Consider the following 144,179-nt stretch of genomic DNA (forward strand, 5'->3'; position numbering starts at 1 on the left):
ACCAAATGTAAACCAGAGATGATTAGGTGGCCATGAAGGCCAGATTGGGAATTTAGGCAGGACACCACAGTTAACAACCCTACTCTTACAATAAGTGCCATGGGATCTTTAGTAACCACAGAGAGTCAGGACGCCCGTTTAACATCCCATCCGAAAGACAGCACCCTACACAGGGCAATATCCCCAATCACTGCCCTGCAGCATTGGGATTTTTGTTTAGACCAGTGGAAAGGGTGCCTCCTACTCACCCTCCTACACCACTTCCAGCAGCATCTGGTCTCCCATCCAGGAACTGACCAGGACCAACCCTGCTTAGCTTTAGAAGGATGCAGGGTGGTATGCTGCTGGCTTTTTGGTCACTAACAGGGAAGTAAACAAATGTGTGCATAAATTGGAGAGAAATAAGCTATCTGTGCGTATGGAAAATTTCTGGGATCTTTTATTTCAGCTCATGATGTTACGGCTTTCTATGTGTGAAGGAGAGTCGGACCAAAATGTGGCGTGTAGATTACGATCCATGTTTAATGAACTGAAGAAACATGAATCAAAATACAAACACTACAAAAACAATGAACGTAACGAAAACCGAAACAGCCTAATACTGGTGCAAACTAATACACGACAGACATAAGGACAATCACCCACTACACACTCAAAGAATATGGCTGCCTAAATATGGTTCCCAATCAGAGACAACGATAAACACTTGCCTCTGATTGAGAACCACTTCAGACAGCCATAGACTTATCTAGAACACCCCACTCAGCTACAATCCCAATACAAAAACACATCACATACAAAAACCCATGCCACACCCTGGCCTGACCAAATAAATGAAGAAAAACACAAAATACTTAGACCAGGGCGTGACACATGAAACATGGGACCAACACTTTACATGTTGCCTTGTACTGTATTGATCTTTTAATGCACTCATCTCAGTTTTAATTTGATTAATATATTTATATTTTGCTTGTTTGTAACAAATGCAAAAACATTGGCAACTTTTGTATTTTTAGTCAACTACTTCTGAAGTTATCAGCGACCACAGTGTAACGATTGTCGTCGGGAGAAGGAGAAGAGGACCAAGGTATAGCGTGGTAAGTATTCATAATGCGTTTAATAAATACGACCACTTGAACAAAAATCAACAAACGAACAGTTCTGCAAGGTGCAATACACAAAACAGAAAACATAGAATGAAAAACATAGAATGCCCACCCCAACTCACGCCCTGACCAAACCAAAATAGAGACATAAAAAGGAACTAAGGTCAGGACGTGACACACAGAGACAGATAAACATCTTCATTCTATGTTTAGCAGAGATCTTTTGTGTATAAAGTGACATGTAAGGGCAAAAAAGCATCTAACTATGCACTTAGCTGTTCTACTGGTGGTCTGAGGCAGATGGTAATAAACAAGCGTTTTCAAGAGTAACTTTAGTAATAATGGTTTTGGAAAAGAGCACAGAGATTTAACGATGCTCCTACCAAGGTTCCAACGATTTACTTAGCCTTCAGACACTTTCGCGAAACCAGGCCCAGGAAGCTTCCTTGATAAGTTCCTTTGTATGTTTCATGTTCCCTAGTTGTGCGTCTCAGGACACGTTAATCTGACTCACAGACCAGGGAAGGGTCCAACATGTGTCTGAACATGAAGCCCACTAACTTAAAGCAGCTGTCTGAGGAAGGCCCTCTTATCTCTCTACCCTGTTACAACCCACTGTCTCTCCCTCTCTTTAGGGGTGAGGGAAGAGATGGGCCCCCCTTGTAAAATATGTTAGCCCCGTCGAGTCATATGGTGTGTTGACTGGAGGATACCATGGTGAGCAGAGTATTGGCACAGACAAGGTCAATGGCAAAGTTCTTTAAGCAAGGTGGTCTGGGTAGAAATTGCCCTTAGTCACAGATCTAGGATCAGCTAATCTTCCTCAATCCTAACCTTATTGGTAGTGATCATTCACTACCAAAATCTAAGTGTTCCAGTTGTTTCAGACCTCAGAAGTCAATGCCCCATGCCATTGGTCTTGTGTAACATCTCTGCAACTCTGTGTTATTCCTGATGACTGACTTGCTGTCCAAAGGTGATTGATACCTGTCCTAAGATTCAAATAAAAATCTAAGTTTATTGGTCGTGTACACAGATTTGCAGGTGTTTTAGTAGGTGCAGTGAAATGCTTGTTTCTAGCTCCAACAGTGCAGTAGAATGTCTCGCAAATACAATACTAATACACAAATAGTAAATAATAAATAACGTAACAAAATGTGGAAAAAGTCAAGGGGTCTGTACTATAAAATAACTCTGATCTACACATTTTACCCTCGTCAAAATCCTATAGGATTCCAATAAAATTATTGGAATCCAATCTGAAAATTTTATCAGATTTTCAAACCAGTCCTATTGGACTCCAAATGATTATATTCTATAGATACAGTGCAAAAGGTTAAAATCCTATAGGATAGGTTCCAAAATCTTTTGGATTGTCTTTTGGATTGTAATAAATGTGATTTTTTTGACGAGGGTACCCTCCTCTCTTTTCCAGTTTCACCACTCTACGCCAGCCAGCTGTGGGGAGGGGTATAGTAGATACCTGGTGGTCAGCCCGGGGATGATTGCAGTGCAGACAGGCATGGAGAAGACACCTAACACTTTTACAAGGGCCCCCAGTGGGCCAGGACCATCTTCCCTAAAAACAGGCTGATCACCCCTGCTCGAGCTCTCATCTGGTCTGAAGAGTCTCTGAGACAACACAGTGATGTCACAATACAACTTGCCTACACTGCAAGACCAGTCCTGCCTGTCAGCTTTGATTCACAGAGCCTGTTCTCAATGACTACTATTAAGGGCAGTCATTAGTGTTGTTATTAGCGGCTAAATTTGCTTAAGGAAACTAAACGACATCCAACTTTCACATTTTCAGGAAGGACCCACCAACGTGAGCTGAGCAGATAACCAATCAGGATGCTATTTCAAGGTTGGTCTCTGCATCACAGCCAAACTAAAGGAAGACAGACTTTCAATGACTCACCACTGTCAATGCAGTGCATTGGTCTACAAAACCAGATGATTTCATTTGATGTGTTGTTTATTGTCAAGGGGAATACCATTGTACAATGTGGAAGAGGAAGGTAATATTTGTGAAATATTCACCTAAGAAATTTTCACCATACACATTTTATTTTGTGTTGGGACATGGTTCTTAGTTTATCTTGATAAGTATTTTTCTTTTTCATATCTCATATTAATTGTCCTAATAAAGTTTGTAAGAAATTCACTATGATGTTTATGTTGTCTATTTTTGACTTCCTGCTTGTATTTAGCCTGAGGTCACACAGGAAGACTCAGGCCTCGCACAACACATGCAGTGTCAAAGGTTTAGAGACAGATCAGCTTGTTTGAGAAGTCATGCGAGAGGAAATCAGCATTCCAATGCCAGATGTATGTATCCTTGCATGTTCGAACATCAGTCAGCACACTAGAACTGACTCTCAAACAAATGTATTTATAAAGCCCTTCTTACATCAGCTGATGTCACAAAATGCTGTACAGAAACCCAGCCTAAAACCCCAAACAGCAAGCAATACAGGTTACCATTTAGCTTCAGGGCCTGGTCCTGTAATCCGCCTATGCGTGCTGCGCCTTACTCGGTACCTGGAGCTATTCCCTTTCAGACATGATATATCTAAGCCCCCTTGATCCATACTCTGTTTTAGGCCTTCTGTGTGTGTTATGTTCATTTGTGTTTTGTCGCGTTCTGTTGTACTAGTATTATTTCCGCCTGGTTCCGCCGGGGTGTTGTTATTGCTGCACTTGCATATGCATGACTTGCAAATGCATGACTGGTGGCCATGCTATTTTTGCTCATCCGAGGCCAACGTGTTGTTATTCTTCTCCGAGGCCAGGCCGAGGTGTTGAAACCAGTCGTTAAACTGTGGCACTCAACACTTTCCCAAGGTGAACGGGCCGTACTTTGATCATAGATAACTTTGATCTCTGTTATATTCTCTGCATCACCCAGCTGTCCCCTCCATTGGCCGCCTTTATATGAATTCATATATTGTCCATTCTCACGTCAGATTAACTAGAACGGGTCCTTTAGTTATATTTACTATATACCCTTGGAGTGTGTTACTGGTAACTGATTTCCACAACACCACTATGGTATTATTATGATCCCAGGTCAGATTCCTGTTTGAACTTTACTGATGGATATCCAGGGCAGTCTGTTCTATTATTCAGGGTGCATTGTACTGGTACCCCCCATCACTTAGTAAATGCCCTGTATACGGGTATTGAATTCTGGCATCTTTCTTGTTCTATCTCTAAACCTTGTATCATTTCTTTTTCTTGTTTTTTCGTATATTACCCCTAGGGTTAGTCCAAATACTATAGCGCTTGGCACTATGATTATGGTGGAAAGAATACTTACCCCAGTCTCATGCTTCCCTGTGGAGACAGAGGGGGTTCTAATTGGTTTTATTTTTTTACAAATGGGGGACCTAGTATGGCCTCTATCCCTTTGTCTAGATGTGCCCTCTTCAGGGTCGTGTGTGTCTGGAGTTGGTTTCCTTTTTATTAGGTTAATAAACCTTCTAATTCTTCCTTGTGGATCAGGTGGAGCAGCTTCATGTCTACCCCTTCCCTCTCCAGAAGCTGCTTTCCTGTCCACCAACATGTGGCACGAGTATATACAGTCCAATGTAGTCTTAGGGTCCTGGGCAATGTATATTTGCCAGCCCAATTTCACCATATGCCTTTCTCTTTTGTCACCTCGGACGGGTTCTGTATCCTCTATAGCCATAAGCTTAGAGACACAGCACATTGTCTTCTCTTTCCTCATTAACCTGCCCCAGTGATGTTCTCTCACTGGCTTACATTTTCCTTCCCATCAGCATCTTCTTATTACTCCATGGTGGTCGTTTCTCTCATGGTTATTGTCTGATTAATATTCATCATCTTGTTCCCAGTCACTTCTGTTTATCAGCATCTGACTTAGGTAATTCCTTGGGTTCCATAGGGAAAATTTCCCGTCTACCATCATCCAACATTCTGGTTCTCCTTTACTGGTCCCATATCCCGTAAGGGGTACTGGTCTCTTTCCCTGGCTTTTAGCCACTCTTCACTATTCCTATAGGTACCAGACCCTTTTGCCAACTGGAAAGGTCCTTGTTCTACCGGCCAGAGAGGGTCTTCTAGGCTTACTGGCGTAAGCAAGCTCCCTCTTAGTAAGACCGTATTTCCCTTAACTTGCTGATTTCTACACTCCTAGGTTGTATGATTCTCCTGTCGTTCCACATGCATAAGCATCTTTTAGGGTCCCAGGTTCCCGATACTACTTGTACTCCCCGTACACAATTGTATTCGGAAATACATGTAATCCACATGCTCTAAACATGAGTATGCTGCCTACTCTTTGTCCTCCGCCTTTCTCTCCGCTATCACTTCCTGTGGCCGATTGTCTAAGGCTAAGATGAGCCGGTCCTTGGTATTGGACCTCGGCAGTTGGTTCTCCACAGTACTCATATGTCCTGACCCTATAACATCCATACACTTACGTTCTTCCCACCTTTGTGTTCACGGCCACAACCACCCCAACCTTGACTAAATCCTCATGCCAGGTGTGTGAGGCAACCCATATAGTATCTCCAGAATGGCGCACTTGCAGCTCTGACCTGCAGTTAAGCAAATGCAACCATTCTGGCACTACCTCTGGGGCGGACATACTTTCTTAAGTTGGGAGATATCTACTGTTATATTACTGTCTACTTTAACTGGGTTAGCACTGACAACCTCAGTTATTTGCTGTCTCTTTCCGTGTTTTTTTTTTAAATTACTCTGTTCCCTGTATCAGCCCCTGGTGGTTTCTTGATCCTAATCCAGTCTCCCACCTTTAACACAATATATTGTAACTGGTACTTTGCTGTTTCCCTGTATTGCAAATCACATCTGTACCTGATGTCTCACTGACTGACTGCCACTTCTTCTGTATTCAAGAGGCGTTTAGACCTCTGTGTTTCGTAGACTCAGTCTCGGGGTCACTAAATTCAACCAAGTATATTCCGATAGTGATCCAGTAAGTACTTAGGAAAAATAATCCAGTTCTCAAATATTGTTATAGTCGAACAAAAAGCGTATAGTGCAAAAGTAAATTTACCTGTGATGATTCTCCATATGAAGTCTGTCTCATATGTCAGTGAGGATCACGCTGTCTTATGATCTCTGTTCTCTTCATATACCTTTTTACAGGGGAAGTTCCCACTGGGCTGTAGACCTACGTAACCTGAGGCCTGTGTGTTAAACGGAAGCTTCCTATTATTACCATTTAAGGTCATGCACTACTGACTCTCACATTGCTGCTTCCGTGTTACTGTTGGCTGATTCTACTCAATCATACCAGCTGGTTGTTTCTACTACTGGAGGTGGCGTAGGTGGTATGTCAAGCGTCAGCTGGGAGAAGTCTATGATAGGTATCTCCTCTGCTTCCCCCTGTTGTCCAGTTTCTGCAGGTGCGGTCCATGGTTCCACGAGGTCCCGTGAATGCCCTGTGTTGTTGTCCCCATTGCTGGATGGAGTGGGCAGATTCTTTTCATCTCTTGTCACACAACCACCAACTTACCACCCTGAGACGAGGCCGAGTGTAGCCCACGAAGATCTCCCCCACGACACAACCCAAGGGGGGGGGGGGGCGCCAGCCAGGACAGGGAGATCACGTCATTGACTCAACCCACTCAAGTGACTCGCCCCTCCTTGGGACGGCATGGAATAAGCACCAGTAAGCCAGTGACTCAGCCCCTGTAATAGGGTTAGAGACAGAGAATCCCAGTGCAGGCAGAGATAGCAAGCGCGGTTCGTTGTTCCAATGCCTTTCCATTCACCTTCATACTCCTGGGTCAGACTACACTCAATCATAGGACCTACTGTAGAGGTGAGTCTTCAATAAAGAGTCTGCGTCTCTCACATGGATAGGCAGATCACTCCATAAAATTTGAGTTCTATTGGAGAAAGCCCTACCTCCAGCTGTTTGCTTAGAGGTTCTAGGGACAGTAAGGAGGCCTACGTCTGTGACCATAGCGTAGGTATGTACGGCCGGACCAAATCGGAAAGATAGGTAGGAGCAAGCCCATGTAATGCTTTGTAAGTTAGCATTAAAACCTTGAAATCTGTAACGTCTCTCGTCAGAATGAGGATCGGACCAAAGCGCAGCGTGGTAAGTGTACATGATAATTTATTACTCAAAACACCCGAACAAAATAACAAAGACAAAAACAAACAGTTCTGTAAGGCAAATCAACTACTATACAGAAAATAACTACCCACAAAAACACAGGTGGGAAAAAGGCTGCCTAAATATGATTCCCAATCAGAGACAACGATAGACAGCTGCCTCTGATTGAGAACCACACTCGGCCAAAAACAAAGAAATAGAAAACATAGAAATAAAGAAACTAGAATGCCCACCTTAGTCATACCCTGGCCTAACCAAAACAGAGAATAAAAGCCTCTGGCAGCTCCGGTGCGGGACGTAGACCTCCATCCGCCCGCAGATCCCTTCGCTTTGGTGGCGGCCCCGGACAGGAGGCCGTCGCTGCAGGGTCCAGACCGGGGACCGTTGCTGGAGGCTCCGGACCGCGGATCAACGCTGGAGGCTTCGTGCCATGGATCCTCACTGCAAGCTCCGGGCCATGGATCATCACTGGAGGCTTCGGGCCATGGATCATCACTGGAGGCTTCGTGCCATGGATCATCACTGGAGGCTTCGTGCCATGGATCATCACTGGAGGCTTAGTGCCATGGATCATCACTGGAGGCTGCGTGCCATGGATCATCACTGGAGTCTTCGAACGTGGAGCCGGAACAGGTCTCACCGGACTGAGGAGACGTACTGGAAGCCTGCTGCGTGGAGCTGCCACAGGGCTTACCAGGCTGGGGAGACATACTGGAGGCCTGGTACATGGAACCGGAACAGGTCTCACCAGATGCACTGGAAGCCTGTTGCGTGGAGCAGGCACCGGATACACTGGGCCGTGGAGGCACTGGAGGTCTCAAGCGTAGAGCTGGCACGCCCCGTCCTGGCTGGATGGTTACTTTCGCCCGGCAACACTAGCACAGGACGCACTGGGCTGTGCAGACACACCGGAGACACAGTGCGCAGAGCCGGCGCAGGATACCCTGGGCCGAAGAGACACACTGGAGGCCAGGAGCGCTGAGCCGGCACCATCCGTCCTGGCTGGTTGCCCACTCTAGCCCGGCCAATGCGAGGAGCTAGAATATAGCGCACCAGGCTGTGACTGCGCAGTGGAGACATGGTGCGCATCGCCGCATAACACGGTGCTCGACCAGTCACATGCTCCCCACGGTAAGCACGGGGAGTTGGCTCAGGTCTAAACCCTGACTCCGCCAATCTCCCAGTGTGTCCCCCCTTGGGAGCTGCCTCTCGGGCTTCCGTGCTAGCCGTGACCTCTTGTAAAATTGATCCCTCCTTGCTGCCTACGTCTGCTCCCATGGGAAGTGATCCCTCCCAGCCAGGATCTCCTCCCACGTCCAGGATCCTTTCCCATTCAAAATGTCCTCCCACGTCCATTCCTCCTGACCACGCTGCTTGGTCTTTTTGTGATGGGTAGTTCTGTAACGTCTCTCGTCAGAATGAGGATCGGACCGAAGCACAGCGTGCTAAGTGTTCATGATAATTTATTACTAAAATAGAGAATAAAAGCCTCTCTATGGCCAGGGAGTGACAAAATCAGCCCTTGCCTTAACAGGAAGCCCGTGTAGGGAGGCTAGCACTGGAGTAATATGATACAATTTTTTGGTTCTAGCCAAGATTCGAGCAGCCGTGTTTAGCACTAACTGAAGTTTATTTAGTGCTTTATCCGGATAGCCGGAAAGTAGAGCATTGCAGTAGTCTAACCTAGAAGTGACAAAAGCATGGACTAATCGTTCTGCATCATTTTTGGACAGAAAGTTTCTGATTTTTGCAATGTTATGTAGATGGAAAAAAGCTGTCCTTGAAACAGTCTTGATATGTTCGTCAAAAAAGAGATCAGGGTCCAGAGTAACGCCGAGGTCCTTCAGTTTTATTTGAGACGACTGTACTGTACAACCATCAAGATTAATTGTCAGATTCAACAGAAGATCCCTTTTGTTTCTTGGGACCGACCTAGAACAAGCATCTCTGTTTTTTCCGAGTTAAAGTAGAAAATGTGCAGCCATCCACTTCCTTATGTCTGAAATACAGGCTACCAGGGAGGGCAATTTTGGGGCTTCACCATGTTTCATCAAAATGTACAGCTGTGTCTCATCCGTATTGCAGTGAAAATTAACATTATGTTTCTGAATGACGTCACCAAGAGGTAAAATATATAGTGAAGACAATAGTGGTCCTAAAACAGAGCCGAAATTTACAATTGGTTTGTCAGTGGACAAACCATCCACAGAGACAAACTGATGTCTTCCCGACAGATAAGATCTAAGCCAGAACTTGTCCGTTTAGACCAATTTGTGTTTCCAATCTCTCCAAAAGATTGTGGTGATCGATGGTATCAAAAGCAGCACTAAGGTCTAGGAGGACGAGGACAGATGCAGGGCCTCGGTCTGACGCCATTAAAAAGTTATTTACCACCTTCACAAGTGCAGTCTCAGTGCTAAGACATTGATTGTCTTCAGAAAGGCAGTGAGTTGCTGTGCAACAGCTTTTTCTAACATTTTTGAGAGGAGTGGGAGATTTGATATAGGCTGATAGCTTTTTATATTTTCTGGGTCATGGTTTGGCTGTTTCAAGAGTGGCTTTATTACTGCCACTTTTAGTGAGTTTGGTACACATCCGTTGGATAGAGAGACGTTTATTATGTTCAACATAGGCGGGCCAACACAGGAAGCAGCTCTTTCAGTAGTTCAGTTGGAATAGGGTCCAGTATGCAGCTTGAAGGTTTAGAGGTCATGATTATTTTCATCAATGTGTCAAGAGATATAGTACTAAAAAACTTGAGTGTCTCCCTTGATCCTAGGTCCTGGAAGAGTTGTGCAGACAACTGAGCTTTTAAGGTATATGCATATTTAAAGAGGAGACCATAATTTGCTTTCTAATGATCTTTTCCTCAAAGAAGTTCATGAATTTATCACTGCTGAAGTGAAAGCCATCCTCTCTTGGTGAATGCTGATTTTTAATTAGCTTTGCGACAGTATCAAAATAAATTTAGGATTGTTCTTATTTTCCTCAATTAAGTTTGAGAAATAGGATGATCGAGCAGCAGTGAGGGCTCTTCGGTACTGCACGGTACTGTCTTTCCAAGATAGTCGGAAGACTTCCAGTTTGGTGTAGCACCATTTTCATTCTAATTTTATGGAAGCTTGCTTCAGAGCTCGGGTATTTTCTGTATACCAGGGAGCTAGTTTGCTATGACAAATATTTTTTAGTTTTTAGGGGTGCAACTGCATCTAGGGTATTGCGCAATGTTAAATTGAGTTCCTCAGTTAGGTGGTTAACTGATTTCTGTACTCTGACATCCTTGGTATGTGGAGGGAGTCTGGAAGGGCATCTAGGAATCTTTGGGTTGTCCAAGAATTTATAGCACGACTTTGATCCTTGGTTGGGGTCTGAGCAGATTATTTATTACGATTGCAAACATAATAAAATGGTGGTCCGATAGTCCAGGATTATGAGGAGAAACATTAAGATCCACAACATTTATTCCACGGGACAAAACTCGGTCCAGAGTATGACTGTGGCAGTGAGTAGGTCCGGAGACATGTTGGACAAAACCCACTGAGTTGATGATGGCTCTGAAAGCCTTTTGGAGTGGGTCTGTGGACTTTTCCATGTGAATATTAAAGTCACCAGAAATGTGAATATTATCTGCCATGACTACAAGGTCCAAAAGGAATTCATGGAACTCAATGAGGAACGCTGTACATGGCCCAGGAGGCCTGTAAAACAGTAGCCTTAAAAAGTGATCTTTTTTTTTGTAAATTGAAATTTGTTCTCATAAATGTTAGCAACACCTCAGACTAGGCAAATACAGTGCAAAAGTAGGCTACATCATTCACATACTTTACATTGAAGGAACACACACATTCCCACTGTGTGGATCCACTATAATTATAATGGAGTGCCATGTTGTCAGTTTTATGTGATCAATGATCATAGACTGTATTAAAGTCTATTAACACATCTAAGCACATAACAGGTGTGGAGGTCCCCATTATACTATGTAGACATCCCAAATGGAGCTGTTAGCCATCTCCACTATCCAAATGGTAAGACTTAAATCGCCTATAAGGCATGTAGGGGATGATTTATGTTGGATTGGACATCCCTGTGTAAATAGTTGATGGGATAGTCTGAATACAGTGTCTGTTGGGAATAGTTATTTTAATTAAGGAACTAACAATTCCATAACACATATCATGATAACATTGTTTAATGACAAATTTGTGAATACATATTATTGACCAACATGTCATGCAAAAGTAGGTGAAACATTCTAACATTTATATTATATTAAAGCACTTTTAAATGGCAATAATTCATCCAAAAACAATAACTACTTAAACAAATATATTTTCCTATGCCTGGCCAAGCATGATTTTCATAATGAATTGTTTTATGGAGAAGTGTGGTATTAGACCTAAGAATACTGTAAGCAGTTCTGGATAAGAGCGTCTGCTCAATGACTAAAGTGAAAAATGTGAAAATGTTAATACATTATTTCTCCCAAACAAACAAAAATGTACTTTATAAAATGACAGTTCACATACTGTATCAAGAACTAGGAGATTTGAAATTGATTATATGCTACATGAGAAAGGCTGCATGTACATGCCTTGTTTGATTTAACAATGAACAAGCTCCTCTGACAACGATTTCGGAATGGAATCCCTTTTTTGGAGTTTTGGTCACACCTCTCCCAGAGGTTCATCCAGCCTCTGTATCATGACAGTTGCCAATGAACGTTACTATCAGCGAGAGCGGTCCGGCCTCTCCCCCGTGTGGAAAGGACAGGCAAAGGGGCTTCCCTGTCAGATCAGTCACTGGCTCTCAGGCTCTGACTCTGTCGGGTCATGTCAGTGGTCTCAGTTATCCGACCAACTTAGAGCCGTGAAGTAGCCTTGTTCTTAGATCATATTTGCGTTGCCAATGGTGAACTTAATGAAATGCCTGTAACAAATGAAGTGAACATGCCAACTACTCATGCAGTAGGCTACATTATATTTTTTCATTTAATTATCATACATTTGCTTGCGTTTATCGCCGGACCCCAAGGTTGGCAGGAATAGGCTTTCGCGCAAAAGTGTATGTTTACGAACCATTTGTAGCCTATTGATTCGATTGGGTCGTATCGAAATTTTGTCAAAAGTGGGCGACCTCATCCCTCTAGTTGTGTGTGTTGTCCAACCTGTTAGCACAAGGAACTTTATCCAGTTGTTGAATTACACATCAGTCCTTTAACGCGCTCCGTTCCATTACGCGCACCCTTAGGTAGGAGCGGTCTACACCTAGCATCATTTTGGACACCCTTTTATTCCAAAGGAATCCGTCATCTTCAGTATTTTCTTGGATCAAAGTATGGAAAAAAAGATGATGGCTCTGACTAGTGATTTGAATATTGAACAGAAACACATTATTTTGTATTGATTAATTTAATTGACGAATGGGTACAACTGGGTTCCAAATGGAAAGTTAAATGGTTTCATTGACAACGGTCTGACCAGTGCAAGTGAATTGTGTGGTGTAGCAACAACGTTATTGGATGAGGATGTTCGTGTTAGACAAAGGGTCTAATTATGTTTTTTTTTTCTCCCTCCCAAAGGTGTCCACAATTTTTGGGGATGGGCAGTGGGCCCCTCCTCTCCAACAGTGACGAAATAACAGTGGGTGTAAAGAGAATTTGAACTTGCAGCCGGCTACCACTTCTTGGTTTCTCTTGCCCGGATCAGAACAAGCAACACACTGGAGTGGGACACTGCACCACAGAAGCAGTGATTGGAGAGGATCGGCGCACCCGGGAAATAAGTGCTTAGTGACCGACTTTCAGATCAAATATTTATTGGCCACTTTTTACGCATGACTACACTGGGAGTAACTGGAATTTCAAGGATATATACTGATTCTCTTTCTATATTTCATGGAGTTAAAACCTTGTTTAAGGTAATGTTTGTAGTTGTTATTTTATTATACTATATAATAGTACGCCTTTACTTAAAGCATCCAGGTATAATGCTTTATAACGTGTTATAAGCATGTATGAGCCTTTATGTCTTGTAAAAAATCGTATCATATTTTATGTCTCTATTGGCCTATACATTTTCTTGGACCAGGGATACAATAATTAGTTATTCATAAATTTTTACATTCTATTTGAGCATCCTTTGCGGATGATAGCCTCATTGGACAAACAGTTCAGTGCGTGCATATTTGTAGACTAAGTTGTCTTGTATTGTCTGTGTAACTCACAGTCAGTGTTATAAAAAGTACTAAATGTCATACTTGAGTAAAAGTAAAGACACCTTAATAGAAAATGACTCAAGTGGAAGTGAAAGTCACCCAGTAAAATACTAGTTGACTAAAAGTATTTGGTTTTAAATATACTTACGTATCAAAAGTAAATGGAATTGCTAAAATGTACTTAAGTATCAAAAGTAAAAGTATAAACCATTTCAAATTCCTTTTATTAAGCAAACCAGAAGGCACATTTCTTTAAATATATTGGCTGATAGCCAGGGGCACACTACAACACTCAGTTTAGTGAGTCCGCCAGATCAGAGGCAGTAGGGATGACCAGGGATGTTCTCTTGATAAGTGAATTAGACCATTTTTCTGTCAAAATGTAACGAGTACTTTTGGGTGTCAGGGAAAATGTATGGAGTAAAAAGTACATCATTCTTTTAGGAATGTAGTGAAGTAAAAGTAAAAGTTGTCCAAAATTTAAATAGTAAAGTAAAATACAGATACCACAAAAAACTACAAAGGATTTTTACTTAAGTACGGTACACCACTGCCCACAGTTCACATTTTGTCCACACTTGTTGGACACCAAATGTTGGTTCTTCTTCTGTAGACTACGGTTGAGGTTTGTAGTCTGACAGGTGAACCAGTATCACTCAGTTATGCATCACCTTTCTCAAAGTTGGTATTTTAACGAAATTGGTCATATCAAGTCCTGATTAAATGTATGTGACATTTACATTCGGTAGCCCACAGGTGTCCCTATATATATGTGATAGTGGGAAATGTTGACAGTGAAAATAATCAATGTTTCACATTTTAGCAAACTCATAACAAGGAAAGTTCTTGGGGATTTAAACAAGTGTATAGTCTACATTTCTTGCAATGCGCTTTTATGCACAACTCGAGAAAGCATTACAAACACTAGGCTATTGTAAGCCTATTTTTGTGCCATTGGTTACCGCTGTTAGCCTATCCAGTGGTATAGGGAAGTCTATCCAAATTGAGTTTGAGTCACTTTAGACATTCACTGGTCGATGAGAGAGTAATCTCGTCCACCCAGCCGAGCCGGCTCTCTCTAGCAATTGAGCCTGGAAACGAGGTTAATGATAGAGCAAGCTGACAGAACGCGGAGCGTTCCCTCAAACAGACAGGTTTTAGATTAATACATGGTTAATGTGAATTGGCAACTCATCGACTACCCCTCCCCTCAACAAAAAATAAGGTAAAAAGGTAACCAGCCGCCAGAGATGATTTTTTCTTTGAATTACTGTTCTTAGGGTGGAGTGTATTGAATCAGGACAGCCAGCCAGCCAACCCTGCCCCTCTAGACGTACATGTCACACAGCCTACCCGCCCTGAACTCTCTCCCACAATCAACTCAAATAACCGAGTGCTTGCTATCAGAAACATTTATTACCTTTTCATTTCACGTCGGGAAATGTGCCCAGCCGGCCGAGAGGCTATAATGTAACAGTTCCAACTGATTTACCTGTCACTCGTGTTTACATTGCCGAGGTGCAAATTAAATGAGGCCACTCACAGCCAGTCTGTTGAGCGTCCCCCCTTTTCCCTCAAACATTTGTGATTTGACACAACAAGAGGCTACCTCCATGGGGTTCTCAATCCCACCACCCACATTCGGAGGAAGTGACAAGACAGACAAATTGTCCTTGGCGACCACCGGGGCATCATACTAAGTAAGAACCGCTGGACACTCGTTCTGGGCTGTAGAGTGACACCGCAGAAACGGGGACGGACAGAACCATTCCATTAACCACTATCAGGATTATATTTTCTAATCGATCCGTTGGAGTTCGCCTGCAACAATTAGCTAATTTTGTTGGTCCACCGCTATCGCTCACTTTTGAACATGCTGACATGTCAATGGACGCATCACTGTAATGAATGAGGAATGTGTATCTTGCTAGACCTTATAGCAGAAGTCTGGTGTCTCATAACAATCAGTTAATTCATTGTGTTTCCCTCCTACCTTCAGGTTCAAGATGATACTGAAAATAAAACATATCCTCTGGTTATACTGCCTGTGTCAAAGTGCATCTGGGTTCGGTAAGTGTTGCCTACTACTACTTCTACTTCTACTATTACTACTGCTACTACTACTACTACTACTACTACAGGCTACTACTACTACTACTACTTCTACTATTACTACTGCTACTACTACTACTACAGGCTACTACTACTATTAATAATAATACTCTCTCTCTCTCCTCTCTCTCTCTGTACAGTTTCTGTATGTGTGAGTTTGTTAAAAAATGATTAGTTTCACCATATTAAAGTGAGAGTTCAGTTCACATAACATGGTTGTCCTTAAAATAAGGGACATGCGTAAATGAATCACTAATCACATGAAATAAATAATAATCTTCAGATATGACTTTGTCAAAGCAACAAAATGACTAGGGCTTCACAGTGACAGTGAAATTGGGAGACATTTTGGGATTAAGTGGGTTAAAATCCTCCTAGAAGTGGCACAGGTTTTGACAGAGGGACATGTCAAAATGCTGAATTTTGGAACTTTAGCAAGCCTTTATTGAATTTTCCATATGGTCTATATTAAAGGGCACTTAATTTAATATACAGTTGAAGTCGGAAGTTTACACACACTTAGGTCATGTGTGTATGAGCCAAGTTGAACAGTTTAAAGGCAATGCTACCAAATACTAATTGAGTGTATGTAAACTTCTGACCCACTGGGAATGTGATGAAAGAAATAAAAACTGAAAGAAATATTTCTCTCTACTATTATTCAGACATTTCACATTCTTAAAATAAAGTGGTGAATCCGAACTGACCTAAGCCAGGGAATTTTTACTGGGATAAAATGTCAGGAATTGTAAAAAAAACTGAGTTTAAATATATTTGGCTAAGGTGTATGTAAACTTCCGACTTCAAGTGTATATAAACATCAAAGCGATGCAAAATGCACTTATTTTGAGGAATGACCCATGCATGTGTTTCAGCACAATTCAGGTAGGCAATTAGTCAAACACACTTTTTGGTACTAAGTCAATTGGAAAGTATTGTGCTTTGGGTGGCAGATATTCTAGCGGTTATAGCATTGGGCCAGTAACCAAAAGTTTGCTGGTTCAAATACCTGAGCCGACAAGGTGAAAAATCTGAGGTTGTGCCCATGTGCAAGGCACTTAACTCTCATCTGTTCCAGGGGTGCCGTGCTTCCTTTGCTGACCTGTTAAAACAACAGATTCTCTGTATCTATCCGGTGTATGTGAAAATATAATTTGTTTTTATATGGTTGACAGTAACCATTACTGTTATAAGGTCCTAAACGATATCATAACCGCCATCAATAAGAGACATTACTGTGCAGCCGTATTCATCGACCTGGCCAAGGCTTTCGACTCTGTCAGACACAACATTCTTATTGGCAGACTCAACAACCTTGGTTTCTCAAATGATTGCCTCGCTTGGTTCACCAACTACTTCTCCGATAGAGTTCAGTATGTCAAATCGGAGGGCCTGTTGTCCGGACCTCTGGCAGTCTCTATGGGGGTGCCACAGGGTTCAATTCTCGGGCCGACTCTCTTCTCTGTATATATCAATGATGTCGGTCTCGCTGCTGGTGATTCTTTGATTCACCTCTACGCAGACGACACCATTCTGCATACCTCTGGCCCTTCGTTGGACACTGTGACCTCTTGGAACTCCCCATCCCGGATCCGGGATCGTGACTAAAGCCTCAGGCTCATTAGCATAACGCAACGTTAACGATTTCTGAAAATCGCAAATAAAATGAAAATAATGCGTCTGCTCTCAAGCTTAGCCTTTTCTTAACAACACTGTCATCTCAGATTTTCAAAATATGCTTTTGAACCATAGAAATTGACTAATTTGTGTAAGAGTATGCAAAGCTAGCTAGCATTTTGAGTAGCATTTAGCACGCAACATTTTCACAAAAACCAGATAACCAAATAAATAAAATCATTTACCTTTGAAGAGCTTCTAATGTTTTCAATGAGGAGACTCTCAGTTACATACCAAATGCGCAGTTTTTCCTGAAAGCGTCTGTGTGTAGGAGAAATCGTTCCGTTTTCTACATTGCGTCTGGCTTCCGAAACGAACCGAAAATTCAGTCACCTACAAAGTAAAACTTTTTCCGGATTAACTACATAATATCGACCGAAACATGGCAAACGTTGTTTGGAATCAATCCTCAAGGTGTTTTTTCACATATCTCTTCATTGATATGCAGTTCGTGGAAGCTTGCTTTCCTCTCTGTATCCCATGGAAAAATACTGGCAGCTGTCTTTTGCGCACCAATTTCGGCGCAGGACACCGGGCGGACACCTGGTAAATGTGGTCTCTTATGGTCAATCTTCCAATGATCTGCCTACAAATACGTCACAATGCTGCAGACACCTTGGGGAAACGACAGAAAGGGCAGGCTCATTCCTCTCGCATTCACAGCCATATAAGGAGACAATGGAAAACAGAGCCTCAAAAATCCTGCTCATTTCCTGGATGCCGTCTCATCTTGGTTTTGCCTGAAGCTCACGTTCTAGGGCACGCACAGAAAATATCTTGGTAGTTCTGGACACGTCAGAGTGTTTTCTTTCGAAAGCTATCAATTATATGCATAGTCGAGCATCTTTTTGTGACAAAATATCTTGTTTAAAACGGGAACGTTTTTCATCCAAAAATGAAATAGCGCCCCCAGAGCATCAACAGGTTAACTAACCACTAGGCTACCCTGTGGGGCGGCAGGGTAGCCTAGTGGTTAGAGCGTTGGACTAGTAACCGGAGGGTTGCAAGTTCAAACCCCCAAGCTGACAAGATACAAATCTGTCGTTCTGCCGCTGAACAGGCGGTTAACCCACTGTTCCTAGGCCGTCATTGAAAATAAGAATTTGTTCTTAACTGACTTGCCTGGTTAAATAAATGTAAAATAAATTAAAAAAAAACACCAGATGAGCTTCAATGCCATACAACTCTCCTTCCATGGCCTTCAACTGCTCTTAAATGCACATAAAACTAAATGCATGCTCTTCAACCGATCGCTGCCCGCACCTGCCCGCCCGTCCAGCATCACTCCTCTGGACAGTTCTGACTTAGAATATGTGGACAACTACAAATACCTAGGTGTCTGGTTAGACTGTAAATTCTCCTTCCAGACTCACATTAAACATCTCCAATCCTAAATTAAATCTAGAAACGGCTTCCTATTTCACAACAAAGCATCCTTCACTCATGCTGCTAGGTAAAGCCCCACCTTATCTAAGCTCACTAGTCACCATAGCAGCACCCACCTGTAGCACGCGCTCCATCAGGTATATCTCACTGGTCACCCCCAAAGCCAATTCTTCCTTTGGCCGCCTCTTCTTCCAGTTCTCTGCTGCCAATGACTGGAACAAACTGCAAAAATCTCTGAAGCTGGAGACACTTACCTCCCTCACTAGCTTTAAGCATCATCTGTCAGAGCAGCTCACAGATCACTGCACCTGTACATAGATCATCTGTAAATAGCCCATCCAATCTACCTCATCCCCATGCTGTATTTTTTATCTTGCTCCTTTGCACACCCGTATCTCAACTTGCACATTCATCCTCTGCACATCCTACCATTCCAGTGTTTAATTGCTGTATTGTAATTACTTTGCCACCATGGCCTATTTATTGCCTTTATCTCTCTTATCTTTCCTCATATGCACATGCTGTATATTGATTTTCCTACTGTATTATTGATTGTATGTTTGTTTATTCCATGTGTAACTCTGTGTTGTTGTATGTGTCGAACTGCTTTGCTTTTTCTTGGCCAGGTCGCAGTTGCAAATGAGAACTTGTTCTCAACTAGCCTACCTGGTTAAATACAGGTGAAATAAAATAAATATGAAAAAATAAATAACTCCATGTTTCACCCCAATCAACAACAAAAAAGCAGACAGGCAACGCCAAGTCAATGCCTGTGAGCCCTGCAAGCAGAGTAAGGTCAGCCCTATGATGGGCAGCAGTGGGCAGCTAGAACCTCAGGTCCTTAGCCCTGTACAGACAGGATACCTTTCAATTAGGCCCAGGTCCCAGTCTGGATTCAGCTAAAACAGCTGGTTTCACCTCTCAGCCCTAGTAAGGCCCTCTGTTTAGAGCCCTTGCTCACGGCTGTCCCACACCGCTTCCAAAGCATTCTGTACATCGTTGCTCCGAGCGTTCATTGATTCCCTTCAATGTGATAATCCCATGCCGGTGGCCAAGGGTGATTCATCCCGTTGCCATGGCATTGCATCTGGCATCGTGAGGATGTGCGCTGTGTGTGGTGTGGTTCTAACCGGAACATAAACAGAGACTGGGAGTTACTCTGTGTTGATTACTTTCTAAAAAGCAATACTTGAGGGAATTGTGAATAACCTTGCTGCAGAGGACTATTTGCCTGTCCGACCTGCTGCCAGAAAGTCTGAGTTGTTTAGAAAGACCAGATGCGATGCTCATAAACTGTCATAGCTGTGTCATACTGTAGCTGTGCCCCACATAGCAAACCTTTTTTTTTTTGCGGTGTTGGCCTTCATAGAGAGAGAGATTAACAATAGATTTTAAGATATGTGGACCAAATAAGAGCTTTTACTCTGATGACTTGAAAACTCTTAATTTCTGACTTGACATTGCATTTTAAGTATCATTCGTAGTTTATAGGGTTTCCCATACACAGATTAAACCTAATCCTGGATTTAAAAGCATGTCCATGTAGATTATCTGTTGAACGTGCTCCTTTGTCAAAAACCAAGGTAAATCTATGTCTGGGAAACCAGCCAATTGTGTATTTTTAGCTCTGATAGCCTGGAAGAACATTGAATCTGTTTTTCTTATGGTTCCTGACAGGTAGTATAGTAGTGGAACAACTTTTAAGGCTGCAGACATGCCTTCCCTGTTTGACTATTTTATGTCATACACATTTTTATGACCATACATCACATTCTGTGTATGTCACTGGGAGGCTCCCCACCCATAGTTTTGAGGATGAGGCTTGACTTTCCAAGGGCTACTTTGGTGCTATGATGCATGTCCTTTAGTTGTCTGGGACTTAATGTTACACCCTCTGTGTCTGTTATTGAATAAGAGGTTCATAGCAAACTAGCAATACGCTTGACTAATTAGAAGTCTTTGCAGAGTGTTTCAACTTTGAATAAAAGGTTTAACTTTTTATGAAGAGCTTGTCCCAGACTATATTTAACAGATGTTTTAAGCTAGAGGAAAAGCTTGGGTAGTGTGGTTGAAGGGGACAACCTTGAATCAATGTATTGTTTCTTGTTGCTTTTATTGTTGTTGTCCTTTATCATCCATACTGATACTGCACCAGAGTTAAAGTTGTTATTCTCTGAAAAAACATGCCATTGTTCAGTAATCTCTCTGTACATTTTCAGCTGCCTTACCTAGTCTTTTTTGTTTTAAATATTTCCCAGCATCCAACACGTTAACTATGATGAGGCCTGTGAGTGGCTCCCTCTCGGGGAAGGTGGTTTTGCCGTGCCACTTCTCCAATATGCCCACAGCCAAGCCTTCCATCAACGCCAATGGCTCAGTAACCCCCACCAGCACAGACTACCTGCGCATCAAATGGACCAAAATGGATGGAGAAAAGGAATCCACGGTGCTGGTGGCCCAAAATGGCATCATTAAGATTGGCTCCATCTACAGAAACCGTGTGTCAGTGCCCAGCCACCCAGAGGATGTGGGGGATTCTTCTCTGACCATGGTGAAGCTCCGAGCCAGCGACGCCGGCACCTACCGCTGCGAGGTCATGTATGGTATCGAGGACACGCAGGACATGGTCAACCTCGACGTCAAGGGTTGGTGTCATCTGTTTATTTCTGTTTAGTCAGTTTCTCTGCCTATTCCCTTTTGCTGGATAAAATATCTGCTAAGCACATTGACACTTTGGCAAGTTCACAATGGAAAATGTTTGATAAGCTTATGAAATGGATGAGCCAACCTTTGAATGAAGTGGTGGAGACGTATTAGTAACAAATCAAAGCAATTTCCCTCAATGTGTCACTCAGTAAATATGAAAGTAGGGAGCACATGTGTCGACTGTAGACTTGGGGTTTCCTGCATTTTGTGCTAGAGACACCCAACTCTATATATATATATGGTCATATGGGGCACATCACTTCTGGAGTGGCTACGCTATAGGGAGGAGTTACTCAGCTACGTTATAGGCCTAAGTATTGTGTCCATTTGATGATACTGGTGCCTGTTGATGGTTCCCATCCTTTTTCCTGAATGGTGAGAGACCCTATGCTCTTATAATAAGAAATCTTGTTTTATCCCCTTGATTTAGCATAGGAAACAATCATGTTGGAATCATTAATCAGGAAGTACATCTGTAACATTCTGTCTCCCAATGTTTTGCAAGAAACAGTTTCTCATTGAAAACAGTGGCATGCAAAGTTAATCTTCTCACCAGGAAAACTAGATATGATCTGATAAAAGACAAACACAGTAAGGTCAGTCACTGATGAGGTGTCAACATACAATTTTGAATCTTGGCATGTTTACAGGTGGGATATTATGCAGAACAGTTCCAGAGCTATGGCAACTGAGGTGTAAATCTTCATTTTTGTGTAGAAGGATAACTGTGTCCCAATCATTTAATATGACTATATTCTCAATCTTTATTTGGGGAGTTACATTATCTGGCAGACATAACTCATATTCGGGACATTGAAAACAGGGATGGGTTGATTTGGGATCGCTTTGGCTTTCACAGAGACATAACCACCCATTTCTCCAACTTGTTGCAATTATCATTCATTTCTTCAGAGTCAGTCTACTGCCACAAATATGGGAAGTCAGGGTCATGGTATCGTCTCTAAATCATCCAGTGCTATCTTCATTTGTGGTCATTGCAGAGGATTCTAGTCATCTTAAGCTAAGCTCATCACAATTAACATATTAGACCCCGATTTATTTCACACGTGTGTGCTATTAGACAGGAGTCATGACCCCCAGTGTTTTACTCTTTGATTATTAATAGATTATTTACTAGAGCACTTTTCTACACAGGAACTAATTTGTGTTTTTGTGTGTGTGTGTGTGTGTGTGTATGTGTGTGCGTGTGTGTGTTTGTTCCCAGGTGTTGTGTTTCACTACCGGGCAAGCACCAGCAGGTACAACATGAACTACAAGAGCGCTGTCCAGGCCTGCCAAACCATAGGAGCCTCCATCGCCACGCTTGACCAGCTTAAATCAGCCTATGATGACGGCTTTGACCAATGTGACGCAGGCTGGATCGCAGATCTGTCAGTAAGGTGAGATGATCTTCCATGTTCTTTTCTGTTTGTGTCAAAAAGTAAATAGATGTAATTGGCTAAATCAGAAAAGGACTCTCTCCCAGGCTACTGGTAACTGGTTGTTACAAGGCCTGAAGTCTAAAACTCTTTAGTTTACCCTCTCTGCCATAGCTGTCATTGGTCTGAATTTGCATGTGTACTGACATATACTGAGTTTAAGCCAGTGACAGTACCAGCTCTATTCTGACTCCCTGGCTTTCTCATTTATGACATGATGTACAGGTTAGCTGGTGCAATCACCTTTCCCTTTGGGGATCAATTACATGACGTGATCTTATCTTCTGTTTGCATGTGTAGATACCCAATCACCAGACCTAGACCTGGCTGCTATGGCAACCTGCAGAGGAAGGCTGGGGTGAGGACGTATGGAGCCAGGAAGGCCACAGAGACCTATGATGTCTACTGTTATGTGGACAAGCTGGATGGTAAGAGAACAACATGTTGGATGTAGGGTCGGCTAGTGGTACGTCCAATGAAAACCAAGATGAGCACATCCAATGGAACCATACACAGACAAGCTGCTAAACTACACTGATGATAGTCAGGGGGAGAAATGGGTTTCTACACACCTGGTGATGGAAAGAGTTGGCAATGTACCAATTTAGGTCTTTATTCTGGTATTGTAAGCAAGTAAATGCATGTGGCAAGGCATTTCCTCTATAAATATTTACTGGATTCTATTTTGTTTGTTGCCTGTTTATAACATACTTGCAGTCTGTAAATAGGAATGAGTGAAGGCTACATTAACTCTATGTAACTTTGACAAGCAGCGTGGTGCCAAACGTTATTCCCCTGACAGGCACAACCATCAAAAGAGACAAACTGCCAGGCTCTTAATCTTGGACCAGATCCTTCCTTCCTTCCTTCACAAAGGCTCTAAGAACGACACCAGAAACTATGTGGTGATGGGAGCTTTAAATGCTTCTGGCACCATAAAGGGAAAGCCTGAGAGCGGCCAATACACTTTATTATCTGTGTTTATCCTTCACGCTGAGCCTGCTGACAAATTGAATGTGAGACGCAGCGTGCTCCATCACTTGTCTCTGAGCGCTAACGTCACTCCTCCACTCATGCTGGGAAAGTATCACACGTGTCTTCCTTGTGGTATTATCAGGTCAAATCCTCTTGGATCATAAGGAGTATGATAATACCATTAGGGTTTTTATTTTATTTTTTATTTTTTCATCTTTATTTAACCAGGTAGGCTAGTTGAGAACAAGTTCTCATTTACAACTGCAACCTGGCCAAGATAACATTTAGTAGTGTTGATCTTAATGCACTGTTATGGAGGCTAGCTGAGGAACGCATGTAGTTACTCCAGTATAATGTCCGGCAGGAAGCAGCACCCCACCCGTACCTCATCATGTTCTGCTCACAGTTCAACCCTCTCATTTACAATGCACATACACTGTATGCATGTCAATAATGCACAGTGCACAAATACAAATTTGTGACGGAATTTAGGAAGGTGAGTGTTCATTCTTTTAATGCATTTTATGAAAGTTCAGAAACATAGCTTCACAATTGTATATCATACACTGCAGTTGGGGGAAACATGATAAAAGTTATGCTTCTTTGAAATTGGATAAACTTGTTATCCCACTTTGGAGAGAAGTAGGAGAAAACAGACCTTGAACGATTTTCACACTTCCTAGAGAGCTCCTTTTTGTTTATGCCCATTCAACATTGTTAACGCCCTCTGAAGCCTTAGGCCCACCCATCTCTTTAAAAAACCACATTTAAACGCATGAGTCAGCATGGCATTGTCCTCCAGAAAGTAGTCTGTCTATTGTCCCCCCTCTATTATCTCGGCCAATCATGGGTCCTAACATTCTCCCTATATATCTCAGTGTTTTCTTCTTGGCTAAACTAGGCTCATAATTTAAATGTTTTATTCATATTTACAGAACCCATACACATTTGTAATTCAGGCATATAAAAGTTCACATGTTCAAGAAGGCATAATATATATATATATATATATTTTTATTTTTTTATTTTATTTTGCTGTGAAGTAGGAGATAGCATCAAACACCCCTGATCCTGAATCCAAAAGGGTATCTGTATTGTATGTACACTGTCATACTGTACCTTATACATACTTCCTCTGTATGGTATATACACTGTCATACCTTGTTAACATAAATGTTAACATACTGTAATGTTTCTGTATGGTATTACTGTGCATATCAATGCATATTTATGGATTTTGAGACTTTCAGTGAACATTTTTCAATGTTTAGCAAGCCAGAGTATACTTCCCTTGACACTGAGACACATGGCAACAGAACAGAAACAGACATTTGTGTGTTGTGGTATTTAATATGTCTCACGCCTGCTTTATTAAAGACAAATTTAACACCAGACACTGCGACTGGGGATGTCCGAAACTTACGGCAGTAAATCTGTAAGGTTTAAAGTATGGGAAAATTCATATGGAAACTACTGAGAAGACAGTGAACGTTACACCCAAATCTTAACTGAAAACATGCAGTTTTTTTATCCCCACTGTCGCTTGTTTTGAACTAGATTCCACTCCAGGCTGGTTGAAAACATAATCAATAAGTGTTGACATCTTTAAAAACAACTTTGGATGATGAGTAATGAAGTTGACTACATTAACTATGGATTGCCACACCCACTCTGGGGGACCTAATGGCATGAGGGACAGACTGTCTTTGATAGTGAAAACACATAGTCAGCATTGCTAGCCCACCTCAGGATAATGGAATGAATGCTGTACTGTAGTCCTAAATGAATTAGTGGGAGAAGGTTTAGGCCCAGAGCCCTCCACTGCACTGACACTGGCTTACAGTTATGGCTCTATATCTTCATGACACTGCCACCATGGTCAAAATGGAATGACTTTGTTATGGATGATACCAGTATTGTGATCCTCGTTAGTATCATGGCAGGGAAACAAACCTCATTATGTTGTCATCCAGAGTCACATGTATTTATTTTCCAAGCTACAGCACATAATATTTTACCTGCTGCAGGTTTTTAAAGGACCAAAGAGTTAGCGATAACACTATAATCAGTGATAGCACACATATAAGTTGTATTACAACATCCTGATGCCCATTCGCTAGAAAGTCACAATTTACATGTAATGCCTGTTTGTTTTCAGGTGAGGTGTACTATGCGCCTGTGACCCGTAAGATGACGTTTGAGGAGGCGAAGAAGGAGTGTGAGAACAGGAACGCCGTACTGGCGTCGCCGGGTCAGCTCCACTCTGCCTGGAGACAGGGTCTGGACAGATGTGACTATGGCTGGCTCTCCGATGGTAGCGCTCGCCATCCCGTCGCCGTACCCAGAATGCAGTGCGGTGGAGGTCTACTGGGCGTCAGGACCATGTACCGCTACAGGAACCAGACTGGCTTCCCAGAACCCTCCACCCAGCTGGGAGCCTACTGCTATACAGGTAAACATACATAGGCATCTATGTGGAAAGAGTTCCTTTTGGATTTTAACAGAGTACTCTCAGAGCACACTACTCAGACACAGCCTGAGGTCAGAGAATGTTTAATATTTCTGGTCAAGGACAGTGCTGTGATGTCCCCCCTTTAGAGTGCAGCTGCTTCACTCCCACCCACCAATCCTCATCCTGTCTGCACCTTCTCTGACACAAATACTGAAATGTCTACAAAACAGTCCACACTCAATATGTTGTGTATAACTCACCTTGTATTCAGTGTATGGTTTATTTGCATGTTCATTTTCATGTTTCTTTTGTCAACAAAACAAACTTAACAGATCCCTATGTAGAGTGTTGTTCGTTTCGTGCTAGATAGACTATGTAGCCCATTACAGTGAATATCTCACCTCATTGTATGTCCTTTTGTGTCCCGCCCTCAGCAACTAAATTGGGATTGGATAACAGTAGAATGAAATCATAACTCTAAACTCTTGCTGCCTTTGATCTCGATGCATAGCCCAATCTGATGGGTGTTTTACTTGATGCATAGCCCAATCTGATACTAATGGACGATTTATTTACCAATAGTGTGTTGGAGGGTCCTACACAGTCATTATTTGTCTGGCTGTAATAGCTGTATTACTTCAAGGTTGGGCACATTTAGTGTTTTCTTTCTCTGTGGCTAGCTTTGAATAACCTCATTGGTGCAGTTGAGCAGAGAAAACAGTCACATACTACCTCATAAACTATACAAATATAAGATGTAAAAAAATAAATGTATATAATACTTAATATACTTATTTGATCCAAGTTATTTAAACTCTATCTAAACATGACATCTCCAGGTGATGCCAAATGACTTGGCCACCAAAAGAAAGTACAGATACAGGTCTGTCACCGTTTCTCCTCTCCTTATCTTTCTCTTTTCTCCTCTCTCCTCTCGTTTCCGCTGTCAGAGTTTGCCCCTTTTCTGTAACACTCACTTGGAGCTACTGACCAGACTTCTAAAACCAGTCAGCCTTGGTGACCTCTGACCTGGCCTTTCCATCTTTTTAAACGAGGGTCGGCTAGATAAGCCGACCTCTGACCTAGCCATTCCATCTTTTTAAACGAGGATCGGCTAGATAAGCCACCCCCTGCCAGGCCATTGGGCCTCCCTGAGAGACGCTAGAAGTCACAGGGTTAGGAGGTCACATAAAGAGGGCATCCTTACCTCAACATTCCTGTATTCCATTTTAGATCTCCCTGTGTTGCCTTTTAGCTCTCCCTTTTTGGTTTTGTTCTTACCTAAGTGCTTTTCAAGTACCCCCTTTTCCATTGAATCGAACACTTCATCATTTCCCCTTCGAGGAACACAAAAACACCAAATAGACATTATATAAACATTAGTCAGTTAGATGAGTGGTAGAGGAGGAAAATGGAGGGATAATTTGGTCCCTGGACTGGAGAAAACAAAGGACCGGGTAACAGTGACAGCACACAAACATCAGTGAGAAAGTGCACTCTCTCTGCTTTCTAACAGACCATGGTCTGTTTTTCCTGCTAGGGAAAAAATGGTCTCACACCTTACATCAGAGATAGCTGGTAGAGAAGGAGGGAAAGTACGTAATGCTGAACAGCTGCCATTTGCTTTACACAGGCTGTTGCGCCGCTGAGGAGAGGAGTGTGTGTGTATGTGTGTGTATATATATATATATATATGAGGGAGAGAGGGAGAGGGGGAGAGTGAGTCAGACATAGGGACAGGGAGAGAACGAGCGAGGATGTGCCTTCTGAACAATCAAGCTTTGATCCAGTCACTGAGACCAGACTGGGAGGAATATAGTCTTGATCACTTAGCAGCTTAACCTTTAAGCTTATAGGGAGGAATCATAATTCTGATTAGTCTATGTAATGGGAATATTGGAGGAGCTGTTCCAGTAGCCACATGAAGTCAGGAGCTGGAGCACAGCGAGGAACAACACCAGTAAACCCAGAGACCGTGCGATGACAGGCACATAGTGACCAACAAGCAAGAGCTAATCCACAAAACTACAACAATAGATATCTAAAAGTTAATGTGCTGTTTAATTCCAGTGGTGGAAAAAGCACCCGATTGTCATACTTGAGTAAAAGTTAAGATACCTTAATAGAACATGACTCAAGTAAAAGTGAAAGTCACCCAGTTAAATCCTATTTGAGTAAAAGTCTAAAAGTATTTGGTTTAAAATATATCAAAGAAAATGTAATTGTTAAAAAATGTACTTAAGTATCAAAAGTAAAAGTATAAATAATTTCAAATCCTTATATTAAGCAAACCAGATGGCACAATTTTCTTAATTTAGGAATAGCCAGGGGCACACTGCAACACTCAGACATAATTTACAAACAAAGCATTGTGTTTAGTGAGTCCGCCAGATCAGAGGCAGTAGGGATAACCAAGAATGTTCTCCTGATAAGTGAATTAGACCATTTTCATGTCCTGTTATGCATTCAAAATGTAACAAGTACTTTTGGGTATCAGGGAAAATGTATGGAGTAAAAAGTACATACTTTTCTTTAGGAATGTAGTGAAGTAAAAGTAAATAGTAAAGTAAAGTACAGATACCCCAAAAAACTACTTAAGTAGTACATTCAAGTATTTTACTTAAGTACTTTACACTACTGTTTAATTCACACTTAATGGCTACATGCATGCCGATAGACACTGTTGGAAATGTAAAATTACTCTTCGAAGTTTGTACTTAACATTTAAAATGGAAAGCTTAGAAAATGACCTCACCTACATGACAGTATCTGCCTGTGCTAGGGAAACTAGCCTGTGCTAGTGGGGAGAATGGGGGGAAAGAACATTCTGAGTGGATCAACATGATAATACTGGACTTCTAGACACAATTTATGACCATTGTTTGGTCATTTGAACATTTGTTATGATTACAAACCTCAGGGGTGGGGAAACTGCTTCCAATACTGATGCCCTAGGGACTGTCAACTCCATAACATGTCAAAAAATATCATTATTTCCTGGAGAGAAAATGAGAATTTATGGAGTGACTAGTGATAAACACTACAGCTGTGTCTCTAAGCGTCATGTTTACACACAGTTCTTTCATGCCCTACACTCAAATGCCATGGCAACACTGATTTATTAAGCCATGCCCGGTATTTTACTCTGATTTGGTTGTTTTCTCACAAGAAGAAACACTTTTGACCAAGTCTTACAAATTATTAGAAACTCTGCAAGTATATTTAGAACGTTGTAAGATGAGTCCCAAGTTTAGTAAGGGGAATTACTTTTGAAGTGGATTAATTTGCATTGTTTCATAAACAATTAGCCAATAATGCTAATCAATCATTCTTTTGTTGCTCTCCTTTTATTCCAGAGTTTGCATTATTAGACTTATTGCGGCTGTGTGAGATGATGTCATGATAGAGGCTGGGTCTTCTGAGGACACTCACTGTAGGGTTTATAGTGAAGTCTATACTGGCGTCGTGCCATACACCAGCGTGTGTGCTGTATTGTAAGTGGGTAGTGCTGTGTGAAATCTGGCAGATTGAGTGAGTTGGCAAGGTACAGCCAAGACAAACGTACCATTCTGGTGCCAGCCAGTGAGCCTCAGACAGGAACTGGGTAGTTTGAAAATAGAATGAAAGATCCCAGATTAAATAGTTAAGTGGTCCAAAAATAAGACAGTGGGATATGATTTTACTGTCTATTAATCACGCTGTTCTTATGTAACAAACTCTTTTTGGGCCTGACCAAATTTTTATGTGTCGGTCATTGGTTCTTTTTGTTTCAGGCACTTTTTTTGTGCTGGGGATTTCATTGACAGTAATACACTCTATTTCTATTCTTCTGTCCGCAGCTAGGAGGGAGCTGAGAAATCAGACTACCTGGGTGGATGTGTCTGTGGAGGGTTCTACCACGCCCCCTCCCATACTGGCCACGTCCCCCATTGGTTCCACAACAGAGCTCTCTTCTCTGGACAGAGGCAGCACTACCCAGACCCTGAGTTCTGAACCTGTCACAGAGACAGGAGAATTAGCTGAGACAGCAGTGACTCCGTCTATGTTCTCAACCAGCATGGTCCCGCCTCGCCCCACCCCGGTAACACATGAAGATGATCTTGAGGAGGTGACCTCGCTACACACAACCGCTGCTACAGAGCCACACACTACCATTGACAATGTCATTACAACGCCCTTCCCCGATGCCGACGTCAATGACTTTGAGGGAATCTCAAGCCATGTTGAGTCGTACCCAGGCCGTGGGGACTCATTCCAAGCTCCACCCACTACAACAGGAAGTCCAACAGCTCCACATCCTGGTGATACTACCTCCACTGCTCCCCCTCCGGCCACTGCAGCCATCCAGGTGGAAGATGCCAAACCTGAAGAGTCTTTAGGCACCATTGTGGCCCAGCCACAGAGCACAGAATCTGGGCAGAGATTGGCTGAAGCCACAGAAGAACCAGAGGATCACTCCATGATTGAAGTCGGCACAGTTCAGCCTGACATTCTTCTAGAGGCCTCTCCAAGCACAGAACCCATGTTTGCTCATGGAAACACAGAGGAAACTGTCCTGGAAGGGATCACTCCAGAGATGACCTTAAACCTGAAAGACGCCCAATCAGTTTCGACAACCGAAACAACTGAATCAATCACCACTGAAGAGACTACAGAAGAACCAATCACCTCTGAGCAAACTACAGATGAACGTATTAGTACCGAGGACACTACAGATGATTCCAGTCTACATGTAACTGAACTGTCCTACACTCTTGAAACCACACATGATTCCACAATGATGACTGCCTCTACCACTCCAGATGTGTCAGTAAGTGGTGCTACTTCTCAACCAATTGATCATATTGACGTTGAGGCTAGTGCCCAACCCTCAGCAGTAGAGGTCCTTGAGAGATCCGCTGAAGGAATTGTAGAGAGACTTCCACCAGTTCCTCCAACTCAAGAGGTACATGATGACCCCTCAACCAGCACATCTCCCACCACTCTCCCAATTGTGTGTGATACAGATCCCGGCACCTGCACAGAACCCACCACCACCACGACACAACCAGAAACCACACACTCAGCAATACCAACGGATTCATCATTGAAGCCTTTAGATGGCTCAGAAACTGATGCCCTGACCACACACTCATCCCAAGATTCAACCGTGCAAGCCGTCGCTCACCCGGCTGAGACAGGGGGTGTTTCTGAAGCTGAGGCCACCCAGAAACCTCTTCCTCATGATGTAGAGACACCAGCCACCTTGTACAGGGAAGAGGCAAGTCAAACACAGGGCCCACCAACTGAATCCACCACACTACATGCAACCGTGACATCCAAGCAGCCTTCCTCTGTGAGCACAACAGCAGTTGCCATTCTCATCAACATTGAGAGGTCAGCTGAGGATGTGACCTCAGGCGTCCAGGTCATTGAAGAGTCCACCACTCACATCCCTGAGTTCCCCCGTGAAACCCTGACTGAAGACCCAGACACCCCCACAGACATTGACGCAGAATACTTCACATCTGCCCCCATGACCTCCACCGTGATCAAGCCCACCAGGGCTCCAGCCACCGTGGGCCCAGACGGACTTCCAATCCATGTCATCATTGTCAATGTTGACGAGCAGAAGCAGAACAAGTCAGGTAAGAAGAATACCTCTTGTTCACTGTATTCCATTACGTCTAATGCTATGGTCATATGATATAGGCAAACAGAGGTAAACGTTGATCTGTAACAATTCAACGTTTGGTGAACTATATAAAGTATGACATATAAAGGTCAAACTTCCAGTAGCTCTCCAGATTATGTTTATTTTCATGACAGTGATAACCTGGATGTCTGCAATTAAGTTGATTGCAGTGGTTAAGGTTTGCTGTGCATCACCTGGAAAGATCAGGACCTCCCTATAATAGGATTAGGCCTACTACACAGTCATGTGGTGCACATGTGCTTAGTAGTCTTTCAGGTCTGTCCCAACCCGGGATCCTTTATGTCTGCTCTAGTAGGAGGTCAGATGTGTTAGGCAACTGTTACTAGGGTGGGTCTTCAACATGATCACTCTCCTCCTGTCAACTTGCATTTTAAAACATAAGCACAGTACATGTTTTGGTTTAACTGTGAATAACAGCTATTTTCCTTTTCAATATGTTTAGGTATAGGCCAATATGACAGAGAGTCTGTAACGCAGGCATGTGTTAACACTTATTGCCTACTGTGCTGCTTCTCTCTGCCAATGAACATGAATGTACAGTAGAGGGGGTTTTGGCAAGAGACAGTAAGACCATGTGCTGTCCAGGGTGCTGAAAGGGGGGTGGGGGGGTTGACTCTCTGCCAAGGAGAATGCATGTGCTGCTCTCTCTCTCTCTTTCTCTCTTTCTCTCTCTCTCACTCTCTCTCTCACTCTCACACACACACACAGAGGCGCTGCCATATCAGCATTAGCTTTGGTGTGACTGTTGTTCATTTCAATACCATTATGTTTGTAGTTTTTGGCTTTGCAAATGGTGTAGCCTTTTTCTTTTGGAGATGCTGTAGTTTGGAGGAACATGGAGCGCTAATATTTTATACTCTCTTGATCGTGAAACCAAGATCGAACCGTGTTCTGATTTAGCATGGGTGAAGTTAATTCTATTTGATTGGAAACATGCATCTCTATGTATATCGCCACAATGGCTTTTTTTTTATCTGGATACTTGAAAAGGAAGATTATGACTTGTCTTGTCATTTAGATAGCCAATTATAGTGTGGAACCACTACTGCACTGAACACATACAGTGCTATAGCAAATTAGCTTGTCTAAACAATGCTGAAGAATACCGACGTTGCTTTGCCTTTATAGAGTCATACTATTCTCATATTTTACAACATTTTACTCTATATAGGCTACTTGAGTGTGTTTCATGAAAACCTTAGACCAGGCAATAATCATATAGGTAATTTACATCAGAAGACCATTTGAAAATGACAGAAGACAAAGGCAACGTTAGCATATTGTCACAATTGTACATCTTCTGACACTTACAGAGCAGCAAAAACAAAAAAACATTATTTCTAATCATTAAATATATTAAATATATTTCCTCCCCTGTAGACCTGTCAAGGGACCCCTTGCAAAACCCTTTTTTGTAAATGTTTCCCTCTCCCCTGCTAGCTAGTGAATTCCTTAGTGGATCCTCTCTCCCCACATCCGTTAAGAGACTACTTGGTTCTTAGTGCCTAGACCAACTCAGTTCAGTCAGTCAGTCCAGCTGAACAGATGTCCAGACAGACTGGGGGTTCAGAGGGAAATGAACACAGAATGAGAAATGGAGAACTTCACACTCTCTCAGAAAGCAGCTGTTTATTTGATTAACAGGTTTTGTGGTCAGCATAGCAGTGAGGCCTCCAGGACCTGAGTTATGTAAATGACCAATGTTAAGAATAACTCTCCCCACGTCGCGTTTTGCTATCGCTGGTATTCTTCTTCACTGAGGCAGCCGCAACAGTGTAGGACGAGGGAGTGTGTGGCCTCACCTCACAGTCAATCGGCCAGTGGGAGGGATTACTGTACAGGTGCCTGACGATTTATTCAGCAGGTTATTGATGGTTGCTTAGAGTGCCAGTGTGTTTCAGGTGTGATTACTCATGCTTTTTGAGTAATGCTGGATTATAGATTAATAGCATGATTGTAATATTTTACCAAGTGTCAATATGCCACTTTTCCTCTTTAATTTCAATCAGTGTAAGGCAATAAAATGCTTAATGTGTTGTAAGCAAATAGGCATGCAGTTTCTGCTGAAGTGGCCTTTTACATGTGTCAGTAACATTACCTCACCCACTTCAGATTACAGTAAATGGGGATATTTGCTACGTGTCCCTCAGCATTTATGCCAAAATGAGGAGTAGGCTGGCCTTGAGGGTGAGAGAGATGAGATGGAGAAAGCAGGGGGACTCCAGTGTTACTGACCCGCTGTGGTGCTAAACTAGTTGTAAAGGAGTGTGGTGATCTGGCACGGTGCTACAGGACGTGCTTGGTTTGGCTGCCATTGAGCCTGGGTACAGGTGATCTGGCACGGTGCTACAGGACGTGCTTGGTTTGGCTGCCATTGAGCCTGGGTACAGGTGATCTGGACTCCCTCTTAGAGTGCAGGCCTGCTGGTGCAGCCTGCTGGGGAGAAAGCCAACACTGTGCTCAGAGGAGCCACACAACAGACCCAGGGCACAGCCTGTGCATGTGTGTGTGCGCGCACACACGTAGCTCCCTCTGTCAGCCTAACAGTAAAGGAGGAGGCTTGGCAGCCTACCTGAGTAAGCACAGATGCCTGTCAGCACACTGAAGCCTGGACACCACCTCTAGGGTGATGTCACCACTAAGAAAAAATCTCCATAAGGGCACAGTGATATTTTATGGCATGTTAAAATACCACTGTGCCCTTAGGGATAATTTTGTTCATTCTGATCAGGGAGATGTGAGTGATTATTGTCACTTATCAAGCTCTTTTTATAGGCTACAATGACTCCAGTGAGCACAGAAAACTGATATTTGTCCACTTATAATTTGATCTTCAGTTATGTGCCCTCCAGTACAAAATGATTCCTCCAAAGCAACCATATGACCTACCTGCCCACTGAATTAGAGTCAGGAGATAGGTCTGGACTCTGGAGCAGTGGTGCTGTGCAGCTGGTGAGTTTTGTGGCTGAGGTCATGATTCGCACACAGCAGAGTGTTTGTGCCTGTCCTCAGCATGGAGCACTGCTCTCCCTCCAGAGCCACTGCTGGCCTGGGTTTATGTGGGCTGCTGGTTTTATTTTAACAGATGTGTAATATGTCACCAGGAGCTTGGGCACCCGCCACGGAGCAACTGAAGCATGGAGGGCCAAGAGGGAGGCGGGGAGGCATGGTGGTGGGGGTGAGGGTAAGTTAGTGGTAGTGGTGGTGGGGGTAGTGGTAGTGGTGGGGGTGGCGGTAGTGGTAATGGTGGGGGTCCTGGTAGAGGTGGGGTTGGGGGTAGTGGTGGGCGTAGGTCTAGTGGTAGTGGTGTGGGTGGGGGTAGTGTTAGTGTTAGTGGTGGGGGCAGTGGTGGTGGGGTGGGTTAGAGGTAGTGGTGGGGGTAGTGGTGGGGGTAGTGGTAGTGGTGTGGGTAGTGATAATGGTGGGGGTAGTGGTAGAGGTGGGGTTGGTGGTAGTGGTGGGGGTAGTGGTGTGGGTAGTGGTAGTGGTAATGGTGGGGGTAGTGGTAGAGGTGGGGTTGGGGGTAGTGGTTGGGGTAGTGGTGGGGGTAGTGGTAGTGGTGTGGGTGGGGGTAGTGTTAGTGGTAGGGTGGGGTAGTGGTGGGGGTAGTGGTAGTAGTGGTGGTGGTGATAGTGGTAGTTGTGGGGGTAGTGGTGGTGGGGGTAGTGGTAGTTGTGGGGGTAGTGGTGTTGGGGTAGTGGTAGTTGTGGGGGTAGTGGTAGTGGTAGTGGTGGGGGTAGTGGTAGTAGTGGTGGTGGGGTAGGGGTAGTGGTAGTAGTGGTGGTGGGGGTAGTGGTGGGGGTAGGGGTAGTGCTAGTGGTGGGGGTGGTGGTGGGGGTAGTGGTAGTTGTGGGTTAGTGATGGGGGTGGGGTGGTGGTAGTGGTAGTGGTGGCAGTGGTGGTGGGGGGGAGTGGAAAGGGTAGGGAGGTTGGCAGTGTGTGGTGAGGTAAGATGCAGTGATTAAAGAGGGTGTGTGTGTGTGTGTGTGTGTGTGTGTGTGTGTGTGTGTGTGTGTGTGTGTGTGTGTGTGTGTGTGTGTGTGTGTGTGTGTGTAACAGGTGGGTTATTGCTCTCCTGTGTTCCCAGGCTCCACTGGCCTTAAACAAGTGTCAGCCTCTGCAACTCTCTGCTCCTGCAGGTGTTCTCTCTTCCAGCCACTAATCTATCTGAGCCACAGCTTGTGGGAAACTTTTCTTTTCAGATGGGAGAGAGAAATAGATGGAGGAGGAGTGTGTGGTGAATGGTGAATGAATAACCATTATCCCCTACCCTGGCGCTGGTTGGATTGCAAGTAGAAAATGGTAAACAGATCAAGCCAAAGAATGGTGAGCTGATTACCATGACAGAGAGACGACCACACTGCTCTGTGTTCTGCCAAGCCATTTACCACCTTGTTTATAATACATTTTAGTGCCGTCAGATCAGGGCGTGAAGCACTGGCTGACTCACAACGTTTGTTATTAATAAGGGGAAGGGAAAAACGAGTGTGCATCTCAAGGGGACGTGTGAGGACTTATTTTCCAAAGGCTGTACGGTTGTGTGGGCCGATCATCAGATGTGGCACGCGTTCCTCTCCAGGGAGACACTCTGACATCCAATGGATCTGCTCAGGGTTTGACTCCAAACAGCCGTTCTTGTTTGCAAAGCAGGGCAGGAACAGGATGTCTGTCTTTACTCAGGGCCTTAGTTGACTTGGGGTCTGAGGGGAACCTTTCAGCCCGCAGGACATGGGCTTAAGGGCCGTGTTACACCGAGTATACGCATTCTTTAATGCTCCACATAACAGCCTGATTTAAACATCACTGCCAAGTATTGTGAGGTATACCAGATGCCATCCTCTTAACTGGTGAAGCATGTCACTTAGTGTGCTTTCCAAAGCAAGGCGTAAAGCGTGTAGGATGATGGGGATAGCTTTGTGCTTTAGAGAGAGTGAAGGATGCTGCTGACTTACCATAAAAAAAGAAGAAATTAACACAGCTGATGGAGAAAAAAAAAACTAATGATGAAGCCTAGGGTCACACAAGGTCATTGGACCACTATACTGTATGTGTGGTATTTGATTGTTTGTGAATGTGTACAGATGCCGGATCTTCATTTGAACCAGTTTGCTACAGCAGGAAAATAATCCTGCAGTAACAGGAAATGTAAATTCTTATGTGGATTATAATTGATGGACATTGTCGTAGAGGTTGATACAGTTTTTGTAAGGGTAAATCAAGTCTGGAATTTCAAAGGGGAAATTGCCGCATCTTGCCACTCGATTTTACCATCCCCTGCTATTTGTAACTAGACAGAGGACCTACAAAAAACAGGAGTTAGGGGATCTTACACAGGCCTAGGGGATCTTAAATGATTTTAGGTCCAATGTTTTTGTAAACCATGGAGCTGAATAGAGTTTAGCTGAAAGAGGAAGGGCAAACGTGGAATTGTTTTTATTTGGATTTCCACTCACTAAATACAGCCTGGACGGAGAACTGTGAAAGTTGAGACAACCCACTGGGCAAAAACTGGTTGAATCAACGTTGTTTCCACGACATTTCGACCCCCTATGTGATGACGTTGAATCAACATGGAAAATGTGTTGGATTTGCAAAAGGTCAGAGCATTTTGTATTTTTTTCACCCAACTTTCAACCTAAATCCAATGACATGGTGAAATGTGTTGTTGATTTCACGTTGAATTCACAACTTAATGAAATGTACATCAAAACTAGACGTCTGTGCCCAGTGGGAATGCTTTTCAATTTCCGTATGGATAGGAATGTGTATATTTTCACATAATCTACTCTTTGTATCTTTGGAAAATCCACACCTTAGTAAAATTATAGAGAATGACCAATACTGTGTTCTGTGAGGTTACATTTCAGGAAGAAAGAAATCTAATCATAAGTTTAAGAACAATGTCACAATTGTTCATTTTGTGCACTTTATCAATCACTTTCAATAATTATTTAGTAATAAGTATAAATAAATGCATGAACTAATGTTAGCAACACAATTACTTTTTATAGTGTCATTGTCATGTATGCTAATCAGTCTCTTTCCCCCCTCTTTCTCCCTCTACCTCTCTCTCTTTCTCTTTTGCGCTCTTCTTTTCTTTCCATTTCTCTGTCTATTTTCAGTGGACGCGACTCTGCTGATCTTAGACACTTTGAGTCAGTTCCCTATCATCCCTGCCGTTCCTGACCAGGCCACCCCCTCCCTGGTGGATGGTGAGCCCATGCTGGCCAGTGGAGAACCTGACTTATTCTCCTCTGCTGCTGTCACCATCACCCCAATGCTGAGCTTCATCAATGGAAAACATGAGGTGACCCTGGAGCCAGAGAGAAGACGGGTAGAGGAGGAGGTTGGGAGGAGACCAGGAGGAGACCAGTTCCAGTTTGAGGGCAATGTGACCATTCTGGGGGGCAGCGAGGAGGAGATGACCCCCACCGTTTTTGATTACTCTGTGATAGAGATTGGTACTATAACAGATGAGACTGAGGTTCAGAATGAGATCTCTTTGGTGCCCAAGGAGGAACTGTTCTCAACTTCCCCACTGCCTTTGTCAATGTCCACTCTGGACACATTTTTTGAAAGCTATGGCCCTGAGATGGTTCATGTGGAGTCAACTCCTCCTCTGTCACCTCCAGAGCAGGTTGAGGAAACCACAAAAGGCCCCGCTGCAAAGACAGATGCAACCTCTTCCCCTGTCACAACAATTGTGGAAACCACCCCATCCAAAACAGAGCAAACAGCTGAGGGTGTATCATCTTTTTCAGAAACCAGAGAGGGACCAAGTGACATCATAACTACGTCCACTGAAGCAGTGTCCACTGTTTCACCATCTGGCACAGCAGTAACCAAATCTTCAGAACAAACCCAAACATCTCATACACCCACACCCCCTGAAGGAAGCCAGCAAGTCAGCACCTCTGTGTTTGACAAAGAGGTGGAGGGATCAGAGGCACAACCCCCGGATGATGACAGTAATGCTGAGGTGACTCAGCCAGAAGGGTCTGTGGAAGAGCTCTCTGTCTCTCCCACAACTGAACTGCACGTGTCCACAGATGCGCCTGAAATTGCAGAAGGAACAAAGAGCACCTCTGCTGTTCCAGATGTTGTAATCTCCACTCAAACCCCTTTACTGTCCTTCTCTACACCCACTTCTGTTGATGTTGAAGATGGCTCACCGCCAGCAACCCCCAGTGACATTGAGGGCTCCACCTCAGGCGAGGAGGAAGGATCAGCACGGGACACACACACTCCTCAGGAACCAACCAGCACCACTCTGCCTTCCTTAACAACAAGTGCCCAAACAACTTTAGGAGAAACAATCACGACTGAGGTGACGCCATCCAAAGAGGCAGGCAGCACGAAATCACATTCCTTGAGCTCTACCACAGCTGAATTTTTGACAAGCCATAAAGAGGGAACAACAGTCAGCCAGCCTCTTGTGTCTCCCACCGTGAAAGACACGACTGCAGCGCATAAGGTTTCCACACCAGAGCAGGAGACCACAGGAGACCAAACTCCTGATATGTTCACAACCAGCTCTCCATCATCCAACATGGAACAGATCTTGTTAGGATCCACAACAACGTTACCAAGAACAAGCTCAGCAGACACTACACAGGAAAGTGAGATAACACCACCGACCAAAGACCGAACAGTCACAGAGAAACCAATATTTGTTCCTGTCATTGATGAGACTGAGACAACTTCAACCTCCACAGATGAAGAGGGTTCTGAGAGTCCGGCAATATCTCCAATGTCCAGCAAAGAATTTCCTTCAACAACTGCCTCTCCAATATATAATACTATTCAGATGATTAAGACAACCATGGCAACTCTCTCAGACTTAGTCAGCCGATACACCACACAGGGCACAATTCTGACACGTGAGGTACCTAAACAAGATGAAGAGACCACAAGCAAAGATAAACCTTCAATTACCCCAACTATTACGGTGGAGGAAAGTTCAGGTGACCCTGGTATGTTTACTAGCACATCTACTGCAACACCGCTCTCTCCTCTTTATAGTACAGTCAAAACAGAACATGATGTGACCACAAGCTCAACAGCAACCAGTGAGGCTACAGAGCAAACAGAGAAACCATCAGCTACTCCGATTAGTGATGACACAAAGACTAGCACAGCCATCACCCCTACAGATAAAGATGAGATTTCTCCGATGTCCACTAAGGAGTCTCTTGTGACAACAGCATCTCCTATGTTCAGCATGAGCAAAATGGAGGATGAGAAATCAACATTATCATCAAGCATTGAACCCAGTAAAAAAGTTGATGTGTCACCAACAGTCTCACCTTCTGTGACTTTCAGCCCAGCTGTTTCTAGTGGAGCTAAAGTGGATACTCACGTGACTGAGGCAAGCTCAACCCTATCCTCGACAGGGACCTCAGGTGACCAGACAAGTGAGATTTACACCAAAGACACTGCAACTCCCACAGTGTCTTATTTTTATAGCACTGAGAAACCAGTAATTACTACCACAGTGTCATATGAAACAGCAGAGAGTGCAGGTAGAGAGCAGGTTGAGAAACTGGCAGGCTCAGAAAAACCTATTCCTGTTACAGAGACAAGCTCAGCTCTCACCACAGATGAAGAGAGCTCAGGTGATCAGACTCCTGATACATTTACCAAAGAGCCTGTCACTTCAACAGTTTCTTCTGTTTGTAGCACAGTCAAAGCAGAACAAATGACAACCACTGAAATGCCACATGTAATGATCACAACAGGAAAGAGTGAAGTTACAGGGCAGACTGAGAAATCATCAGGTTCAGAAAAACCATCAGTTACACCTGTTATTGATGAGGTGGTGACGAGCACAGCTATCTCCTATACAGACAAAGAAAGCTCAGTTGACCAGACAAGAGATACGTTCACCATAGACTCTGCAACTACAACAACCACCACTCTTCCTCGGTTTAGTACTGAGAACCCAGAACATGTAGAGACTACAGCATCACATGGTACTGCAACAGGGGAGTCTCCACAGACAGCTACTTCTCTGTATAGCACTGAGAAACCCGGACAAGTAACCACTTCATCACATGCAACTGCAACACCTGACACTGCGACTGCTACTACTACAGTTTCATCTGTATATAGCACAGAGAAAACAACGTCACAAGAAAATGCAACAGCGGAGATAGTCACAGAAGTCACAGAGAGGCCAACAAGCACAGAAAAACATTTAGGTACCCTTGTTACTGTTCACACAGAAGAGGATACAAGCTCAAGTGGAGCAACAGCTGAGATGTTCACCAAGGAGTCTGTTGCAACAACTACATCGACATCAGAGTCACTTAGTGCTTTCACCTCATCAAGTCCAAAAGAGACCACAAGTTCAATCTTTTCCCTGACAGAGGAAGATGATTCTGGTGACCAGACCCCTGATATGTTTACCAATGCACCAGTCTCAACGATTGAGTTTATCAGTAGTTATACCACTGTTCATACATCGACTGGACAGGTGATGGAACAAACCGGGGCATCAACACATTCTACCCACAGCACCTCTTCACCCATGGACTTGGAGGGATCTGGAATCTCAAAGACAGAGGATGACCAAGAGACAAATCGGCCAGAAGGATTACGTGTGGAGATAGTAGTTGAAACCACCAGTAAACCACAGGACCAGTTCGCTGTAGCCACAGATGAGACAGAAATCAGAGAGACCGAGAGTAAATCTGAGGCTCTAGGTGTTGCATCCTCAACACAGTCCACACAGCTCAGCCAAGAATCTACATCAACCCAAAACCCTCTATCCACTAGCACAGCTGAGACAATAGAATCAGCTACTGCTTCATTGTCCGAGCAAGGAAGTGGAGACTTGACAGAACCCTCTATTTCAGAAAGTGATGCCACAGAGGGCGAGAGTTCAGGTGATGACACATCTGCTATTACAACAGTCCCACTGCATACTACATCATCTTCAACAGACTCATTGGTTACAAAATCAGTAAGCATTGAAGTAACTAATGGAACCAAGGGGGTTGAGCAGACTGAAGAACCAACACGCACAGATGGACCTTCAGCTGGCCCTGTCTCAAGTGTGACAGCCTCAGTGGTCACATTCACTGACGAGGAGAGCTCTGGCAACCTGACACCTGAAATGTTTACCAAGGAATCTACTACACCAACATCACTAGGGTCAGAAGCTTTGATGATCACATCTCCCTCCCCAATCATCAGCATTGACCAATTCCAAAGCACAACTGTAGGAAAAGTCATCACACCCACAGAAGAAATAGATGAATCACCCAAAGAATCTCCCACTGCAGCAGTTGAAACTTTGGAGCCTTCTGTGGACCAAGCAACTGGTCTAGCAAGCACATCATCACCATTTTTCACTGCATTCACTTACGTAGACATGGGGGCCTCTGGAATCTCAGCAGCAGATGACGACCAGGAGACAAGTAAACCTGAAGGGACAGTTGAGGAGGCACCAGTGGAAACCACCACTAAACCACAGTACCAGTTCACTGTAGCAACCAATGAGAATGAAATCAGAGTGACTGAGAGCACATCTGAGAGTCCAAGTAATGTTTCTTCAATAGAGATCACAGAGTCCCAAGAATCCACGTCAACCCAATCTCCTGCCATGTCAAGCAAAGGTAAACCAGCAGAGGCTTCCACAGCCTCATTCACAGAGCAGGGTAGTGGTGACTTGACAATAGACTCTATAGCTGAGGATGAACGGGGAGAGCACGAGAGTTCAGGTGAAGACATCTCAGATGTGTCCACTAAGCAATCTGCAAGCACGACTGCTCCTCTCCTGTCTAGTCCAGCAACAACAAAGGAGGGATTTACCACAATGTCTGTCAGTGGTGACGCCACCCTTGAAACAGCTGTTGAGGTTGATGGTACTCTATCAATAGGCAAACCAAGACATGTCGGAATGACAGCGTCACATGAATTTGCAACAGATGAGTCCTCAAAGACAGCTCCTACTTCTGCTTCGTCTCTATATGGCACAGAGAAAGCAGGACAAGTAACAGAGAAATCAACAGTTACCACTATTACCGGTGACATAGAGTCAAGTTCATTCCTCACCTCTACAGATGAAGAAAGCTCAGGTGACCAAACAACTGAGATTTTTACTAAGACTTCCTCTGTGACACCTATATCTTCTTTGTACGGCACAGAAGCAACAAGTTTAGCTTACATTGCTGTCACATCATCCATATCTCCAGACATTGAAGAGGTGTTCAATGACAGTACCGCAGAGGCTTCACTCGTTGAAGATAAACCTTCAACTGCTCAAACTACCAAACAACTTGAGGGAGAACTTACAATCCTCAGCACTGCCCCTGACAAAGGTTCAGTCCTCACCACAGAAAAAGTGAGCTCAGGTGATCAGACACCTGATATGTTTACCAAAGACACAGGAACAATAACAGTTTCTTCTCTGTTCATTACTAAGAAGCCAATACAAGTAGTGACTACAGCATCACATGAAACTGCAGCAGCTGAAATATCAAAGATTACAATCACTTCAGCTTATTCTCTGTATAGCACTGAGAAGCCTACCACAGCGTCACAGGAAACTGCAACAGTGGAGTCGAAAATGACTGCTGCTGCTTCTACAGTTTCTTCTCCACATACTACAGAGAAAACTGCTCATGTTGAAACTACCATCCTAGAGGAGGAGAGCTCAGGAGATCTGACTTCTGATATGTTTACTACTCAGTCAGCTGCCACCCTTCTTTCTCTAGTGTATAGTACAGTCAGACCAGAACAGCCAGAGGTACCATCAAGCTCAGAAATGCCATCAGTTGTTCCCATTCTTGATGAAACAGAGACAAGCACCATCCTCCCTTCAGAAGAGGATACAAGCTCAGCTAGAGCAACAACTGAGATGTTCACCAAGGACTCTGTTGCAACAATTTCATCCACATCAGCGTCAGTTAGTGCTTTCACTGCATCAAGACCAACAGTGACCTCAAGTTCAATCTTGACCCTTACAGAGGAAGATGGTTCTGGTGACCAGACCCCTGATATGTTTACCAAGGCACCAGTTTCAACGATTGAGTTTGTCAGCAGTTATTCCACTGTTCATACATCTACTGGACAGGTGATGGAACAAAACAGTGCATCAACACAGTATACCCACAGCACCTCCTCACCCAGAGACTTGGAGGGATCTGGAATCTCAAAGACAGAGGATGACCAAGAGACAACTCAGGCAGAGGGATTAGGTGTGGAGGTAGTAGATGAGACCACCACTAAACCACAGGAACTGTTCTCTGTAGTCACAGATGAGACAGAAATCAAAGAGACCGAGAGTAAATCTGAGGCTCTAGGTGTTGCATCCTCAACACAGTCCACACAGCTCAGCCAAGAATCTACATCAACCCAAAACCCTCTATCCACTAGCACAGCTGAGACAATAGAATCAGCTACTGCTTCATTGTCCGAGCAAGGAAGTGGAGACTTGACAGAACCCTCTATTTCAGAAAGTGATGCCACAGAGGGCGAGAGTTCAGGTGATGACACATCTGCTATTACAACAGTCCCACTGCATACTACATCATCTTCAACAGACTCATTGGTTACAAAATCAGTAAGCATTGAAGTAACTAATGGAACCAAGGGGGTTGAGCAGACTGAAGAACCAACACGCACAGATGGACCTTCAGCTGGCCCTGTCTCAAGTGTGACAGCCTCAGTGGTCACATTCACTGACGAGGAGAGCTCTGGCAACCTGACACCTGAAATGTTTACCAAGGAATCTACTACACCAACATCACTAGGGTCAGAAGCTTTGATGATCACATCTCCCTCCCCAATCATCAGCATTGACCAATTCCAAAGCACAACTGTAGGAAAAGTCATCACACCCACAGAAGAAATAGATGAATCACCCAAAGAATCTCCCACTGCAGCAGTTGAAACTTTGGAGCCTTCTGTGGACCAAGCAACTGGTCTAGCAAGCACATCATCACCATTTTTCACTGCATTCACTTACGTAGACATGGGGGCCTCTGGAATCTCAGCAGCAGATGACGACCAGGAGACAAGTAAACCTGAAGGGACAGTTGAGGAGGCACCAGTGGAAACCACCACTAAACCACAGTACCAGTTCACTGTAGCAACCAATGAGAATGAAATCAGAGTGACTGAGAGCACATCTGAGAGTCCAAGTAATGTTTCTTCAATAGAGATCACAGAGTCCCAAGAATCCACGTCAACCCAATCTCCTGCCATGTCAAGCAAAGGTAAACCAGCAGAGGCTTCCACAGCCTCATTCACAGAGCAGGGTAGTGGTGACTTGACAATAGACTCTATAGCTGAGGATGAACGGAGAGAGCACGAGAGTTCAGGTGAAGACATCTCAGATGTGTCCACTAAGCAATCTGCAAGCACGACTGCTCCTCTCCTGTCTAGTCCAGCAACAACAAAGGAGGGATTTACCACAATGTCTGTCAGTGGTGACGCCACCCTTGAAACAGCTGTTGAGGTTGATGCTACTCTATCAATAGGCACAACTGCAGAGGTACCTAAGTTTATTTCTAGCGCAGTTCAGACACCGGAAAGTGAGGTGACAGAAAAGATGCAAGCAGCACAGAGGAACCATCAGTTGCTTTAATTTCAAATGTAACACTCACAGGCGATAAAAGCTCAGGTGACCAGACCCCTGATATGTTTACCAAAGAGTCTGTTACTACAACGGTTTCTTCTGAATACAGCACAGTCAAAGCAGAACAAATTATGTCCACGACTAAAGTTTCTTCTCTGTTTAGCACTGAGAAACCTACCACAGTGCAACAGGACACTGCTACAAAAGACAGCGAAAAGACTGCTACAATTTCAGCAACTTCTCTGTTTAGCACTGAGAAACCAAGTAATTTAATGACTTCAGTATCAAAGGAAATTGCAACAGTGGAGTCGATAATGACTGCTGCTGCTAATACATTTTCTTCTCTACATAGTACAGAGAAAATTGCTCATTTTGAGACTACCATCGTAGAGGAGAGCTCAGGAGATCTGACTTCTGATATGTTTACTACTCAGTCAGCTGCCACCCCTCTTTCTCCAGTGTACAGTACAGTCAGACCAGAACAGCCAGGGGCACCATCAAGTTCTGAAATGCCATCAGTTGTTCCTTTTATTGATGAAACAGAGACAAGCACCGCCCCCACTTCAGAAGGGGATAGAAGGTCAAGTGGTTCAACACCTGAGATGTTCACTAAGGAGTCATTTGCAAGAACTGCATCCACATCAGAGTCAGTTAGTGTTTTCACTACAACAAGACCAACTGTGACCTCAAGTTCAATCTTGACCATTACAGAGGACGATGGTTCTGGTGACCAGACCCCTGATATGTTTACCAAGGTATCTACTATTGCAACATCTCTGGATGTCACCTCACAGACAACAATTTCAATTGCCCAGCCTTCAGTCACTGCCATTGTCGAGAAAACAACAGGTTTGATTTATACCCTCAGAGTTGAGGGATCAGGGGACACAGCTGAAATTATTCCCCAAGAATCATCTACGACTCCCATTGTTACCCTGATAGATCAGACACGGGAACCAATGGAGACATCAGCTACAGTGATCGGAACCTCACAGGAAGCACTCACTGATATAACAGAATCTGGACCGATTAGAGAAACAGGAAGGACATCAGGTATTCCCCTTATTGATGATACAGAGAAAAGTTCAATTCTTGATATGTTTACCAAAGACAATGGAACCACCACGGTCTCCGCTCTTTTCAGTGCAGAGGAACCAAGACATGTCGGAATGACAGCGTCACATGAATTTGCAACAGATGAGACCTCAAAGACAGCTCCTACTTCTGCTTCGTCTCTATATGGCACAGAGAAAGCAGGACAAGTAACAGAGAAATCAACAGTTACCACTATTACCGGTGACATAGAGTCAAGTTCATTCCTCACCTCTACAGATGAAGAAAGCTCAGGTGACCAAACAACTGAGATTTTTACTAAGACTTCCTCTGTGACACCTATATCTTCTTTGTACGGCACAGAAGCAACAAGTTTAGCTTACATTGCTGTCACATCATCCATATCTCCAGACATTGAAGAGGTGTTCAATGACAGTACCGCAGAGGCTTCACTCGTTGAAGATAAACCTTCAACTGCTCAAACTACCAAACAACTTGAGGGAGAACTTACAATCCTCAGCACTGACCCTGACAAAGGTTCAGTCCTCACCACAGAAAAAGTGAGCTCAGGTGATCAGACACCTGATATGTTTACCAAAGACACAGGAACAATAACAGTTTCTTCTCTGTTCAGTACTAAGAAGCCAATACAAGTAGTGACTACAGCATCACATGAAACTGCAGCAGCTGAAATATCAAAGATTACAATCACTTCAGCTTATTCTCTGTATAGCACTGAGAAGCCTACCACAGCGTCACAGGAAACTGCAACAGCAGATAGTAAAAATACTTCTACAACTATAACAACTTCTCTGTTTAGCACTGAGAAGCCAGAACATATAACGACGTCAGTATCACAGGCAACTGCAACAGTGGAGTCAAAAATGACTGCTGCTGCTTCTACAGTTTCTTCTCCACATACTACAGAGAAAACTGCTTATGTTGAAACTACCATCCTAGAGGAGGAGAGCTCAGGAGATCTGACTTCTGATATGTTTACTACTCAGTCAGATGCCACCCTTCTTTCTCTAGTGTATAGTACAGTCAGACCAGAACAGCCAGAGGTACCATCAAGCTCAGAAATGCCATCAGTTGTTCCCATTCTTGATGAAACAGAGACAAGCACCATCCTCCCTTCAGAAGAGGATACAAGCTCAGCTGGAGCAACAACTGAGATGTTCACCAAGGACTCTGTTGCAACAACTTCATCCACATCAGCGTCAGTTAGTGCTTTCACTGCATCAAGACCAACAGTGACCTCAAGTTCAATCTTGACCCTTACAGAGGAAGATGGTTCTGGTGACCAGACCCCTGATATGTTTACCAAGGCACCAGTTTCAACGATTGAGTTTGTCAGCAGTTATTCCACTGTTCATACATCTACTGGACAGGTGATGGAACAAAACAGTGCATCAACACAGTATACCCACAGCACCTCCTCACCCAGAGACTTGGAGGGATCTGGAATCTCAAAGACAGAGGATGACCAAGAGACAACTCAGGCAGAGGGATTAGGTGTGGAGGTAGTAGATGAGACCACCACTAAACCACAGGAACTGTTCTCTGTAGTCACAGATGAGACAGAAATCAAAGAGACCGACAGTAAATCTGAGGCTCTGGGTGTTGCATCCTCAACACAGTCCACACAGCTCAGCCAAGAATCTACATCAACCCAAAACCCTCTATCCACTAGCACAGCTGAGACAATAGAATCAGCTACTGCTTCATTGTCCGAGCAAGGAAGTGGAGACTTGACAGAACCCTCTATTTCAGAAAGTGATGCCACAGAGGGCGAGAGTTCAGGTGATGACACATCTGCTATTACAACAGTCCCACTGCATACTACATCATCTTCAACAGACTCATTGGTTACAAAATCAGTAAGCACTGAAGTAACTAATGGAACCAAGGGGGTTGAGCAGACTGAAGAACCAACACGCACAGATGGACCTTCAGTTGGCCCTGTCTCAAGTGTGACAGCCTCAGTGGTCACATTCACTGGCGAGGAGAGCTCTGGCAACCTGACACCTGAAATGTTTACCAAGGAATCTACTACACCAACATCACTAGGGTCAGAAGCTTTGATGATCACATCTTCCTCCCCAATCATCAGCATTGACCAATTCCAAAGCACAACTGTAGGAAAAGTCATCACACCCACAGAAGAAATAGATGAATCACCCAAAGAATCTCCCACTGCAGCAGTTGAAACTTTGGAGCCTTCAGTGGACCAAGCAACTGGTCTAGCAAGCACATCATCACCATTTTTCACTGCATTCACTTACGTAGACATGGGGGCCTCGGGAATCTCAGCAGCAGATGACGACCAGGAGACAAGTAAACCTGAAGGGACAGTTGAGGAGGCACCAGTGGAAACCACCACTAAACCACAGTACCAGTTCACTGTAGCAACCGATGAGAATGAAATCAGAGTGACTGAGAGCACATCTGAGAGTCCAAGTAATGTTTCTTCAATAGAGATCACAGAGTCCCAAGAATCCACGTCAACCCAATCTCCTTCCATGTCAAGCAAAGGTAAACCAGCAGAGGCTTCCACAGCCTCATTCACAGAGCAGGGTAGTGGTGACTTGACAATAGACTCTATAGCTGAGGATGAACGGAGAGAGCACGAGAGTTCAGGTGAAGACATCTCAGATGTGTCCACTAAGCAATCTGCAAGCACGACTGCTCCTCTCCTGTCTAGTCCAGCAACAACAAAGGAGGGATTTACCACAATGTCTGTCAGTGGTGATGCCACCCTTGAAACAGCTGTTGAGGTTGATGCTACTCTATCAATAGGCACAACTGCAGAGGTACCTAAGTTTATTTCTAGCGCAGTTCAGACAACGGAAAGTGAGGTGACAGAAAAAGATGCAAGCAGCACAGAGGAACCATCAGTTGCTTTAATTTCAAATGTAACACTCACAGGCGATAAAAGCTCAGGTGACCAGACCCCTGATATGTTTACCAAAGAGTCTGTTACTACAACGGTTTCTTCTGAATACAGCACAGTCAAAGCAGAACAAATTATGTCCACGACTAAAGTTTCTTCTCTGTTTAGCACTGAGAAACCTACCACAGTGCAACAGGACACTGCTACAAAAGACAGCGAAAAGACTGCTACAATTTCAGCAACTTCTCTGTTTAGCACTGAGAAACCAAGTAATTTAATGACTTCAGTATCAAAGGAAATTGCAACAGTGGAGTCGATAATGACTGCTGCTGCTAATACATTTTCTTCTCTACATAGTACAGAGAAAATTGCTCATTTTGAGACTACCATCGTAGAGGAGAGCTCAGGAGATCTGACTTCTGATATGTTTACTACTCAGTCAGCTGCCACCCCTCTTTCTCCAGTGTACAGTACAGTCAGACCAGAACAGCCAGGGGCACCATCAAGTTCTGAAATGCCATCAGTTGTTCCTTTTATTGATGAAACAGAGACTAGCACCGCCCCCACTTCAGAAGGGGATAGAAGGTCAAGTGGTTCAACACCTGAGATGTTCACTAAGGAGTCATTTGCAAGAACTGCATCCACATCAGAGTCAGTTAGTGTTTTCACTACAACAAGACCAACTGTGACCTCAAGTTCAATCTTGACCATTACAGAGGACGATGGTTCTGGTGACCAGACCCCTGATATGTTTACCAAGGTATCTACTATTGCAACATCTCTGGATGTCACCTCACAGACAACAATTTCAATTGCCCAGCCTTCAGTCACTGCCATTGTCGAGAAAACAACAGGTTTGATTTATACCCTCAGAGTTGAGGGATCAGGGGACACAGCTGAAATTATTCCCCAAGAATCATCTACGACTCCCATTGTTACCCTGATAGATCAGACACGGGAACCAATGGAGACATCAGCTACAGTGATCGGAACCTCACAGGAAGCACTCACTGATATAACAGAATCTGGACCTATTAGAGAAACAGGAAGGACATCAGGTATTCCCCTTATTGATGATACAGAGAAAAGTTCAATTCTTGATATGTTTACCAAAGACAATGGAACCACCATGGTCTCCGCTCTTTTCAGTGCAGAGGAACCAAGACATGTCGGAATGACAGCGTCACATGAATTTGCAACAGATGAGACCTCAAAGACAGCTCCTACTTCTGCTTCGTCTCTATATGGCACAGAGAAAGCAGGACAAGTAACAGAGAAATCAACAGTTACCACTATTACCGGTGACATAGAGTCAAGTTCATTCCTCACCTCTACAGATGAAGAAAGCTCAGGTGACCAAACAACTGAGATTTTTACTAAGACTTCCTCTGTGACACCTATATCTTCTTTGTACGGCACAGAAGCAACAAGTTTAGCTTACATTGCTGTCACATCATCCAAATCTCCAGACATTGAAGAGGTGTTCAATGACAGTACCGCAGAGGCTTCACTCGTTGAAGATAAACCTTCAACTGCTCAAACTACCAAACAACTTGAGGGAGAACTTACAATCCTCAGCACTGCCCCTGACAAAGGTTCAGTCCTCACCACAGAAAAAGTGAGCTCAGGTGATCAGACACCTGATATGTTTACCAAAGACACAGGAACAATAACAGTTTCTTCTCTGTTCAGTACTAAGAAGCCAATACAAGTAGTGACTACAGCATCACATGAAACTGCAGCAGCTGAAATATCAAAGATTACAATCACTTCAGCTTATTCTCTGTATAGCACTGAGAAGCCTACCACAGCGTCACAGGAAACTGCAGCAGCAGATAGTAAAAATACTTCTACAACTACAACAACTTCTCTGTTTAGCACTGAGAAGCCAGAACATATAACGACGTCAGTATCACAGGCAACTGCAACAGTGGAGTCAAAAATGACTGCTGCTGCTTCTACAGTTTCTTCTCCACATACTACAGAGAAAACTTCTCATGTTGAAACTACCATCCTAGAGGAGGAGAGCTCAGGAGATCTGACTTCTGATATGTTTACTACTCAGTCAGATGCCACCCTTCTTTCTCTAGTGTATAGTACAGTCAGACCAGAACAGCCAGAGGTACCATCAAGCTCAGAAATGCCATCAGTTGTTCCCATTCTTGATGAAACAGAGACAAGCACCATCCTCCCTTCAGAAGAGGATACAAGCTCAGCTGGAGCAACAACTGAGATGTTCACCAAGGATTCTGTTGCAACAACTTCATCCACATCAGCGTCAGTTAATGCTTTCACTGCATCAAGACCAACAGTGACCTCAAGTTCAATCTTGACCCTTACAGAGGAAGATGGTTCTGGTGACCAGACCCCTGATATGTTTACCAAGGCACCAGTTTCAACGATTGAGTTTGTCAGCAGTTATTCCACTGTTCATACATCTACTGGACAGGTGATGGAACAAAACAGTGCATCAACACAGTATACCCACAGCACCTCTTCACCCAGAGACTTGGAGGGATCTGGAATCTCAAAGACAGAGGATGACCAAGAGACAACTCAGGCAGAGGGATTAGGTGTGGAGGTAGTAGATGAGACCACCACTAAACCACAGGAACTGTTCTCTGTAGTCACAGATGAGACAGAAATCAAAGAGACAGAGAGTAAATCTGAGGCTCTGGGTGTTGCATCCTCAACACAGTCCACACAGCTCAGCCAAGAATCTACATCAACCCAAAACCCTCTATCCACTAGCACAGCTGAGACAATAGAATCAGCTACTGCTTCATTGTCTGAGCAAGGAAGTGGAGACTTGACAGAACCCTCTATTTCAGAAAGTGATGCCACAGAGGGCGAGAGTTCAGGTGATGACACATCTGCTATTACAACAGTCCCACTGCATACTACATCATCTTCAACAGACTCATTGGTTACAAAATCAGTAAGCACTGAAGTAACTAATGGAACCAAGGGGGTTGAGCAGACTGATGAACCAACACGCACAGATGGATCTTCAGCTGGCCCTGTCTCAAGTGTGACAGCCTCAGTGGTCACATTCACTGACGAGGAGAGCTCTGGCAACCTGACACCTGAAATGTTTACCAAGGAATCTACTACACCAACATCACTAGGGTCAGAAGCTTTGATGATCACATCTTCCTCCCCAATCATCAGCATTGACCAATTCCAAAGCACAACTGTAGGAAAAGTCATCACACCCACAGAAGAAATAGATGAATCACCCAAAGAATCTCCCACTGCAGCAGTTGAAACTTTGGAGCCTTCTGTGGACCAAGCAACTGGTCTAGCAAGCACATCATCACCATTTTTCACTGCATTCACTTACGTAGACATGGGGGCCTCGGGAATCTCAGCAGCAGATGATGACCAGGAGACAAGTAAACCTGAAGGGACAGTTGAGGAGGCACCAGTGGAAACCACCACTAAACCACAGTACCAGTTCACTGTAGCAACCGATGAGAATGAAATCAGAGTGACTGAGAGCACATCTGAGAGTCCAAGTAATGTTTCTTCAATAGAGATCACAGAGTCCCAAGAATCCACGTCAACCCAATCTCCTTCCATGTCAAGCAAAGGTAAACCAGCAGAGGCTTCCACAGCCTCATTCACAGAGCAGGGTAGTGGTGACTTGACAATAGACTCTATAGCTGAGGATGAACGGAGAGAGCACGAGAGTTCAGGTGAAGACATCTCAGATGTGTCCACTAAGCAATCTGCAAGCACGACTGCTCCTCTCCTGTCTAGTCCAGCAACAACAAAGGAGGGATTTACCACAATGTCTGTCAGTGGTGACGCCACCCTTGAAACAGCTGTTGAGGTTGATGCTACTCTATCAATAGTCACAACTGCAGAGGTTCCTAAGTTTATTTCTAGCGCAGTTCAGACACCGGAAAGTGAGGTGACAGAAAAAGATGCAAGCAGCACAGAGGAACCATCAGTTGCTTTAATTTCAAATGTAACACTCACAGGCGATAAAAGCTCAGGTGACCAGACCCCTGATATGTTTACCAAAGAGTCTGTTACTACAACGGTTTCTTCTGAATACAGCACAGTCAAAGCAGAACAAATTATGTCCACGACTAAAGTTTCTTCTCTGTTTAGCACTGAGAAGCTGAAACAAATATTGACAAGAGAACCTCATGAAACTGCAACAGCTGAGACTGCAAGAAATACTACAAATACAACTTCTTCTCTGTATAGCACTGAGAAACCTACCACAGTGCAACAGGACACTGCTACAAAAAACAGTGAAAAGACTGCTACAATTTCAGCAACTTCTCTGTTTAGCACTGAGAAACCAAGTAATTTAATGACTTCAGTATCAAAGGAAATTGCAACAGTGGAGTCGATAATGACTGCTGCTGCTAATACATTTTCTTCTCTACATAGTACAGAGAAAATTGCTCATTTTGAGACTACCATCGTAGAGGAGGAGAGCTCAGGAGATCTGACTTCTGATATGTTTACTACTCAGTCAGCTGCCACCCCTCTTTCTCCAGTGTACAGTACAGTCAGACCAGAACCGCCAGGGGCACCATCAAGTTCTGAAATGCCATCAGTTGTTCCTTTTATTGATGAAACAGAGACAAGCACCGCCCCCACTTCAGAAGGGGATAGAAGGTCAAGTGGTTCAACACCTGAGATGTTCACTAAGGAGTCATTTGCAAGAACTGCATCCACATCAGAGTCAGTTAGTGTTTTCACTACAACAAGACCAACTGTGACCTCAAGTTCAATCTTGACCATTACAGAGGACGATGGTTCTGGTGACCAGACCCCTGATATGTTTACCAAGGTATCTACTATTGCAACATCTCTGGATGTCACCTCACAGACAACAATTTCAATTGCCCAGCCTTCAGTCACTGCCATTGTCGAGAAAACAACAGGTTTGATTTATACCCTCAGAGTTGAGGGATCAGGGGACACAGCTGAAATTATTCCCCAAGAATCATCTACGACTCCCATTGTTACCCTGATAGATCAGACACGGGAACCAATGGAGACATCAGCTACAGTGATCGGAACCTCACAGGAAGCACTCACTGATATAACAGAATCTGGACCTATTAGAGAAACAGGAAGGACATCAGGTATTCCCCTTATTGATGATACAGAGAAAAGTTCAATTCTTGATATGTTTACCAAAGACAATGGAACCACCACGGTCTCCGCTCTTTTCAGTGCAGAGGAACCAAGACATGTCGGAATGACAGCGTCACATGAATTTGCAACAGATGAGACCTCAAAGACAGCTCCTACTTCTGCTTCGTCTCTATATGGCACAGAGAAAGCAGGACAAGTAACAGAGAAATCAACAGTTACCACTATTACCGGTGACATAGAGTCAAGTTCATTCCTCACCTCTACAGATGAAGAAAGCTCAGGTGACCAAACAACTGAGATTTTTACTAAGACTTCCTCTGTGACACCTATATCTTCTTTGTACGGCACAGAAGCAACAAGTTTAGCTTACATTGCTGTCACATCATCCATATCTCCAGACATTGAAGAGGTGTTCAATGACAGTACCGCAGAGGCTTCACTCGTTGAAGATAAACCTTCAACTGCTCAAACTACCAAACAACTTGAGGGAGAACTTACAATCCTCAGCACTGCCCCTGACAAAGGTTCAGTCCTCAGCACAGAAAAAAGTGAGCTCAGGTGATCAGACACCTGATATGTTTACCAAAGACACAGGAACAATAACAGTTTCTTCTCTGTTCAGTACTAAGAAGCCAATACAAGTAGTGACTACAGCATCACATGAAACTGCAGCAGCTGAAATATCAAAGATTACAATCACTTCAGCTTATTCTCTGTATAGCACTGAGAAGCCTACCACAGCGTCACAGGAAACTGCAACAGTGGAGTCGAAAATGACTGCTGCTGCTTCTACAGTTTCTTCTCCACATACTACAGAGAAAACTGCTCATGTTGAAACTACCATCCTAGAGGAGGAGAGCTCAGGAGATCTGACTTCTGATATGTTTACTACTCAGTCAGCTGCCACCCTTATTTCTCTAGTGTATAGTACAGTCAGACCAGAACAGCCAGAGGTACCAACAAGCTCAGAAATGCCATCAGTTGTTCCCATTCTTGATGAAACAGAGACAAGCACCATCCTCCCTTCAGAAGAGGATACAAGCTCAGCTGGAGCAACAACTGAGATGTTCACCAAGGACTCTGTTGCAACAACTTCATCCACATCAGCGTCAGTTAGTGCTTTCACTGCATCAAGACCAACAGTGACCTCAAGTTCAATCTTGACCCTTACAGAGGAAGATGGTTCTGGTGACCAGACCCCTGATATGTTTACCAAGGCACCAGTTTCAACGATTGAGTTTGTCAGCAGTTATTCCACTGTTCATACATCTACTGGACAGGTGATGGAACAAAACAGCGCATCAACACAGTATACCCACAGCACCTCTTCACCCAGAGACTTGGAGGGATCTGGAATCTCAAAGACAGAGGATGACCAAGAGACAACTCAGGCAGAGGGATTAGGTGTGGAGGTAGTAGATGAGACCACCACTAAACCACAGGAACTGTTCTCTGTAGTCACAGATGAGACAGAAATCAAAGAGACCGAGAGTAAATCTGAGGCTCTAGGTGTTGCATCCTCAACACAGTCCACACAGCTCAGCCAAGAGTCTACATCAACCCAAAACCCTATATCCACTAGCACAGCTGAGACAATAGAATCAGCTACTGCTTCATTGTCCGAGCAAGGAAGTGGAGACTTGACAGAACCCTCTATTTCAGAAAGTGATGCCACAGAGGGCGAGAGTTCAGGTGATGACACATCTGCTATTACAACAGTCCCACTGCATACTACATCATCTTCAACAGACTCATTGGTTACAAAATCAGTAAGCATTGAAGTAACTAATGGAACCAAGGGGGTTGAGCAGACTGAAGAACCAACACGCACAGATGGACCTTCAGCTGGCCCTGTCTCAAGTGTGACAGCCTCAGTGGTCACATTCACTGACGAGGAGAGCTCTGGCAACCTGACACCTGAAATGTTTACCAAGGAATCTACTACACCAACATCACTAGGGTCAGAAGCTTTGATGATCACATCTCCTCCCCAATCATCAGCATTGACCAATTCCAAAGCACAACTGTAGGAAAAGTCATCACACCCACAGAAGAAATAGATGAATCACCCAAAGAATCTCCCACTGCAGCAGTTGAAACTTTGGAGCCTTCTGTGGACCAAGCAACTGGTCTAGCAAGCACATCATCACCATTTTTCACTGCATTCACTTACGTAGACATGGGGGCCTCGGGAATCTCAGCAGCAGATGACGACCAGGAGACAAGTAAACCTGAAGGGACAGTTGAGGAGGCATCAGTGGAAACCACCACTAAACCACAGTACCAGTTCACTGTAGCAACCGATGAGAATGAAATCAGAGTGACTGAGAGCACATCTGAGAGTCCAAGTAATGTTTCTTCAATAGAGATCACAGAGTCCCAAGAATCCACGTCAACCCAATCTCCTTCCATGTCAAGCAAAGGTAAACCAGCAGAGGCTTCCACAGCCTCATTCACAGAGCAGGGTAGTGGTGACTTGACAATAGACTCTATAGCTGAGGATGAACGGAGAGAGCACGTGAGTTCAGGTGAAGACATCTCAGATGTGTCCACTAAGCAATCTGCAAGCACGACTGCTCCTCTCCTGTCTAGTCCAGCAACAACAAAGGAGGGATTTACCACAATGTCTGTCAGTGGTGACGCCACCCTTGAAACAGCTGTTGAGGTTGATGCTACTCTATCAATAGGCACAACTGCAGAGGTACCTAAGTTTATTTCTAGCGCAGTTCAGACACCGGAAAGTGAGGTGACAGAAAAAGATGCAAGCAGCACAGAGGAACCATCAGTTGCTTTAATTTCAAATGTAACACTCACAGGCGATAAAAGCTCAGGTGACCAGACCCCTGATATGTTTACCAAAGAGTCTGTTACTACAACGGTTTCTTCTGAATACAGCACAGTCAAAGCAGAACAAATTATGTCCACGACTAAAGTTTCTTCTCTGTTTAGCACTGAGAAACCTACCACAGTGCAACAGGACACTGCTACAAAAGACAGCGAAAAGACTGCTACAATTTCAGCAACTTCTCTGTTTAGCACTGAGAAACCAAGTAATTTAATGACTTCAGTATCAAAGGAAATTGCAACAGTGGAGTCGATAATGACTGCTGCTGCTAATACATTTTCTTCTCTACATAGTACAGAGAAAATTGCTCATTTTGAGACTACCATCGTAGAGGAGGAGAGCTCAGGAGATCTGACTTCTGATATGTTTACTACTCAGTCAGCTGCCACCCCTCTTTCTCCAGTGTACAGTACAGTCAGACCAGAACCGCCAGGGGCACCATCAAGTTCTGAAATGCCATCAGTTGTTCCTTTTATTGATGAAACAGAGACAAGCACCGCCCCACTTCAGAAGGGGATAGAAGGTCAAGTGGTTCAACACCTGAGATGTTCACTAAGGAGTCATTTGCAAGAACTGCATCCACATCAGAGTCAGTTAGTGTTTTCACTACAACAAGACCAACTGTGACCTCAAGTTCAATCTTGACCATTACAGAGGACGATGGTTCTGGTGACCAGACCCCTGATATGTTTACCAAGGTATCTACTATTGCAACATCTCTGGATGTCACCTCACAGACAACAATTTCAATTGCCCAGCCTTCAGTCACTGCCATTTTTGAGAAAACAACAGGTTTGATTTATACCCTCAGAGTTGAGGGATCAGGGGACACAGCTGAAATTATTCCCCAAGAATCATCTACGACTCCCATTGTTACCCTGATAGATCAGACACGGGAACCAATGGAGACATCAGCTACAGTGATCGGAACCTCACAGGAAGCACTCACTGATATAACAGAATCTGGACCTATTAGAGAAACAGGAAGGACATCAGGTATTCCCCTTATTGATGATACAGAGAAAAGTTCAATTCTTGATATGTTTACCAAAGACAATGGAACCACCACGGTCTCCGCTCTTTTCAGTGCAGAGGAACCAAGACATGTCGGAATGACAGCGTCACATGAATTTGCAACAGATGAGACCTCAAAGACAGCTCCTACTTCTGCTTCGTCTCTATATGGCACAGAGAAAGCAGGACAAGTAACAGAGAAATCAACAGTTACCACTATTACCGGTGACATAGAGTCAAGTTCATTCCTCACCTCTACAGATGAAGAAAGCTCAGGTGACCAAACAACTGAGATTTTTACTAAGACTTCCTCTGTGACACCTATATCTTCTTTGTACGGCACAGAAGCAACAAGTTTAGCTTACATTGCTGTCACATCATCCATATCTCCAGACATTGAAGAGGTGTTCAATGACAGTACCGCAGAGGCTTCACTCGTTGAAGATAAACCTTCAACTGCTCAAACTACCAAACAACTTGAGGGAGAACTTACAATCCTCAGCACTGCCCCTGACAAAGGTTCAGTCCTCAGCACAGAAAAAGTGAGCTCAGGTGATCAGACACCTGATATGTTTACCAAAGACACAGGAACAATAACAGTTTCTTCTCTGTTCAGTACTAAGAAGCCAATACAAGTAGTGACTACAGCATCACATGAAACTGCAGCAGCTGAAATATCAAAGATTACAATCACTTCAGCTTATTCTCTGTATAGCACTGAGAAGCCTACCACAGCGTCACAGGAAACTGCAACAGTGGAGTCGAAAATGACTGCTGCTGCTTCTACAGTTTCTTCTCCACATACTACAGAGAAAACTGCTCATGTTGAAACTACCATCCTAGAGGAGGAGAGCTCAGGAGATCTGACTTCTGATATGTTTACTACTCAGTCAGCTGCCACCCTTCTTTCTCTAGTGTATAGTACAGTCAGACCAGAACAGCCAGAGGTACCAACAAGCTCAGAAATGCCATCAGTTGTTCCCATTCTTGATGAAACAGAGACAAGCACCATCCTCCCTTCAGAAGAGGATACAAGCTCAGCTGGAGCAACAACTGAGATGTTCACCAAGGACTCTGTTGCAACAACTTCATCCACATCAGCGTCAGTTAGTGCTTTCACTGCATCAAGACCAACAGTGACCTCAAGTTCAATCTTGACCCTTACAGAGGAAGATGGTTCTGGTGACCAGACCCCTGATATGTTTACCAAGGCACCAGTTTCAACGATTGAGTTTGTCAGCAGTTATTCCACTGTTCATACATCTACTGGACAGGTGATGGAACAAAACAGCGCATCAACACAGTATACCCACAGCACCTCTTCACCCAGAGACTTGGAGGGATCTGGAATCTCAAAGACAGAGGATGACCAAGAGACAACTCAGGCAGAGGGATTAGGTGTGGAGGTAGTAGATGAGACCACCACTAAACCACAGGAACTGTTCTCTGTAGTCACAGATGAGACAGAAATCAAAGAGACCGAGAGTAAATCTGAGGCTCTAGGTGTTGCATCCTCAACACAGTCCACACAGCTCAGCCAAGAGTCTACATCAACCCAAAACCCTATATCCACTAGCACAGCTGAGACAATAGAATCAGCTACTGCTTCATTGTCCGAGCAAGGAAGTGGAGACTTGACAGAACCCTCTATTTCAGAAAGTGATGCCACAGAGGGCGAGAGTTCAGGTGATGACACATCTGCTATTACAACAGTCCCACTGCATACTACATCATCTTCAACAGACTCATTGGTTACAAAATCAGTAAGCATTGAAGTAACTAATGGAACCAAGGGGTTGAGCAGACTGAAGAACCAACACGCACAGATGGACCTTCAGCTGGCCCTGTCTCAAGTGTGACAGCCTCAGTGGTCACATTCACTGACGAGGAGAGCTCTGGCAACCTGACACCTGAAATGTTTACCAAGGAATCTACTACACCAACATCACTAGGGTCAGAAGCTTTGATGATCACATCTCCCTCCCCAATCATCAGCATTGACCAATTCCAAAGCACAACTGTAGGAAAAGTCATCACACCCACAGAAGAAATAGATGAATCACCCAAAGAATCTCCCACTGCAGCAGTTGAAACTTTGGAGCCTTCTGTGGACCAAGCAACTGGTCTAGCAAGCACATCATCACCATTTTTCACTGCATTCACTTACGTAGACATGGGGGCCTCGGGAATCTCAGCAGCAGATGACGACCAGGAGACAAGTAAACCTGAAGGGACAGTTGAGGAGGCATCAGTGGAAACCACCACTAAACCACAGTACCAGTTCACTGTAGCAACCGATGAGAATGAAATCAGAGTGACTGAGAGCACATCTGAGAGTCCAAGTAATGTTTCTTCAATAGAGATCACAGAGTCCCAAGAATCCACGTCAACCCAATCTCCTTCCATGTCAAGCAAAGGTAAACCAGCAGAGGCTTCCACAGCCTCATTCACAGAGCAGGGTAGTGGTGACTTGACAATAGACTCTATAGCTGAGGATGAACGGAGAGAGCACGAGAGTTCAGGTGAAGACATCTCAGATGTGTCCACTAAGCAATCTGCAAGCACGACTGCTCCTCTCCTGTCTAGTCCAGCAACAACAAAGGAGGGATTTACCACAATGTCTGTCAGTGGTGACGCCACCCTTGAAACAGCTGTTGAGGTTGATGCTACTCTATCAATAGGCACAACTGCAGAGGTACCTAAGTTTATTTCTAGCGCAGTTCAGACACCGGAAAGTGAGGTGACAGAAAAAGATGCAAGCAGCACAGAGGAACCATCAGTTGCTTTAATTTCAAATGTAACACTCACAGGCGATAAAAGCTCAGGTGACCAGACCCCTGATATGTTTACCAAAGAGTCTGTTACTACAACGGTTTCTTCTGAATACAGCACAGTCAAAGCAGAACAAATTATGTCCACGACTAAAGTTTCTTCTCTGTTTAGCACTGAGAAACCTACCACAGTGCAACAGGACACTGCTACAAAAGACAGCGAAAAGACTGCTACAATTTCAGCAACTTCTCTGTTTAGCACTGAGAAACCAAGTAATTTAATGACTTCAGTATCAAAGGAAATTGCAACAGTGGAGTCGATAATGACTGCTGCTGCTAATACATTTTCTTCTCTACATAGTACAGAGAAAATTGCTCATTTTGAGACTACCATCGTAGAGGAGGAGAGCTCAGGAGATCTGACTTCTGATATGTTTACTACTCAGTCAGCTGCCACCCCTCTTTCTCCAGTGTACAGTACAGTCAGACCAGAACCGCCAGGGGCACCATCAAGTTCTGAAATGCCATCAGTTGTTCCTTTTATTGATGAAACAGAGACAAGCACCGCCCCACTTCAGAAGGGGATAGAAGGTCAAGTGGTTCAACACCTGAGATGTTCACTAAGGAGTCATTTGCAAGAACTGCATCCACATCAGAGTCAGTTAGTGTTTTCACTACAACAAGACCAACTGTGACCTCAAGTTCAATCTTGACCATTACAGAGGACGATGGTTCTGGTGACCAGACCCCTGATATGTTTACCAAGGTATCTACTATTGCAACATCTCTGGATGTCACCTCACAGACAACAATTTCAATTGCCCAGCCTTCAGTCACTGCCATTGTCGAGAAAACAACAGGTTTGATTTATACCCTCAGAGTTGAGGGATCAGGGGACACAGCTGAAATTATTCCCCAAGAATCATCTACGACTCCCATTGTTACCCTGATAGATCAGACACGGGAACCAATGGAGACATCAGCTACAGTGATCGGAACCTCACAGGAAGCACTCACTGATATAACAGAATCTGGACCTATTAGAGAAACAGGAAGGACATCAGGTATTCCCCTTATTGATGATACAGAGAAAAGTTCAATTCTTGATATGTTTACCAAAGACAATGGAACCACCACGGTCTCCGCTCTTTTCAGTGCAGAGGAACCAAGACATGTCGGAATGACAGCGTCACATGAATTTGCAACAGATGAGACCTCAAAGACAGCTCCTACTTCTGCTTCGTCTCTATATGGCACAGAGAAAGCAGGACAAGTAACAGAGAAATCAACAGTTACCACTATTACCGGTGACATAGAGTCAAGTTCATTCCTCACCTCTACAGATGAAGAAAGCTCAGGTGACCAAACAACTGAGATTTTTACTAAGACTTCCTCTGTGACACCTATATCTTCTTTGTACGGCACAGAAGCAACAAGTTTAGCTTACATTGCTGTCACATCATCCATATCTCCAGACATTGAAGAGGTGTTCAATGACAGTACCGCAGAGGCTTCACTCGTTGAAGATAAACCTTCAACTGCTCAAACTACCAAACAACTTGAGGGAGAACTTACAATCCTCAGCACTGCCCCTGACAAAGGTTCAGTCCTCAGCACAGAAAAAGTGAGCTCAGGTGATCAGACACCTGATATGTTTACCAAAGACACAGGAACAATAACAGTTTCTTCTCTGTTCAGTACTAAGAAGCCAATACAAGTAGTGACTACAGCATCACATGAAACTGCAGCAGCTGAAATATCAAAGATTACAATCACTTCAGCTTATTCTCTGTATAGCACTGAGAAGCCTACCACAGCGTCACAGGAAACTGCAACAGTGGAGTCGAAAATGACTGCTGCTGCTTCTACAGTTTCTTCTCCACATACTACAGAGAAAACTGCTCATGTTGAAACTACCATCCTAGAGGAGGAGAGCTCAGGAGATCTGACTTCTGATATGTTTACTACTCAGTCAGCTGCCACCCTTCTTTCTCTAGTGTATAGTACAGTCAGACCAGAACAGCCAGAGGTACCAACAAGCTCAGAAATGCCATCAGTTGTTCCCATTCTTGATGAAACAGAGACAAGCACCATCCTCCCTTCAGAAGAGGATACAAGCTCAGCTGGAGCAACAACTGAGATGTTCACCAAGGACTCTGTTGCAACAACTTCATCCACATCAGCGTCAGTTAGTGCTTTCACTGCATCAAGACCAACAGTGACCTCAAGTTCAATCTTGACCCTTACAGAGGAAGATGGTTCTGGTGACCAGACCCTGATATGTTTACCAAGGCACCAGTTTCAACGATTGAGTTTGTCAGCAGTTATTCCACTGTTCATACATCTACTGGACAGGTGATGGAACAAAACAGCGCATCAACACAGTATACCCACAGCACCTCTTCACCCAGAGACTTGGAGGGATCTGGAATCTCAAAGACAGAGGATGACCAAGAGACAACTCAGGCAGAGGGATTAGGTGTGGAGGTAGTAGATGAGACCACCACTAAACCACAGGAACTGTTCTCTGTAGTCACAGATGAGACAGAAATCAAAGAGACCGAGAGTAAATCTGAGGCTCTAGGTGTTGCATCCTCAACACAGTCCACACAGCTCAGCCAAGAGTCTACATCAACCCAAAACCCTATATCCACTAGCACAGCTGAGACAATAGAATCAGCTACTGCTTCATTGTCCGAGCAAGGAAGTGGAGACTTGACAGAACCCTCTATTTCAGAAAGTGATGCCACAGAGGGCGAGAGTTCAGGTGATGACACATCTGCTATTACAACAGTCCCACTGCATACTACATCATCTTCAACAGACTCATTGGTTACAAAATCAGTAAGCATTGAAGTAACTAATGGAACCAAGGGGGTTGAGCAGACTGAAGAACCAACACGCACAGATGGACCTTCAGCTGGCCCTGTCTCAAGTGTGACAGCCTCAGTGGTCACATTCACTGACGAGGAGAGCTCTGGCAACCTGACACCTGAAATGTTTACCAAGGAATCTACTACACCAACATCACTAGGGTCAGAAGCTTTGATGATCACATCTCCCTCCCCAATCATCAGCATTGACCAATTCCAAAGCACAACTGTAGGAAAAGTCATCACACCCACAGAAGAAATAGATGAATCACCCAAAGAATCTCCCACTGCAGCAGTTGAAACTTTGGAGCCTTCTGTGGACCAAGCAACTGGTCTAGCAAGCACATCATCACCATTTTTCACTGCATTCACTTACGTAGACATGGGGGCCTCGGGAATCTCAGCAGCAGATGACGACCAGGAGACAAGTAAACCTGAAGGGACAGTTGAGGAGGCATCAGTGGAAACCACCACTAAACCACAGTACCAGTTCACTGTAGCAACCGATGAGAATGAAATCAGAGTGACTGAGAGCACATCTGAGAGTCCAAGTAATGTTTCTTCAATAGAGATCACAGAGTCCCAAGAATCCACGTCAACCCAATCTCCTTCCATGTCAAGCAAAGGTAAACCAGCAGAGGCTTCCACAGCCTCATTCACAGAGCAGGGTAGTGGTGACTTGACAATAGACTCTATAGCTGAGGATGAACGGAGAGAGCACGAGAGTTCAGGTGAAGACATCTCAGATGTGTCCACTAAGCAATCTGCAAGCACGACTGCTCCTCTCCTGTCTAGTCCAGCAACAACAAAGGAGGGATTTACCACAATGTCTGTCAGTGGTGACGCCACCCTTGAAACAGCTGTTGAGGTTGATGCTACTCTATCAATAGGCACAACTGCAGAGGTACCTAAGTTTATTTCTAGCGCAGTTCAGACACCGGAAAGTGAGGTGACAGAAAAAGATGCAAGCAGCACAGAGGAACCATCAGTTGCTTTAATTTCAAATGTAACACTCACAGGCGATAAAAGCTCAGGTGACCAGACCCCTGATATGTTTACCAAAGAGTCTGTTACTACAACGGTTTCTTCTGAATACAGCACAGTCAAAGCAGAACAAATTATGTCCACGACTAAAGTTTCTTCTCTGTTTAGCACTGAGAAACCTACCACAGTGCAACAGGACACTGCTACAAAAGACAGCGAAAAGACTGCTACAATTTCAGCAACTTCTCTGTTTAGCACTGAGAAACCAAGTAATTTAATGACTTCAGTATCAAAGGAAATTGCAACAGTGGAGTCGATAATGACTGCTGCTGCTAATACATTTTCTTCTCTACATAGTACAGAGAAAATTGCTCATTTTGAGACTACCATCGTAGAGGAGGAGAGCTCAGGAGATCTGACTTCTGATATGTTTACTACTCAGTCAGCTGCCACCCCTCTTTCTCCAGTGTACAGTACAGTCAGACCAGAACCGCCAGGGGCACCATCAAGTTCTGAAATGCCATCAGTTGTTCCTTTTATTGATGAAACAGAGACAAGCACCGCCCCACTTCAGAAGGGGATAGAAGGTCAAGTGGTTCAACACCTGAGATGTTCACTAAGGAGTCATTTGCAAGAACTGCATCCACATCAGAGTCAGTTAGTGTTTTCACTACAACAAGACCAACTGTGACCTCAAGTTCAATCTTGACCATTACAGAGGACGATGGTTCTGGTGACCAGACCCCTGATATGTTTACCAAGGTATCTACTATTGCAACATCTCTGGATGTCACCTCACAGACAACAATTTCAATTGCCCAGCCTTCAGTCACTGCCATTGTCGAGAAAACAACAGGTTTGATTTATACCCTCAGAGTTGAGGGATCAGGGGACACAGCTGAAATTATTCCCCAAGAATCATCTACGACTCCCATTGTTACCCTGATAGATCAGACACGGGAACCAATGGAGACATCAGCTACAGTGATCGGAACCTCACAGGAAGCACTCACTGATATAACAGAATCTGGACCTATTAGAGAAACAGGAAGGACATCAGGTATTCCCCTTATTGATGATACAGAGAAAAGTTCAATTCTTGATATGTTTACCAAAGACAATGGAACCACCACGGTCTCCGCTCTTTTCAGTGCAGAGGAACCAAGACATGTCGGAATGACAGCGTCACATGAATTTGCAACAGATGAGACCTCAAAGACAGCTCCTACTTCTGCTTCGTCTCTATATGGCACAGAGAAAGCAGGACAAGTAACAGAGAAATCAACAGTTACCACTATTACCGGTGACATAGAGTCAAGTTCATTCCTCACCTCTACAGATGAAGAAAGCTCAGGTGACCAAACAACTGAGATTTTTACTAAGACTTCCTCTGTGACACCTATATCTTCTTTGTACGGCACAGAAGCAACAAGTTTAGCTTACATTGCTGTCACATCATCCATATCTCCAGACATTGAAGAGGTGTTCAATGACAGTACCGCAGAGGCTTCACTCGTTGAAGATAAACCTTCAACTGCTCAAACTACCAAACAACTTGAGGGAGAACTTACAATCCTCAGCACTGCCCCTGACAAAGGTTCAGTCCTCACCACAGAAAAAGTGAGCTCAGGTGATCAGACACCTGATATGTTTACCAAAGACACAGGAACAATAACAGTTTCTTCTCTGTTCAGTACTAAGAAGCCAATACAAGTAGTGACTACAGCATCACATGAAACTGCAGCAGCTGAAATATCAAAGATTACAATCACTTCAGCTTATTCTCTGTATAGCACTGAGAAGCCTACCACAGCGTCACAGGAAACTGCAACAGTGGAGTCGAAAATGACTGCTGCTGCTTCTACAGTTTCTTCTCCACATACTACAGAGAAAACTGCTCATGTTGAAACTACCATCCTAGAGGAGGAGAGCTCAGGAGATCTGACTTCTGATATGTTTACTACTCAGTCAGCTGCCACCCTTCTTTCTCCAGTGTATAGTACAGTCAGACCAGAACAGCCAGAGGTACCATCAAGCTCAGAAATGCCATCAGTTGTTCCCATTCTTGATGAAACAGAGACAAGCACCATCCTCACTTCAGAAGAGGATACAAGCTCAGCTGGAGCAACAACTGAGATGTTCACCAAGGACTCTGTTGCAACAACTTCATCCACATCAGCGTCAGTTAGTGCTTTCACTGCATCAAGACCAACAGTGACCTCAAGTTCAATCTTGACCCTTACAGAGGAAGATGGTTCTGGTGACCAGACCCCTGATATGTTTACCAAGGCACCAGTTTCAACGATTGAGTTTGTCAGCAGTTATTCCACTGTTCATACATCTACTGGACAGGTGATGGAACAAAACAGTGCATCAACACAGTATACCCACAGCACCTCTTCACCCAGAGACTTGGAGGGATCTGGAATCTCAAAGACAGAGGATGACCAAGAGACAACTCAGGCAGAGGGATTAGGTGTGGAGGTAGTAGATGAGACCACCACTAAACCACAGGAACTGTTCTCTGTAGTCACAGATGAGACAGAAATCAAAGAGACCGAGAGTAAATCTGAGGCTCTAGGTGTTGCATCCTCAACACAGTCCACACAGCTCAGCCAAGAATCTACATCAACCCAAAACCCTCTATCCACTAGCACAGCTGAGACAATAGAATCAGCTACTGCTTCATTGTCCGAGCAAGGAAGTGGAGACTTGACAGAACCCTCTATTTCAGAAAGTGATGCCACAGAGGGCGAGAGTTCAGGTGATGACACATCTGCTATTACAACAGTCCCACTGCATACTACATCATCTTCAACAGACTCATTGGTTACAAAATCAGTAAGCACTGAAGTAACTAATGGAACCAAGGGGGTTGAGCAGACTGATGAACCAACACGCACAGATGGACCTTCAGCTGGCCCTGTCTCAAGTGTGACAGCCTCAGTGGTCACATTCACTGACGAGGAGAGCTCTGGCAACCTGACACCTGAAATGTTTACCAAGGAATCTACTACACCAACATCACTAGGGTCAGAAGCTTTGATGATCACATCTTCCTCCCCAATCATCAGCATTGACCAATTCCAAAGCACAACTGTAGGAAAAGTCATCACACCCACAGAAGAAATAGATGAATCACCCAAAGAATCTCCCACTGCAGCAGTTGAAACTTTGGAGCCTTCTGTGGACCAAGCAACTGGTCTAGCAAGCACATCATCACAATTTTTCACTACATTCACTTACGTAGACATGGGGGCCTCGGGAATCTCAGCAGCAGATGACGACCAGGAGACAAGTAAACCTGAAGGGACAGTTGAGGAGGCATCAGTGGAAACCACCACTAAACCACAGTACCAGTTCACTGTAGCAACCGATGAGAATGAAATCAGAGTGACTGAGAGCACATCTGAGAGTCCAAGTAATGTTTCTTCAATAGAGATCACAGAGTCCCAAGAATCCACGTCAACCCAATCTCCTTCCATGTCAAGCAAAGGTAAACCAGCAGAGGCTTCCACAGCCTCATTCACAGAGCAGGGTAGTGGTGACTTGACAATAGACTCTATAGCTGAGGATGAACGGAGAGAGCACGAGAGTTCAGGTGAAGACATCTCAGATGTGTCCACTAAGCAATCTGCAAGCACGACTGCTCCTCTCCTGTCTAGTCCAGCAACAACAAAGGAGGGATTTACCACAATGTCTGTCAGTGGTGACGCCACCCTTGAAACAGCTGTTGAGGTTGATGCTACTCTATCAATAGGCACAACTGCAGAGGTACCTAAGTTTATTTCTAGCGCAGTTCAGACACCGGAAAGTGAGGTGACAGAAAAAGATGCAAGCAGCACAGAGGAACCATCAGTTGCTTTAATTTCAAATGTAACACTCACAGGCGATAAAAGCTCAGGTGACCAGACCCCTGATATGTTTACCAAAGAGTCTGTTACTACAACGGTTTCTTCTGAATACAGCACAGTCAAAGCAGAACAAATTATGTCCACGACTAAAGTTTCTTCTCTGTTTAGCACTGAGAAACCTACCACAGTGCAACAGGACACTGCTACAAAAGACAGTGAAAAGACTGCTACAATTTCAGCAACTTCTATGTTTAGCACTGAGAAACCAAGTAATTTAATGACTTCAGTATCAAAGGAAATTGCAACAGTGGAGTCGATAATGACTGCTGCTGCTAATACATTTTCTTCTCTACATAGTACAGAGAAAATTGCTCATTTTGAGACTACCATCGTAGAGGAGGAGAGCTCAGGAGATCTGACTTCTGATATGTTTACTACTCAGTCAGCTGCCACCCCTCTTTCTCCAGTGTACAGTACAGTCAGACCAGAACTGCCAGGGGCACCATCAAGTTCTGAAATGCCATCAGTTGTTCCTTTTATTGATGAAACAGAGACAAGCACCGCCCCCCACTTCAGAAGGGGATAGAAGGTCAAGTGGTTCAACACCTGAGATGTTCACTAAGGAGTCATTTGCAAGAACTGCATCCACATCAGAGTCAGTTAGTGTTTTCACTACAACAAGACCAACTGTGACCTCAAGTTCAATCTTGACCATTACAGAGGACGATGGTTCTGGTGACCAGACCCTGATATGTTTACCAAGGTATCTACTATTGCAACATCTCTGGATGTCACCTCACAGACAACAATTTCAATTGCCCAGCCTTCAGTCACTGCCATTGTCGAGAAAACAACAGGTTTGATTTATACCCTCAGAGTTGAGGGATCAGGGGACACAGCTGAAATTATTCCCCAAGAATCATCTACGACTCCCATTGTTACCCTGATAGATCAGACACGGGAACCAATGGAGACATCAGCTACAGTGATCGGAACCTCACAGGAAGCACTCACTGATATAACAGAATCTGGACCTATTAGAGAAACAGGAAGGACATCAGGTATTCCCCTTATTGATGATACAGAGAAAAGTTCAATTCTTGATATGTTTACCAAAGACAATGGAACCACCACGGTCTCCGCTCTTTTCAGTGCAGAGGAACCAAGACATGTCGGAATGACAGCGTCACATGAATTTGCAACAGATGAGACCTCAAAGACAGCTCCTACTTCTGCTTCGTCTCTATATGGCACAGAGAAAGCAGGACAAGTAACAGAGAAATCAACAGTTACCACTATTACCGGTGACATAGAGTCAAGTTCATTCCTCACCTCTACAGATGAAGAAAGCTCAGGTGACCAAACAACTGAGATTTTTACTAAGACTTCCTCTGTGACACCTATATCTTCTTTGTACGGCACAGAAGCAACAAGTTTAGCTTACATTGCTGTCACATCATCCATATCTCCAGACATTGAAGAGGTGTTCAATGACAGTACCGCAGAGGCTTCACTCGTTGAAGATAAACCTTCAACTGCTCAAACTACCAAACAACTTGAGGGAGAACTTACAATCCTCAGCACTGCCCCTGACAAAGGTTCAGTCCTCACCACAGAAAAAGTGAGCTCAGGTGATCAGACACCTGATATGTTTACCAAAGACACAGGAACAATAACAGTTTCTTCTCTGTTCAGTACTAAGAAGCCAATACAAGTAGTGACTACAGCATCACATGAAACTGCAGCAGCTGAAATATCAAAGATTACAATCACTTCAGCTTATTCTCTGTATAGCACTGAGAAGCCTACCACAGCGTCACAGGAAACTGCAACAGTGGAGTCGAAAATGACTGCTGCTGCTTCTACAGTTTCTTCTCCACATACTACAGAGAAAACTGCTCATGTTGAAACTACCATCCTAGAGGAGGAGAGCTCAGGAGATCTGACTTCTGATATGTTTACTACTCAGTCAGCTGCCACCCTTCTTTCTCCAGTGTATAGTACAGTCAGACCAGAACAGCCAGAGGTACCATCAAGCTCAGAAATGCCATCAGTTGTTCCCATTCTTGATGAAACAGAGACAAGCACCATCCTCACTTCAGAAGAGGATACAAGCTCAGCTGGAGCAACAACTGAGATGTTCACCAAGGACTCTGTTGCAACAACTTCATCCACATCAGCGTCAGTTAGTGCTTTCACTGCATCAAGACCAACAGTGACCTCAAGTTCAATCTTGACCCTTACAGAGGAAGATGGTTCTGGTGACCAGACCCCTGATATGTTTACCAAGGCACCAGTTTCAACGATTGAGTTTGTCAGCAGTTATTCCACTGTTCATACATCTACTGGACAGGTGATGGAACAAAACAGTGCATCAACACAGTATACCCACAGCACCTCTTCACCCAGAGACTTGGAGGATCTGGAATCTCAAAGACAGAGGATGACCAAGAGACAACTCAGGCAGAGGGATTAGGTGTGGAGGTAGTAGATGAGACCACCACTAAACCACAGGAACTGTTCTCTGTAGTCACAGATGAGACAGAAATCAAAGAGACCGAGAGTAAATCTGAGGCTCTAGGTGTTGCATCCTCAACACAGTCCACACAGCTCAGCCAAGAATCTACATCAACCCAAAACCCTCTATCCACTAGCACAGCTGAGACAATAGAATCAGCTACTGCTTCATTGTCCGAGCAAGGAAGTGGAGACTTGACAGAACCCTCTATTTCAGAAAGTGATGCCACAGAGGGCGAGAGTTCAGGTGATGACACATCTGCTATTACAACAGTCCCACTGCATACTACATCATCTTCAACAGACTCATTGGTTACAAAATCAGTAAGCACTGAAGTAACTAATGGAACCAAGGGGGTTGAGCAGACTGATGAACCAACACGCACAGATGGACCTTCAGCTGGCCCTGTCTCAAGTGTGACAGCCTCAGTGGTCACATTCACTGACGAGGAGAGCTCTGGCAACCTGACACCTGAAATGTTTACCAAGGAATCTACTACACCAACATCACTAGGGTCAGAAGCTTTGATGATCACATCTTCCTCCCCAATCATCAGCATTGACCAATTCCAAAGCACAACTGTAGGAAAAGTCATCACACCCACAGAAGAAATAGATGAATCACCCAAAGAATCTCCCACTGCAGCAGTTGAAACTTTGGAGCCTTCTGTGGACCAAGCAACTGGTCTAGCAAGCACATCATCACAATTTTTCACTACATTCACTTACGTAGACATGGGGGCCTCGGGAATCTCAGCAGCAGATGACGACCAGGAGACAAGTAAACCTGAAGGGACAGTTGAGGAGGCATCAGTGGAAACCACCACTAAACCACAGTACCAGTTCACTGTAGCAACCGATGAGAATGAAATCAGAGTGACTGAGAGCACATCTGAGAGTCCAAGTAATGTTTCTTCAATAGAGATCACAGAGTCCCAAGAATCCACGTCAACCCAATCTCCTTCCATGTCAAGCAAAGGTAAACCAGCAGAGGCTTCCACAGCCTCATTCACAGAGCAGGGTAGTGGTGACTTGACAATAGACTCTATAGCTGAGGATGAACGGAGAGAGCACGAGAGTTCAGGTGAAGACATCTCAGATGTGTCCACTAAGCAATCTGCAAGCACGACTGCTCCTCTCCTGTCTAGTCCAGCAACAACAAAGGAGGGATTTACCACAATGTCTGTCAGTGGTGACGCCACCCTTGAAACAGCTGTTGAGGTTGATGCTACTCTATCAATAGGCACAACTGCAGAGGTACCTAAGTTTATTTCTAGCGCAGTTCAGACACCGGAAAGTGAGGTGACAGAAAAAGATGCAAGCAGCACAGAGGAACCATCAGTTGCTTTAATTTCAAATGTAACACTCACAGGCGATAAAAGCTCAGGTGACCAGACCCCTGATATGTTTACCAAAGAGTCTGTTACTACAACGGTTTCTTCTGAATACAGCACAGTCAAAGCAGAACAAATTATGTCCACGACTAAAGTTTCTTCTCTGTTTAGCACTGAGAAGCTGAAACAAATATTGACCAGAGAACCTCATGAAACTGCAACAGCTGAGACTGCAAGAAATACTACAAATACAACTTCTTCTCTGTATAGCACTGAGAAACCTACCACAGTGCAACAGGACACTGCTACAAAAAACAGTGAAAAGACTGCTACAATTTCAGCAACTTCTCTGTTTAGCACTGAGAAACCAAGTCATATAACGACTTCAGTATCAAAGGAAATTGCAACAGTGGAGTCGATAATGACTGCTGCTGCTAACACATTTTCTTCTCTACATAGTACAGAGAAAATTGCTCATTTTGAGACTACCATCGTAGAGGACGAGAGCTCAGGAGATCTGACTTCTGATATGTTTACTACTCAGTCAGCTGCCACCCCTCTTTCTCCAGTGTATAGTACAGTCAGACCAGAACCGCCAGGGGCACCATCAAGTTCTGAAATGCCATCAGTTGTTCCTTTTATTGATGAAACAGAGACAAGCACCGCCCCCACTTCAGAAGGGGATAGAAGGTCAAGTGGTTCAACACCTGAGATGTTCACTAAGGAGTCATTTGCAAGAACTGCATCCACATCAGAGTCATTTAGTGTTTTCATTACAACAAGACCAACTTTGACCTCAAGTTCTATCTTGACCATTACAGAGGACGATGGTTCTGGTGACCAGACCCCTGATATGTTTACCAAGGTATCTACTATTGCAACATCTCTGGATGTCACCTCACAGACAACAATTTCAATTGCCCAGCCTTCAGTCACTGCCATTTTTGAGAAAACAACAGGTTTGATTTATACCCTCAGAGATGAGGGATCAGGGGACACAGCTGAAATGATTCCCCAAGAATCATCTATGACTCCCATTGTTACCCTGATAGATCAGACACGGGAACCAATGGAGACATCACCTACAGTGATCGGAACCTCACAGGAAGCACTCACTGATATAACAGATTCTGGACAGATTAGAGAAAAAGGAACAACGTCAGTTGTTCCCATTTTTGATGAAACAGAGAAAAGCATCATCCTTACTTCAGAAGATGATACAAGTTCAACTGGAGCAACAACTGAGATGCTCACCAAGGACTCTGTTGCAACAACTGCATCCACATCAGAGTCAGTTAGAGCTTTCACCTCATCAAGTCCAAAAGAGACCACAAGTTCAATCTTGACCCTGACAGAGGAAGATGGTTCTGGTGACCAGACCCCTGATATGTTTACCAATGCACCAGTCTCAACGATTGAGTTTATCAGTAGTTATACCACTGTTCATACATCGACTGGACAGGTGATGGAACAAACCGGGGCATCAACACATTCTACCCACAGCACCTCTTCACCCATGGACTTGGAGGGATCTGGAATCTCAAAGACAGAGGATGACCAAGAGACAACTCAGGCAGAGGGTTCAGGTGAGGAGGTAGTAGTTGAGACTGCCACTCAACTACATGACCTATTCACGGTAGCCTCAGATGAGACCGAAATCAGAGAGACTGAAAGCACATCTTGGACTCCAAATGTTGATGCTTCAAAAGAGATCACACAGTCACAGGAATCCACTTCAACCCAATCTCCTTCCATGTTAATAACAGGTAAACCATCAGAGGCTTCCACAGTCTCTTTCACAGAGAATGGTAGTGGTGACTTGACAATTGACTCTACAGTTGAGAATGATGGTACAGAGGATGAGAGTTCAGGTGAAGAAAATGTAGACGTGTCCACTAAGCAACCTGCAAGCACAACTGTTCCTCTCCTGTCTAGTCCAGCAACAACAATGGAGGAATTTACCACAATGTCTGTCAGTGGTGACGCCACCCTTGAAACAGCTGTTGAGGTTGATGAAACCCTATCATCTGGCACAACTGCAGAGGTACCTAAGTTTATTTCTATTACAGCTCAGACCCCGGAAAGTGAGGTGACAGAAAGAAAAACAAGCAGTACAAAGAAATCATCAGTTGCCTTAATTTCAGATGAAAGCTCAGGTGACCAGACCTCTGATATGTTTACCAAGGAAACAGCCCAAACAGAATCCATTGTGTCAAGCACACCAGGCCCAGATGATGAGGGTCATGTCAGCCCAGATACTGAAACCCCCATCAGTCCAGATGCTACACAGCCCCCTGCTACTGTGAATGATCGCAAAACTATGACTGATAGCACAACTATGAGTGACCGTACAACACACAGATTCCATATAACCGAAAGAGACCATACTAGAGCCCGTACAACAGTGAGTGATCATTCAACTGTTGGAGACCACACAGTAGCAAGAGACCACACAACTGTCAGAGACCATACAACAGTGCCTTTTAGATCACAGTCATCCACATTCACTGCTCTCCCCTCTATTATGTACCAAGGTGTTACTGACCAGCAGGTCATGATAGTCACCTCAACAGGCAGCCAAACCAAAACTGACCAGACCCCCACCATGGTGGTGCACGGTACGAAACCATCAACAAGCACAGTTATCATATTTACAGAGGAGGCCGGAGATGAGGACACACTGTTCTCCACTGTTACAGAGAGCATGACCACAACCCCTGAGGTTATCACTAAAGATGAAACCATAATTGACGCTGATACTGTGGCAATGGTTGAACTCTCCTCACCTCTCTACTCCACCATCTTTACAGAGGAAGCATGGGGAGTCACAGCCATTACCATGACACCACAGTCCTCAATTACAATGACAAAAGAACCTGAAGGGTCTGGTACAGATGACTGTTTGTCTTCCACAATTGACTCACTGAGTCTGGCCACAACACAAATCCCATCAGTCACCTCTGTAGATATATCTGCAGAGGCAAGTGCTAAGACAACAACAAGGTCTGCAAAAGTTAAACATTCAGAGACTGTGAGAACGACCACCTCGTCATCTGTAGAGGATGTTTTTAGTGAGGCGTCTACTTCAGTGTTTGTGTCCTCTGTAGCTCAAACCACCCAAACCAGAGCTCTAACCACGGAGTCCAGCTCTCAGACGGCATTCACCACACCAACTGTGTTTATTGATGAGTTCTCCGGAGATGGTGTCACTGGTGAGGAGTCTGATACCGAGCCTACTCCTTCTGCCCCTGTATCATCCCAAGCATCAACTCTCCCCATAGATACAAGCTCACAGTCCACAGTTAGCAGTGAGGAATTCCGGACAGCTGCAATTGAATTATCCACCACCCCTTCTCCTATTACTGTTAAAGCTAGAGTAGAAGACACATCTGATGAGCATTCTGAAGTGGAGGCCACAACAACTTCATTTAGTTCCTCCCAAGCCACCAAGGTGTCTGACACTCCTACACAACATACGCCAGTGTCCACTGAAGAAGACAAAGAGACTGTGAAACCAACCAGCCCATTGCCTGTTGATGAGTCTTCAGGAGAAGATGACTCTGAAGGCTCTGGATCTGAGACCTTCACCTCTGTAGTGGAGACCTCCCAAACCACGATCCCCACCTCAAGAGCTGCTAAGGAGGGTGATGCGACAGAGATTAACATTCTAGTACCTTCATCTTTAGAGGAGGGCATCTCTGGGGATGACATGAAGACTTCAAATCCCAAACCCTCTGAAGCCACTTCCTCCCTGTATAGCAAAGATAAACCATCAGTTGCTTCCATTTTGGATTTAACCTCCACAGATGAAGAAAGCTTTGGTGACCCAACCCCTAAAACGTTTACCAAAGAGTCTGCTACTGTACGTTTACAAATGACATCCACAACTACGGTTTATTCTCTGTTCAGCACTGAGAAACCTTCACTTTCTTCCATTTTGGATATAACCTCCACAGACGAAGAGAGCTCTGGTGACCATACCCCTGATAATTTTAGTAAAGCGTCTAAAACAACCACTGTTTCTCCAGTTGACAGCACTGTCAAAATGGAGCAGGTAACAGCCACAACAATGTCACCTGAAAAAGCAACAGCAGAGATTGAAAAGACTACAACTACTACAGGGTTGTCTCTGTTTAGGACTGAGAAAACAGAGAAAGCTTCCTCCCAGGCAAGTTTGTCTGTCCATTCCACTGCTACGCCATCTGTAATGCTCGATGTGGTGGATCAGTTTGTCACAGATTTTGTCCCCGAGGTGGACGTGACAAAACCTGAAGAATCTTTCCAACAGGCTCGGTCTGAGATTGCATTTACCCAACATGCATTTACCCATACCTCTGCTATGTCAGTCACTACAACAGCTTATTCTGTACACAGCACTGTCAAAGCAGAACAAGTGACAACCACAGTAAGGCCACATGTGATGTCACCAGAAGAGACTGCATCCATTGATCCGACAGAAACACCAACAGACTCAGAGGAGTTAGTAACTCCTGGTGTTGATGACATAGAAACAGGTTCTACAGATGAAGAGAGTTCTGGAGATGAGACAAGTCCGATGACCACCCAGGAGTCTCCTGTAACAGAAGCTCATTTACACAGTAGCACAGCCAAGCCATTGCAGACATCAACATCAGCTGTCTATGAATCCGTGGCTGACCTTACCTCTCCTGAAACAACTGCTGATAGTGAAGAAACCAAACAGACAGACCTAACTAACACAGGACAGCCATCAGATATTGCCAGTTCAGTGAAAAGCACAGTGATCTCAGTCCTACCTGATAAAGATAAGGAGAGCTCAGGTGACCAAACCCTTGACATTTTTACCAAAGACTTACCAACTACTACAGTTTCCTCTCTGTTTAGCACAGAGGAACCTACAACAAGATCACATGAAACTGTAACAGAGGAGAGTGAAGTCACTGAGCAAACTGAGAGACCATCAGGCTCTGGAAAACCATCAGCTACCATCTCTGTCTTACCTTCCACAGATGACCAGAGCTCAGGTCACCAGACAAGTGAGGGTTTCACTACAGACACTTCTTCAACAGAAGATCCTCTCTTGGCTAGCACAGAGCAGGCAATTGCCTCTGTCTATTCCACTGAGGCAGCATCAGAGTCTGACGTGGTGGTCCAGTTTGTCACAACATTTGTCCCCAAACCAGACATGACAACACCAGAGGAATCGTTTGAACAGGCCAGGTCGGAGATAACATTTACTCCTCGTCCTCATACTGATCTCTCTTCTGAGGAAACAGCATTGCCTACAACCAGTCCCATGCTGCCTAAGGAATATTCAAGCCAGTCTTTAGAAACTATAACTGCACCTGCACAGAGCTCAGAATCAACTTTTGTCTCTACTGCTTCTCCAGTGAAGACTGATGCTGTTTTACCCACACCAGAGGCAGAGGAACAAGTTGAAGCTTCAAGCCAGGTACCTACATCAGAGGAGGCAGAGGGCAGCTCCGAACAAGAGGCTGTGGTTGAAGACACAAGCGTTCCTATCATTGTTTCTCCTCTAACTGAGAAGGTATTAGAAACTAAAGTGAACGGCACACCATCTGCAATGACATATATTGATGAAATGGTGGACTATGAAAGTACCTCAGAGCCAGTACAGGTTAAATCTATACCTTCCGTCGTTATAACCACCACAAAGCCTGAGGTGGAAGCAACAGCGCTCAGAACTGCCCCAACACAGACTGTCCCAACACAGACTGTCCCAACACAGACTGTCCCAACACAGAATGTCCCAACACAGACTGTCCCAACACAGACTGCCCCAACACAGACTGCCCCAACACAGACTGCCCCAACACAGACTGTCCCAACACAGAATATTCAGAGTGTGTCATCGAGTTCAGAGAGCAGTTCAGAGAGCAGATCAGATGAACTGTCCAGCCCATCTGTGACTCAATCAGTATTAGCCTCCTACAGCTCAGAAAGCAGTTTGGAGGAAAAGTTGACAATTGCTTCAACCTTGAAGCCAGAGAATGACACAACAGAGGAGACCACCCCATCCCTCTTAGTGACTCAGACAGAACTGACAGCCGCCGTCACTGGTTCATCCTCTCTCACGACTTCTCCAGAAGAAAATACAGTTTCTGAGAAGCCAGAGATTGACACTGTGGAGGAAACCACCCAATCGTTGGCACAGATTCAGACCGGGGTTTTGCCAGGTGTCACCAGTCCACCATCTCGCCAGTCTCCAGCCGACCCCGGAGCGGAGTCCCTTAGTGTCGCAAGCTCCTCTGAGAAACATGAAGCACAGGGTGAAATTGAGGAAGTTGTTACTCCTACCACAGAGATGCCAACGAGGGAAAAGCCAGAGTACACAACTGAATCGCCAGCAGGAACACAGAACCAGCCAGAATCAGTTGCTACAATCCACAGTATTCCTTCATCTGTTTCTGCAGAGGAGGAAACCGTGGACTATGATAATGTATCAGGACCTACGTTAGTTGAGGGTGAACCCCCCATCAAGGGAGTAGAAACTACCCCTTCATCTGAGACCAGACTGGATTTGGGGCACACGATCGTTGGCGAGACAATTGAAATTGCAGGTATGTGGTTGTCAATGATACAATGTTGTTGTGTGCTATGGAGATATCATCATATCATAATTTTAAACGTTTGTCATCTAACGTTCATCTTTTCTAGAATGTGAAGTCAATTGACTGTTTGTTTTCCTTTTTCTACTTCTTATTTAAAACACAGGCATCCACTCGTGCACTGAGAACATTTGTCTAAATGGGGGCTCTTGCTACAGACGCGGAAGTCTCCCCTCTTGCAGCTGTGCCCCTGGCTACAGTGGAGATCGTTGTGAAACAGGTATGCCAAAAATGGTTTTCAGTCAGTGGAGGACTAGGCATTTTAGAGTAAGTTTTCAGTCTCAGTGTGCTAATGAGATTCATCTCAACGAAAGGACCAATTATTTCCTAAAGGCCACATTTATGTGTATGCCTTTCATTTTGTTGGCTTACTGGTGCAGTAGCCATGTGCCAAAATTAGACAACGGGTATTATCTGCATGCAGTACTTAAATAAAAATACTTTAAAGTACTACTTATGTCGTTTTTTGGAGTATCTGTACTCTTCTTTACTATTTATATTTTGCACAACTTTTGTTGTACGTTTTACTCCATAAATTTTCCCTGTCAGCCAAAAGTACGTACATTTTGAATGCTTAGTGGGACAGGAAAAAGGTCAAATTCAAGTACTTGTCAAGAGAACATCCCTGGCCATCTTTACTGCCTCTGATCTGGCGGACTCAGTAAACACAAATGCTTTGTTTGTAAAATATGTGGAGTGATGAAGTGTGCCCCTGGCTATCCGTAAATCTTTTTTTTTTTAACTAGAAAACCATGGCGTCTGGTTTGCTGGTTTGCTTTCAAAGCAATTTGAAATTATTTATACTTTTACTTTTGATATTTAAGCATATTTTTTAGTACCTAAGTATATTTAAAACTTAATACATTGACACTTTTACTGGGTGACATTTACTTTTACTTTAGTCATTTTCAATTATGGTCTTCAGTTTTACTCAAGTAAAAATGACAATCGGGTACTTTTTTCACCATTGTCTACATGTTGTAATTTGAATTCCGAGTTCATCAGACATGCATTTGTTTTGCATGTCCATCTCCTCCACATCTGAATGGTTATGCAGTTGTTCTTTCGGTTTGTTTTATATCTTGTGCAGTATAATTTAACCATGCTTTTTCACCTTTCTTTTCAGACATTGATGAATGTCAGTCCAACCCCTGTCACAACGGAGCTACATGCATTGACGGCCTGAATTCCTTCACCTGTGTTTGCCTCTCAAGCTACGCTGGACTCTATTGTGAAGAAGGTAGGTTAGTTAGAATATCCATGAGATCTGTCAGCAAACTCTGTCAGTAGGATTCTCTCCTCATTAAACATCAGCTGAATGAAAACATTCGAGTAGATATTTGTTAAAGGTTGTTCCAGATTTTTCTCCATCATTCAGGCACTAGTACTTATAAAAGCTTGCCATGCAAAGGAGAATATGACATAGTAAAATAAACAATGGCAGTGTTCTTAGCAACGGTGTGAGGCGTTCCAACTCTGGCCTGTATTTCACACAAAAATACATCACTGATCATTGAATTTAGATCACAGAGGAATGGAAGTTGGCTTTGTTGGAGGAAAGTCATAGATCTCCAGATAGCTGTGTGTGATATGATCAGTTACCTGAGCCCTTGGGAAATAGAGTGAGACTCTTAGACTCTGAGTCATTCAGATACTGGAGGCAGCGTAGAAATGTGTGGTCAGAAAGCCAGGGGCTACAGTCTCTTCACATATCAGACAGACCACAGATTGTCACAGTTTTCCATGTCTGCAAACACAATGGTCTATTAAAGAAATCACAGACAATCGGTTAATACCCACGAGTCCAGGTGTAAAGTAATTTTCCAGTACAGGTGTTTTAGACTTCACGTCCTCTCTTGTTCAGCTCAACAATGATCCAATCGTTCACTGGCCCTAAGCAGGGTATGTCACTGCATTTTTTCAACAGAATCTGGGTTGAGACTCTCAAACTACATGTTTAAAGTTTGAAGGTTTAATGTCACATGCACAAGTACGATGAAATGCTTATTCTCTATTGAGTCTATAGCTTGACTGCACCCCATTTTGTCCCTGGTGTGTCGACCCAGGGCATTATACATGCTGGCCAGTCTGTCCTGACCATACTCCGAATGTTGCTGCCATTACTCATCACTGAGTCAGGGCTGGATCCCGTATGCTTAGACCCAGCTGTTTTCTCAGGGTCTCTTGCCAGAAGACAAACAGAGAAAAGGCTATGATAACACTCTTTGTTTAGCCCATATACAGCTGTATTAAGGGAATAAGAGAGTGAGAAGGTAAGTAGTAAATATAAGTAAATAAATGTGTCACAGTAGTACACACACACACACACACGTGCACAAGCACAACCACACACATCATGACAGGGTTGCCATCAAAATGGTTCATGAAATCTGATGTTGAAAAGATATACATAGATAAGCACTAGTGTCGACACTCCAGAGTCTTTCTCTGGGGGCTAGAGGGGAGAGAGAGAGGGAGTGAGAGAGAGTGAGGTGAGTGAGTGAGTGAGAGAGAGAGAGTGAGAGAGTGATCGAGCAAAAGAGAGAGCAAAAGAGAGAGTGAAAGAAAGAGCATAAGAGAGAGAGATGACCATATTAGTAACACATATTTCTCTCAGATTACACAGACCCACAAAGAATTTGAAAACAAATCCAATTTTGATTAACTCCCATATCTATTGGGTGAAATACCACACTGTGCAATCACAGCAGCAAGATGTGTGACTTGTTGCCACAAGAAAAGAGCAACCAGTGAAGAACAAACCCCATTGAAAATACAATATTTATGTTTATTTATTTATTTTCCCTTTTGTACTTTAACTATTTGCACATTGTTACAACCCTGTATATAGACATAATGTCTCTATTATTTTGGAACTTGTGTGAATGTAATATTTACTGACCACTTTGTATTGTTTATTTAACTTTTAAAGCCCCTTGAATTGAATTGAGGGGGGGGGGGGGCGCTGAGGGGGGGCGCTGATTAGAGAGCAGTCTGAGATAACAGCAGAGCCAGGGGGCTCAGGGTGACCTTATAAAGACACACAGTACCCCGCTCTCTGTCTCCTAGTTATCTCCTGAAACTAATTGGTGTGCACTGGAGGATAGGGATGGAACCTAGATCAACATGCAGATAGGACCATGTACCTACAGGTGTTGGGTGGATTAGACATTCTTAGGGGAGAGTCTCTTTTTCATTTTCAGTGAAAATATAGTGAAAGGTATTACAATGTGTGTCACCCTTTTATTCATTAATCACATTACCTTTTTTTGCCAAGTTGTAGACTCATGCATTGTTAACAATCCCCCCCCCCTCAATCAATAACAGTTTTTGAAAATGTTATTGTGTCATTGTCCGCGGATTCTCAGCTGCTGTTATCTTTTTTATTGTACCGTTGAAGCACAAATGTCTGTGATACACATCCATTCTCTCTCTCTCTCCTCAGACACTGAGACGTGTGACTATGGCTGGCACAAGTTCCAGGGCCACTGCTACAAGTACATCCCCCAGAGGAGGAACTGGGACACAGCGGAGAGAGAGTGCCGGGTACAGGGGGCACACCTGGCCAGCATCCTCTCCCATGATGAGCAGCAGTTTGTCAACCGTAAGTGTGATATCACACGCATGCACGTACACGCCAGGAAAACAATACTATTAGTTGTACACAAGACAACACAAGACTCAAAGGCAACCATAAAATAATGCTCAATGACACAGTCTTAACCGTCTGAAAGTGACTACAGTATTTCACAAGTGTCTCGTCTTAAAGTCAGTATACACTAATCTCATTAAATGAATACGGGCTGTGGAGCAGAGAGGCATAGTGGATTACTACAGTAGGTTTTTTGGGGTGGTTGACAGCAACAGTGGAGTAGACGACAAATGTCTTGGCTGAAAGAGAAAGAAAACGCAGGCATTTGGAACAGGAAGAGTGATGCATGTGTAGAAAAATGCCTCTCTCGCTCTCTCTTTATGGAGGGACTGAAAAGCACCTAATAAGGCATTGGAATCAACTCATTGACCTCCTGTGTTCTGTTGTGCCCTTCACGGCAGGCCTTGGACAGGACTACCAGTGGATCGGCCTGAACGATAAGATGTACGAGAATGACTTCCGCTGGACCGACAGCACGCCCATGGTAAGAAGAGGTTCTCACACTTTTTAGCCTCGACAAACAGTGTTGAATCCCGGTAAATATTTACAGGGATACTGCTGACAAACACAGTCATCTTGGAGATGTGTCATTTCCTGCAGTGGTTAATGAGGACTCTCTGGTCACTTTCTCATGACACACCCTACTATCTCCTCTACACCCTGTTGGACAAGCTCACTGGCTTGGCATCATGCTCATAGGAATATAATGAATAGAACAGGCGTCCCCATTCAAGACAATGATGGCATAATGGGGGGACTGCGAGTGTACCCATAGAGGCAAAGCAGGAAGTAAAAGCAGGAAGTGTACCTAATAATCGATGCTGTCCCAGGTGGCGCAGTGCTAGCTGTGTCACCAGAGATTCTAGTTTCCAGTCCAGGCTCTGTCGCAGCTGGCTGCGACCGGGAGGCCCATGGGGCGGCACACAATTGGCCCAGCGTTGTCCGGGTTAGGGAGGGTTTGGCCGGCAGGGATATCCTTGTCTCATCGCTAGCGACTCCTGTGGCGGGCCGGGCGTAGAGCACGCTGACCAGGTCGCCAGGTGTACGGTGTTTCCTCCGACACATTGGTGCGGCTGGCTTCCGGGTTGGATGCGTGCTGTGTCAAGAAGCAGCGAGGCTTGGTTGGGTTATGTTTCGGAGGACGCATGGCTCTCGACCTTCGCCTCTCCCGAGTCCGTACGGGAGTTGCAGCGATGAGACAAGTCTGTAACTACCAATTGGATACCATGAAATTGGGGAGAAAAAAAGGGTGCAAAACAAATAAAAAATAAGATAAAAAATAATCGGTGCTGTGAGTTGTTGAATCAACTGACATTACAAAAAAAGACATTCCATTGCATGAGTCACATTAGTTAACATAATTTGAATGACCGTTCTACATTACCATGGGAATTATTGCATCATAATAACAGGCAGGCATTGCAAGTGTACCCATGAGTTTCCCAGTCAAATTGCCAGGGTTAGAGGTTCCAAGATCGTTCTTTTCATTCTATTGCTATGGAAATGCTACTCTACATGTCCAGTGACATGTGGTGCCTTTCACTAACAACAATCTCTGTCATTCACAAACTATAACAATAACCACACTGGCTTGAATTGTGTGTGTCTGTTGATTGTAAGAGATGGAGAAAAATAGACATAATGAGCCTCAGTATATGTAGTGTATGTGTCTGCACAAGTGGAAGCATGTTTGTTTGTGGTCATGTAAACGCACTGCAGATTCCCCTCACTAGACAGGAAAGTGGTTAATTACTACTTTCGGGCCAGGTTGTACAGATTGGCTCTTCACTTCAAAGATAAGACCCCACCATCACCAGAGAGAGAGGGGTGGGGGGAAGGGCGGAGGACCGAGAGGGCCTGGGGGGCAGGAGATAAGCGGTGTCATTTTGCGGGCAGACTGAACCCCCTCTCAGTTGAGAGAGATGGGAATAAAGGTGTGAATGACGCAGCAGAGAGAGGAGCTGACAGGCGCAGACAGGTACAGGCCTCCCCCTCTCCTCAGGAAGCACATCAGGCAGCCAGACACACAGATGGGCAGCACCTGTCCCCGGCAGCAGAGAGAGATAGGAGGGGGGTGGGGTAGGGTAATGGGCCTGGGTGGGTGGTCAGCATTACTGTATTGCCGCTTTATGTGGGAACAGAGTGTATATACCTTAACAGTATTACATTCTCTCTTGTGTAAAACAACAAACATATTTAACACACACAACATTGATTCTCAATTCATTCAGGAAATGTAGGAATTATAATATGCATGTTTGGGGTCATTTTGGTTTTGTGGGAGGGAGAGGCTGTTTGATTATTTTGGGGAGGATGCGTGGGGGCTGTTGTGGGCATTTGCTACGTCAGTCAGCTGAGCAGGAAGCTGAGATTGTGTTTGCTAACCGTAATAACAAGGTTCCTTGTGGGATCTTGCATGGGGCCTCGGGGGAGGGACAAGGTGGGGGGGGGGGGTCAAGTCTTTGAACAGACTGTTTGAACCTAAAGCCTAGCTGAAAGATGGTAGCTCTGATCAATGCAGCGGTACATTCCACGCAGCTCTGCAGCTGTGTGTATACAGCTGCAGCAAGTCTGCTACAGCAGGAAAATAATCCTGCAGCAACAGGAAATGTGAATTATTATGTGGATTATATTTATTGTGCATTTTTGTATATGTAGGGTTGACACATTTTTCAATTAGGAAAATCAAGTCTGACATTTCAAAGAGGAAGTTAGACAATTCAGAAGCTTTTTTTGTAGCTCAAATATTCTAGTATTACTGGGTGATCAAATTAAGATCTTACATCTGTATGATATTATAAATTGGGTACTTTGTGTCCTGGATGCTGATTGGCTGAAATAGCATTTCAGCTGTGTGTACACCGAGTGTACAAAACATTAAGAACAGCTGGTCTTTCCGTGACATAGACTGACCAGGTGAAAGCTATGATCCCTTATTGCTGTGACTTATTAAATCCACTTCAATCAGTGTAGATTAAGACAATAGAGACAATTGAGACATGGTTTGTTTATGTGTGCCAGTCAGAGGGTGAATGTGAAAGACAATAGGTTTAAGTGCCTTTGAACAGGGTATGATAGTAGGTGCCAGGCGCACCGGTTTGTGTCAAGAACTGCAACGCTGCTGGGTTTTTCACGCTCAATAGTTTCCCGTCTGTATCAAGAATGGTCCACCAACCAAAGGACTTCCAGACAATTATCCTGTAACAGTTATCCTGCAACAAATTAAGATCTTACATCTGTATGTGTGTGTGTCTACGACAATTATCGTGTGTTGAAGCAGAGTTACACTAGTAATGCCAGGCATGTATTGAATGACACACCATTACTGTGTAATGTGGAGGGACCATAGCAAAGCATTGAGAAGCCTCCTCTTAGCTCCTCTCCCACCTTGTTAGAAATACAATTGTTCCTGTCACAGGGAAATTATATTATTAATGTGGCATTGTAAATATACTTTACTTGGATGAATAGAGAATTAAGCAATAAGGTACGAGTGGGTGTGGTATATGGCCAATATAACACGGCTAAGGGCTGTTCTTAGCACGACCCCACACAGAGTGCCTGGATACAGCCCTTAGCCATGGTACATTGGCCATATACGATGGGTATGACAAAACATTCCTTTTTACTGCTCGAATTACATTGGTAACCAGTTTATGATGGCAATAAGGCACCTTGGGGGTTTGTGGTATATGGCTAATATACTGTACCACGGCTAAGGGCTGTATCCACGCCCTCCATGATGCGTCATGCATAAGAACAGCCCGTAGCTGTAGTAAATTGGCCAGATACCTCACCCCCTCTGGGTTTATTGCTTAAATATAGCATGGCTAAGGGCTGTTCGCAGGAACAAAGCGGAGTGCCTGGAGACAACCCTTAGCCATGGTATATTGAGCATACTGTGTACCACAAACTCCCAGATGCCTTATTGTTAATATAAACTGGTTACCAAAGTAATTAGAGCAATACATATTTAATGTTTTGTCATACCCTTTGTATACAGTCTGATATACCACAGCTGTCAGACAATTAGCATTCAGGGCTCGAACCGCCCAGTTTTATAACGGCCTTCGGAAACTATTCAGACCCCCTTGACCTTTTCATATTTTGTTACGTTACAGCCTTTTTCTAAAATTGATTAAATAAAACAATTCCCTCAGCAATCTACACACAATACCCCATAATGACAAAGAAAAAACAAGTTTATAGCAATTTTAGCAAACGAATTAAAACTTAAAACAGAAATACCTTATTTACATAAGTATTCAGACCCTTTGCAATGAGACTCAAAATTGAGCTCAGGTGCATCCTGTTTCCATTGATCATCCTTGAGATGTTTCTAAAACTTGATTGGAGTCCACCTGTGGTAAATTCGATTGATTGGACATGATTTGGAAAGGCACACACCTGTCTATGTAAGGTCCCACAGTGGACAGGGCATGTCAGAGCAAAAACCAAGCCATGTGGTCGAAGGAATTGTCCATAGAGCCCCCGAGACAGGATTGTTTCGAGGCACAGATCTGGGGAAGGGTACCAAAACATTTCTGCAGCATTGAAGGTCCCCAAGAACACAGTGGCCTCCATCATTCTTAAATGTAAGAAGTTTGGAACCACCAAGCCTCTTCCTAGACCTGGCCATCCTGCCAAACTGAGCAATCGGGGAGAAGGGCCTTGGTCAGGGAGGTGACCAAGAACCCGATGGTCATCTGACAGATATCTAGAGTTCCTCGGTGGAGATGGGAGAACCTTTCAGAAGGACAACCATCTCTGCAGCACTCCACCAATCAGGCCTTTATGGTAGAGTGGCCAGACAGAAGCCACTCCTCAGTAAAAGGACAGTGCGCTATGAGTTCGCCTAAGGCACCTAAATGACTCTCAGACCTAAAGAAACAAGGTTCTCTGGTCTGATGTAACCAAGATTGAACTCTTTTCCCTAAATGCCAAAACGCCATGTCTGGAGAAAACATGGCACCACCCTTATGTTGAAGCATGGTGGTGGCAGCATCATGCTGTGGGGTTGTTTTTCAGCAGCAGGGACTGGGAGACTAGTCAGGATCGAGGCAAAGATGAACGTAGCAAAGTACAGAGAGATCCTTGATGAAAACCTGCTCCAGAGCGCTCAGGACCTCAGACTTGGGCGAAGGTTCACCTTCCATCAGGACAACGACCCTAAGCACACAGCCAAGGCAACGCAGGAGTGGCTTCGGGACAAGTCTCTGAATGTCCTTGAGTGGCCCAGCCAGAGCCCGGACTTGAACCGGATCGAATATCCCTGGAGACACCTGAACATAGCTGTGCATCAACACTCCCCATCCAACCTGACAGAGCTTGAGGCGATCTGCTGAGAAGAATGGGAGAAACTCCCCAAATACAAGCTTGTAGCGTCATACCCAAGAAGATTCAAGACTGTAATCGCTGCCAAAGGTGCTTCAACAAAGTACTGAGTATAGGGTCTTAATACTAATGCAAACATGATATTTTCATCAACATTTTTTTAAAGCAATAATTTCTAAAACAGTTTTTGCTTTTACATTATGTGCTATTGTGTGTAGATTGATGAGAAGAAAAAAAAACAATTTAATACATTTTAGAATAAGGTTGTAACCTATCAAAATGTGGAAAAAGTCAAGGGGTCTGAATACTTTCCAAAGGCACTGTACCATACCCCTCGGGACATATTGCTTAATTCTCTATTCATCCAAGTAAAGTATATTTACAATGCCACATTAATGATATAATTTCCCTGTGACAGGAACAATTGTATTTCTAACAAGGTGGGAGAGGAGCTAAGAGGAGGCTTCTCAATGCTTTGCTATGGTCCCTCCACATTACACAGTAATGGTGTGTCATTCAATACATGCCTGGCATTACTAGTGTAACTCTGCTTCAACACACGGTAATTGTCGTACACACCCTGTTTCTGGATAACTTATCTGCAATTAAAAAATTGTCTGGGTGTACTTTGGTTGGTGGACCATTCTTGATACAGACGGGAAACTATTGAGCGTGAAAAACCCAGCAACATTGCAGTTCTTGACACAAACCGGTGCGCCTGGCACCTACTACCATACCCTGTTCAAAGGCACTTAAACCTATTGTCTTTCACATTCACCCTCTGACTGGCACACATACACAAACCATGTCTCAATTGTCTCTATTGTCTTAATCTACACTGATTGAAGTGGATTTAATAAGTGACAGCAATAAGGGATCATATCTTTCACCTGGATTCACCTAGTCAGTCTATGTCATGGAAAGACCAGCTGTTCTTAATGTTTTGTACACTTGGTGTACACACAGCTGAAATGCTATTTCAGCCAATCAGCATCCAGGACCCAAACTACCCGGTTTATGATATCCAATACTCCACATTGGATCAATATTTCCTCCGTCTTACAAATGTGCAATATGACAGTGTACATGTGTTAGAAACATTCTATTTCCCATGACTGTTTCCATCCTGCACAGCACAACTGTACCAGTATAATGTTTATCTGAGCAGGACTCACAGGCTCAGTTTATTTAGTGATTTGGCCTCTTTTCTGTTCCTTTGTTTGGCTTTGGAGCAAAGTCTCTCACAGGGTCCCAGTGAAACGTCTGGAGGGTGATGTCATAGTGTAGCTGAGCAGTGGGTTACAGTGTCCTTTGGGAACTGAGGCAGCAGTATGGTGAGGGTGGAGTATAGAAGTGTGGAGGGGGTGAGGAGAGAGGGGTGGAGGAGGTGGGGATAGAGGAGAGGGGGTGGAGAGGGTGAGGAGAGAAGGTGGAGAGGATGAGGAGAGAGGGGAGGAGGGGGTGGGGAGAGAGGAGAGGGTGGAGAGGTTGAGGAGAGAGGGGATGAGGGGTAGGGAGAGAGGGCGGTTGGAGAGACAGAGGAGTAGGATAGTCTGTTTGAAAGTAGGAGAAAGTAAAAAGTGATTTAAATTCCTCAAAGTCACAGTGCATTCTACCGTTATCTATCACCCCTGCAACTCTTCACCAGGTCGTCGCTATAAGTGAAAAATCGTTTTCACTCCATCTACCTGGTAAAATGAAGGTTAAATCGGATTTTAAAAAGTATTATCGTAATGTCTCTAGTTCCAGATGTGTCAATACGTCTGTGTTGATCTGAACAGGCAGAAGGAACATAGAGACCTCCAGTGGATGATATCAGCATTACATTAAGCTGCCACTTGTAAGTCATTCAGAAATGGCCCCACCAACCTAACTACACACTGGAAAGCTATTTTAACCTCTTTGATGACCAATTTAATGGCCTTTACCCCAGAGGAGACTTGAGACTGGACTATCACTGACCATATCTATTGTTCCAATTATACCCCAGAGATAACGAGTGCAGCCAGCATGTTGTTAGCTGTTATTCTAAAATAGAGTGTTTATCTGTACTGATTTGAGCTCGGACAAAGTGAGGCACTTGCTAGAGGAAATTTACTAAAGTGTCTTTACTGTGATCCTGGTCCGATCCTTCTTATAATGATGATGATGATCCAATCGTGATGGTCTGTTTCTTCTTATTTTCCCATAGCAATATGAGAACTGGCGTCCCAACCAGCCAGACAGTTTCTTCTCATCTGGAGAGGACTGTGTGGTGATGATCTGGCACGAGGACGGCCAGTGGAATGACGTGCCTTGCAACTACCATCTCACCTTCACCTGCAAGAAAGGCACAGGTAAGACAGAAATACAGTTTAAAAATGCCACAAAAGTACTTTAATGTTAGCCATAATTGTCCCATAATAATTGTCCCCCCTGGATATCCTAAGATGGATGCACTAACTTTAAGTCTCTCTGGACAGGAGCGTCTGCTAAATGACTGAAATATTGAGAGCTATTTTAATCCACTGACAGTGTACATTTATCTATCTATCTATCTATTAATCTATCATTCATTCATTCATTCTTCCACCCACCCATTCATCCATCCATCCATTAATTCATCTGTTTATCCATCCATCCATTCAGCCATTCATTCTCCCATCAAACCTTGTGTGTTCTTCCCAGTGGCCTGTAACCAGCCCCCTCTGGTACAGAACACTCGTACCTTCGGCAGAAAGAGGTCACGCTATGAGATTAACGCACTAGTGAGGTACCAGTGTACGGACGGTTTCATCCAGAGGCACGTGCCAACCATCCGTTGCCGTGAAGACGGACGATGGGACATCCCCAAAATCGCCTGCATGAGTCGTGAGTACAGTAGATCGATTGATTGATGAATTCTAGTGAGGATCTCTCCACATTTTCTAACCAAGTGCTATTGTTTCTTCCCCAGCATCAAACTTCCAGAGGGCCTTTGCGAGGAGGCAGAGTTACAGCCTGTTCAGTAGCAACAAATATAAGCGGCGGTCTGACGAGGCGGCGGCCCGACATCGTCCTCACCATCGAGGAAGGAGAGAGCGGAGAGGCAGAAGACAAGCAGAAGACAATGATCGCCATGGTTACGCTAGGTTACGTTTACTCAGAACTAGCAGAGCCTAAACCATAGGAACGCAGGACTGTTAGTTATGTGGATATATATATATTTTTTAATCGAATTAAAACATTTTAAGAACTTTAAAGAATGAAAGGACAAAAAGAAGAAACCCAAAGGATATTTACAATTTTTCTTGCAATTTTGATGGTGGAATCTTGGAATGATGTGATTTTAAAGGATATTCTTATAAAGGGACACTATTTTATAACAAAGCCAAAGTGGATACCTTCAGTTGGCTACTAGGAAAGTGTGCTGGAGATGTACTTTGGACCAAATAATGCATTCATCCGCAACTATACGATTTTCTCCATTTTATACAGACAGGAGAGCGTTCAACTCTTACATTGGGAAAAAGATACTGACAAATTCCAGCTTTAGTGAAATTATAGCGCTTATGTTATGCAAAAGAATACAATTAATTTACAAATAGTCTGTGCTACGCAGGCACTGACAATCAAATGAATCCACAGTACACAATCCATCTCTCTCTTCTCTACATTATTCCGGGAATGACATTTCAAAGAAAGAGGTTCTATACTTGTGTTTATCTTGTTGTTACACATGATTACTGTATGCAATTTATACAGAGTTTTTCATCCAATACCACACTTGGGACTATCTGATGACACACGTCACTGACCAATCAGATTTCAGATCACAGAAAGAAAAACTGAAACATGGCGAAGGCCCATCCAATCAGAATTTAGATAGCTGGAGTCCTTTTATCACTAGCTCTTTGTCATCAGCTGCAGTCTTCATCCTGTCTCATCCATAGATATATAAAGAATATATGATGCGATGATAATGGGTTAATATTTGTGCACATCCATTTAACACTTTTGCTTTCTATTGTATGTTGAGAAACTAGAGAAGAGATTTCTAAGTATTATTTGACTGAGGGCCAAATGAGTGTCTCCTCCTAAGCCCTAAAGGCCTTATACATTGAAGTGAAACCATCGACCTGTAAATTATTTGACTGTGTTGAATGAAACTATAGAAGGGAAAGGAGGGTTATGGAATGTATGTTTTCTAGACAATATAACCTGGAATTCCTTGCTACGTTTACAACAAATGCGAGGTATTTTAATGTTACTAAAACAATGTTATAAAAATCCTTTAAAAAATTAGCTTTGCTTCTGTTCTGCCCGAGGGGGTAACTTTTCTGTTTCCTGACACTGTAGGCGACTCAAGCTCTTCGCTTCCATGTGCTGTTTTCTTAGGTCAATGTAAAACTACTATTGAGAGAATGTACTTAGTGAAACACTTTGAAAGACTTGAACAAACACCTTTTTTAACAAAAGATACAAATAATTTATTTTTTCAAGCTGCTCTTCTTGCTACGTAATTTTTTTGTAAGTGAAATATTCTGACGATGCAATCACTTGGTCTTACTTGTCTCAATACTAGAATGTATTTACATGCTCTGTAGGAGACAGCTAACATCGCAGTATCTGAGTCAATGTGATGAAGATATTCCTTTACGACACACTACGCTCGATAGGCCTTATAGTATGACATTTAGGGGTCAACAATGGACCAAAGAGTAGGGCTTCAATCAGCTGAAATTGCAGTGTTTCTGTCACACAACACTTTCTACAGATTTAGTGTTGCACAATTGATGACGGTCATCCAGCAGTTGTTGTTTGTCTTTTTTTATTTGTGTTTTAGCATCAAAGTGCACATAATAACATTTACAGTATAACGTTTTTTTTACAATGTGAAAGTCTGGGATGTTCGAGAAATACATTTCTAAATGAAACAAAATTGTTTTACCTGCTCTCAGTCACCAAAGAAATCAAATAAAAAGTTTGCCAATTTTACTCGCGTCTCCTTTTTGTATTAACAGTCTGGGGCAGGCTAGGTTTCAAACCATGTTACAATCCATGATTTAACGTTCAACAGTAAGCTTTGACTTCTACTGTGGTCGTGGTGCTCAACAGGACTTCACTTTGTTAGTAGTACAGTCCTACTACCAGCAGGTAGCGCTGTTCAACATTGAACTAGTTGCAAGACATGCCATTTCCTGCTCTTTGTCTACAGAAACAGTTGCTGTCAATGAACTGGGATGGCTACTTTCACTTGAAAATCTTGAGTAACTCCTGAACATTTGTTCCTTGCGACAATGCAACATGTATCCAGGAGGTGTCCTATTGCTGCCTGAATGTTTGATTTAAAATAGATATGAAAGTGTGAGAGATATGAGAAAATAAATGTATTGAATTAGAGAAAATATGATGGCTACCAAAGCAAGACTTCATATTGTTGTACAGTTCACATTGTAACACAACCCTCTCACAAGTCATTACCTTTAAGGTATTCTTCTGTTTCCATACCATTACCATCTGAACACAAATCCCTGATGGGTTGGAGCCCTGCACAGCACGCTATTACAGTTCATGAGCGCTTTTGTGCACACATCCTCGCAGGGAGAAACATTACATGTGAATCTGTAAAGTGTATTACACTTATTCCACAAGCCCCTCTACTGACATACATTCAGGGAGAGGTCATTGGTAGACTGAGTTTGAATTATGGTCAGCATATGGAACAGAGAGATGAGAAATTGTCACTCATGTCCAAATGAATGACATTGAAGAAAGAGTGGTGTTCATACATCATACACTTTGTTTCATTAACGTGTTAAATTGTTCCTCTTGGCTCCGGAGCGCTGGTCTGTGCTGTGAAACACAGAGAAAACAGGCTGATACTCAATCCTTGGCCAGTGACCCGAGGTCAAAGACAGTACAGAACAGAGCATATATCACCGCCCTGTCTCCACAGCACACAATGTCCACTTTTAGGGGACAAAGGTGACCATACTCAATTCCTTTAACATATGAGGTCAGAAGCACATGTCTTTTCAGGTACTGAGCAGGAAATATCAGTGAGACTCAAAAAGTTGGTATGGATTGGTGCCTTCAATGTTTTGTTGGAGCATCTGCGTGTGGGGACTTAACTTTTCCACCTATGCAATGCCTTAAAAATAATTCAGTACAAATAATGGTTTAAAATAGGGGAGCCAGTACCCCCTTCAGTTCCACTGAACATCACGCCATTGGTCCCCAGTGCCTGCTTATTGAGAAGCTCTCTCTAAACAGGGATCATTAACTAGATTCAGTTGCATGCCGATTTTTTCATGAGTGCATGGTCGGGTTGGCCAGAACATATTAACAAATCATTTGTAGACTGACCAAATTGACCGCAAGAAGCTCAAACATTTACCCAAAATATAATAATTCTAAACGTGATTTCCTGGTGTTTGTACAGTATTTTATGTCCAACAATAAAAAATAAAACCATCTAAAAAATAATGTAAAAAATAGTCCTAAAAAAACTAATCAATCCTCAGAAAACCTGGAGGTCCAAATAAAACCATCCACGGACCTCCAGTTGGGGAGCCCTGATCTACGATGATGCAATGGTGTGAAACACCATTACCAATTCACCATTATTACATACAATAACAGTGAGTAGATGAATGCAATCTTTGTTATTGATTGAGGTTTGTGTACAGTTCTTATTGTGAACATTGCTGCTCTAGCTGTCATTAGCATTACAGGCCTCTGGCTGGATGTCCCACGGAGAGAAACCCTTCAACCTTCCCCATGAAACAGACATCCCGTTAATAAGCTCAGGAAAAGAACACTCTCTCGGCTGGTTTCTCTGGGATATCGGAGTCTTTCTTCCCTCTTTAGAAAAAAAGAGAAACATTTTGAAAAGGAAATGTGCGCTGGATTATCCTGATAGTCTCAGGGTCTGTTTCAGTCTAATGCTCCATGTCCATCGTTTATTCATTACTTTGGCATTTCCTCAGCCATGTAACATAATCTGGATATCAGTATCAAGCATGAAACATGGAGAGGATTTAGCCCTGACGCACACACACACATGAATGCGCACGCACATGCACACATACGCACAGACATTTAACAAGCCCCCACGTTGTCTGTATACTCATGACTGCTTTGCTTTGTATAATAAAACAGCATTGCTCTTCACCTCTCCGCCATTGTTTTTTGTGGCTTTAGTGATATTCCCTGCCGTCTCCCTGGCGTGTGCAGCAATGTATTTTGAAGTAGTCTTGAAGGAGTCTCTAACACAACCTTTGGAAGTGGCATGTCAATTGGTTCTTGGGCTAGTCAAACAACACCCTTACATTTGTCTGGCGTTTCTTTCTGCTAACACAGTAAATGTCTCCCCGCTGAAATATACCACAAATAGAACCACTTGGAGAAACAGCCCCCTGTAATCTACTTGGTTGGCTAGGCAACACTTAGCATACCAAAGCAAAAGAGGTAGAAGTTGTCTGTCCTGCTGCTCTCTCACTTCTTAAATAATAGTCAGTTGAAGCACAGCTGGCAGCTCTCCCATGGAGAAGTATCAACAGCTGGCCGATCTCCCATGGAGAAGTATCAACAGCTGGCCGATCTCCCATGGAGAAGTACTGTATTAACAGCTGGCCGATCTCCCATAGAGAAGTATAAACAGCCGGTAGGTCTCCTATAGACAAGAATAAACAGCCAGGGAAGATTAAGGGGAAATACACTTATTTTCTATATATTAAATCAAATGTTATTTGCCTCATGCTTAAACAACAGGTGTAGACTAACAATGAAATGCTTAGTAACAGGACTTCTCAACAACACAGAGAGAATATATAGTACTAATAGAAAATAGAAACATAATAAATACACAATGAGTAACAATAACGTGGCTATATACCCTGGGTACCAGTACTGAATTGATGTGAGTCAACAGGATAGATAATAAACTGTACCAGCAGCATATGTGATGAGTCAAAAGAGCTGGTGCAAAAAAGGATCCATGCAGATTTGTCCAGGAAGCTATTGGTTAACTATTTAACAGTCTTATAGCTTGGGGGTAGAAGCTGTTTAGGGTTCTGTTGGTTCCAAACTTGGTGCATCGGTACCGCTTGCCGTATGGTAGCAGAGAGAACAGTCTATGACTTGGATGGCTGGAGTCTTTGACAATTTTTAGGGCCTTCCTCTGACACCGACCGGTATAGAGGTCCTGGATGGCAGGGAGCTCGTATGGACTACCTTCTGTAGCGCCTAGCAGTCGAATGCCAAGCAGTTGCCATACAAAATGGTGATGCAGCCAGTAAAGAGGCTCTCAATGGTGCAACTGTAGAACTTTTTGAACATCTGAGGACCCAAGTCAAATCTTTTCAGCTTCCTGAGTGGGGAGAGGCGTTGTCGTGCCCTCTTTACGACTGTGTTGATGTGTGTGGACCATGATAATTCCTTAGTTATGTGGACTCCGAGGAACTGGAATCTCTCGTCCTGCTCCACTACAGCCCCGTCGACATGGATGGGGGTGTGCTCGGCCCTCCATTCCCTGTAGTTCATGATCAGCTCATTTGTCTTGCTGACGTTGAGGGAGTGGTTGTTGCCCTGGCACCACACTGCCAGGTCTCTGACCTCCTCCCTGTAGGTTGTCTCATCGACATTGGGGATCAGGCCTATCAACGTCATGTCATCTGCAAACTTAATGGCGGAGTTGGAGTTGTGCACTGCCACACAGTCATGGGTAAACAGGGAGTACAGGAAGGGACTAAGCATGCACCCCTGAGGGGCCCCCTTTTGAGGGTCAGCATGGCAAAGATGATGTTGCCTACCCTCACCACCTGGGGGTGGCCAGTCAGGAAGTCCAAGATCCAGTTGCAAAGGGAGATATTTTATCCCAGGGTCCTTAGCTTAGTGATGAGCTTGGATGTCACTATATTGTTGAATACTGAGCTGTAGCCAATGAACAGCATTCTCATGTAAGTGTTCCTTTTGTCCAGAAAGGGCAGTGTGGAGTGCAACAGAGATAGCGTTATCTGTGGATCTGTCGGTGAGGTGTGCAAATTGGACTGGGTCCAGGGTGTCTGGGATGATGGTGTTGATGTGAGCCATGATCAGCCTTTCAAAGCACTTCATGGCTACAGATGTGAGTGCTACAGGGCGGTAGTCATTTAGACAGGTTACCTGTAGGCCTGGTCTTGAGTGTCTTATAGCTCACACACAAACCACCTCCACACTTTATAGGCTATTATTAAATCTATACCAAGGTTGCACATTTTCATATCACAAAATATTGATTTGTAACGGGTTTCTGAATGGGCCTTTGCAGTGTAAGTGGAGCCTTTTTTTAGATCAATTCCTACATTTATATCCTAGTGTTTGATACACATGCAATATTAAAGCCTTATGCTTTCAATATAAAACACCATTGTACACAGAAAATGGAGACAGGAGAGTGCCCTTCATTTGCCAACTCCTTTGCTCCTGACCAAATTAACCGCAAGAAGCTCAAACATTTGCCCAAAATATAATAATTCCAAACGTGATTTCCTGGTGTTTGTACAGTATTTTATGTCCAACAATAAAAAATAAAACCATCTAAAAAAATAATGTAAAAAATAGTCCTAAAAAAACTAATCAATCCTCAGAAAACTTGGAGGTCCAAATAAAACCATCCACGGACCTCCAGTTGGGGAGCCCTGATCTACGATGATGCAATGGTGTGAAACACCATTACCAATTCACCATTATTACATACAATAACAGTGAGTAGATGAATGCAATCTTTGTTATTGATTGAGGTTTGTGTACAGTTCTTATTGTGAACATTGCTGCTCTAGCTGTCATTAGCATTACAGGCCTCTGGCTGGATGTCCCACGGAGAGAAACCCTTCAACCTTCCCCATGAAACAGACATCCCGTTAATAAGCTCAGGAAAAGAACACTCTCTCGGCTGGTTTCTCTGGGATATCGGAGACTTTCTTCCCTCTTTAGAAAAAAAGTGAAACATTTTGAAAAGGAAATGTGCGCTGGATTATCCTGATAGTCTCAGGGTCTGTTTCAGTCTAATGCTCCATGTCCATCGTTTATTCATTACTTTGGCATTTCCTCAGCCATGTAACATAATCTGGATATCAGTATCAAGCATGAAACATGGAGAGGATTTAGCCCTGACGCACACACACACATGAATGCGCGAGTGCAGGAAGGGACTAAGCATGCACCCCTGAGGGGCACCCCTGAGGGGACCCCTAGTGTTTGATACACATGCAATATTAAAGCCTTATGCAGGCAATTTACTTTCAATATAAAACACCATTGTACACAGAACATGGAGACAGGAGAGTGCCCTTCATTTGCCAACTCCTTTGCTCCTTCCAGCAGCTTTCTATTGCACCAATGTCAACCTCAGCATTTATAGAAAGTAGAAACATAATCCATGTATGCTGGTCCAGATCCAACGACAACAGAAACACACAGAACTACCATTAAATGGAGGAGAAAAAGTCGGTGTCAAAAGTTTATTACCAAGTCTTTATTTTCATTTTGGTCTTATGTTCAAAATGGTAAATGGCATTAGAAAACAAAAAACACCTCCACCAAGGGATGTGTGAATAAAAAGGTAACACAAATGTGAAAAACGCCAATTATGTGTATCATGCTTTAGAAAAGTATTCTTCTTTTTTATGTGACTGCAGTTAGTAAACCAGGTTCAATCAAATAACCACATGCTACTGTGTCAATGCCATCTAGGAGAGTGAGAGAAAGGTAAGCCTAAATGCAACACAAAAATAAAATAAAGATCACTTCCTTCATTTTTATATTCAGTTTTACTGACCAATATTGTCTCCACTAGGCTTGTGGTTATGGCTATAGTCAACACACATCTCAGTTGTCAACCTGATTATCCAATGGGTCCATTTTAGTGTTGTAATGCTGAGGGAACACTAAAACATTTAACATAATATGGAGACATAGAAGTCACGTGGTATTTCTAAACACTCTCTTTATTTACCACTTTATATGCACTGCATATACAATTCATCTGGTTACTGCCCTTGGATATTATCATTCCAGAATTAACTTCAGAACAGGCTAATCTCAAGTCTGAGTTCAAATTGGTAGCAAATACTTTGTGATTTTTTTGCTCTTCGAGTCTGGACTGGACCAACTTCTTCAAGTCAGGATTTAAGTCAGACCCTGCGTTTCATTGATTTTAAGACAAAAACTGTTCAACATTGTTTAAAAAAAATCAAATTGGGAACTCTCAAAGTGGATGCCTCTTATGTGATGCCGTACAATCAACACTATAGTACATTGAGATTTTTCCTTCACTGAAATTTAGCTTAAATTATACCTAGGAATTGTTGCGATTTCAATCTGAGAATTTCGTCCAATATAATACCGTACACTAAGTAAGATTTGGGTGAGGAGCAAGTGTGGGGAGTACATATTAAGATTCTCTCAAAAGAGTTACAAAAAAACTATTGAAAACAATTTGACAAAGCAATATGCCACACATAGTGACATAAAAAGAAAATTAGAAAAAGGCAATACAAACACTTTGTAAAGAATAACAAAACGGGTTATATTAGTTACAATAATTGCTCAGTATGACTTATGATTATCTATTGATCTAAACTATCTATGAAGAGGAGTGACAGTCCGGGACACATACATTCATGCTATGCTTTAAACAGAAATGTTAAAAGATCGGATCACAGTTCATAAAGTTGAAAAGCACCCCAGAGGATTCTTAGTATGAGGTGGAAGTATTTAGATGTTGAGGAGAGACATGCATTATTAAAGTAACACTTGCAAAGAGAAGGGACAAGGGTCTATGAGTTAGCAAACAAACTTTTCTGAAACTATTTTAAACTTTGGAACAATACATTCTTAGAAAAAAAGGTGCTATCTAGAACCAAAAATGGTTCTTCAGCTGTCCCATAGGAGAACACCTTGAAGATCCATTTTTGGTTCCAGGAAAACCCTATTGGGTTCCACGTAGCACCCTTTCCCCATAGAGTTCTACATTGAACACAAAATAGTTCTACCTAGAACTAAAAATGGTTCTACCTGGAACCAAAAAGGGTTCTACCTGGAACCAAAAAGGGTTCTCCTATGGGGACAGCCAAAGAACCCTTTTGGAACCATTTTTTCTATGGGTGTGGTTCACCGTTTCAGGACATACAGGAACGTTAGCTCGCTGACTTGAATCTCCTTTGTCAAATGTTAGATGAAGATTCACTTGAGATGGGGATTAAAATGTGATTTTGTTGTTGTTGTTGTTATTGTTTTTTGTCTGTCGTAGTTTGTGGTAGCATTACTGTGCAAGTGTTACTGAAAACAGAACTTCCATAGTCAAACTGTGGTTATTATGTTAATGAAATTTAGTCCACAAATTGCTTGATATGCATGTTAGTTAGACCTGATGCATTTTGTCACAGACAATTCGTTTCATTTTTTGAAACTTCAAAAGCATTTCCTGGCCAAATAGAGCATAAACGCTCCAACCATTATTTCTTCACACACTCAATTTGTGGAGGACAAAACAAACGAGGATGATGTAACTCATCCAGGCCTTGTCTCTGTCACAATTTCAACCATGGTGTTGTGTTATTACATGACGAGGAATAACTCTTGTTTCAGCTTACAAAATATATTTAGGTCATTGCAGTATGAAAATTAGTTTTTACAATATTTATAGTTTGTAAGAATTAAAAAACGAGCACAGTTTTGGTAAGGTAATGAGCTCATGCTAGTTCATGCGAATGAATTCCCGACATGTATTGGTGTTATTGGTGTTGTCATTATTTTTCTTTGGTGGTTAAGTTGGTATTGTGCATAGGGCTAAGTCCTGACATTCCCTCTTCACTGCTGGCCCTTGAAGCAGTAGACACCAAAGAGCTTTTGCTTCTTGTCAGGGAATCCCACAAAGCGCACGGCCGCCTCTGTTGGGCTGCAGTTCCTGCGGGGTCTGGAGATGGGGTAGCGGACGCTGCCGTCAGCCAGCCAGCCAGAGTCGCAGCGGTCATAGCCGTTCAGCTTCCAGGCAGCGTACATCTGGGCCACATTGGCGATCTCAGCCCCGTCATTCTGGCACGCCTGAACAGCCTCTGTGAACGTCAGCTTGTCGGGTTGCACCAGCCAGTAGAGACGTCCTGAGGTCGGCCAAAAGTCAACAGAGGATTTGGGTTGGGGTTATTCTGCCTCACTTTACAAAAAGGTCTATTAGCTATGTTGATGAACTCTGCCCTACTGCAATGTATGTCCATCTATTTCTGCTACTTGAATAATTGTGTCTCAATGATACATAACACACTGCATTTTTAATGATCAACAGGAAAACAACCACACAAAGGAAACACCAACTCACCCTTGAGGCCAGAGGTGAAGCAGAAGACATCATAGTGGCTCTTGGACTTTTCACGCTGGCCGTAGTTCCTCAGGCCCGCCCTGATGTTGGCACCTCCACAGGGCCCTCTAGGTTTGGTGACGGGGTACTGCACGGACCCGTCGTTCAGCCAGCCGGCATTGCACCAGTCCATGCCACTCCTCCAGGCCTCGTAGAGCTGGTCAAAGGAGGCCACCACAGAGTCCTGGTCCAAGCAAGCCTGCTCGGCATCGTGGAAGTTGAGGTTGTATCGGCCCAGCCGTGGAGAGTAAGGGAACACCACACCTGGGAATGAGAAAGGAGTTGGGGTTAAGTGAAAATGCTCTCGAAACCGGTGTTTGGAGGATATATTGACAAGGGAGTTGTTTTGTTGAGGACCCGGCAAACTGTGCCAATATATTCTCCCAACAACTGGCTTCGAGGGCATTATCACGTTTATACAACAGGTTAATAACATATTCAAATAATTATTGATAAAAAAAATATTTTGATTAATTTATTTTTGTTTTTAATCTATGGACGTGACCCAGTCGTTCTAAATGTTCTGTTGTCATGATGGCTGTTAACGTTCTTATCCCTTGCTTGCCAGCTAGCCAATTTCGGCTAACACAGTCATGACAGTGCAGCCAGAAAACCAGCAAAGTAGCTGCATTTGTGTTTGCTAAGCTGTTTTCTAGTGATTTTTTGGGGGATGTATCCATAACAATGAGCTAATGATGCACGATATCGCCTGGCATAGAACATTTGCTTTCTCGCCGGAAGCGCTAGCCAACTACACAGCAAACACAATCACTTCAAACTGAAACTGAAATGACAGCAAACTAGCTGCGTTTCATATTTTCACATGGACAATTCTTTGTTTATATCCATAAAAATAATGCTGATTCATGATTTCGACTGGCTGAATAAAGCTGCCAGCCTGTCTGTCTCGTCGGGATTTTAGGATTGAAACAACGTTGCAAATTTTGGAGAGAGACAGACAGTAAGGTTTATACAAATCTCCGCTGTTGAAAACCAAATGCTAGTCTAAAAGAAATAGGAGATAATGTCTAAATGCCTTTTAGAGTGGAGATTAACTTCATAAATTGCCTGGCTGGTCTGATGAAACAGTAGATTGCGCAGTCAGATGGAACAGTAAATAGGCATTTTAACGTCACAGCTTTAGCCGGGCGGTAACTTGATGAATAGACACTGGTTGGAACGAGGTTTTAACCAATCAGCATCCAGGATTAGACCCCCCATTGTATAATATAAGATTAATTGTTCTCTTTTAACAAGGTGGAAAATATTTTGTAATCCTTTTTATGACATGTACTATTTTCAATGTATCCTTTAATGTAGTCACTACAGAGGACAGAAACCCAGTGCATAGTTACCCATGCTTTATACAGTCGAAGTCGGAAGTTTTACATACACCAAATACATTTTGGCCAAATACATTTCAACTCAGTTTTTTACAATTCATGACATTTAATCCCAGTAAAAATTCCCTGTTTTAGGTCAGTTAGGATCAACACCTTATTTTACGAATGTGAAATGTCAGAATAATAGTAGAGAGAATTATTTATTTCAGCTTTTATTTCTTTCATCACATTCCCAGTGGGTCAGAAGTTTACATACACTCAATTACTATTTGGTAGCATTGCCTTCAAATGGTTTAACTTGGGTCAAACATTTCGGGTAGCCTTCCACAAGCTTCCCACAATAAGTTGGGTGAATTTTGGTCAGATCGTATGTCAGAAACAAGCATTTCGCTACACTCGCATTAACATCTGCTAGCCATGTGTATGTGACAAATAAAATTTGATTTGATTTGATTTGGTCCATTCCTCAAGACAGAGCTGGTGTAACTGAGTCACGTTTGTAGGCCTCCTTGCTCGCACACGCTTTTTCAGTTTTGCCCACAAATTTCTATAGGATTGAGGTCAGTGCTTTGTGATGGCCACTCTAATACCTTAACTTTGTTGTCCTTAAGCCATTTTGTCACAACCTTGGAAGGATTATTGGGGTCATTGTCCACTTGGAAGACCCATTTGCGACCAAGCTTTAACTTCCTGACTGATGTCTTGAGATGTTGCTTCAATATATCCACATTATTTACCTTGCCGTCTATTTTGTGAAGTGCACCAGACCCTCCTGCAGCAAAGCACCCCCAAAACATGATGCTGCCACCCCCATGCTTCACGATTAGGATGGTGTTCTTCAGCTTGCAATCCTCCCCCTTTTTCCTCCAAACATAACGATATTATGGCCAAACAGTTCCATTTTTTTTCATCAGACCAGAGGTAATTTCTCTAAAAAGTACAATCTTTTTCCCCATGTCCAGTTGCAAACCGTAGTATGGCTTTTTTTATGGTGGTTTTGAAGCAGTGGCTTCTTCCTTGCCGAGCGGCCTTTCAGGTTATGTCGATATAGGACTAATTTTACTGTGGATATAGATACTTTTGTACCTGTTTCCTCCAGCATCATCACAAGGTCCTTTGCTGTTGTTTTGGGATTGATTCGCTATTTTCGCAACAAAGTATGTTCATCTCTAGGAGATAGAACGCGTCTCCTTCCTGAGCGGTATGAAGGCTGTATGAAGGTCCCATGGTGTTTATACTTGCGTACTATTGTTTGTACAGATTAATTTGTACCGTCAGGCATTTGGAAATTGCTCCCAAGGATGAACCAGACTTGTGGAGGTCTCCAATTTTTTTCTGAGGTCTTGGCGGATTTCTTTAGATTTTCCCATGATGTCAAGCAAAGATGCACTGAGTTTGAAAGTAGGCCTTGAAGTACAGCCACAGGTACACCTCCAATTGACTCACATTTTGTTGATTAGCCAATCAGAATTTTCTAAAGCCATGACATAATTTTCTTGAATTTTCCAAGCTGCTTAAAGGCACAGTCATCTTAGTGTGTGTAAACTTCTGACGCACTGGAATTGTGATAAGTGAAATAAGTGAAATAATCTGTCTGTAAACAATTGCTGGAACAATTACTCATGTCATGCACAAAGTAGATGTCCTAACCGACTTGCCAAAACTATAGTTTGTTAACAAGAAATTTGTGGAGTGGTTGAAAAACGAGTTTTAATGACTCCAACCTAAGTGTATATAAACTTCAGACTTCAACTGTACATACAGTAGATAGAAATATACCGTAAACATACAGATACACATAAAACATCATTACATACTGAGGTGAGGAATATGATTCTAAAGCTGACCATTATTCCTTTTAAACCAGTGGCAACGTGTTTGTAATTCCAGTTTCAGGAAGTGTATGGAACAAAGGATTTTGGATTTATGTTTAACACACTCCTCCTACTGTTGGTTTACAGACCCAGACATCCAGTGGGATGAAGAATGTGTGTGGTCCTGGGTCTAGACCGGACCAGTCATGAGGCAATGGGGGTTTCTGACATACGATCTGATAGTATATGTTAGTGAGTGTAAGCCATTTCTCTTCTTGGTTGTTCGGCTCCTGGTGAGTGTTAAAAGAGCAGCCGTCTCCAGAGAGACAGAGAATCTCCAGACTTCGCTAACTATCTAACTTCGTGGGCTGTCTGCCCCCCAGCAGGGAAGGGAGATTCATCTCACGCAAGCTAGGTGTGATCTCTGCTCTTTTACCAAACAAGCTGTTCATGTTTTAATTAGGCTGCAATTGCCAAGCTACAGATGCATGACCTTAATTTGATCTCCCTGTGGCTTGAGATATTTCCTGCAATGCAGGAAATCTAAAACGTGTAGTGTATTTGAGGTTTAAAAGGCCTCGGAAGTTTGTAATTTCTTCTTTGAAATTTCAGACTTGATATACCCTTACGAAAAATGTGTCAACTCCTACAAAAATGTCTTTTAATTATAATCCACATAATAATTCACAATTCCTGTTGCTGCAGGATTATTTTCCTGCTGTAGCAAACTGGCTCACATTAAGATCTATGTATGTAAGTATATATGTAAGTATGTTAGGCCAAAACAACCTGAATGCACTATAATACAAAGTACAAATTGAACTTCTGGTGTCAATCATTGGGTGGTTCAGTTATGTAATTAACAGCTGTAAAACAGCACCTTGAGTGTGATGAGTTAATTCCTTTAACTCAGACTTTGCTGGTCCACTCCTCTATTGTCCTGTTAAATATTTTATTTGTCCGGCCTCCACCAAAATGTAATCCCTTATAAATGTGAAAATCCTGAGGGGAAGGTGGTTATCATCAGGCTTTAGTGATTGTTGACATGTTCTTGGAGAGCACAGAATTTGACCTCAACATCACTTCTTCAGCCTTCATTAATGTTCTTTGTGTCAGAGATGTAAGAGGAAGAGAGACATTCCACTCCCTCATTTTATCTGGTTCATGTACAGTCAATGAACTAAGTAGACCAGACCCGATCTGTAGTTACATCTGTTACAAAATCCTGCATCCCATCGTAGCCTAAGTACCCGAGTGCTGGATTGTCATATGCGCACAGCCGTAAACAGAATAACATTTTGATTTGATTACTGGTACTTTGAAGAGAAATCACAACCAACATTAAGGCTTTTTATTGGACTATTTTGTTCCAATGTTAACAATGGCTTGTTGTACCAGCATGTTTTCATTATGGCTAGCGAACTAGCTTCTCTCTGTTAAAGATCCCTTTTCTTACCCAAGACCCAAATCTGCTCAGGCGTTCTTGGCGGTCTTGGCCCAAATAGGAACGAGGACCATATAATAGTATTGAATGCATTTAGGCTGACTCACTTTTACCGATAGATAATTTGCCATGTGGTTGTATTTGTGCCACATATTAAAAGGAAGAACAGGACTCATTTCATCATTATACAAATGGTATAAGTAATGAGGATGTCTGGATAGATGTGGAGTGGTATTAGTTCAGTTGGAAAATGTGTTTTAGTTTACTGCAGTGTTAGACTGCGTGAATGTATTCAGCACAAGATCTGAATAAATTAACAAAAGATGTCAGCTCTTTCGTCTTTTGTCTCTCTGCAAAGAAATCAATAATGTGGTGGTGAGGTATTGAAAATAAGGGAACAGCCAGTCCGTGAAAGAGATGTATTGGCTCTGGTCTTTAAACCATTCATTTCCACCAGACAGTAGTTCATGGGTAGGACTATGGCGGCTTAAGAGCGTTGAGTCAGTAACCGAAAGGTCGCTGGTTCAAATCCCAGAGCCGACTAGGTAAAAAAAATATATGCCGATGTGCCCTTGCGCAAGGCACTTAACACTAATTGCTCCTGTAAGTCACTCTTGATAAGAGTATCTGCTAAAATGCAAAATACTTTTTTCCCCTGCAAGTCAGGCTACTTGGTCTTGAAAAACTCCTCTCTATTTACAGGGTAAAGTATAACCACAATATAAAGACAAAGAAGACAAGATAAAATGGTGGGGGGTGATGAGGAAATGTGGGATGATGTGATGAGATGATGCCCATCGCAGAGCCAGAGGCAGAAGTAAAGAGAGAAGGATTTACCATCGCTGTAGCCTACACTACCTTGCACCTCCAAGGTAACCTCATGGATGACATCATCAATGCCATCAATGACCTCACAACGGAACTTTCCCACGTCATCTAGGGACACGTCGCTAAGGACCAGCGAGGCGTCATCATCGTCGGCTTCCTGCAGGTGGACGCGACCCTGGAAGCTGTCGTAGCTCTTTTTGTGGAAGCCCATGGACACTAGCACATCCTCCTCCAGAGACTCGTCTGCAGACAGCTTGGTCCACTTGATTCTCATGCCCACGCTGCCGAAGGACATCCCATGCTGGCGGTGGAGCCGGCATGGTAGAGTGACGTTGGAGCCACGGCTGGCAAATACCCGGTTCTGATCACCTAGTTCAGTCTCTGTGAAAGACAAGAGAAGATGTAGAGTGTGTTAAGATTCAATAAGGTATCAGGACAACAGGGTAGAATACTGAACAATGTATTAATTACCCATAATGACTGTGGCTTGGAGTTGAACAATGTTAATATAGCTATGGGAACTTCAGACTGTTTGTCTCAAAACCTCTTTCCCATTGTGGCATGGCTCTGTCCCTTGCTATAATTTGCAGAGCAATCTTCCATGTTCCTGGCACTAGTGGTTGAGTACGGGAATGGGGGGCAGTTTAAATGGACTTTACTTGTATAAGCTTATCTGTACAGTCTATTGTGGTAGGGGTGTACCAGCGTGAAACTGACTGACACCAAAGATTCCTTAGCACAATCTGGGTCTTGCAGTAGGTAACATATTGCTTGTTACACAATTGGGTCACACTATATACTGTAGGCATATTATTTGAATAATTTACACACACACACACACACACACACACACACACACACACACACACACACACACACACACACACACACACACACACACACACACACACACACACACACACACACACACACACACACACACACACACACACACACACACACACACACCAAACTGTATACCACCTGCTGCTCTGGCTTTCACCAAACTGTATAACACCTGCTGCTCTAGCTTTCACCAAACTGTATAACACCTGCTGCTCTAGCTTTCACCAAACTGTATAACACCTGCTGCTCTGGCTTTCACCAAACTGTATACCACCTGCTGCTCTGGCTTTCACCAAACTGTATACCACCTGCTGCTCTGGCTTTCACCAAACTGTATACCACCTGCTGCTCTAGCTTTCACCAAACTGTATAACACCTGCTGCTCTAGCTTTCACCAAACTGTATAACACCTGCTGCTCTGGCTTTCACCAAACTGTATACCACCTGCTGCTCTGGCTTTCACCAAACTGTATACCACCACCAGCTCTGGCAGTTACAAAACTGTATACCACCTGCTGCTCTGGCTTTCACCAAACTGTATACCACCTGCTGCTCTAGCTTTCACCAAACTGTATAACACCTGCTGCTCTGGCTTTCACCAAACTGTATACCACCTGCTGCTCTGGCTTTCACCAAACTGTATACCACCTGCTGCTCTGGCTTTCACCAAACTGTATACCACCTGCTGCTCTAGCTTTCACCAAACTGTATAACACCTGCTGCTCTAGCTTTCACCAAACTGTATAACACCTGCTGCTCTGGCTTTCACCAAACTGTATACCACCTGCTGCTCTGGCTTTCACCAAACTGTATACCACCACCAGCTCTGGCAGTTACAAAACTGTATACCACCTGCTGCTCTGGCTTTCACCAAACTGTATACCACCTGCTGCTCTGGCTTTCACCAAACTGTATAACACCTGCTGCTCTGGCTTTCACCAAACTGTATACCACCTGCTGCTCTGGCTTTCACCAAACTGTATACCACCTGCTGCTCTGGCTTTCACCAAACTGTATACCACCTGCTGCTCTGGCTTTCACCAAACTGTATAACACCACCAGCTCTGGCTTTCACCAAACTGTATACCACCTGCTGCTCTGGCTTTCACCAAACTGTATAACACCTGCTGCTCTGGCTTTCACCAAACTGTATAACACCTGCTGCTCTGGCTTTCACCAAACTGTATACCACCTGCTGCTCTGGCTTTCACCAAACTGTATACCACCTGCTGCTCTGGCTTTCACCGAAATGTATAGACCTGCTGCTCTGGCTTTCACCAAACTGTATACCACCTGCTGCTCTGGCTTTCACCAAACTGTATACCACCACCAGCTATGGCAGTTACAAAATGGTATACCACCTGCTGCTCTGGCTTTCAACAAACTGTATACCACCTGCTGCTCTGGCTTTCACCAAACTGTATAACACCACCAGCTCTGGCTTTCACCAAACTGTATACCACCATTAGCTCTAGCTTTCACCAAACTGAATAACACCACCAGCTCTGGCTTACACCAAACTGTAAACCACCTGCTGCTCTGGCTTTTACCAAACTGTATACCACCTGCTGCTCTGGCTTTCACCAAACTGTATACCAACTGCTGCTCTGGCTTTCACCAAACTCTATACGACCTGCTGCTCTGGCTTTCACCAAACTGCATACCACCTGCTGCTCTGGCTTTCACTGAAATGTATACGACCTGCTGCTCTGGCTTTCACAAAACTGTATACCACCTGCTGCTCTGGCTTTCACCAAACTGTATAACACCACCAGCTCTGGTTTTCACCAAACTGTATACCACCTGCTGCTCTGGCTTTCACCAAACTGTATAACACCACCAGCTCTGGCTTTCACCAAACTGTATACCACCTGCTGCTCTGGCTTTCACCAAACTGTATAACACCTGCTGCTCTGGCTTTCACCAAACTGTATAACACCTGCTGCTCTGGCTTTCACCAAACTGTATACCACCTGCTGCTCTGGCTTTCACCAAACTGTATACCACCTGCTGCTCTGGCTTTCACCGAAATGTATAGACCTGCTGCTCTGGCTTTCACCAAACTGTATACCACCTGCTGCTCTGGCTTTCACCAAACTGTATACCACCACCAGCTCTGGCAGTTACAAAATGGTATACCACCTGCTGCTCTGGCTTTCACCAAACTGTATACCACCTGCTGCTCTGGCTTTCACCAAACTGTATACCACCATTAGCTCTAGCTTTCACCAAACTGAATAACACCACCAGCTCTGGCTTACACCAAACTGTAAACCACCTGCTGCTCTGGCTTTTACCAAACTGTATACCACCTGCTGCTCTGGCTTTCACCAAACTGTATACCACCTGCTGCTCTGGCTTTCACCAAACTGTATACGACCTGCTGCTCTGGCTTTCACCAAACTGCATACCACCTGCTGCTCTGGCTTTCACCAAATTGTATAACACCACCAGCTCTGGCTTTCACCAAACTGTATACAACCTGCTGCTCTGGCATTCACCAAACTGCATACCACCTTCTGCTCTTGCTTCCACCAAACTGTACACCACCTGCTGCTCTTGCTTTCACCAAACTGTATACCACATGCTGCTCTGGGTTTCACCAAACTGCATACCACCTGCTGCTCTGGCTTTCACCAAACTGTATAACACCACCAGCTCTGGCTTTCACCAGACTGTATACCACCATTAGCTCGAGCTTTCACCAAACTGAATAACACCACCAGCTATGGCTTTCACCAAATTGTAAACCACCTGCTGCTCTGGCTTTTACCAAACTGTATACCACCTGCTGCTCTGGCTTTCACCAAACTGTATACCACCTGCTGCTCTGGCTTTCACCAAACTGTATACCACCTGCTGCTCTAGCTTTCAGCAAACTGTAAAACACCATAACACCACCAGCTCTGGCTTTCACCAAACTGTATACCACCTGCTGCTCAAGCTTTCACCAAACTATATACCACCTGCTGCTCTGGCTTTCACCAAACTATATACCACCTGCTGCTCTGGATTTCACCAAACGATATACCACCTGCTGCTCTGGATTTCACCAAACAGTATACCACCACCAGCTCTGGCTTTCACCAAACTGTATACCACCTGCTGCTCTGGCTTTCACCAAACTGTATACCACCTGCTGCTCGGGCTTTCACCAAACTGCATACCACCTGCTGCTCTGGCTTTCACCAAACTGTATACCACCTGCTGCTCTGGCTTTCACCAAATTGTATAACACCACCAGCTCTGGCTTTCACCAAACTGTATACCACCTGCTGCTCTGGCTTTCACCAAATTGTATAACACCACCAGCTCTGGCTTTCACCAAACTCTATACCACCTGCTGCTCTGGCATTCACCAAACTGCATACCACCTGCTGCTCTTGCTTTCACCAAACTGCACACCACCTGCTGCTCTTGCTTTCACCAAACTGTATACCACATGCTGCTCTGGGTTTCACCAAACTGCATACCACCTGCTGCTCTGACTTTCACCAAACTGAATAACACCACCAGCTCTGGCTTTCACCAAATTGTAAACCACCTGCTGCTCTGGCTTTTACCAAACTGTATACCACCTGCTGCTCTGGCTTTCACCAAACTGTATAACACCTGCTGCTCTGGCTTTCACCAAACTGTATACCACCTGCTGCTCTGGCTTTCACCAAACTGTATACCACCTGCTGCTCTAGCTTTCAGCAAACTGTAAAACACCATAATACCACCAGCTCTGGCTTTCACCAAACTGTATACCACCTGCTGCTCAAGCTTTCACCAAACTATATACCACCTGCTGCTCTGGCTTTCACCAAACTATATACCACCTGCTGCTCTGGATTTCACCAAACTATATACCACCTGCTGCTCTGGATTTCACCAAACAATATACCACCACCAGCTCTGGCTTTCACCAAACTGTATACCACCTGCTGCTCTGGCTTTCACCAAACTGTATACCACCACCAGCTCTGGCTTTCAGCAAACTGTATACCATCTGCTGCTCTGGCTTTCACCAAACTGTATAACACCACCAGCTCTGGCTTTCACCAAACTGTATAACACCACCAGCTCTGGCTTTCACCAAACTGTATACCATCTGCTGCTCTGGCTTTCACCAAACTGTATACCACCATCAGCTCTGGCTTTCACCAAACTGTATAACACCACCAGCTCTGCGTTTCACCAAACTGTATACCACCTGCTGTTCTGGCTTTCACCAAACTGTATACCACCTGCTGCTCTGGCTTTCACCAAATTGTATAACACCACCAGCTCTGGCTTTCACCAAACTGTATACCACCTGCTGCTCTGGCCTTCACCAAACTGTATACCACCTGCTGCTCTGGCTTTTACCAAACTGTATAACACCTGCTGCTCTGGCTTTCACCAAACTGTATAACACCTGCTGCTCTGGCTTTCACCAAACTGTATAACACCACCAGCTCTGGCAGTTACAAAACTGTATACCACCTGCTGCTCTGGCTTTCACCAAACTGTATACCACCTGCTGCTCTGGCTTTCACCAAAATGTATACGACCTGCTGCTCTGGCTTTCACCAAACTGTATACCACAATTAGCTCTAGCTTTCACCAAACTGTATACCACCACCAGCTCTGGCAGTTACAAAACTGTATACCACCTGCTGCTCTGGCTTTCACCAAACTGTATACCACCTGCTGCTCTGGCTTTCACCAAACTGTATACCACCTGCTGCTCTGGCTTTCACCAAACTGTATACCACCTGCTGCTCTGGCTTTCACCGAAATGTATACGACCTGCTGCTCTGGCTTTCACCAAACTGTATACCACCTGCTGCTCTGGCTTTCACCAAATTGTATAACACCACCAGCTCTGGTTTTCACCAAACTGTATACCACCTGCTGCTCTGGCTTTCACCAAACTGTATAACACCACCAGCTCTGGCTTTCACCAAACTGTATACCAGAATTAGCTCTAGCTTTCACCAAACTGAATAACACCACCAGCTCTGGCTTTCACCAAATTGTAAACCACCTGCTGCTCTGGCTTTCAACAAACTGTATACCACCTGCTGCTCTGGCTTTCACCAAACTGTATAACACCACCAGCTCTGGCTTTCACCAACCTGTATACCACCTGCTGCTCGGGCTTTCACCAAACTGTATACCACCTGCTGCTCTGGCTTTCACCAAACTGTATACCATCTGCTGCTCTGGCTTTCACCAAATTGTATAACACCACCAGCTCTGGCTTTCACCAAACTGTATACCACCTGCTGCTCTGGCTTTCACCAAATTGTATAACACCACCAGCTCTGGCTTTCACCAAACTGTATACCACCTGCTGCTCTGGCATTCACCAAACTGCATACCACCTGCTGCTCGGGCTTTCACCAAACTGTATACCACCTGCTGCTCTGGCTTTCACCAAACTGTATACCATCTGCTGCTCTGGCTTTCACCAAATTGTATAACACCACCAGCTCTGGCTTTCACCAAACTGTATACCACCTGCTGCTCTGGCTTTCACCAAATTGTATAACACCACCAGCTCTGGCTTTCACCAAACTGTATACCACCTGCTGCTCTGGCTTTCACCAAACTGTATAACACCACCAGCTCTGGCTTTCACCAAACTGTATACCAGAATTAGCTCTAGCTTTCACCAAACTGAATAACACCACCAGCTCTGGCTTTCACCAAATTGTAAACCACCTGCTGCTCTGGCTTTCACCAAACTGTATACCACCTGCTGCTCTGGCTTTCACCAAACTGTATTACACCACCAGCTCTGGCTTTCACCAAACTGTATACCACCTGCTGCTCTGGCTTTCACCAAACTGTATAACACCACCAGCTCTGGCTTTCACCAAACTGTATACCACCTGCTGCTCTGGCTTTCACCAAACTGTATAACACCTGCTGCTCTGGCTTTCACCAAACTGTATAACACCTGCTGCTCTGGCTTTCACCAAATTGTATACCACCTGCTGCTCTGGCTTTCACCAAACTGTATACCACCTGCTGCTCTGGCTTTCACCGAAATGTATAGACCTGCTGCTCTGGCTTTCACCAAACTGTATACCACCTGCTGCTCTGGCTTTCACCAAACTGTATACCACCACCAGCTATGGCAGTTACAAAATGGTATACCACCTGCTGCTCTGGCTTTCAACAAACTGTATACCACCTGCTGCTCTGGCTTTCACCAAACTGTATAACACCACCAGCTCTGGCTTTCACCAAACTGTATACCACCATTAGCTCTAGCTTTCACCAAACTGAATAACACCACCAGCTCTGGCTTACACCAAACTGTAAACCACCTGCTGCTCTGGCTTTTACCAAACTGTATACCACCTGCTGCTCTGGCTTTCACCAAACTGTATACCAACTGCTGCTCTGGCTTTCACCAAACTCTATACGACCTGCTGCTCTGGCTTTCACCAAACTGCATACCACCTGCTGCTCTGGCTTTCACTGAAATGTATACGACCTGCTGCTCTGGCTTTCACAAAACTGTATACCACCTGCTGCTCTGGCTTTCACCAAACTGTATAACACCACCAGCTCTGGTTTTCACCAAACTGTATACCACCTGCTGCTCTGGCTTTCACCAAACTGTATAACACCACCAGCTCTGGCTTTCACCAAACTGTATACCACCTGCTGCTCTGGCTTTCACCAAACTGTATAACACCTGCTGCTCTGGCTTTCACCAAACTGTATAACACCTGCTGCTCTGGCTTTCACCAAACTGTATACCACCTGCTGCTCTGGCTTTCACCAAACTGTATACCACCTGCTGCTCTGGCTTTCACCGAAATGTATAGACCTGCTGCTCTGGCTTTCACCAAACTGTATACCACCTGCTGCTCTGGCTTTCACCAAACTGTATACCACCACCAGCTCTGGCAGTTACAAAATGGTATACCACCTGCTGCTCTGGCTTTCACCAAACTGTATACCACCTGCTGCTCTGGCTTTCACCAAACTGTATACCACCATTAGCTCTAGCTTTCACCAAACTGAATAACACCACCAGCTCTGGCTTACACCAAACTGTAAACCACCTGCTGCTCTGGCTTTTACCAAACTGTATACCACCTGCTGCTCTGGCTTTCACCAAACTGTATACCACCTGCTGCTCTGGCTTTCACCAAACTGTATACGACCTGCTGCTCTGGCTTTCACCAAACTGCATACCACCTGCTGCTCTGGCTTTCACCAAATTGTATAACACCACCAGCTCTGGCTTTCACCAAACTGTATACAACCTGCTGCTCTGGCATTCACCAAACTGCATACCACCTTCTGCTCTTGCTTCCACCAAACTGTACACCACCTGCTGCTCTTGCTTTCACCAAACTGTATACCACATGCTGCTCTGGGTTTCACCAAACTGCATACCACCTGCTGCTCTGGCTTTCACCAAACTGTATAACACCACCAGCTCTGGCTTTCACCAGACTGTATACCACCATTAGCTCGAGCTTTCACCAAACTGAATAACACCACCAGCTATGGCTTTCACCAAATTGTAAACCACCTGCTGCTCTGGCTTTTACCAAACTGTATACCACCTGCTGCTCTGGCTTTCACCAAACTGTATACCACCTGCTGCTCTGGCTTTCACCAAACTGTATACCACCTGCTGCTCTAGCTTTCAGCAAACTGTAAAACACCATAACACCACCAGCTCTGGCTTTCACCAAACTGTATACCACCTGCTGCTCAAGCTTTCACCAAACTATATACCACCTGCTGCTCTGGCTTTCACCAAACTATATACCACCTGCTGCTCTGGATTTCACCAAACGATATACCACCTGCTGCTCTGGATTTCACCAAACAGTATACCACCACCAGCTCTGGCTTTCACCAAACTGTATACCACCTGCTGCTCTGGCTTTCACCAAACTGTATACCACCTGCTGCTCGGGCTTTCACCAAACTGCATACCACCTGCTGCTCTGGCTTTCACCAAACTGTATACCACCTGCTGCTCTGGCTTTCACCAAATTGTATAACACCACCAGCTCTGGCTTTCACCAAACTGTATACCACCTGCTGCTCTGGCTTTCACCAAATTGTATAACACCACCAGCTCTGGCTTTCACCAAACTCTATACCACCTGCTGCTCTGGCATTCACCAAACTGCATACCACCTGCTGCTCTTGCTTTCACCAAACTGTACACCACCTGCTGCTCTTGCTTTCACCAAACTGTATACCACATGCTGCTCTGGGTTTCACCAAACTGCATACCACCTGCTGCTCTGACTTTCACCAAACTGAATAACACCACCAGCTCTGGCTTTCACCAAATTGTAAACCACCTGCTGCTCTGGCTTTTACCAAACTGTATACCGCCTGCTGCTCTGGCTTTCACCAAACTGTATAACACCTGCTGCTCTGGCTTTCACCAAACTGTATACCACCTGCTGCTCTGGCTTTCACCAAACTGTATACCACCTGCTGCTCTAGCTTTCAGCAAACTGTAAAACACCATAATACCACCAGCTCTGGCTTTCACCAAACTGTATACCACCTGCTGCTCAAGCTTTCACCAAACTATATACCACCTGCTGCTCTGGCTTTCACCAAACTATATACCACCTGCTGCTCTGGATTTCACCAAACTATATACCACCTGCTGCTCTGGATTTCACCAAACAATATACCACCACCAGCTCTGGCTTTCACCAAACTGTATACCACCTGCTGCTCTGGCTTTCACCAAACTGTATACCACCACCAGCTCTGGCTTTCAGCAAACTGTATACCATCTGCTGCTCTGGCTTTCACCAAACTGTATAACACCACCAGCTCTGGCTTTCACCAAACTGTATAACACCACCAGCTCTGGCTTTCACCAAACTGTATACCATCTGCTGCTCTGGCTTTCACCAAACTGTATACCACCATCAGCTCTAGCTTTCACCAAACTGAATAACACCACCAGCTCTGGCTTACACCAAACTGTAAACCACCTGCTGCTCTGGCTTTTACCAAACTGTATACCACCTGCTGCTCTGGCTTTCACCAAACTGTATACCAACTGCTGCTCTGGCTTTCACCAAACTCTATACGACCTGCTGCTCTGGCTTTCACCAAACTGCATACCACCTGCTGCTCTGGCTTTCACTGAAATGTATACGACCTGCTGCTCTGGCTTTCACAAAACTGTATACCACCTGCTGCTCTGGCTTTCACCAAACTGTATAACACCACCAGCTCTGGTTTTCACCAAACTGTATACCACCTGCTGCTCTGGCTTTCACCAAACTGTATAACACCACCAGCTCTGGCTTTCACCAAACTGTATACCACCTGCTGCTCTGGCTTTCACCAAACTGTATAACACCTGCTGCTCTGGCTTTCACCAAACTGTATAACACCTGCTGCTCTGGCTTTCACCAAACTGTATACCACCTGCTGCTCTGGCTTTCACCAAACTGTATACCACCTGCTGCTCTGGCTTTCACCGAAATGTATAGACCTGCTGCTCTGGCTTTCACCAAACTGTATACCACCTGCTGCTCTGGCTTTCACCAAACTGTATACCACCACCAGCTCTGGCAGTTACAAAATGGTATACCACCTGCTGCTCTGGCTTTCACCAAACTGTATACCACCTGCTGCTCTGGCTTTCACCAAACTGTATACCACCATTAGCTCTAGCTTTCACCAAACTGAATAACACCACCAGCTCTGGCTTACACCAAACTGTAAACCACCTGCTGCTCTGGCTTTTACCAAACTGTATACCACCTGCTGCTCTGGCTTTCACCAAACTGTATACCACCTGCTGCTCTGGCTTTCACCAAACTGTATACGACCTGCTGCTCTGGCTTTCACCAAACTGCATACCACCTGCTGCTCTGGCTTTCACCAAATTGTATAACACCACCAGCTCTGGCTTTCACCAAACTGTATACAACCTGCTGCTCTGGCATTCACCAAACTGCATACCACCTTCTGCTCTTGCTTCCACCAAACTGTACACCACCTGCTGCTCTTGCTTTCACCAAACTGTATACCACATGCTGCTCTGGGTTTCACCAAACTGCATACCACCTGCTGCTCTGGCTTTCACCAAACTGTATAACACCACCAGCTCTGGCTTTCACCAGACTGTATACCACCATTAGCTCGAGCTTTCACCAAACTGAATAACACCACCAGCTATGGCTTTCACCAAATTGTAAACCACCTGCTGCTCTGGCTTTTACCAAACTGTATACCACCTGCTGCTCTGGCTTTCACCAAACTGTATACCACCTGCTGCTCTGGCTTTCACCAAACTGTATACCACCTGCTGCTCTAGCTTTCAGCAAACTGTAAAACACCATAACACCACCAGCTCTGGCTTTCACCAAACTGTATACCACCTGCTGCTCAAGCTTTCACCAAACTATATACCACCTGCTGCTCTGGCTTTCACCAAACTATATACCACCTGCTGCTCTGGATTTCACCAAATTGTATAACACCACCAGCTCTGGCTTTCACCAAACTCTATACCACCTGCTGCTCTGGCATTCACCAAACTGCATACCACCTGCTGCTCTTGCTTTCACCAAACTGTACACCACCTGCTGCTCTTGCTTTCACCAAACTGTATACCACATGCTGCTCTGGGTTTCACCAAACTGCATACCACCTGCTGCTCTGACTTTCACCAAACTGAATAACACCACCAGCTCTGGCTTTCACCAAATTGTAAACCACCTGCTGCTCTGGCTTTTACCAAACTGTATACCACCTGCTGCTCTGGCTTTCACCAAACTGTATAACACCTGCTGCTCTGGCTTTCACCAAACTGTATACCACCTGCTGCTCTGGCTTTCACCAAACTGTATACCACCTGCTGCTCTAGCTTTCAGCAAACTGTAAAACACCATAATACCACCAGCTCTGGCTTTCACCAAACTGTATACCACCTGCTGCTCAAGCTTTCACCAAACTATATACCACCTGCTGCTCTGGCTTTCACCAAACTATATACCACCTGCTGCTCTGGATTTCACCAAACTATATACCACCTGCTGCTCTGGATTTCACCAAACAATATACCACCACCAGCTCTGGCTTTCACCAAACTGTATACCACCTGCTGCTCTGGCTTTCACCAAACTGTATACCACCACCAGCTCTGGCTTTCAGCAAACTGTATACCATCTGCTGCTCTGGCTTTCACCAAACTGTATAACACCACCAGCTCTGGCTTTCACCAAACTGTATAACACCACCAGCTCTGGCTTTCACCAAACTGTATACCATCTGCTGCTCTGGCTTTCACCAAACTGTATACCACCATCAGCTCTGGCTTTCACCAAACTGTATAACACCACCAGCTCTGCGTTTCACCAAACTGTATACCACCTGCTGTTCTGGCTTTCACCAAACTGTATACCACCTGCTGCTCTGGCTTTCACCAAATTGTATAACACCACCAGCTCTGGCTTTCACCAAACTGTATACCACCTGCTGCTCTGGCCTTCACCAAACTGTATACCACCTGCTGCTCTGGCTTTTACCAAACTGTATAACACCTGCTGCTCTGGCTTTCACCAAACTGTATAACACCTGCTGCTCTGGCTTTCACCAAACTGTATAACACCACCAGCTCTGGCAGTTACAAAACTGTATACCACCTGCTGCTCTGGCTTTCACCAAACTGTATACCACCTGCTGCTCTGGCTTTCACCAAAATGTATACGACCTGCTGCTCTGGCTTTCACCAAACTGTATACCACAATTAGCTCTAGCTTTCACCAAACTGTATACCACCACCAGCTCTGGCAGTTACAAAACTGTATACCACCTGCTGCTCTGGCTTTCACCAAACTGTATACCACCTGCTGCTCTGGCTTTCACCAAACTGTATACCACCTGCTGCTCTGGCTTTCACCAAACTGTATACCACCTGCTGCTCTGGCTTTCACCGAAATGTATACGACCTGCTGCTCTGGCTTTCACCAAACTGTATACCACCTGCTGCTCTGGCTTTCACCAAATTGTATAACACCACCAGCTCTGGTTTTCACCAAACTGTATACCACCTGCTGCTCTGGCTTTCACCAAACTGTATAACACCACCAGCTCTGGCTTTCACCAAACTGTATACCAGAATTAGCTCTAGCTTTCACCAAACTGAATAACACCACCAGCTCTGGCTTTCACCAAATTGTAAACCACCTGCTGCTCTGGCTTTCAACAAACTGTATACCACCTGCTGCTCTGGCTTTCACCAAACTGTATAACACCACCAGCTCTGGCTTTCACCAACCTGTATACCACCTGCTGCTCGGGCTTTCACCAAACTGTATACCACCTGCTGCTCTGGCTTTCACCAAACTGTATACCATCTGCTGCTCTGGCTTTCACCAAATTCTATAACACCACCAGCTCTGGCTTTCACCAAACTGTATACCACCTGCTGCTCTGGCTTTCACCAAATTGTATAACACCACCAGCTCTGGCTTTCACCAAACTGTATACCACCTGCTGCTCTGGCATTCACCAAACTGCATACCACCTGCTGCTCGGGCTTTCACCAAACTGTATACCACCTGCTGCTCTGGCTTTCACCAAACTGTATACCATCTGCTGCTCTGGCTTTCACCAAATTGTATAACACCACCAGCTCTGGCTTTCACCAAACTGTATACCACCTGCTGCTCTGGCTTTCACCAAATTGTATAACACCACCAGCTCTGGCTTTCACCAAACTGTATACCACCTGCTGCTCTGGCTTTCACCAAACTGTATAACACCACCAGCTCTGGCTTTCACCAAACTGTATACCAGAATTAGCTCTAGCTTTCACCAAACTGAATAACACCACCAGCTCTGGCTTTCACCAAATTGTAAACCACCTGCTGCTCTGGCTTTCACCAAACTGTATACCACCTGCTGCTCTGGCTTTCACCAAACTGTATAACACCACCAGCTCTGGCTTTCACCAAACTGTATACCACCTGCTGCTCGGGCTTTCACCAAACTGTATACCACCTGCTGCTCTGGCTTTCACCAAACTGTATACCATCTGCTGCTCTGGCTTTCACCAAATTGTATAACACCACCAGCTCTGGATTTCACCAAACTGTATACCACCTGCTGCTCTGGCTTTCACCAAATTGTATAACACCACCAGCTCTGGCTTTCACCAAACTGTATACCACCTGCTGCTCTGGCATTCACCAAACTGCATACCACCTGCTGCTCTTGCTTTCACCAAACTGTACACCACCTGCTGCTCTTGCTTTCACCAAACTGTATACCACATGCTGCTCTGGGTTTCACCAAACTGCATACCACCTGCTGCTCTGACTTTCACCAAACTGAATAACACCACCAGCTCTGGCTTTCACCAAATTGTAAACCACCTGCTGCTCTGGCTTTTACCAAACTGTATACCACCTGCTCCTCTGGCTTTCACCAAACTGTATAACACCTGCTGCTCTGGCTTTCACCAAACTGTATACCACCTGCTGCTCTGGCTTTCACCAAACTGTATACCACCTGCTGCTCTAGCTTTCAGCAAACTGTAAAACACCATCACACCACCAGCTATGGCTTTCACCAAACTGTATACCACCTGCTGCTCAAGCCTTCACCAAACTATATACCACCTGCTGCTCTGGCTTTCACCAAACTATATACCACCTGCTGCTCTGGATTTCACCAAACTGTATACCACCTGCTGCTCGGGCTTTCACCAAACTGTATAACACCTGCTGCTCTGGCTTTCACCAAACTGTATACCACCTGCTGCTCTGGCTTTCACCAAACTATACCACCTGCCGCTCTGGCTTTCACCAAACTGTATACCACCTGCTGCTCTTGCTTTCACCAAACTGTACACCACCTGCTGCTCTTGCTTTCACCAAACTGTATACCACATGCTGCTCTGGCTTTCACCAAACCGCATACCACCTGCTGCTCTGGCTTTCACCAAACTGTATAACACCACCAGCTCTGGCTTTCACCAAACTGTATAACACCACCAGCTCTGGCTTTCACCAAACTGTATACCATCTGCTGCTCTGGCTTTCACCAAACCGCATACCACCTGCTGCTCTGGCTTTCACCAAACTGTATAACACCTGCTGCTCTGGCTTTCACCAAACTGTTTACCACCTGCTGCTCTGGCTTTCATCAAACTGTATACCACCTGCTGCTCTGGCTTTCACCAAACTGTATACCACCTGCTGCTCTAGCTTTCAGCAAACTGTTTAACACCATAACACCACCAGCTCTGGCTTTCACCAAACTGTATACCAACTGCTGCTCAAGCTTTCACCAAACTGTATAACACCACCAGCTCTGGCTTTCACCAAACTCTATACCACCTGCTGCTCTGGCTTTCACCAAACTGTATACCACCACCAGCTCTGGCTTTCAATAAACTGTATAACACCACCAGCTCTGGCTTTCACCAAACTGTATACCACCATCAGCTCTGGCTTTCACCAAACTGTATACCACCTGCTGCTCAAGCTTTCACCAAACTGTATAACACCACCAGCTCTGGCTTTCACCAAACTCTATACCACCTGCTGCTCTGGCTTTCACCAAACTCTAAAGCACCTGCTGCTCTGGCTTTCACCAAACAGTATACCACCACCAGCTCTGGCTTTCAGCAAACTGTATACCATCTGCTGCTCTGGCTTTCACCAAACTGTATAACACCACCAGCTCTGGCTTTCACCAAACTGTATAACACCACCAGCTCTGGCTTTCACCAAACTGTATACCATCTGCTGCTCTGGCTTTCACCAAACTGTATACCACCATCAGCTCTGGCTTTCACCAAACTGTATAACACCACCAGCTCTGCGTTTCACCAAACTGTATACCACCTGCTGTTCTGGCTTTCACCAAACTGTATACCACCATTAGCTCGAGCTTTCACAGAACTGAATAACACCACCAGCTCTGGCTTTCAACAAATTGTAAACCACCTGCTGCTCTGGCTTTTACCAAACTGTATACCACCTGCTGCTCTGGCTTTCACCAAACTGTATAACACCTGCTGCTCTGGCTTTCACCAAACTGTATACCACCTGCTGCTCTGGCTTTCACCAAACTGTATAACACCATAACACCACCATCTCTGGCTTTCACCAAACTGTATACCACCTACTGCTCAAGCTTTCACCAAACTGTATAACACCACCAGCTCTGGCTTTCACCAAACTCTATACCACCTGCTGCTCTGGCTTTCACCAAACTCTAAAGCACCTGCTGCTCTGGCTTTCACCAAACAGTATACCACCACCAGCTCTGGCTTTCAGCAAACTGTATACCATCTGCTGCTCTGGCTTTCACCAAACTGTATAACACCACCAGCTCTGGCTTTCATCAAACTGTATAACACCACCAGCTCTGGCTTTCACCAAACTGTATACCATCTGCTGCTCTGGCTTTCACCAAACTGTATAACACCATCAGCTCTGGCTTTCAATAAACTGCATAACACCACCAGCTCTGGCTTTCACCAAACTCGATACCACCTGCTGCTCTGGCTTTCACCAAACTATATACCACCTGCTGCTCTGGCTTTCACCAAACTGTATACAACTAGCAGCTCTGGATTTCACCAAACTGTATACCTCTTGCTGCTCTGGCTTTCACCAAACTGAATACCACCATCAGCTCTGGCTTTCACCAAACTGTATAACACCACCAGCCCAGCCAACTCGCTGTTGGCTGGGCTCCCTGCCTGTGTCATTAAACCCCTACAACTCATCCAGAACGCCGCAGCCCGTCTGGTGTTCAACCTTCCCAAGTTCTCTCACGTCACCCCGCTCCTCCGCTCTCTCCACTGGCTTCCAGTTGAAGCTCCCATCCGCTACAAGACCATGGTGCTTGCCTACGGAGCTGTGAGGGGAACGGCACCGCAGTACCTCCAGGCTCTGATCAGGCCCTACACCCAAACAAGGGCACTGCGTTCATCCACCTCTGGCCTGCTTGCCTCCCTACCACTGAGGAAGTACAGTTCCCGCTCAGCCCAGTCAAAACTGTTCGCTGCTCTGGCCCCCAATGGTGGAACAAACTCCCTCACGACGCCAGGACAGCGGAGTCAATCACCACCTTCCGGAGACACCTGAAACCCCACCTCTTCAAGGAATACCTAGGATAGGATAAAGCAATCCTTCTCACCCCCCCCTTAAATGATTTAGATGCACTATTGTAAAGTGGCTGTTCCACTGATGTCAGAAGGTGAATTCACCAATTTGTAAGTCGCTCTGGATAAGAGCGTCTGCTAAATGATTTAAATGTAAATGTAAATGTAGCTCTGCGTTTCACCAAACTGTATACCACCTGCTGTTCTGGCTTTCACCAAACTGTATACCACCTGCTGCTCTGGGTTTCACCAAATTGTATAACACCACCAGCTCTGGCAGTTACTAAACTGTATACCACCTGCTGCTCTGGCTTTCACCAAACTGCATACCACCTGCTGCTCTGGCTTTCACCAAACTGTATACCACCTGCTGCTCTTGCTTTCACCAAACTGTATACCACCACCAGCTCTGGCAGTTACTAAACTGTATACCACCTGCTGCTCTGGCTTTCACCAAACTGTAAACCACCACCAGCTCTGGCTTTCACCTAACTGTATAACACCACCAGCTCTGGCTTTCACAAAACTGTATAACACCACCAGCTCTGGCAGTTACTAAACTGCATACCACCTGCTGCTCTGGATTTCACCAAACTGTATACCACTGCCAGTTCTGGGTTTCACCAAACTGTAAACCACCACCAGCTCTGGCTTTCACCTAACTGTATAACACCACCAGCTCTGGCTTTCACCAAACTGTATAACACCACCAGCTCTGGCTTTCACCGAAATGTATACGACCTGCTGCTCTGACTCTCACCAAACTGTATAACACCACCAGCTCTGGCTTTCATCAGACTGTATACCACCTGCTGCTCTGGCTTTCACCAAACTGTATACCACCACCAGCTCTGGCTTTCAGCAAATTGTATACCATCTGCTGCTATAGCTTTCAGCAAACTGTATAACACCATCAGCTCTGGCTTTCTCCAAACTGTATAACACCACCAGCTCTGGCTTTCACCAAACTGTATACCACCTGCTGCTCTGGCTTTCACCAAACTGTATAACACCACCATCTCTGGCTTTCAACAAACTGTATAACACCACCAGCTCTGGCTTTCACCAAACTCTATACCACCTGCTGCTCTAGCTTTCACCAAACTATATACCACCTGCTGCTCTGGCTTTCGCCAAACTGTATACCATCAGCAGCTCTGGATTTCACCAAACTGTATACCACCTGCTGCTCTGGCTTTCACCAAACTGTATACCACCTGCTGCTCTGGCTTTCACCAAACTGTATACCACCTGCTGCTCTGGCTTTCACCAAATTGTATAACACCACCAGCTCTGGCTTTCACCAAACTGTATACCACCTGCTGCTCTGGCTTTCACCAAACTTTATACCACCTGCTGCTCTGGCTTTCACCAAACTGTATACCACCAGCTGCTCTGGCTTTCACCAAACTGTGTACCACCACCAGCTCTGGCAGTTACTAAACTGTATACCACCTGCTGCTCTGGCTTTCACCAAACTGTGTACCACCACCAGCTCTGGCAGTTACTAAACTGTATACCACCTGCTGCTCTGGCTTTCACCAAACTGCATACCACCTGCTGTTCTGGCTTTCACCAAACTGTATTCCACCTGCTGCTCTGGCTTTCACCAAACTGCATACCACCTGCTGCTCTTGCTTTCACCAAACTGTACACCACCTGCCGCTCTTGCTTTCACCAAACTGTATACCACATGCTGCTCTGGCTTTCACCAAACCGCATACCACCTGCTGCTCTGGCTTTCACCAAACTGTATAACACCACCAGCTCTTGCTTTCACCAAACTGTACACCACCTGCCGCTCTTGCTTTCACCAAACTGTATACCACATGCTGCTCTGGCTTTCACCAAACTGCATACCACCTGCTGCTCTGACTTTCACCAAACTGAATAACACCACCAGCTCTGGCTTTCACCAAATTGTAAACCACCTGCTGCTCTGGCTTTTACCAAACTGTATACCACCTGCTGCTCTGGCTTTCACCAAACTGTATAACACCTGCTGCTCTGGCTTTCACCAAACTGTATACCACCTGCTGCTCTGGCTTTCACCAAACTGTATAACACCACCAGCACTGACTTTCACCAGACTGTATACCACCATTAGCTCGAGCTTTCACCGAACTGAATAACACCACCAGCTCTGGCTTTCAACAAATTGTAAACCACCTGCTGCTCTGGCTTTTACCAAACTGTATACCACCTGCTGCTCTGGCTTTCACCAAACTGTATAACACCTGCTGCTCTGGCTTTCACCAAACTGTATACCACCTGCTGCTCTGGCTTTCACCAAACTGTATACCACCTGCTGCTCTGGCTTTCACCAAACTGTATACCACCTGCTGCTCTAGCTTTCAGCAAACTGTTTAACACCATAACACCACCAGCTCTGGCTTTCACCAAACTGTATACCACCTGCTGCTCAAACTTTCACCAAACTGTATAACACCACCAGCTCTGGCTTTCACCAAACTCTATACCACCTGCTGCTCTGGCTTTCACCAAACTGTATACCACCACCAGCTCTGGCTTTCAATAAACTGTATAACACCACCAGCTCTGGCTTTCACCAAACTCGATACCACCTGCTGCTCTGGCTTTCACCAAACTATATACCACCTGCTGCTCTGGCTTTCACCAAACTGTATACAACTAGAAGCTCTGGATTTCACCAAACTGTATACCTCCTGCTGCTCTGGCTTTCACCAAACGGTATACCACCATCAGCTCTGGCTTTCACCAAACTGTATAACACCACCAGCTCTGCGTTTCACCAAACTGTATACCACCTGCTGTTCTGGCTTTCACCAAACTGTATACCACCTGCTGCTCTGGGTTTCACCAAACTGTATACCACCTGCTGCTCTGGCTTTCACCAAACTGTATACCACATGCTGCTCTGGCTTTCACCAAACCGCATACCACCTGCTGCTCTGGCTTTCACCAAACTGTATAACACCACCAGCTCTGGCTTTCACCAGACTGTATACCACCATTAGCTCGAGCTTTCACAGAACTGAATAACACCACCAGCTCTGGCTTTCAACAAATTGTAAACCACCTGCTGCTCTGGCTTTTACCAAAATGTATACCACCTGCTGCTCTGGCTTTCACCAAACTGTATACCACCTGCTGCTCTGGCTTTCACCAAACTGTATAACACCATAACACCACCAGCTCTGGCTTTCACCAAACTGTATACCACCTGCTGCTCAAGCTTTCACCAAACTGTATAACACCACCAGCTCTGGCTTTAACCAAACTCTATACCACCTGCTGCTCTGGCTTTCACCAAACTCTAAACCACCTGCTGCTCTGGCTTTCACCAAACTGTATACCACCACTGCTCTGGCTTTCAGCAAACTGTATACCATCTGCTGCTCTGGCTTTCACCAAACTGTATAACACCAACAGCTCTGGCTTTCATCAAACTGTATAACACCACCAGCTCTGGCTTTCACCAAACTGTATACCATCTGCTGCTCTAGCTTTCACCAAACTGTATAACACCATCAGCTCTGGCTTTCAATAAACTGCATAACACCACCAGCTCTGGCTTTCACCAAACTCCATACCACCTGCTGCTCTGGCTTTCACCAAACTATATACCACCTGCTGCTCTGGCTTTCACCAAACTGTATACAACTAGCAGCTCTGGATTTCACCAAACTGTATACCTCCTGCTGCTCTGGCTTTCACCAAACTTTATACCACCATCAGCTCTGGCTTTCACCAAACTGTATAACACCACCAGCTCTGCGTTTCACCAAACTGTATACCACCTGCTGTTCTGGCTTTCACCAAACTGTATACCACCTGCTGCTCTGGGTTTCACCAAATTGTATAACACCACCAGCTCTGGCTTTCACCAAACTGTATACCACCTGCTGCTCTGGCTTTCACCAAACTGCATACCACCTGCTGCTCTGGCTTTCACCAAACTGTATACCACCTGCTGCTCTTGCTTTCACCAAACTGTATACCACCACCAGCTCTGGCAGTTACTAAACTGTATACCACCTGCTGCTCTGGCTTTCACCAAACTGTAAACCACCACCAGCTCTGGCTTTCACCTAACTGTATAACACCACCAGCTCTGACTTTCACCAAACTGTATAACACCACCAGCTCTGGCAGTTACTAAACTGCATACCACCTGCTGCTCTGGCTTTCACCAAACTGTATACCACTGCCAGTTCTGGCTTTCACCAAACTGTAAACCACCATCAGCTCTGGCTTTCACCTAACTCTATAACACCACCAGCTCTGGCTTTCACCAAACTGTATAACACCACCAGCTCTGGCTTTCACCGAAATGTATACGACCTGCTGCTCTGACTTTCACCAAACTGTATAACACCACCAGCTCTGGCTTTCATCAGACTGTATACCACCTGCTGCTCTGGCTTTCACCAAACTGTATACCACCACCAGCTCTGGCTTTCAGCAAACTGTATACCATCTGCTGCTATAGCTTTCAGCAAACTGTATAACACCATCAGCTCTGGCTTTCTCCAAACTGTATAACACCACCAGCTCTGGCTTTCACCAAACTGTATACCACCTGCTGCTCTGGCTTTCACCAAACTGTATAACACCACCAGCTCTGGCTTTCACCAAACTGTATAACACCACCAGCTCTGGCTTTCACCAAACTGTATACCATCTGCTGCTCTAGCTTTCACCAAACTGTATAACACCACCAGCTCTGGCTTTCAACAAACTGTATAACACCACCAGCTATTGCTTTCACCAAACTCTATACCACCTGCTGCTCTAGCTTTCACCAAACTGTATACCACCAGCAGCTCTGGATTTCACCAAACTGTATACCACCACCAGCTCTAGCTTTCAACAAACTGTATAACACCACCAGCTCTGGCTTTCACCAAACTCTATACCACCTGCTGCTCTGGCTTTCACCAAACTGTATAACACCACCAGCTCTGGCTTTCACCAATCTGTATACCACCTGCTGCTATAGCTTTCACCAAACTGTATAACACCTGCTGCTCTGGCTTTCACCAAACTGTATAACACCATCAGCTCTGGCTTTCACCAAACTGTATACCGCTGCCAGCTCTGTCTTTCACCAAACTGTATTCCACCTGCTTCTCTGGCTTTCACCAAACTGTATACCACCACCAGCTCTGGCAGTTATCAAATGCTAGTTTATTACTCATTAACCCCCAATATTAAATGTTTATCTTTCATCCGGCCCAGGTGACTTATGTAAAAAAAAATGTTGGGCAGGAACCAAAGTCTTCCATTCATCAGTTTACAGAAAAAGGTGACAACTATTCCCTCCTTCCCTCCCTTCATCCCGGCCTCCCTCCTAATAAGGCTACCCTTCAGTTCAGAGAGTTAGGTGCTATTAGTCACAGCACCTTTCAGTTCAGAGGGGTAGGTGCTATTAGTCATGCCACCCTTCAAATCAGATAGGTAGGTGCAATTAGTCATGCTACCCTTCAGTTCAGAGAAGTAGGTGCTATTAGTCACTCCATGTGAGTTCCCACAATCTCCCTGACCTCTGTTAAGTCTTCATGAGAGTGGTGCTTTGTGGGGATTCCACCTAGTGGTTGCCTACACACATCTCTCTAAGCCCATGCCAAGACATGATGGATGCACTGGTCCATCACCCCCTCACCACTGGTGTAGCCCCAATCAATAAAGCCTTGGCAATATTCCCAGGAAATACAGCACCCTGGGCCAGACAGAGAGGTCAATGGTCACCACACATCAGCCTCTTCTTAAATACACTTGCTAGCCAAAGATAGATTTGAAGTCTGAAGTTTACATACATTAGCCAAATACATTTAAACTCAGTTTTTCAAAGTTTCTGACTTATAATCCTAATAAACCTTCCCTGACTTAGGTCAGTTAGGATCAAGACTTTATTTTAAGAATGTGAAATGTCAGAATGATAGTAGAGAGAATTATCTATTTCAGCTTTTACTTCTTTCATCACATTCCCAGTGGGTCAGAAGTTTACATACACTCAAATAGTATTTGGTATCATTGCCTTTAAATTGTTTAACTTGGGTTAGGGTTTCATTTAGCCTTCCACAAGCTTCCCACAATAAGTTGGGTGAATTTTGGCCCATTCCTCCTGACAGAGCTGGTGTAACCGAGTCAGGTTGCTAGGCCTCCTTGCTCGCACACGCTTTATCAGTTCTGCCCACAAATTTTCTATGGGTTTGAGGTCAGGGCTTTGTGATGGCCACTCCAATACCTTGACTTTGTTGTCCTTGAGCCATTTTGCCACAACTTTGGAAGTATGCTTGGGGTCATTGTCCATTTGGAAGACCCATTTGAGACCAAGCTTTAACTTCCTGACTTTTCCTTTCTCATGATGCCATCTATTTTGTGAAGTGCACCAGTCCCTCCTGCAGCAAAGAACCCCCACAACATGATGCTGCCACCCCCGTGCTTCACGGTTGGGAGGGTGTTCTTCAGCTTGCAATCCTCAGTTCTACAGTTCTATTTTTGTTTCATCAGACCGGAGGACATTTCTTCAAAAACTATGATCTTCATCACCATGTGCAGTTGCAAACTGTAGTCTGGCTTTTTTATGGCGGTTTTGGAGCAGTGGCTTCTTCCTTGCTGAGTGGCCTTTCAGGTTATGTCGATATAGGACTCGTTTTACTGTGGATATAGATACTTTTGTACCGGTTTCCTCCAGCATCTTCACAAGGTCCTTTGCTGCTGTTCTGGAATTGTTTTTCACTTTTCGCACCAAAGTATGTTGATCTCTAGAAGATAGAACGCGTCTCCTTCCTGAGCGGTATGACAGCTGCGTGGTCCCATGGTGTTTATTCCTGCGTATTATTGTTTGGACAGATGAACATGGTACCTTCAGGCGTTTGGAAATTGCTCCGAAGGATGAACTTGACCTTGACTGATTTATTTTGATTTTCCCATGATGTCAAGCAAAGAGGCACTGAGTTTGAAGTTAGGCCGTGAAATACATCCACAGGTACACCTCCAATTGACTCAAATTATGTCAATTAGGCTATCGGAAGCTTCTAAACACATGACATCATTGCCTGGAATTTCCAAGCTGTTTAAAGGCACAGTCAACTTAGTGTATGTAAACATCTGACCCTCTGAAATTGTGAGACAGCGTAAGTAAAATAATCTGTTTGTAAACAATTATTGGAAAAATTACTCGTGTCATGTATTTTGATTTATTCCACATTTTGTTGTGTTACGGCCTGAATTCAAAATATATTAAATATATTTTTTCTTAACCATCTGTACACCCCATAATGACAAAGTGAAAACATGTTTTTAAATATTTTTGCAAATGTATTGAAAAGGAAATACAGAAATATCTCATTTACATCCCTAAGTCAATACTTTGTCAAAGCACCTTTGGCGGTGATTACAGCCTTGAGTCATCTTGGGTATGTCTGTATCAGCTTTGAGTCATCTTGGGTATGTCTGTATCAGCTTTGAGTCATCTTGGGTATGTCTGTATCAGCTTTGAGTCATCTTGGGTATGTCTGTATCAGCTTTGAGTCATCTTGGGTATGTCTGTATCAGTTTTGAGTCATCTTGGGTATGTCTGTATCAGCTTTGAGTCATCTTGGGTATGTCTGTATCAGCTTTGAGTCATCTTGGGTATGTCTGTATCAGCTTTGAGTCATCTTGGGTATGTCTGTATCAGCTTTGAGTCATCTTGGGTATGTCTGTATCAGCTTTGAGTCATCTTGGTTATGTCTGTATCAGCTTTGAGTCATCTTGGGTATGTCTGTATCAGCTTTGAGTCATCTTGGGTATGTCTGTATCAGTTTTGTACATCTGGATTTGGGGATTTCCTCCCATTATTCCTCGCAGCTTTTCTAAAGCTCTGTTAAATTAGATGGGGGAGATTTTCAGTGGGATTCAAGTCAGCTTTGGCTGGGCCACTCAAGGACTTTCACATTCTTGTTCTGAAGCCTTCCAGCGTTGCTTTGGCTGTATGCTTGGGGTCATTGTCCTGTTGGAACATAAATCTTTGCCCAAGTCTCAGGTTGTTTACACTCTGAATCAAGTTCTCATCAAGGATTTGCCTGTATTTGGCTCCATTAATTGCTCCTTCTATCCTTACCGCCTCCCAGTCGCTGCTCCTTAAAATCATCCCCATATCATGATGTTGCCACCACCATGCTTTACGGTACTGATGGTGTAAGACGGGTGATGAGATGTGTCTGTGTGAGATGTGTACTCCAGACATAGTGCTTTTCATTCAGGCCAAAGTGCCTTCCTTCTGGTCTCTCTCCCATAAAGCCCAGATTGGTGAAGTGCTGTAGAGACTGTTGTTCTTATGGCAGGTTCTCCCATCTCAGCCAAGGAACCCCATCTTTTGCCCTCAGAACAGCCTCAATTTGTCGGGGCATGGACTACAAGGTATCAAAAGCGTTACACAGGGATGCTGGCCCATGTTGACTTCAATACTTCCCACAGTTATGTCAAGTTGTCTGGATGTCCTTTGGGTGGTGGACCATTTTTGATACACACTGGAAACTGTTGAGTGTGAAAAACCCAGCAGCGTTGCAGTTCTTTACACAAACCGGTGTGCCTGGCACCCACTGCCATACCTCGTTCAATGGCACTTAAATATTGTTTCTTGCCCATTCACCGTCTGAATGGCACACATACACAATGTCTCAACTGGCTCAAAGCTTAAAAATCCCTCCAACCTGCCTCGTCCCCTTTATCTACACTGATTGAAGTGGATTTAACAAGTGACAGCAATAAGGGATCATAGCTTTCACCTGGATTCACCTGGGTAATCTATGTCATGGTGTCCTTAATGTTTTGTACACTTGGTGTATATATATTTTTAAACAGGACAAATTTGTTGGCACATGCTCCTGTGCCCCCTATGGGTATCACACCTCTGCTGACATTGCTTGTTCTGATATTGCTGTAGTGGAGTATGCTGAGGGGAGGACAGCTCATGATAATGCCTGGAATGGAGCAAATGGAATGACTTCAGACAGATGGAAACCATGCAAACCATGTGTTTGATGTATTAGCTACCATTCCACTTAGTTCTCCCCAATTAAGGTGCCACAAACAGTAACGTTCCACCAACCTCGTTCTGATAGGTCTTAATTTCTTGTTCTTTTTGGATTAACTTTTGGATTAGGTGTGTATTGTTATTGTATTGCTAGATATTGCTGCATTGTTGCAGCTAGAAACATAAGCACTTCACTGCACCTGCTATAACATCTGCCAAACTGTGTACACGACCAATAAACTTTGATTTGATGCAAAGCAGACTTTTCACATCCCCTTCCCTTTGAGCAGAATATGTCTGGAGAAATAATCGGCAGCATTTGGTAAAAACTAAATCCCTTTTTGAGTGATAGATCAAATTATGTCAGTACCAACTGGTTTCCCCAGTGTCATCCTAGCCACTATCCCTTCCTCCCTCTCCTTCTGTGCCTGACTATCTCCTGGTGCCACTTTAATTTGCTCTAAATCTCTCTACATCTGTCTCTTCCTCTATTTTTCTTCCTCTTTTGTATCTCTCTTGGGTTCTGTTCCACATCTGTCTGGCGGAGGCTCACTCAGAGAGTCGTACAACCGCGGGCTTCTTGAGCCAAAGACTTGAAAACGGTTCCACTGGCTCTTCAACGGGAAAATACTTTTCAACATGGATGCAAGAATCACTACCAGGCACTCCAGATTAACTGCCTCCCGGTTCAGTCATCTCCCCACCCCCACCCCTCTTCCTCCACCCCTGTTTCCCACCTCAACCCAATTCTTCTATGCACACAGAGCACAAAGTCAACACGTGGCTGGATTTACTAGCATGGCCTATTCATGATCAGTTGCAAGCTATCCTGTAGACTGATTTAATGATTAGTAGTGGGGCTGCCTTACACATTTAATCTTCCCCTATAGCCCTAAATCCAACCACTCTTTCCTTCACCCCTCCCCTCATTACCCACCAAACGCACGACAAAGAGTTTATCCCACTTCTGCTATAGAATAACACAATGACTCCTCATAAAAAGCACCAGGCGTGCATGACCCCAGCGTCCCTGTGGACCACCTTCGACACCTGGTAGAGTCCATGCCCCGTCGAATTGAGGCTGTTCTGAGGGGAAAAGCGGGTACAACTCAATATCAGGAAGGTGTATCAAGCCTTAGCTTATTTACACAGGGCTATTTGTTTGGGGTCAAGGGTTCCCCCTAATTGGGGTGGCAGGTAGCCAAGCAGTTAAGAGCGTTGGGCAAGTAACGGAAAGGTTGCTTGTTCAAATCCCTGAGCCGACGAGGTGAAAAATCTGTCAACGTGCCCTTGAGCAAAGTTCGTAACCCTTATTGCTCCTTTAAGTCACTTTTGATAAGAGCATCTGCTCAATGACTAAAATGTCAATGTAACATATACAAACATTTCATGAAACCATTAACAACCATTCCCCCCCAATTATTTACTAATCGAAATAGCATAATAAAACAATCCCCATCAAAATCTGACTGTGGGAGGTGGCAGAGCTACAGCACTGTTTGGTCTTCTCCAAAAAACATCTGAATTGTACAAATGAATATGGCCCCTCGATGGAAAGACGAGACTCTCACGAATATGATGGTGTTCTCTGTTTCTCTCTACGACACCCATCTTTCTTTCCATGTATGCATCTGTTATTCAAATCAAATTGTATTTATCACTTGCACCGAATACAACAGGTGTAGACTTTATAGTGAAATTCTTGCTTACAAACTTTTCCATGCTGAGTAAGAGGAATAAAAGAGTAATAAAATAAAATACACAAGAATGGAGCTATATACAAGGAGTACAAAAAACAGATCAATGTGAAGAGGTATGAGGTACTTGAGGTAGATACAGTTGAAGTCGGAAGTTTACACTTAGGTTGGAGTCATTAAAACTCGTATTTCAAACACTCCACACATTTCTTGTTAACAAACTATAGTTTTGGCAAGTTGGTTAGGACATCTACTTTGTGCATAACTCAAGTAATTTTTCCAACAATTGTTTACAGACAGATTATTTCACTTATAATTTACAAATCCAGTGGGTGATACGTTTACATACACTAAGTTGACTGTGCCTTTAAACAGCTTAGAAAATTAAAAAAAATAATGTCATGGCTTTAGAAGCTTCTGATAGGCTAATTGACATAATTTGAGTCAATTGGAGGTGTACCTGTGGATGTACAGTGCCTTGCGAAAGTATTTGGCCCCCTTGAACTTTGCGACCTTTTGCCACATTTCAGGCTTCAGACATAAAGATATAAAACACCATCCTAACCGTGAAGCACAGAGGTGGCAGCATCATGTTGTGGGGGTGCTTTGCTGCAGGATGGACTGGTGCACTTCACAAAATAGATTGCATCATGAGAAGGGAAAATTACGTGGATATATTGAAGCAACATCTCAAGACATCAGTCAGGAAGTTAAAGCTTGGTCGCAAATGGGTCTTCCAAATGGACAATGACCCCAAGCATACTTCCAAAGTTGTGGCAAAATGCCTTAAGGACAACAAAGTCAAGGTATTGGAGTGGTCATCACAAGCCCTGACCTCAATCGCATAGAAAATGTGTGGGCAGAACTGAAAAAGTGTGGGCGAGCAAGGAAGCCTACAAACCTGACTCAGTTACACCAGCTCTGTAAGGAGGAATGGCCAAAATTCACCCAACTTATTGTGGGAAGCTTGTGGAAGGCTACCCAAAATATTTTACCCAAGTTAAACAATTTAAAGGCAATGATACCAAATACTAATTGAGTGTATGTCAATTTCTGACCCACTGGGGATGTGATGAAATAAATAAAAGCTGAAATAAATAATTATCTCTAATATTATTCTGACATTTCACATTCTTAAAATAAATTGGTGATCCTAACTGACCTAAGACAGGGAATGTTTACTTGGACTAAATATCAGAAATGGTGAAAAACTGAGTTTAAATGTATTTGGCTGAGGTGTATGTAAACTTCAGACTTCAACTGTACACACATGAAGGCAGGGTAAAGTAACTAGGCATCAGGATAGTAAAATAAAGAACAGAGTAGCAGCAGCAAATGATGAGTGTAAAAGTGTGTGAGTGTGTATGTACAATGCTTTCGGAAAGTGTTCAGACCACTTGACTTTCCACATTTTGTTACATTACAGCCTTGTTCTAAAATGTATACAATCTATATTTTTCCCTCATCAATACAATACCCCATAATGACAACGCAAAAAGAGGTTTTTAGAAATGTTTGATCTTTGTGATAGAAAAATGTGATTTTTCAGTTTTTTTCAAACTAAAATATCACATTTACATAAGTATTCAGACCCTTTACTCAGTAATTTGTTAAAGCACTTTTGGCAGCGATTACAGCCTTGGATTTGATGCTACAAGCTTGGAACACCTGTATCTGGGGAGTCTCCCAATCTTCTCTGCAGATCCTCTCAAGCTCTGTCAGGTTGGATGGGGAGCGCTGCTGCACAGCTATTTTCAGGTCTCTCCAATGATGTTCAGTTGGGTTCAAGTCCAGGCTCTGGCTGGGCCACTCAAGGACATTCAGAGACTTGTCCTGAATCCCCTCCGGCGTTGTCTTTGCTGTGTGCTTAGGGCTGTTGAGGGCTGTTGACCTGTTGGAAGGTGAGTTCCTGAGCACTCTGGTACGGGTTTTCATCAAGGATCTCTCTGTACTTTGCTCTGTTCATCTTTCCCTCGATCCTGACTAGTCTCCCAGTCCCTGCCACTGAAAAACATCCACACAGCATGATGTTGCTACCACCATGCTTCAACATAGGGATGGTGCCAGATTTCCTCCAAACGTGATGTTTAGCATTCAGTCCAAAAAGTAAAATCTTGGTTTCATCAGACCAGAGCAACTTGTTTGTATAATGTTTTGAGAGTCTTTAGGTGCCTTTTGGCATACTCTAAGAAGGCTGTCATATGCCTTTTAGTGAGGAGTGGCTTCCGTCTGGCCACTGTACCATGCAGGCCTGATTGGTGGAGTGCTGCAGAGATGGTTGTCCTTCTGGAAGGTTATCCCATCTCCACAGAGGAACTCTAGAGCTCTGTCAGAGCGACCATTGGGTTATTGGTCACCTCCCTGACCAAGGCCCTTTGGCCAAGCGGCCAGCTCTAGGAAGAGTCTTGGTGGTTCTAAACTTCTTCCATGGAAGAATGATGGAGGCCACTGTGTTCTTGGGGACCTTCAATGCTGCAGACATTTTTGGGTACCCTTCCTCAGATCTGTGCCTCGACAGAATCCTGTCTCGGAGCTCTAAGGACAATTCCTTTGACCTCATGGCTTGGTTTTTGCTCTGACATGCACTGTGTTTGTATTTTCAAATCATGTCCAAATAATTAAATTTACCACAGGTGGACTCCAATCAAGTTGTCGAAACATCTAAAATATTATCAATGGAAACAGGATGCACCTGAAAACAATTTCGAGTTTCATAGCAAAGGGTCTGAACACGAACTGTATGTAAATAAGGCATTTCTGTTTTTATTTTTTATACATTTACAACAACAAAAACTGTTTTCACTTTGTCATTATGGGGTATTGTGTGTAGATTGATGATATTTTTATTTATTTAATCCATTTTAGAATAATGCTGTAACGTAACAAAATGTGGAAAATGTAAAGGGGTCTGAATACTTTCCGAATGCACTGTATACTGTATGTGTTTGTTCTGCGTCGGTATGCGTGTGTGTGCTCTATGTGTGTGTGTGTGTGTGTGTGTGTGTGTGTGTGTGTGTGTGTGTGTGTGTGTGTGTGTGTGTGTGTGTGTGTGTGTGTGTGTGTGTGTGTGTGTGTGTGTGTGTGTCTGTATGTAGTGTTTGAATGTGTGAGGGTTTTGTTTGGGAATGACAGTATAGTGTGTGAGTACGTGTGTATTTGGTATGTATAAAAAGTCTAATGAGAGCGGGTAGGGTCAGTGGAATCAGTGCAGATAGTTCTGGTGACATTAAATGACCATTTAGCAGTCTGGCTATTTAACAGTCTTATGGCTTGTGTGTAGAAGCTGTCTCAGAGCCTGTTGTTTCGAGTACCGATGCTTCTGTACCGTTTGCCAGACGGTAGCAGAGTGAACAGTCTATGGCTTGGGTGGCTGGAGTCTGGCAATTTGTCAGGTCTTCCTCTGACACCGCCTGATATAGAGTTCCTGGATGGCAGGGAGTTCGCCTTCAGTGATATACTGGTCTATCCACACCACCCTTTGTAACTCTTCGTGGTCAAGGGCGGTGCAATTGCTAAAGCAAGCAGTGATGCAGTCAGTCAAGATTCTCTCGATGGTGCAGCCAAATCCATTCAGCATCCTGAGGGGAAGCGGCACTGCAGTGACCTCTTCACAACTGTGCGGATGTGTGTGGACCACATTAAGTCCTTTGTGATGTGGAAAGCCAAGGAACTTGAAGCTCTCAACCAGTTCCACAACAACCCCATCGAAGAGCTTTCCCCTCTCCCCTCTCGGAATAGGCGAAGGTCGAGAGCCATGCGTCCTTTGAAACACGACCCTGCCAAGCCTCACTGCTTCTTGACACACTGCTCGCTTAACCTGGAAGCCAGTCGTACCAATGTGTCGGAGGAAACACAGTACATCTGGTGACCGTGTCAGCGTGCCACAGGAGTTGCTAGAGCACAATGGGACAATGACATCCCGGCCAGCCAAACCTTCCCTTGACCCAGATGACGCTGGGCCAATTGTACGTCGCCTTATGGGCCTCTCGGTCGCGGCCAGCTGCGACACAGACCGGGATCAAACCAGGATCTGTAGTGACGCCTCAAGCACTGCAGTGCCTTAGACCTCTTCGCAACTCGGGAGGCTACTTTCTCATATAGTCCACGATCAGCTCTTTGGTCTTACTGACGTTGAGGGAGACGTTGTTGTCCTGGCACCACACCGCTAAATCTCTGACCTCCTCTCTGTAGGCTGACTAATCGCCATCGATGATCAGGCCTATCAACATTGTGTTATCAGCAAACTTGATGATTGTGTTGGAGTGCTGTGTGACCACACAGTTGTTGGTGAACAAGGAGTACAGTAGGGGACTAAGCACACAGCCCTGAGGGGCTGCCGTGTGAGGGTTGTTGCAGTAGGATGGTATCAGGTGAGCCAAAGCTAGAGATTTCCTTCACACTGGAAGTAGCACACCAGTTGTTATTTATTTTTAAAAACACACTTATTCTCCTTTCGATTTCCCTAAATCCACCGACCGATCCTGCCACTGGATGGAGAATCCACTGAGTACTACGTGCATAGCTTCATCATCCAGCCATGTTTCAGCAGTAAGACATATACTATAGCTGTTTTCAAGTCTCTATGACAGAAGACTCTTGTTGAAGTTGAAATCAAGGATTAGTAACTGGCAATCTGATGTCCAGAAGTGCTTCGCAGTCATATGTGGTAATAGTATGAACTTACTGTACAAAAAAAGTTAAGATAAACATGATAAATTTCACTATATTGGAACTCGTAAGACGTCGTCCTTCTCCGTCTGCTCCATCTTCAGTGTGTTTCTACGGGGCTAACAGCAATAAGGCCAAATTCAATGCTTCATCAAATAGGTTTTTCTCATTTATTTTTTATACCTATAGTGGTCCAAAAATGTTAAATGAAATAGTTCAATGATCTGGGTATGACCATCCATACGTTAGCTTAGTAGAAACCCAGCCCAGGGCCCTTAGAACTAAGGGTTTTTGAGGGTGGGGGTTGAATGAAAAAGAGGAAAGAGAATAAGTAGATGACCACATGTGCATGACAATAAAAAGTACCGTGGTAGCCATGACCTACTGCCATTTTACGATCATATACAATTCTCTCTCACTCCGTAAAATGTTATAGTACTAAGTGATTGAAAACAGCTGTATCTGAGAGAGTAATAAATTGACAGTAACATCATAATGGTCCAACGTTGCCATGTGACATACATGTTTAGAGTCTACAGGCACTTCATAATGTTATCCTAACCTAGTGTTCATTAACTTAGTTTTACTGTGGTCTTTGAGACATTGAACGAGCAACAGTATGTATACAGAGAGTATGTTACACAGCTGTAACTACATGTGTGTCATCCAGTGTAAAACCACACCCACCGCGACCAGCTAGACATGCTATCCTTTACAACATCCTGCAGCTCTGCAGCTATGCTCCTGAGTCAACAGGGAGATCTAGTTAACAGGCAGCTGTGACCAAGGTACACGCCTACACACACACCCCCGCACGTGCCCAAAAAACGTGCACTCACTCTCATATACACGGACACAGGTGTGTACGAACACATGCACACACATACACACCTCAACTCTCTTAAACACACACATACTCTGGGAACGGTACTATGATGTCACCATGACTTCTTGGCTGTTGCCATCTCCTTATAAATCAAACCTGTCTTAAAGTAATTGTTCAGTGAAAAGCTCCCGTTTAAAAGTTAATATTCTCTTAACTCATACCCAAATAATGTTGTTGACTCATCCTATACTGGTATTTGTGGCCAAAGCATAAATAAAACATTTATTAAAAAACATCTCAAACTTGTATCTCAAATAGACCATTTAAAAAATGCTTGATGTTTCCTCATAGAGAATGATGTCTCCTGCCTCATTGGCTGAGATGGCCAATCAGCGGTCTACTCGCAATAATATTTTTAATGACCGGTATATGTCCACACCATTCTGTTTTTGGTGTTGGCCCGTATCATTACAACACAGAAAATCTGCTTTATAAAATAGTTCATTATACTTTTGGGAAAGGAAAAATGTTCACTCATATTTTAATTAATTATAGGTCATATTTCATAGAAATGTGGAAAAACTGGACAGCTACTTTAAACTTTCACATCAAACTTCACTTGCTGTACCAGCATCACAGCCCCCTCCTGACACAGCACCAACCCCCTCCCAAACAAGCCCGAGCCCAAGCCCTTTCCCAGGCACCATCTATGTCAAAGCCACAACCTCACCCCCAACCCTGTATAAGTCCCATCCCAGGCCCAGTTCCAACCAAACCCTACTTAAGTCCAATCCCCAGCCCTGTCCAAGCCCCAGTCCTGTCCAAGCCCCAGCTCTGTCCAATCCCCGGCCTTGTCCAAGCCCCAGCCCTATCCAAGCCCCAGCCCTGTCCAATCCCCAGTCCTGTCAAAGCACCAGCCCCTCAAAATCTCCAGAGTTAACAGACCATTCCCTCAGTGGGAAAGGGAGAGTCATTTGGCTAGAGTTCAGCTCTATATGTTTTACTGTGGCTTTTAATCTTAACCCTGTGCATGTACCCCTAAGGATTCCCACAGGCTCAGAGGCCTGGGTGAGTCAGTGGAGCAGGCAATGCCCCTGGCATAAGTGTACATTAAGGCTTTTTTCCATAGTGTTAGAATAAAGATCTACTGTATAGATTTGGACTGGGTGCCGGCCAGAGCCAAGGTTATGACATCATGGGGCTACACACACACACACACACACACACACACACACACACACACACACACACACACACACACACACACACACACACACACACACACACACACACACACACACACACACACACACACACACACACACACACACACACACACACACACACACACACATTTCTGACATCATCAGCCCACATGAGTAGAACAAACTTTTGCACAGACAGGACAGCATCTCATCTACAGATTCTGAGAAAGTGCATTATTCCTATTTGGCCATGTTTCTCTGTCTGCCGTGCTACTGCTCAAATCCCCTGAGTCAGCCTGACAGACTGAAGAAATTACATTTCATACTACTCTTAACCTTGTCCAATGAGACTCTGGTTTGAGCTAGACCAATGTGTTTCTAGTGGTATTTGACTATTGCATTTGGCAGTAAGATATCCCACAGTATTTGATTTAAGCTACATGTGCTATTTCAAATAATACTTAAGGATGTAGCTGGAGCAGGTGCAGTCTGAAAAAGTGCTGTTCCAATTTCCCCGTTCTCACTCCCTCCTAATAGGAATGCAGTGTGGGAAAGAAAAGAACAAGTGGTCTGATTGTAGACATAAAAATCACGTAGCTGCAGTTTATCAGAACACAATTTTGACAAATTCTGACCTATAAGTCCATTTTTAAAATACATATTGAGGAACTTTGTAAACGGCTCAAAATCAAGCTAGACTTCCTCTATAGAAATAGGACATGTTTGTCCTCTACAAATAGAATACAAATTGTACAAGCAACTTTTATGTCTGTTATGGATTATGGGGATATTATTTACATTCATGCTACAGCATCAACACTTAAATCGCTGGATGCTACTTATCATATCGCACTTAGATTATTACGGGTGCAAGCTACAGAACTCATCACTGTGTTTAATATCAAAATGTGGGTTGGACTTCGCTGTCCATGACAACATGCTCTCGTGTTTGTCTATAAAGCACTTCTGAATAAGCTACCTTCTTATTTATCATCACTCATCAATATTAGAATTAGAATTCCTAAAACCAGGTTTCAAGCATGGATTACACTTGAGGCCAGTGCGATTTCCACAGAGTTGAGTATGGCTGCCTTTTCCTGTTACGCTCCTTGCCTATGGAATAGCCTGCAGACTAAACTTAAACTTGAGACTCTTGTCCCCCTTGCTCATTTTAAACATTTATTGGAGCATTTTTATTTTTGTATTGCTTGCAACTGCTTCGGGTAATGCAAGTTCTTGTGCTGTTAGTAGAATAACCTAAGTGTAAATGTAATCTGTTGCTGTATTTTTTGTGTGTTATCTATGATCGTTTTATTTATAATGTTTCGTTATTTTTTAACATTGTACCTAAACTGTATGTGTAAACATGTATACGCAGGGCCCAGCTGTAAAAGAGACCTTGGCCTCAGTCTGTGTTCCTTGTTGAAATAAAGGTATACTAATAATAATATTTTGAACTACAATGGAAACAGTGACTAATTTTCAGAGTAAAAAGGAGGGTTTGGTCCACATTTAAATGCTGAAAATAATAGTTTTGTCCAAATATGCAGTGTAAAACTAGTAGATTGTGACGTGTGGACAGTGAGCCCTTGTGAGTGAAAGGCTGATTTATGCTCAGCCAGTGGCCAGCATGGTGAGTCAGACTGAGTTTGACAGCGCAGAGAGGCTTCTATTACCAACCACTACAATTACCTTGCTGTTATAAGTCTATGGTACCACTTTACTGAGGCCCCATAGCACACACACATGTACAGACACTACATACACACCCCTGCACCCACACACACACACACACACACGCACGCACACACCCGCGCACACACACACACACACACACACACACACACACACACACACACACACACACACACACACACACACACACACACACACACACACACACACACACACACACACACACACACACACACACACACACACACACACACAGAGAGAGAGAGAGAGAGAGTCTTACCTGCTGTGTAGGCTGGTGGAGAAGCAGGGCTGTTGGTCTCGCTGTACACGCTGCTGGCCAGGGTCAGGGAAAGAAAAACGGTGCAAAGCATGGTGATCATTTTCTCTTTCTTTTTAATTCACACCAAGGGCCCTCTTCACTGGAAATGCAAAAATAAAAAGCACACTAATTAGCAAGGTAAGGAATCAGAATCAAAAACTCTTTGTTTGTTTTCTTTATTTTCTTTATTTTCTTTATTTTATGAGATGTGCCAGTAACCCTGGAACAGCAGCCACCGGTGGTGCTACTGGACAGTTTGGACTCCTCAGATATGAGGTCTCTTTTATTGTAGCCCAGCATGGCTGAGACCACTCCCCCTCCCCATCGCTCTGGCTCGACATAGCACTGTATAGGCTTCACTCAGCCACGTCATTTACGAACAGCTCTCCTCAACCTCCCCACAATGTTATGTTCCTTCACTTTGGCCTCTCAGAGGGGCAGAAGAGGTACACTATATTGCCCTCAAATGGTCCCCTTTGTTGAAATGACACCTGCAGGACTAAGTCCACTGAACAAAGAAACACCTTCAGTACTTAATGTACTGAACAAAGAAACACCTCCAGGACTTAGTCCACTGAACAAAGAAACACCTCCAGTACTTAGTCCACTGAACAAAGAAACACCTCCAGGACAGTCCACTGAACAAAGAAACACCTCCAGTACTTAGTCCACTAAACAAAGAAACAT

At 44.2% G+C, this 144,179-nt stretch overlaps 2 protein-coding genes across 5 annotated transcripts; one reads left to right on the forward strand and one right to left on the reverse strand.

The window, feature by feature from the left end:
• The first annotated feature begins 20,896 nt into the window (after positions 1 to 20,896).
• On the forward strand, positions 20,897 to 93,269 carry LOC135520841 (versican core protein-like). Of its 3 annotated transcripts, XM_064946844.1 has the most exons (11): positions 20,897 to 21,263; positions 22,550 to 22,724; positions 23,064 to 23,191; positions 25,897 to 26,190; positions 79,447 to 79,560; positions 80,467 to 80,580; positions 82,786 to 82,944; positions 83,394 to 83,476; positions 90,518 to 90,662; positions 90,994 to 91,176; positions 91,262 to 93,269. In XM_064946844.1, exons 1-11 carry the CDS (start codon positions 20,897 to 20,899, stop codon positions 91,465 to 91,467), a joined length of 1,968 nt encoding a protein of 655 aa, XP_064802916.1. In that variant the 3' UTR covers positions 91,468 to 93,269. The 3 variants fall into 3 exon arrangements, with proteins under 3 accessions (XP_064802916.1, XP_064802754.1, XP_064802837.1); XM_064946682.1 differs by lacking the exons at positions 20,897 to 21,263; positions 22,550 to 22,724; positions 23,064 to 23,191; positions 25,897 to 26,190 and adding an exon at positions 74,230 to 79,292 and having other exon boundaries at positions 90,955 to 91,176; XM_064946765.1 differs by lacking the exons at positions 20,897 to 21,263; positions 22,550 to 22,724; positions 23,064 to 23,191; positions 25,897 to 26,190 and adding an exon at positions 74,230 to 79,292.
• A 5,506-nt stretch (positions 93,270 to 98,775) lies between these two features.
• Positions 98,776 to 143,769, reverse strand: LOC135521016 (hyaluronan and proteoglycan link protein 1-like). Of its 2 annotated transcripts, none has more exons than XM_064947036.1 (4): positions 143,454 to 143,769; positions 107,143 to 107,493; positions 101,645 to 101,947; positions 98,776 to 101,429 (listed from the first exon to the last, which is right to left on the reverse strand). In XM_064947036.1, the coding sequence occupies exons 1-4, from the start codon at positions 143,551 to 143,553 to the stop codon at positions 101,140 to 101,142; spliced, it is 1,044 nt and encodes a 347-aa protein (XP_064803108.1). In that variant the 5' UTR covers positions 143,554 to 143,769; the 3' UTR covers positions 98,776 to 101,139. The 2 variants fall into 2 exon arrangements, with proteins under 2 accessions (XP_064803108.1, XP_064803027.1); XM_064946955.1 differs by having other exon boundaries at positions 107,122 to 107,493.
• Between the last annotated feature and the right edge of the window lie 410 nt (positions 143,770 to 144,179).

Source organism: Oncorhynchus masou, chromosome 1 (assembly GCF_036934945.1).
Source record: "Oncorhynchus masou masou isolate Uvic2021 chromosome 1, UVic_Omas_1.1, whole genome shotgun sequence".
In the NCBI taxonomy this organism is placed as follows: domain Eukaryota; kingdom Metazoa; phylum Chordata; class Actinopteri; order Salmoniformes; family Salmonidae; genus Oncorhynchus; species Oncorhynchus masou.

What these genes read in the sequence shown, in the direction of transcription:
- LOC135520841 (XM_064946682.1), top strand. Translation starts at nt 74,249, where the DNA reads ATGGACTTGGAGGGATCTGGAATCTCAAAGACAGAGGATGACCAAGAG. An exon ending in TGGAGATCGTTGTGAAACAG is followed by an intron (nt 79,561 to 80,466) that starts GTATGCCAAAAA and finishes CTTTCTTTTCAG; the next exon opens with ACATTGATGAATGTCAGTCC. An exon ending in TGGACTCTATTGTGAAGAAG is followed by an intron (nt 80,581 to 82,785) that starts GTAGGTTAGTTA and finishes CTCTCTCCTCAG; the next exon opens with ACACTGAGACGTGTGACTAT.
- LOC135521016 (XM_064946955.1), bottom strand. Translation starts at nt 143,553, where the DNA reads ATGATCACCATGCTTTGCACCGTTTTTCTTTCCCTGACCCTGGCCAGC. An exon ending in TCCACCAGCCTACACAGCAG is followed by an intron (nt 107,494 to 143,453) that starts GTAAGACTCTCT and finishes TGTCTTTCACAG; the next exon opens with AGACTGAACTAGGTGATCAG. An exon ending in TAGTGTAGGCTACAGCGATG is followed by an intron (nt 101,948 to 107,121) that starts GTAAATCCTTCT and finishes TCTCATTCCCAG; the next exon opens with GTGTGGTGTTCCCTTACTCT.